The 144,179-nt window shown below is 36.8% G+C and overlaps 3 protein-coding genes across 4 annotated transcripts; 2 read left to right on the top strand and 1 right to left on the bottom strand.

The window, feature by feature from the left end:
* The first annotated feature begins 6,549 nt into the window (after nt 1-6,549).
* SFXN1_1 (Sideroflexin-1) lies at nt 6,550-65,329 on the top strand. 2 transcript variants are annotated; one of them, XM_051215534.1, is made up of 25 exons: nt 6,550-6,746; nt 8,108-8,880; nt 14,123-14,260; nt 16,094-16,399; nt 16,456-16,524; nt 16,576-16,699; nt 16,758-16,853; nt 17,738-17,821; nt 20,800-20,907; nt 21,118-21,170; nt 22,172-22,291; nt 28,554-28,706; nt 29,614-29,669; nt 35,441-35,487; nt 40,618-40,725; nt 43,209-43,344; nt 45,298-45,392; nt 47,172-47,239; nt 50,051-50,266; nt 50,927-50,989; nt 52,687-53,004; nt 54,686-54,791; nt 56,600-58,269; nt 62,782-63,153; nt 64,852-65,329. In XM_051215534.1, the coding sequence occupies exons 3-23, from the start codon at nt 14,127-14,129 to the stop codon at nt 56,789-56,791; spliced, it is 2,652 nt and encodes an 883-aa protein (XP_051066059.1). In that variant the 5' UTR covers nt 6,550-6,746; nt 8,108-8,880; nt 14,123-14,126; the 3' UTR covers nt 56,792-58,269; nt 62,782-63,153; nt 64,852-65,329. The 2 variants fall into 2 exon arrangements, with proteins under 2 accessions (XP_051066059.1, XP_051066060.1); XM_051215535.1 differs by lacking the exons at nt 14,123-14,260; nt 16,094-16,399; nt 16,456-16,524; ... (18 more) ...; nt 62,782-63,153; nt 64,852-65,329 and having other exon boundaries at nt 6,550-6,573; nt 8,108-8,986.
* A 10,548-nt stretch (nt 65,330-75,877) lies between these two features.
* Nucleotides 75,878-84,828, bottom strand: TY3BI_2 (Transposon Ty3-I Gag-Pol polyprotein). The gene is made up of 2 exons (XM_051208169.1): nt 83,926-84,828; nt 75,878-78,773 (listed from the first exon to the last, which is right to left on the bottom strand). Exon 2 carries the CDS (start codon nt 78,375-78,377, stop codon nt 77,553-77,555), a length of 825 nt encoding a protein of 274 aa, XP_051066058.1. The 5' UTR covers nt 78,378-78,773; nt 83,926-84,828; the 3' UTR covers nt 75,878-77,552.
* A 6,449-nt stretch (nt 84,829-91,277) lies between these two features.
* On the top strand, nt 91,278-137,730 carry SMC1B (Structural maintenance of chromosomes protein 1B). Its single transcript, XM_051215533.1, has 29 exons — nt 91,278-91,424; nt 92,357-92,433; nt 92,469-92,612; nt 92,649-92,797; nt 92,834-93,002; nt 94,345-94,557; nt 94,614-94,699; nt 94,756-94,921; nt 96,365-96,579; nt 97,891-98,104; nt 101,079-101,290; nt 102,437-102,599; nt 103,571-103,629; nt 104,731-104,926; nt 105,664-105,732; nt 106,625-106,758; nt 108,755-108,876; nt 111,658-111,962; nt 112,695-112,897; nt 113,042-113,321; nt 115,216-115,437; nt 118,168-118,281; nt 120,167-122,617; nt 128,197-128,254; nt 129,941-130,027; nt 131,205-131,300; nt 132,389-132,487; nt 134,367-134,501; nt 135,937-137,730. Exons 1-23 carry the CDS (start codon nt 91,304-91,306, stop codon nt 120,236-120,238), a joined length of 3,705 nt encoding a protein of 1,234 aa, XP_051066057.1. The 5' UTR covers nt 91,278-91,303; the 3' UTR covers nt 120,239-122,617; nt 128,197-128,254; nt 129,941-130,027; nt 131,205-131,300; nt 132,389-132,487; nt 134,367-134,501; nt 135,937-137,730.
* The last annotated feature ends 6,449 nt before the right edge of the window (nt 137,731-144,179 follow it).

Here is a 144,179-nt window from a genome sequence, read left to right as displayed (position 1 = left end):
ATCTGCACATTTTTGTACATTCAAAAAGTAATGAGTGGCACTTCATTGCACCATAAACGCATGATCAAATCTTCATAAGATCCACTGGATCCCATTATAAACAACCAGATCAACCACATATAAATCAGTACAGTTCATAAGTTTCATGGAAGACATCAGAAGAAAAGGAATAGTTGATCTACCATCAGATCACCAGGACGAAAATGAAGCTAAAGAAGCGTTGGAAAACTGGAAAATCAGCAATACGAAGGTTTAATACAGACTTCCACATAATGACAAACTCAAGATACCTACAAATGACAGGTTTTACGACGGACAAGATCTACCTAAAGAAGAGGAAACTACTACGACGTGCAACTGGAAAGAGATCAAAGGTGTACTAACTTCAACGTGTCAGTTGGAATGGATCTCTATCGAAATCCCGGACAAGATTCAAGAAAGGAAGAACCAGATGACAGAAATTAACAACAGAAGAAAAAGAGCACAGAAAGTAAGGCACAAACAAAATACACAGAAGAAACAAGTGAGTGAGGCGGAGCCTTAGAGCCGACAAGCAGAAACACGTGGGAACTAGATATAACAGTGGTAAAAGCTGCAAGACAAGGAAATATGAGACAGCTATATGACACAACGAGGAAACTAACGGGGAAACATACTAAAACAGAGAGACCGGTCAAGGACTAAGAAGGCGAGCTGATCACTGAGATTCACGAACAGAGGAACCGGTGGAAAGAACACTTTTAAGAACTTCTGCATATGCCGCCAGGTATTTCACTTTCCATTGATGATACATACTACTTTTATCTGTCGACATCAGTAGCACACACCACACTAATACGACCATCATCAGACAGTACAAGTATTAATTGATCATTGTCTATGAAAGACACTGAATATCTGTAAGATTAGATGATGGTTGGAAGTAGTCGACAAGAAACCCTGGATTCAGGCTTCGTGCCACTTGGCACTCGTCAGCAAGGTGCACTTGTAATCTTGAGGGAACTGGTGCTCCCTGAAGGATTCGATCCCGTGTCACCCAGCTTCACAGTCGGAGAAGTTACCACTGAGATTTCCGGGCAGCGAGCAACCTCCTGTAAAGTCTTTTATTGACTGCATCCAACCACCAACTAATCTCAGAATGGTGAACGCAGTGTCGAGTCACCTAGACTTGTGGACATGTAGCGGCACTGGACCATAACCACACAATTCTCAAGGCTGAATACGAGATTACCCAGAAAATAGATATTCACTATTTAACGCGGAGAAATACCTAACGATGGAGAAGGCACGAGCAAAGAATTGGAGGAACCGAAGTTTATCGAATAGCATGGCGCGGCCATGCAGGCGTGGTCCCTGCTGAATATTAAATATATCGTTCTTTCGCTAGCATAAGCTTGTTTTTCATCATGTATAGGTAGTTGTTACGATACAGTGAGTTGGTGTAGACGATGATGTGACTTCCACGTAAGATCTTATAGATTAGGCAGTTATATCATGACAAATCTACGATTTTACGATTACGTCTATTATTAGAGCAGTACCAATATCATAGTAGACCATACCGTGTAAGTAGAGGTGTGGTATATATATACTTAGAGCTTGAGTAAAACGTTATTCCGGGAAGTGAATTATGTTACGATTTATATCCCCGTCTATCACGTAAAAAAGCACGAATCAGTGGCGATTTTATCACCAATATCCTTGGGTCAAAACTAAGCTCTTATTCGTCTGTAGAATTATGGTCTACTATGATATTAGTACTGCTCTTATAATAGACCTAATCCTAAATTTGTAGATTTGCCATGATATAACTGCCTAATCTATGAGATCTTACGTGGAAGTTACGCCATCAACTACACCAACTCACTGTATCGTATCAATTACCAATACATGATGTAGAACTAGGTTAGGCTAGAGAAGGAACAATATATTTAATATGAATAGAAGATATAAGGTAACATTCAGATGGACCACGCCTGCATGGTCGAGCCATGCCATCCGATCAACTCCAATTCATTCAATTATTTGTTCCCGCCTTTTCCATCGTTAGGTATTTCTCCGCGTTAAATATTGAATATCTATTTTCCGAGTAGTGTTGTGTTCAGCTTTGAAGATTGTGTGGTTATGATCCAATGCCACTACAGGTCCTCGATACTGCAGCTTTTCTCCTAGCTCTGTCCTTTGCTTTCAAAACACAGTAATCACCCTTCATTGTACGAATATTATGCTTCAAGCTTACCTAGATTTACACAGACATGCTCGATCATAACATACTATGAAATGAAAAATAGCAACTGTACGTGACCTTGAAGTACTAGTTTTATAGAAGTGGACTATTAATAACAAATCGGAAAGGGATTGAGAATAGTTTATGGGTCAATCGAAAGCCAGTGATAAGTATATAAATATATATATAATTATAGTCTATTAGTAAACGCCCACATTTATCGTTTCATTAGTCTCCACCAGACACAACATATTCCTTGTTACTAATCTCTACTCCCTAGCATATAGCTCCACACTGAATAATGATATTAGGTACTTGGTTGGATAATTCAGCTAATCGTAAAATAAAGCTCAGTGTACATGTGGTAGAGATATGACATACATTCTTCTAGGCCGGACTCTATCTTCGTAAATTACGCGTCAGAAAAACCGCCTCACTAGTCTTCAGCCCCTCAGGAAAAACAAATTAGGTCATCATGCCATCCTGTATCGTCACGACAGATCTACCTGATAAACGTATTCAATGCAAAACCTTTCGCTAAACCGATTGTGATACTGTCAGAGAAGAACTCGAAAGATGTCCTGGTAGAACGAATAAATTTCTCCCTCTGCTGAATTGTAGCGACAATTATTTTCAAGAGATAAGTATCTTCGTAAGTTTCGTAATGATCCTGACCTCATAAAATTTAATGGATACATTCCCAGCTGTAAATGCTCCTTCAAGCATCTACACCACATTAAATTTGGATACATCGTTTAGTGCACCGTTTAGGAAAACCAGTCTGTTAGCTTATAAACTACTCCATAAATATGTACGCACATTCTTTCTTCTTCGACATTTGATTTAACTGGCTTTAGGATGCTCAAGAAAAGGATGTAACGAACAACAATGTTGGCAAGAATTGTAAATCCGTGGCATCTTTAAAATAATTCGGGAGTCTTCATAAGTATACTCTACAACGATTCATCGGTGAATGTGTTATTTTTCCTAACTTATGATTCCTCAGTACTTGAAACAACCACTATGAACTCCAAATATAATACGTCCGCCTGTACTCATCTAGTTTTGTTTGGTTTAAGTTTCACTGTTTTGGGAATTCCTAATTAGTACATTAATTCAAATACTTCCGTAATCTCCCTCCTTGAGGAAGACTGTCAGGGACTTGATGCGAAGGGGAGAAAGCTTAGTCTATTTTACTATGACGCTTACCATCTACCAAATATAAATTGATGGCACTGTCAATAGATTCAATGACTCCGTCTTCCAATCATGCTTGTGTATGTTCACGAAATTAAAACACGAATTTCAGGGATCTATTTTCAACGAATTTATTATCAATCGTATATATATGAAAAGTTTGTTTTTGTAAAAGTACTAGTTCCGTGAGGAAATGTGAACACAGTTAATAAAAAGGTTATAATACTAGATTACGTAATACGAACAATAACAATAGATTTAGTGAATATAATACGATGATTAAAATGATTTAAATGTTTTTGTTATAATAAGTAAGGGTCATAGAGGTGTAAAAATAAATAAGGTGATATGATGAGTATTCACGAATGAAACAATGAGAATATAAGACATAAGTAAAGGGGGGAATGCAGTAATAATAATAATAATAATTGGATAATCAAAATACTTAGGGCCAAGGTAACGATAGCGATAAGACGTACTTCTTTTGTACGCATAGTTCTGGTTTAAGCTCCTGGATGGAATGAGTTTTGGCCATTTTTAAAAGTTGGATGCGAAGAAATCTGGGTAGATTTGAACGAATCATACAAACAACCTTAATTTCATTTTTTGGATCTGTAGAATGGTTACAGCCGATTAGGTGTTCAAGTATAGAACTCCTAACTGCTTTCCTTTCCCCCTTTGGAGAACCAAGCTGGAATATGTTCCCGTATCCGAGCTGAAAGCGAGTGCTGGGTACGGCCAATGTACTTTGCTCCACACGCAGGAACAAAGCCCTCTGAGTACAGACTGTAAAAGTAGCTCCACAGAAGCAGTCGAGTTAATTTACACAGAGCAGCAAACTTCGAAGTCACACCTAGCGGTCAGCTCCTAGCGTGCATACCCCCCTCGACGTATCAAAGTACTAAGTCCGCTCTGAAGACTGTATAACACAAAGGACGTTAGTACAGAAATACACTAGTAAAAATGAGTACAGAGTATGAGTACAGCGAGACCACCACCTCATTGGCCAGTCCATGTCATACGACCAACCGATGAGCGTTGCTTGTCCTTGGCCTTGACATGGACCGATTATATGTTCGATATACAGTGACCCGACTAACCAACCGAAATTGCTACAGACACACATTTACTCAGGAGTAATCGTAAGCCGAGACTCTAGAACTACTGCACACTGACGTGTGATAGCTGCCATGTCGACGCTAAAACATTTTTGACTTTGTATTCAGTAAGCCCATAAAAGTTTAATGAACCACAAATAAGCTGGTTCCTATAAAAGGCAGAGCTGTCTTATGATGCTCGACTGGCTAAAATGAACGTATTTCCATTGTCGTATCAGAGGAACAGAAAGAACGTGATCACGATTTCAAGTTACCGGCTGATAAGTTTGCATCTGATATGCCCCCATGCTTCTTGTCTTCCAACATTGAAAATTTACGGGAACACTTTACAAAGGTTTACAAGCCCAGAACAGATTACATATCAGCATACTGTCGACTTCCCCGTCGAATCATCAACATATGAAATTCATTACTTCAGCACCTAGTTGAAGCCTAATCTATCGGCGCTTACAAAAGAAAGTTGGATAAACTGAGAGACCACTGTTACCAGAATTAATACAAATCACCCAGCCTGCTGTCCTTTCTAGACTGAAACCGAAATCATTCGGATTGACGATATTTCAAAATAGCTGCTTTAGTTTTTATTTGTCGCCATCTACACTATCCTCGGAACATAATATTTTGACTTGCCGTTCTATCCAATTTTAATTTGCATCGAAGAGATGCAAAGTCATGAAAATGTAAATACTGATCTGTCCATGTTTTTTCCCAAATACACCAGCTTTTATAGGACTGTCTGTTCTTCTAGAAATCAGGACATCAAGGAAATCCATACTACTGCCGTTCTTCACTTCACTGGTGAGGCAATGACAGACTATTACGGGATATTTTTCAAACAAAGGACTAGAGCGACATACGAAAATTCAACATCAGCTTTCCACTGTGGACCTTGATCAAGACAACGTGCTAGGGGCCCTAGTGATTTAAAAGCGGAAAAATCAACTGGAACGGATTAACTACACCCTAAAATCTTGAAACAAACCGCACAATACATTGCTGCCTCATCGACTATGATATCCAATATGTTAGTTAAACAAGATAATTCAACTATGGACCGCAAAGATGCAAGCATCACTTTAATTCAATAAACAGGATCACGAAAAATTCCATCAAATTACCGACTTGTCAGTCTTACTAGTGTTGTAGTTAATTACAAGAAAAAACAATCAGAAAGGCCAAGACAAAATTCATGGGAACAAACAACTTGTTAAACAGCAAATAAAATGATGGTGGAGAATATTTTTTGTTCAACTAGATGATTCAGGTGGAGTTTTGCTATATGAGCTTGATAGTTTGATCGTGAGGCTTTCATTATCCTTCACCATCAGCATAAACATCATGTAGAAGTGGAGTGTTCGAATTTATTCACATACAACCCACAGCTTGTCATATCGATCCCGGTTTTGACTGTTTATTTTTGACCTGTTCCTGTTATAGTCTAACTCTTCAATTTTATTGTATCTCCCTTTAATTTGTTTATTGGTCCGATACTCTGATTTTTTATATTATTTGATAAAATGCATCGGTTCCGAGGTGTCTGTTGATTGTTGCTTGACCCGAGCCTCAGGATTCTTAAACTTCTCTGGTGGTTTTAGTTTTAGCATTTTTCAAGATTTAAACATTTTCCCGGCCAGACCATTTTACATTGTCCTGCAACGGATTATGGGGTAATCTGATCATGGTGTACAGATCATCAAGAAATGATGTCCTCTCTACCTACTGAATGAGGACGACTCAAAGGACGTACCAAGCGAGAACGAAAGCCAGGAATGGACAAAATCTCGGTGACATACAAGTTTTCACGCCGACTAATTAATTCTTGGAACAAGTTACCCGAAGAATTGGTCCCTCTTACAACTCACTTATTCAAGAGAAGACCAGAATCACTAGAAAAGTACTAAAGAAGGCTGTAGCTCTTTTTTTTAAAATACATGAATCTAAATGTGAATCCACTTATTTATTGTCCATTTAACGTTAGCTCAAGGTATCGTTCAAGGGTGTGTTGGAGCGCAATAAATGAGATTTTCGCATGTATAGGTCATCAGTAGTTTCGTCATTTAAGTTTAGAGCATTTCCCTATTTTTTCGACTTTGGTGTAGCAAGCGAATCTATCTAAAAATTAATTACTGAGGCCGAGATAATTTCATGGTATTTTTAGTTTCCAAAAATTATGATTTGCTTGTCGAGCTACATCACTTATATTGGTAAATACGTCTGGGAAGTTGCAGGTTTTTGTAAACTGGGCTATCACTTATTTAATTGATATCGTGTGCTCAATCCAGGCACTGTTGTTGCATAGTGTTTCATTATATCACTCAAAGTTCTGACTAACGTCACTTAAACAGGAAGAATTATATACAATTTATAGTTATTTATTTCTAAGGAAGTATAACATCCTTACAAAGTTTTAAAAATTTATGTGTCGGTGTGCGATTTGAGGCTACAGTACACCTGGTTTTTCCCTACTTTCCGAGTTGCGCAAGTTTCGTTGCACAATTGTATAAACTCATGACATTTCATACTGTCTCGTTATGCCCTATACATAGGAAAAATGTAGTCTGGTTTGCAGCAAACCCTCAAAATAAAAGGCCTAAAACTAATTCGAGGGGTCCTTAAGCTTGTAAAAATAATACATAAAGAAATTGTCAATATTTTTTAATACCTTAATCAACTTCAGTCCGATTAAACTAGTTTGTTGGCTTTGATAAACAACGACTGTCACCGAAATATCACAATCTCTACTGACATGTTTTAAGTTTAAAATTGTTGACTAACACCTCGGGAAGTTGCAAAAGTGGCCATGTAAAAGTCCAAGTGTGGGTCAGTGCTTTTCTGTATTTTCAGATGACCGCGTCCAGTTAAATTTATGCCTCAGAGGTGCAATCTTTTTTTCCTCAGCGTCTCAACGCCAATCATGCGTTCTTCAGTAGTGAAGCTTATGATTCTCATGAGCCCATATATTATGTTGTTCATTAAGTTTTATTCTTAAACACTAAGGAGAATCTGCGTATTAACTATTATATAAGCTTATAGCATGTTGGCTTGTCGAAATACTCGTAGTTGTTTTAGTACAGGGTTATTGATGTGATTATAATACAAAACGGCCGTGGAAATAATACATTTCTGCCAAATTATTTTCAGAATCTCTATCACGTGCTTTGATTTATGTATATTGGGACCATTCCGTAAATTCGATTATGATAGAAAACCTGTCTGTCATAGCTAATCGGATTATTTTTGGGAACGATATAGGATTTAGCACTTGTATGCTCGGTTTCATGAATGCCTTTTATGACTGGTGTACGTAATGTGACTAAAGCAATATATAGCCTACGAATCTTTTATATGCCAACTTTAGTGACATTCCGTTAGTATTTTATCCTCTGCCGGCTCGTCAGGCTTTTCCTTCATGGTTCTGTGTAACGCATAAATATTTTAAAAGAAGACTAACTTAATGAACGTCATCTCTTCCATTTATAATATAATAGACCGGCTCATGTCGTCTATGAATTTTTCGTATTTACAGGTAAATGTAACTGCATTTTCTGTTTTTATTTTATTACAGCTTGAAATACTAATTTAAATACTCAGAGTTAAACTTCGGTCAAATGTCAAAGCTTCTTTTATTAACGCACCCACGCCAGATTATACTTCCTTGTGATGAAGCTGCAACTCGTTCTGTCATTTGCTATTTGTCTCGAAGTAGATTACCGTTCCATGTTGATCATATTTTAAACGCTGATTCATGTTCTCCTGATCACTTACTCCCTGTTACTATTCTTAATGGCTCTATTGTGACTGGTTACACTTCTTTGTGTCTGCGTTTGAGTATATTAAAAGCCAATAAGGATATTAATCTTAATGGTTCTAAACTTACTTCACGCAGTTTACGACATTCTTACTTATTTTGGATTTCTGATACATTACGGAATGTAATGCTTTATTTCACCTGGTTTCATGAATCTACCTATTCGAATTTGACTTACGAACGTCTTAAATCTTCTACACCGCGTTTGCTAACTGGATTTATTGCCAAACGAAAACGACAACAACATCTTCGTTTTTTGGAATCTATTGGTTGGGATAAAATGAGTACAAGTGATATCGTGAAAGATATGGAAGCACTTTGTGTCAGTATTGTTGAACTACTTGGTAATGGCCCATTTCTATTTGAACGTAGTACACCTGGGAAGGTTGATGCCCTTTTGTATGGACATTGGACTGTATTTTGCGAGTTTTCAGAATATTTCGTTTCACTAAAACCTGTTTTAGATAAATATCCCGCTATCAGCGATCTTATCAAGCGTGTTGCTGAAATATGTGATCAACCGCTTAGTTGTAAATAAAAATATTATAAGCTAATTTTTGATTCATTAGTGTATATAATACTGATTTAAAGAAACTGTTTATGTATCTAGTATTTTAAATACAAACATTCAGAAAATTGTTTTTTAGTTTACTTTCAGTACTGTATGTCCATAAAAAAATATATAAAGCTGTATGTTATTTTTGTTGCTGAATTTATTATTGCTAAGTCTTCAGTTTACTTCTTTATTTGGCAAATGCTTGCATGACTATTAACCAGGCTGTTGAGAACTGGAATTTTTTTGTGATCAAGCGTTTGGAAATTCTGTTTTCCACTAATTCGATGCATATTCAAATCAGAGTTTGTTTATTATTTAAGTATCGTTACCAAAGTTGGACTTCGTTTGAAATAAACTGAACATTCGGCAGAGTATATTTAGTAATAATATATTTGTGATATTCAATGAGTAAAAATGAGAAATTCTGGCGTTTCGTGAATTAGTGTACCACTTCCTCAGATAGTAAATAAATAAGTAAACTAATCGAATTAGCACTAGCTTGTTTTGGTTTTGGCGATGAATTTATACCTTTGGTTTCAAAAAATATATCTATCGAGATCATCAAGTTGTGTTACTGGCATAAATTTTCGTGTAATTATTAAGATTATTGATATTGGTCTACTTGTATCTGCCACAAAGTCGTATATTTTAATGCACGAATCTCTATACAATGGGTATGCTTTTATATGACAACACTTTTACTCTCCACTTATGGTCAAAAGCTTGACTGTGTGAAGCTACTACTGGTACAATTGACTCAAACTAACATATTCAGGGTTTGACTAAACTTAGTAAGTCACGAATCTTTAAATCTGTCCTAAGTAAGTTGGTCCTCGTGCATCTTGTTAACTGTTTGCAGGTCCGTTTATACTGATTTAGGTTACACGTACTAAATACAGGAAGAATGTTATGAAAATGTGATCAAGCTTGAAACCCGGGTAGTTAGCTTCATCGAGTTTAGCTAGTTTTCATCCGAAATCTTTGTTAAGTTGCTTTAAAAATCTACCAATACTAAAGGATTTTTTCAAATATCTATTAATTGAGCAATAATGAATGAACTTATGGACATACCATTCGTTTACTTAATGTATTATAAAGTATAAAATATATTCTCTAGTTGCATCCTACGTATTTTATGAGACTCATTTTGTCCACCTGCTTATCTTGATTAACACTCAATGTGTAACATGCCAGGTAATTGTGTACGTTACTATACTTTATCTTTTCTGACCGTTGCAGCGAAATCTAGGCAAAATTAATTATAATATACAAAATATCACATTTTTTCATGAACGCTAATTCTTGAATATCTTTAGTTTAAAAAACTGTGACTCCAGAGTTACTGTTATTGGTTATTTATATCAAGAGCTTCACTATACTGAAATAATTAATAACTATATATTCCTACAAACTGATGAACTCTTTATGCCTACGGAAATTACCTTTCTTGCTTTGAAAAACAAACAATTGATTCAGATTATTATCATTACAATTATTGTCATTATTAATACTGTTATTATTATTACTAGTATTATTGTCATTATTGTTATTATTATCATTATTATTATTATTTTCCACATTACTCACCCTCTTTTATACTTATACAGCGGCTCGTCTTTGGCGGAAATCCGACTGTATCTATACGTTCTCGAGTCACTGTCCGGTTTGAAAATTGTATGTTACCACCGAATACGAGGACTGAAGCAGATTTTCTGAAACCACGTGCACCATTCAAACTGGCTGCCTTCAACGTTCGCACATTTATGCAGGTCGGACAACAGATAGGGCTGGCTATGTCTTTGGAAAGTCTTAATATCGACGTGTGTTGTCTATCCGAGACCCGTATTCAAGACTCTGGTGAAGTACTACAAATTCGATCTCCATCTGTCGCTTCGAAAAGCTTGTTTTACGTGCGCTTATCCGGGGACCCTGTGGCATCTTCGTCTGGTCTTGCTGGCGTTGGTGTCGCACTAAGCGCTAGAGCTGAGGCAGCACTAGTCGATTGGATCCCCATTAACAGTCGGTTATGTGCTGTTAGATTAGAAAGTTCCATCAAAGTGAGAAGAAATCGGCGTGAGAAACGATGTCTTTTCGTCATCTCCGCCTATGCCCCGACAGATTGCAGCCCGGATGCAATCAAGGATGAGTTTTACCACCAGTTATCAGTTCTTCTCCAGAAAGTGCGTTCGACAGATATTGTAGTACTAGCCGGAGACTTGAATGCTCAGGTCGGGCGTCTAGGCACAGAAGAGAGTCGTTTAGGTGGCCGATGGGGACTCGTTGGTCGCAGGTCAGATAACGGGGACCGTCTACTGCAACTGTGCTCAGACCACAACCTGTTTCTGGCTAGCACTAACTTTCGGCACAGTCATCGCCGATGTGCCACCTGGCGTCCTCCCTCTGCATCTCAAGCCTGGACTCAGATTGATCACATCGCGATCAGCTACCGCTGGCGTGGTTGTGTAAAAGACTGCCGCTCCTTTTGGAGTACCTATCTGGACTCTGACCATGCTTTGGTCTGCGCCAATCTTGCCTTACTTTTCAGTGGCCAACGAAGTGACCACCACCAAAAGATTGATGTTAGCAAGCTGGTTGCAACTTCTGTTGCAAATAAGTATCGAACCGAGCTAGCCTCTAGGCTAGCTACCACTCCACCGAAAAGTATAGATGAGCATTGGTTGCAATTGCATGACGCCATGAAAATGGCGGGAACAGTCAGTTGTGGGTTTGCGAAACGTCCCGCTTTTAAGCGCTGGGTTTCTTCTGGTTCCTTACAACTCATTGAAGCCCGTCGGTCTACTCCGGGTGACCGTGAGTTTGACCATAAACGAAGGATGTTACGTAAGGAGATTGGGCAAAGCTTGCGTAAGGACCGAGAAGCCTGGTGGTCGATGCGTGCTAATGAGCTGGAAGCAGCAGCTGCATCTGGTAACTACCGGAAGCTCTTCCAGCTCATCCGAGCCACTGGCAGCAAGAAGTCTGGTGTGAGTGAAACAATCTGCGAGGATGATGGGATGCCAATCACTAACATCCATCGACGTCTTGGACGATGGGCAGAATTTTTCGAAGGGCAGTTCAACTGGCCTGCTGCTCCAGCAACATCGGTCAGACTGTCCTGCCCTACATGGCCGGTGACGACTGATCCACCAAATGAGGAGGAAGTCCGCAAGGAACTCCAACTCTTGAAGCGTTACAAATCACCTGGCCCAGATGACTTACCTCCGGCTCTTTTTAAAGATGGTGGTGACTTTTTGACTAAGGAATTGACGACGTTGTTTACAAAGGTTTGGGAACTAGAGTGTGTACCAACGTCATGGAATGAGTCGATAGTTGTCCCTATCTTTAAAAAGGGTTCACGTCGTTCTTGTAACAACTATCGGGGATAAGTTTACTTCCGATTGCGTCCAAGCTATTGGCTTCCGTCATTCTTCGTAGGTTGTTCAAAACCCGAGAAAGATTGACTCGCGAGGAGCAGGCTGGGTTTCGTTCTGGTCGAGGATGTATTGATCATATCTTCACCCTCCGCCAAATGTTAGAACACCGCCATACTTTTCAAAGGCCAACAATCGTAGTGTTTCTTGACATCAGAGCTGCCTTCGATTCGTTGGACAGGACTGTTCTCTGGGATTGTCTATTGAAGAAGGGTGTGCCTGAGAAGTTTATTAACATTCTGAAAGCCCTGTATAAAAACACCTCAGGCAGAGTGAGGGCATACAACCACCTCTCTCCATTGTTCCATTCGAGCAGTGGGGTTAGGCAGGGTTGCCCAATCTCACCATTCCTCTTCAACTTTGCCATCGATGACATTCTGGAAACAGCTCTGATGAATGTCAGTAATGGTGGTGTGGATCTGTTGCCTGGAGAAAGACTTCTCGACCTTGAGTATGCGGACGATATTGTCTTACTGTGCGATAATGCCCAAGGCATGCAATCCGCACTTAATCAGTTGGCAATCAGTGTCCGTAGGTATGGTATGTGCTTTGCACCTTCGAAGTGCAAAGTACTTCTACAAGACTGGCAGGATTCCAATCCTGTACTCACCCTGGACGGTGAGCAGATAGACGTAGTTGAGAAGTTCGTGTATCTGGGTAGCTGCATAAGTGCTGGTGGGGGTGTGAGTGATGAGATCAATGCACGAATAGTGAAAGCCAGAGCGGCTTATGCCAATCTGGGCCACCTTTGGCGCCTTCGTGATGTTAGTCTGGCTGTAAAGGTCGGATCTACAACGCGTCGGTGAGAGCAGTTTTGCTCTATGCTTGTGAAACCTGGCCTCTCCGAGTTGAGGACGTTAGACGACTCTCTGTGTTCGATCATCGCTGTCTCCGAAGGATTGCTGACATTCAGTGGCAACACCATGTCAGTAATGCAGAGGTTCGGCATCGTGTGTTCGGGCACAGAGATGATAACTCAATTGGTGTCACCATCTTGAAACACCGACTTCGGTGGCTTGGACATGTTCTCCGAATGTCGTCCCAGAGAATTCCACGTCGTGCATTATTTGCCGACTCTGGGACTGGTTGGAAGAGGCGGAGAGGTGGTCAGTGCATGACATGGTGTCGTGGCATGAAAGAAAGCTGCAAAGGACTGGCTTGTGTTGGTCCTTCACGACTCCCTGGTTGGGGTCCGAGAGATGGTGCTACACAGTGGCTAGAGACGTTATCAGATATGGCTCAGAATAGAAGCCAGTGGCGATCCTGCTGTAACATTCTTCTACTTTCTTTCTAAAAAGTGGTTGTGTCTCCTTTACCTGAAAGATTTCTTCTGATTGTACCTTTTCGTTCCGTCGTTCCTACCACACTACCTTACTCCAATCTCTTCGTCATTGTTCTCTTTTTCTTTTGCGCTCCCTAGTTTTTTTTTTTCTTTCTATTTCTCTTCGAATTTTCATTGTATTGTGTGGCGCATATATATTTGCGCTCTCTTGTACCAATATTTATGTGTTCAAATAAATAATAATAAATAAATATATTCCTACGTCTAACCTGTCTAGTTCACTTCCAATACACAGCTACTTAGTTGCGTATGCTCGTTATGCTGACATCGAGCAAGAGTTCACAATTCTTAAATTTCCCACTACCTTGTCTTTAGTTGCCCATAATATTTTTATTTTCTTATCTTAGGTTTTCGGTGTTCCATAGTGCATCGTAATAAACAGTCGTTATTTCCTGTTTGTTTTTATGTATCTTAAACCCACACCTTTGCGTTTTTTTTTGTAGCAAAATGGTTGTCGATTTCACCTACTCCCTTGTCGAAACTCGACAATTAATGAAAACTAAAATTGTTGCATGTATATGGTCGCCGAAGACGGACTTGATTGCTTTAGGTTCAGAAAGTGGGTGTGTTTCTGTGCACAGGTAAATCTTGAATACTGCCTATCATTGCATTTGTGACGCTTTTATAATTTATCGACGATTTGGTAGGAACTTAGTGGTCTGAAATTTTGTATAACAGTTAAGTCGTAATCGACTATTCGAGCAAACTCAGTCTAATTCCTGTCAAAATATTCGGTTTATTTTTTACGACTCCTACTATAGATGTGACAGTTTCTACTTATGAAATTATATGATTTCTAAATCAAACGAAATTATTCACTGAAATTTTGTTAAGGAAAAAGTGAAACCTACTGCCTAATGTTATATCATTGTGTCCTTTAATATCTTTTAAACTGTATACCACATTTCAATTACAACAGGAAAGTACAAGCATTATAATTCGAACTACATAACAATCGGATCGGTAGTTGGTCCAGACTATATGATTCGCCTAATGAGTGATCATATTTACGCCGTCACACTTATATGCTAATGTGTGATTGATACATTCTATTCAGTTTCTTAAGGCCTTTGGTCATTTTTCCATGACCCAAGTTAAGATGTTGCAGTTCTTTCTTGTTAGAAAGCAGTAACCATGCAGTTCAAAAATGTTACATTTGTCAGTTGAAGCTGTTTTATGCTATAATACGCTAATGTTTATAACCAGACTGATTTATCCATTAAGTGATATCAAGCGGTACCTAGTTCAATTTATTCAAATATGACTTTTGGTCAATCCGAATGAAGCATATAAACCCAACTTATTAAGGGATAGTTTTTGATCTATTTCCGGTGCATAATGAATCCTTATTTGTAGTCTTTCTCCGCTTCCTCGCATCAATCCATATTTGTCTTTGGTCAGTTATAAGGAGTAGTGTTGGGGATGGAATAAATTGGGACATGCCATTATCAGTTAATGAAATGAATTCATTGTTTGTTTAACGTCTGTAACAATCTAAAGACTGGCATCACAAGTTTACTTGAATGCTAAATGCAAAGTTTTTTCAGTTTCCACTTAGTTATGTTTCAGCAAAAGTGAACTTGACTTCATAGTTATTCACCAATTTTGACTTCAATCTGAAATTTGGAATAAGATTCAGTGCTCATTGTGGCAGGAAGGAAGATTTATTTAAGATTGAAGTAAATGAACCTATGGGGTTTTGAAAGTTCTTACTCTCTTCAAAAAGTCGTTGAACCAACCGGCATTTTTTCAGTTATTTTTCCATTCTAATGTTAAGTTAGTGAAAAATATTTATTTATGAAGAGTTATATTGTAGTCAAATAATAAGTCTACATAGTTGAAGTAATTTGTCTTGAACTAAGTGCAATAACTTCTAGCTTCAACGCCAATATTTTGATACTCCAGTTCCCTTTCGTCACATAGCCCTAGCTCTTCTGAAATAAAACCTTACATAGAAAATTCTATCTTGTAGGAGTAAAATAAACTGTAATCAAGTTTTTTTTTGTGGGGGAGGGGTAGCTTACATTCTCAATCACAGGTCAATCATTATTGTATGGTATTTCTGTGATTCGTCGAAAGAAAAGGTATTGGAGAAAGCGGTTAAATTCATTTTCCATGTACGCTCCTGAATGTTATGCATCCTTATATCAAATTGATCATGCCTGTAAACTGGCGTGAATTCTTTAATTGTTATTTTCAGAATATATAAATTATTATCCTGTCATTGCATTCATTTATATCAACCAGACCGCTATATTTTGAAAACCATAAATTCAGTTGATTAAATTACATCTACTGTTAAATATAAAAGTATACATAAGTTTATGTTTGTATATTTTTCTTGTCTAACGAAATTGTTCTCTATTAGTACACTTATCTTCGGTTCCATCTTATTTGCTTTTACTTTTGTCTAGGTATAAAATGACATGTATTTGGGAGTGTGATAAATCAGATCTAGGCAGTGTATCTAATTTGACTTGGAGACCGGATGGCAAAATATTAACAGCTGCATTCTCATCTGGTAAAGTATGCTTCTTTGTTGTTGGTGATGGATTCGTTTTTCATGAGCTACAATTTCCCAGTACAATTGATTATCTTCTATGGACCAATTATCAAAGTCCAACTACAAATACCAATAATAGTAATTCAGAGATTAACTATCTTAAGAATAATGTAGCTACATACTTTCCAGATGTGAAGCATTTATCTATGTTTAAATCGTATGAACTTGTTGTTATTTAGTAATATGATGATTAAATCTATTTTTTCCTTACAGTGATGTGAACTTCTCATCTTCTGATGTTTGTAAATATGCACAATTACTTAGAGATATCGATGGCAACAAGTAGTTTGCAACATATTTATCCTAAATTTCTTGAAATTTATTTGTGATTAGTTTTCCGATACTTACAGTTTATTCGAAAAATACAGTTTATTTTTACGGGTTCGGGGTATTCGAAATCGCTGCTTATAATTTACATTCAGCTGATGATACATTGAATCATACTGATACATCCAAGGTACTCATTATTATAATTGTGATTATTATTTATTTAATAAATATTCATTTCTTTTTAGCTTATCAGTTGCCATTTATCAGCTGAACAAAATATACTTTTAATAACTGAATCGTTTCTTAATGTCGACGGACAATGTAATGTGGTCTGCCGTAAGGTGAGTTGAAAATTATTGTACATACATCATACTACTTATAAGGAGTGAAACGTGTCATCAACAAAAACATAAGATCAGTTTAGGGGTTGTGGAGATTGTTAACTTTTTGATTGAGATCATGAACCGATTGATGTTAGACCACCATTGAAAACCTGGAAGCACTGGACGGCCGTTCCGTCCTATTGTGGGACTCAGCAGTGCGCATTCACGGTCCCGCTCGCGGGATTCGAACCCAGGGCCTTCAGTCTCGCGTGCGAACGTTTAAACTATTAGACTACTGAGCCGGCATCTAACGGTGTTAATGTCTATCCTCAACCAATCCACGAAGTTGCACGACCATCTTCCATTGTACTGAGGCAGACACCTGTTTCTACCCGACACAGATTAGCTCCACTGGTCACGGCTTCTTACCAGAACATTAACATCATTGGATGCCAGCTCAGTAGTCCTGTAGGTTAAGCGTCCGCACGCGAGACTGGAGGCCCTGGGTTTTAATTCCGCGAGCGGGACCGTGAGTGCGCACTGCTGAGTCCCACAATAGGACGGAACGGCCGTCCAGTGCTTCCAGGCTTTCAATGGTGGTCTAACATCAATCGGTTCATGATCTCAATCAAAAATATAAGAGTAGACCTTTCTACTATCAGGAATTAAATAGCATTTGTAAATCGATTAACTTTCATAGTTGTTTTTACTCGATCTTATATTTACCAATGACGCCTTTGCAGACTATGATTATTTCGTGTTGTTTAATATGGTAGGGGTTTTGTTACTGAACTCTTAAAAATTCGCTTGTTAGAATTCACTATTAAAATGACCTAATCTATGCATCCATACTGTAAACCCACTAGTACTCTTTGTTGTTTTTCTAAATTTTCGTTGCTTAGATCCCATGCGATGGATTTCAGAAGTTTGGCTATCAGCTAATGAGACTATCATCACAGGCTTATTCAATTAAAATTACGAAATCTGTAAGTTTTGGTCACTTACAGAATGCAATACAAAATCCACTTAATTGTAATGACAAAGTAGTGTTATTTTTACTAGTATGGTGATTTTGACGAGATCGTAATATTTTCACAAATGAAACCACAAATTGATCTTAATTAAATAACCATTCAAAACCTGTAAGCACTGGGCGGCCGTTTCATCCCTGTTTATTACTTCTTCAGTAAATATTTATATTAGATTCCACATTGCGTATAACTGACCGACTTTCTGATGAAATAAAGATAGACTTAATGGGTCAGTCAAAAATCAACTGAAAAGGCCATGTTACCACAGTTGAAAATCTACCGACAAGTTCATGTTATTGACCGAGAAATGATTTCATTTTCTGAGGAGTGTAAATATGTATGGATTAGTGCACATGAACTTAATTCGGCTTAACCCAATAGACTTCCTTCATCACTTTTAGTTTTCCTACTCAGTAGCCGGTTGGGGACTTGCATATACGAAGTTTGTGTATCAGTATCAGAGTCGGACAAAGCGCGTTATAACACATTTCCTTGAGATTTGAAGTCTCGTTAATGTTTTAAATGATCTTAGTTCTTTATGATGGTAGCTATAACACAAGCATCCAATGCTGATCAACCCTTTTCATATCAATGCAAAAAGTTAACTAGCCAATTCAGTTGAATGCTCTAGAAATAAAAGTCTACATTTAATTCGTAACGTTTTGTATTTTCTTATTTTTGATATTAACGGCTGCATTTGGCTAGTTTCCATTACAATAAGTACATTCTCGGGAGATTACTTTAGTACTGCCACTTAGTCACGTGTCTAACAGTGGAATCCATGACGCGTTTTACGTTCAATTTATAACTAATTAAATAAGCTAAGGGCTGTCTGGACTCAATAGCTCAATAGATAGCCTATTAGCGTTTGAAGCGAAAATTCCTGGGTTCCAGGTTAAACATCGAAGGTGAGTTAAAGATACATTCAGATGACGAGTCCAGTCGAGACCTAAACGCGCCCCCAGTATTTCACTGTAGGAAATATCCGACTGCCAGTCTCAACGGCGAGTAAAGGAGGAGGATTGGGCGTAGGGTCAGTATCCCCACCTCGTAGAAAATAAGGTTGCTAAAAACCGTTAACCAGAAAAAAATTTAAACCACTTAAACCCTGCCCTGATAAAAGACGGATCTTCCTTCAGTAGAATTTTGAGGCCTCATTGTGAGAGCGGAGATTCTTTTGGAGTTAAGAGGATGATATCCCTTTTAACAACCAAAGCAACAATTCTTATAGGTACATGGAACGTCCAGACAATGTGAGAGACCGGGAGAACCAGTCAAATCGCTACGGAAATGAGCAGATACAATTTGGTGGTTCTCGGAATCAGTGAAACCCATTGGTCTCAAGCTGTACCGTGAAGGTTTGATTAGGGAGAAATGTTAATGTACTCTTTTTATAAAAAAATAAAATGATCCACACACTCAGGGAACCGCTCTGGTCGAAGAAATCACCATGGCCATCAGATAAATCAAAAGCGGGAAAGCAGCAGGACCTGAAGCATTGAAAAAGGTGAAGCGTTGAAGAAAGATACCTCATCAATATACTGATGAAAGATCTGATCAAGTGTGAGAAATACAGGGGAATCACACTACAATCGTTACTAGGAAATGTTTTCGACTGAGTGTTGTTGAACTAGATTTAAGACTCAGTATACGCCCAAATTTGAGATCAACAGACCGGATTCCGTAAGGATCAGTCGTGCACAGACCAAATCGCGACACTATGGATCATCGTTGAACAAACAACTGAATGGAAGTCGTTACTATACATCAATTTCCCTGACTGTGAGAAAGCGTTTGACAATATGAACGAGATGACCATGTGGAACCTTCTTCGACAATATGTTGTACCTGAGATCGTCAATATTATACAGAATTCATATGACGGACTACACTGCAAAGTGGTGCATGGAGGACAGCTGACAGATGCATTGCAAGTGGGGACCGGTGTCAGACAAGGCTGACTTCTCTCCCCCTTCCTCTTTCTTCTGGTAGTCGACTAGATTATAAAGAACTTCACATCTGAGGGGGAACAAGGAATACATTGGACAGCTCAGAATCAGCTAGAAGATTTGAACTTCGCAGATGACCTAACTCTTCTATTCCATGCATACCTACAAATGCAGGTCATGACAACCAGTATAGCAACAGCCTCTGCCGTAGTAGGCTCAAACATACACATAGTAAAATGCAAGATTCTCAAATACAACACGGAAACCACCAAGCCAATCGCACTTGATGGTGAAACTCTGGAAGAGGTGGAATCTTCCATGTACTTGGGAAGCATCATCGATGAACAAGAAGGATCAGATGCAGATGTGAAGGTGAAAATTGGCAAAGCAAGGGCAATGTTCCTAAAATTGAAGAACATATGGAACTCAAAACAACTGTCAACGAATATCAAAGTCAGAATCTTCATTACGAACGTCAAGAAAGTTCTATTATACGGAGCTGAAACTTGGAGAACTACTACAACCATCATCAAAAAGTACGAATATTTATAGATAATCGTCTATGCAAGATACTCAATGTCCGTTGACCGGATACCACCGGATACAACCTACTGTGGGAGAGAACAAACCAGCTTTTATCTGAAGAATAAATCAGAGAAAGACTATGGAGGTAGATAGGACATACATTATGGGAATCATCAAACTGTATTACGAAGCATGCGCTAACTTGGAGTCCTGAAGGGTAAACGAAAAGGGGAAGACGAAGGAACACATTGCGTTGGGGATTGAAAGCAGACATCAATAGGATGAATAGCAACTGGGAAGAAATGAAAAGGACTGCCGAAGACAGAGTTGGATGGAGAATGCTTGTGGGCGACGTATGCTCTTTTACGAGGGGTAACAGGCGTAAATAACTAAGTAATTTCCAACTTTACTAAAATGTATTCTTTTATTTTATTTGTTTTTCTTTCTTTTGTCGGTCAGTTATTAGACTGGAGTTTCAATCAAGTATGTATTTGTTGGGAAGATATGATTTTAGAAATGGACGCTAAATTCACAAAATATGCTCGTAAACGCTTGAAACAGAATAAAGTAAGTGAATCCAATCCAGAAACTGTTATATAAAAATGAATGAATATGTACTCAATTCACTTTAAATTATTATTACCGATACTTAATTCATTTGTCAAACAAAACGTGTGATCCAACTCATGTTTTTTTTAGTGTTTATTTCATTTATTCAATATTCAATCGATTTCTCAATGTTTCTCTTTTTTATTTTCGTTGACAATAAATTTTTAGGATTGGTCTTTATGTGTGGAACTATTACAGTTCATTCTTTTTGGCCATTGTTGGTAAGCTTAAATATTATACATTTTCTTATTACCTCTGTTATCACCAATATCGATATTTTACAGCATATTTACTGACAATAATTAATTTAATTTACTAAAGGTTATATTAATTCAATGTGTAGAATAATTTAGTTTGTGTTTTAAAACCAGTGTGACTTATAATTTATCAGCCTTGTACATAATCAGTCGAATAAAAGATGTCGTAAACAATTTCATTCAATCATAAAGAACATAGAACTGGGTACATATATATTCAAGTTGTCACACTACATGAGCACTGCGACAAAATTATTAAGGCAATATACAAAGTAGTAAAACTAGTGACAGTACCAATGATGATATAAAGCGTTTGACATGGTTTGAGAAACAAAGGTGAATTCACAAGATAAAACGCATGATCTGAAGGAAGATGAAGAGTAAATGCATCTGTACCATTGCAACCAATGTTGAGTTATGTTACACAATATCTACAATCATTAGATACGATGATAGCGTGGACCTCAACCAGGTAATCTTAATAGCGTAATTCTAAAATCATTAACTTCAAGGAATCATACTGTCTTAGTTTGTCTGTCCTAGTCCAATATCAGCCTTTTCTAAGTGAAAAAGCATTTAAAAATGTTGTACGTGCTAATGCTAAAGTTTACTAAAGATAGTATGACTTTTGATTGTGTTTGTTTCTCTTTTTTAAAATGGTTCAATCTTTCTATATATGACCATTTCATCACTCCATGACCGTTGAACTGAATCTTACCGAAAATTACGGCCATCGTGGTTATAACTGAAGACCTAAGGCAACATGACTCAAAATCGAAATTCAGTATTACGTCTTACTTTTATTTCCTCTCTCTTTACCATTGTAAAATGCGACGAATATTGTGAATGCACATATACACTAGTTCATAGTTTTGTTATAACTGACCATTATTGACTAAATAATAAGTAATACTATCCACATGTTTAATCCTAACCATATGTTCGTTTTTTCTCTGCCTTTTCAGTCCTGATTTGCGAAAATTCCTTGTTGAAGATTGGACTGCTGCTAGTTTAAAACGTACTGGCACAGCAACTTTAAAAGCTTATGAATCAATCAAAACGATATGCTTTCAACAAATTCAGTTGTGAGTCTATTTTTTTATTTCAAAGTAGTATAAATTTATTACTTTTGTTCAAATACTTATATTTCAGTTATTTTGTCTTCAAATGAGCTTGTTTAATTGACATTGTTATGAGGCTCGACCGTAGCTGCTACATTGACGCGGTGGTCGGGCTTGCCGATCGTGATGACCCAACCGAGCTATATTGGCTGGAACACATGTTCCTGTAGGTTCTACCATGCCAGGCAGGTCGATTGGAAAACGGTAACTCAAGGTTTGAGGGCGTAGTCGTACTGCTGACTGTAGAGGGGTGTGACAGCAGTAAGATGTTTCCCTCGGACAACCAGCGTCTGCAGCGATGCTGCCTTCTCACAAGGAAGGAAGGGGTTAGAAAAGGTTGACCCTAAAAATGTCACACCTCACCTTGCCTCACGGATTTCCGTCTCCGGCGGTAAGGCCCTTTGAAGAACGGAGCTAACACATTTAAAAAAACCCACGAAAAGGCCGTGCGCGACCGGTCTCAAGCAGTTGTCCATTGGGCTCTGTGGTCACGCTCCCAGGTTGTTAAGACCAACACTAATCCCTTCCACAGTGTGGGCAGCCGGGAAGTGATATCACCCCTCATACCTGTAACAGCACACGAGACCAAGTTAGTCACATTCAAATCCTTCCTACACCTCCTAATACCCCTCTCATTTCCACGACTAATCCTTCTCACGTCTCTTTATCACTTCTCACCGCTAGTGCAAACGATTCGAGTACGCGGAACGTTATTCCTGGTCTCCTGAAACCACGCTCTAAACTACACGTAGGAGCTTTGAACGTCCGAACACTGTGCCAAATAGGACAACAGGCTTCCTTAGCTAGGACTTTGGAATCTCGCGCCATTGGTGTGTGCTGTCTCCGAAACGCGCATACAGGATCCGAGTAGGGTAATTCATTTGACCTCACCATGTCAATGTAACGAACCAACTCGATTCACACTTCGTGTATCTGGAAGCCCTGATGCTTCCTGTGGCCTCGCCGGCGTAGGTATAGCATTGTGTCCTATGGCAGACCTAGTTCTCTTAGACTGGATCCCCGTAGACAGTCGTTTGTGCGCTGTCCAATTAAACGGGACAGTAAGGACTCGGAAAGATAGGGACACTCGTTGCCTCTTCGTCGTCTCTGCCTATTCTCCCACTGACTGCAGCTCAGATGATGTAAAAGATGAGTTTTACAGAAAGCTTTCCGACGTTCTCCGAGAAGCAAGGGGCTCTGTTGTCTTAATAGTGGCTGGTGGCTTTAATGCTCAAGTAGGTAAACTAAGCGATAGGGAAAGACACCTGGGTGGATCTTATAGCGTCTTGCCTCAAAGGACAGATAATGGCGACCGTCTGTTGCAGCTATGCTCAGATAACCCCCTGTTTCTTGCAAATACTAACTTTAAACATAAGGAAAAACATCTTTTGAAATGGTGACCTCCGAATTCGTCTCAATGTTGCACCCACCAAGAAGCCTACGCAATGATCGTGAACAGTGGTGGGTAGCGAAAGCAAGAGAGATGGAAAAGGCAACGACAATAGGTAATAGCAGACAATTGTTCGGACTTGTTAAGGAAACCGGTATTAGGAACCCGACTGTTAGCGAAACTATCTCAGAAAAAGATGGACATATTATTCATTCTCAATCCAGGAGATTGGATCGATGGCAGAACACTTTAGGGGTCAGTTCAACTGGCCTTCAGCCGCACTTCGGTTTCCCACGATCTCCAGTCGACATGAATGGCAAGTTAATGTAGGTCCTCCGACTCTTTAAGAAGTTGAGAAAGCCATAAGAAATCTGAAGCGAGGGAGAGCAGCAGGCCCTGACAGGCGGCACTCGATTCTGTTGATCATGTGGTTCTATGGCAGTGTTTGTCATTGAAAGGAGTACCAAAGAAGTACATTAACCTTGTAAAGGCTCTGTACTCGAACACAATTGGTCGAGTGAGAGCTTATGGCGAACTGTCATCAGAATTGATTACCTCAAGTGGTGTTCGTCAGGGCTGTCCACTCTCTCCATTCTTGTTTAACTTTGTCATTGACGTACTTTTAGAGATAACACTTTCCTCGTCTAGATTTCCAGGGGTTGAACTTCTACCAGGAGATTCGATTGTTGACTTAGAATATGCTGATGACATAGTTCTATTTGGTGAAGACGCTGACAAAATGCAGAGTCTTCTGGCCACTCTAAACAACAATGCAAGCATGTTCGGGATGCGATTCTCTCCCTCGAAATGCAGAATGTTGCTCCAGGATTGGGTTGCATCGACACCCGATCTAATGATAGGGAGTGAAGTAATTGGGCGTGTCGATCGCTTCACTTATCTTGGAAGTCTCATCAACCCTTGTGGTCTGGTGTGTGACGAAATCTCAGCACGCATACAGAAGGCTCGACTAGCTTTTGCCAACTTGCGTCATTTATGGCATAGGTGAGATATCCGTCTATCAACCAAAGGACGTGTTTACTGCGCAGCAGTTCGTTCCGTCCTACTTTATGGCAATGAAACGTGGCCGGTGAGAGTAGAGGATATTCGTAGGTTACTAGTATTTGATCAAAGGTGTCTTCGAAATATTGCTCGTATATCCTGGGACCATCGAGTAAGTAATGCAGTTTTTAGGAAACGGGCACTAGGTAAGGATGGTAAATCAATTGATGACGTAGTGAAACTTCATCAGTTGAGATGGCTTGGACACGTGTTGCGTATGCCCAACGACCGACTGCCTCGACATGCGATGTTCAGTGGTATAGGAGTAGGTTGGAGGAAAGCTAGGGGCGGCCAGACCAAAACATGGCAAAAATCCATGAATTCACTTACAAGTGAACTGAGTCATGTCGGTATGTGTAGACTACCTGGTCGGGGACCGCGAGATGATAGCAACCGGTGGTTAGAGACCCTGAATGACATGGCTCAAAATCGTTTGCAATGGCGAAGGTTCATTCACTTTTTGTGTTCTCCCGAATTCCAATCTTCCAAATTCTTCATGTTCCTTTTTTTTCTTCACAAATTTATTACACTGGATTATACTCCTTGAATATCATCTTCAAACCCTAATTTTTCTGATTACAGCTTATAATTTTACTACATCTATCACTACGGGATTTGAATCGACAAATGCATCTCTGTGCTAATGTGGTATGGCAACTCGAACTGATGTACGTACGTACGAAGTTCTACGTTGTTGCTGACTGACTGATTGTTGTGAGGCAAATAAATCATATTTAAACTATTATGTACTCAACTATATAAATAAACAGTTGTATTATTCGACGGAAAATCAGCCGATAAGATGGCGCCTTCGATTGCTTAATTTATTCACTAACGTGCACTGTTTAAAATAGTAAGGCAGCATTCGAATCTGTTTGCTTTGAGGTTATGTGGCAGTGTATCTCACGAAAGGTGTACCAAATAGGTTCACCCATCTTGTGCAGGCTCTTTACTCAGTTTAGCCGGCATTAGTAGCTAAGTGAATGATAGGGGGTGTAGTTGTTGAACACATCAACCGCTTCACCCTCTTTGGGAGTCTTGTCACTCTTCATGGTCTAGTGCCAGATGGAATCTCGATACAGATTCAGAAGACTCAACTGGCTTTTGTCATCTTGCGTCATATGTGGAGTAGGCGAGATGTCTGTCTGCCAACCATTAACCGAGTTTACTGCGCAACGATTCTCTCCGTTCTACTTTATGGACGTAAAACATGACCATCAAGAATAGAGGACATTCATAGTGTACTAATGTTCGAAGCAATACTTGTATATTTTAGGATCACGGAGTAAGCAATGTCTGGGTTACGAATAGATTACTAGGCAAGCATGACAAATAGACCGATGAGGTAGTAAATCTTCACCAACTAATGTGGTTAGGAGTTTTGTTGCCTATGCCCGTCCACCGCCCACCACGACGAGCGATTTTTTCTGGTGCACGAGTACACTGAAAGAAGAATAGGAGAAGCCAAACCAAAACATGTCATCAGTCTATGAAGACATTGACAATTAGACTTTGGCATGTTAATCGGTGTAGACTACTTGATTGGGGTGGGCGTGATTATCGTAACTAATAGTTAGAGACTTTGAATGACATGTCTCAAAATCGTTTGTAGTGACGCAGATGCATCCGTTCTTTGTCTTCTCACAAATTCTGACAATCTAAATTCCTCATAACGTTTTTTATTTTTAATTGACTGACATGTATTTTCTTTAACTGAGATCATGAACCGATCGATTTTAGACCATCATTGAAAACCTGGAAGCACTGGACGGCCGTTCGATTTCCGCGTGCGGGATCGGGGATGGGCTCTGCTGAAAAGTCCCAAACTAGGACGAAACAGTCGTCATGTGCTCCCAGATTTTCAATAGTGGTCTAACAATGGTCGGTTCATGGTCTTAACTAAACTCAATAATCTCCACAACCCTATACTGATCTATTATTTTTCTCAAATCGTATCTTCGATGCTTAATCTTTCGTATTACTTTTGATACTGTGACTGTCTTCACTACTTTTGGATTTGGCTTGACAATTTCTTCTCTCTGTGCCGTAGATTGATTGGATGAAGCAGCTGTCACTATTGAATATGCCACTGAATCCCATTTCCTCACAAATTTCGCTCTCAACTCAGATATCCATTATTATAACAATGAACTCTTATCAATCACCCTAATTCGAACGTAGTTCAGTATTCAGTAGATCCGCGGGGTGTTGTACGGTGCAGAAAGCAGTTCTATATCTGCCGCCGAACATTCGACCTGTTTTCACTTCGAAATGACCAGTTCCGTTTGCCTCCCTACCTCTATTAGATAAGTGTTTGGAGAGATTGGAAGAACTGGCTGTCTTCAAACCTATCAAATATTCACACTGAGCAGCCCTAATAGTCGTTAAAAAGACTAATGGATCCTTACGTTTGTTTGCTGATTTCTCGACAGGTTTGAATAATGCATCGGAAGATTGTTCATATTCACTTGGAATACCAAAAGATATCTTCACAAAACTGAATACTGTGAATTGTTTTACAAAAATGCATTTAGCAGACGCGTTTCTCCAACTTGATGTGCATAAATCTTCGAAACACTTTTTGATTATCATTACTCACGTCGGGCTTTATCAGTACTACCAATTTCCTTTCGGTATGAAGACATTTCCAGCGATATTCCGATAATTTGTGGATATGATGACAGATGAAGTACCAGAGGTTGCTGCTACTTAGTTTACAACATTGGTACTGGAGCTACTCTGGAGGAACTGTTCCTTAGACTTGATAGTATCCTGTCAAAATTTACACAACCTGGCTACCGCCCACGTGATGATAAATGAAATTTCTCAATGCAAACCACTAGGTATCTAGGGTACTTGATCGACAAAGACGGTCGTAGAGCCGATCCTGATAATGTCAGTGTGATTGTAAAAATGCCAGTACTAAGAAATGTTGGCGAGTTACGATCGTTCTTGTTTGTGATAAGTTTCTGCAGTGCTTTTTTCCCATATATGCATCAACTGAGGCACTCACTGAATGGACTCTTGTTGGATGGTGCTAAATGGCGATGATCAAAGGAATCACAACGATCGTTTGACAGAGTAAATGAAACATTCTCATCTGATTTAGTATTAATCCACTGTAACCCTAGATTAGAAATTGTGGTGGTGGTGGGCGCCTCAAATTATGGCACCGAAGTGATTATCTCACATGCTTTTCCCGATGGTACAATGAAGGCAACTTGTCGTGCTTCACAAACAGTCACTCGTGCAAAACGTAATTATAGTCATATTAAGAAGGAAGGACTCACCCTAGTTTTCGCAGTCAAGATGTTTCACAGAATGCTCCATTATTGACGTTATATATTGCTTACAGATCATCAAATACTTGTACCGGTCTTGGTGTTCTTGCTTCGCATCATGGAAATGGTAGTGGTTTCTTGTTTCAAGAATAAATGATAAGTGGCGCGAACAAAATATGTCCGCCTCCCAGAAAAAACTGTCCGATACTTTCTAGTTTTCAATAGTTCTTTAGCTGATTTTAATTTATGATTAAGTCGACCTATCGAATAAAATGAATTGAATTCATAAAGTTAAGATCTTGTGACCGACCATAACAAACTAAAATCTAAACTGGTCTAGACAAAACCCCTTCAGCTAGATTAAAAATGCTTCAAAAATTTTAATATTCGAATGAAACGTCGGGAGATAATTTTACGTATTTTTGACTTAGAAATGATTATTGTTACTTGGTTGTTTTTTATTTTCATTTATTTATTGCAAATTATTTCTTTATAGCTTCTTACAGCGTCTTCTATTCCATGTATCTGAAGTTCTGGGCAGTTTACGAGATACAGAATTATATCATGAATTACAAATTCCAGCATCTACAGCTTTAAACCTTTTACGAACGATTGGAATGACTTTGCAAAAAACTCAAGAATTACAGTTGTATGTTATAAAAATCTGTTTTCTATCAATTGTATTCATTAACTGTTCAAAAATTCAGTAGTTTTAGTACATAGTAAGTATTTAGTTGAATTGTTGGAATTGAATTGCGCATTTTTAAGGTCCATTCCGTTATCTCGTCCATCTATCGAAATAAAAATCTTTAGTGGCCTGAGATCTGATTCTAGGTAGATCGTTTGCTGATTGCTATCCCAGTTAACTTCGTATTTAATCATCGACCGCGTTAGTGAATAATAGAATTAAATAAGTCAAATACAAGAATGAATTTCGAATACGTGTATTTCATACCATCATTGATCCAGACAAATGATCAGATAAACGAAGCGAAGAAAGCAAAGAGGAAAAAAAGAAGCGAAATAGATTGGGGAAGGCATGTCAGCCAACTCGTCTTAATCAAGCGTGACTCGATATTTATAGTTAGACAAAAATATGTCACAGACATGTGATGAATAGGATAAGCAATACACGCACATATATTCATGTAAAAACAGCCAGGGTTAATAAGCGAATAAGTGACAACGTCAAAATATAGCTTTAGCAGAATAGATAAATTGATTTTTCCAGAAGCTAGAAAAACCTATGTGGTCCTGATATAGGGCCAGTCACTAAAACTTCAAAAAAACTAAATTTTGTCAGAAATCAAGTTCTGAATAACCTCCAAATTTTTAACCAATGTGTTGGAAATAGAATTTTCATCAGACTTTCTTGAATTGGGATTATCAGTTAGTACATTTAGACATTAGTCAGTTGGTTTTTCTGAAAACGTCTAGTTCATGAACTTGTGAATTGTTGCTGAGTCATGACATTTACATTAAATATGTGTTTAGTTTTGTTATTGTATACTGTTCACTAAACCTATTTAGTGTTTTCCAATCACTTTATATTTTAGAGTAATTGAGAAGAGTCTTACACAGTTACGCGCTTTCTTTAAATGGTTATACGGTGGTAAGCTATCTTTAAAAAGTCATACATTTCAGTATTTAGACTTTTAAAGCTATTTATCTTTAGGACTATTTATCTAGTTATTCGACTTTCAATATTTCAAAATAAACCGATCTCACGGTCATATTTTTGAAATAGTTTGCAGTCTTCTAAAGAAGTCTGTAATTAATCATTGCGCTTTATTTCTTGGAACCTAATTAATTGAGACACTTAAGGGTAATATATAATAGAAATATGACTACTAAACTTATGATTTTCATAATTTTAGGCAGTTAATCCACCTGGAGCCCCTGCGGGGGGCTACTGGCAGTCCCAAGCCGGGATAAAGGTGGAGGATTAGGCATGAGGTTAGCGATCCCATCCCATAGAAAGCTAACACGCTAAAGAAACGCTAACCAGAAAAAAATTATTCAAACCATTTAAATTCTGCCCTGGGTTTCAGAAGGTCTTCATATAGAAGAGTTATGACGCCTCATGATGAAAGCCGAGTTCCTTCGGAAGTCACGAGGCCGATGCCCCTTCTGACAACCAGAGCAACCATCAATTTAGGTACATGGGATGTTCGTAAAATGTGGGAGACCGGGAGAGTTTCCTAAATTGCTGCAGAAATCAAGAGATACAACCTGGCGGTGCTTGGAATCAGTGGAACATTCGACGCAGGTTGGACAACAAAGACTAGCTTTAGGGGAGCTGCTGTTATACTCCAATCATGAAGAAAAAACGCTCCACATACAGAGAGTTGCCCTGATGATATCCAAACAAGCACAAAAAGCATTTATAGAATGGGAATCTCATGGACACAGGATCATCAAAGCCTCTTTAAAACAAAGAAAGAGGGTCATTATATGTGAAAATTATATTAGAAATATTCTCAGCTATTGAAAGTTAAATAATTCCAACGTTTCGTCCAGCAAACTTGTTTGGATTTAAATTTCAATCGCTGAGAATATTTCACATATAATGACTTCTCTATACTCGGCGCTAAATTTCTGTCAAACTATTCGTTCTAACCTTGACGAATATTCGTATAAAGAAAGGGGGTATTACAATGAACGTCACACAATGTTATGCGTCTACAATGAGGATGTTAAAAATCAATTCTACGATATGCTGCAGTCAATCGTCGAGAAGTGCCCAACAAAGGACTTGACCATTCTGAGGGCAGACCTAAATGCTAAGGTTGGAACGGACAACATCGGATATGAAGAGATCATGGGACTGTATGACACAATAAAAAAACTCGCTGGAAATTATCGTAAACCAGAACGGCCGGTAAAAAGCAAGTAAGGCAACATTCAAGAACAGCGAAACAGGTGGGTAGAACACTTCAGAGAACTCTTGAATCGACCAGCCCCACTGAACCCACCCAACATCGAAGTAGCACCCACGGACCTCCCAATCAATGTCGGCCCACCAACAATTGGAGAGATCAGCATGGCCATCAGACAAATGAAGAGTGGAAGAGCAACGGGAACAGACATCCCAGCAGATGCACCGAAAGCAGACGTAGAAGTAACTGCAAAGATACTCCATATTCTCTTCAGAAAGATTGGAAAGGACACCTCATCAAGATACCAAAGAAAGGCGATCTCAGCATCTGTGAGAACTACAGAGGCATCACTCTTTTCTCAATACTAGGAAAAGTCTTCAACAGGGTATTGCTAAACAGAATGAAGGACTCCCTAGACGCCCAACACTGAGATCAACAAGCTGGAATCCGGAATGATCGATCGTGTACAGACCGCATTGCAACCATACGGATCATTATGGAACAATCGATTAAATAGAACTCATCACTCTACATCAAATTCATTGACTCCGAGAAAGCATTTGATAACATGGACAGGACAATACTATGGAGGCCTCTTCGACACTACGACGTGCCTCAGAAGATAGTCAACATCATACGTAATTCTTATGATGGATTAAACTACAAAGTCGTGCACACAAGACAGCTTACAGACTCGTGCGAAGTAAAGACAGGTGTCAGACAAGGTTGCTTACTCTTACCCTTTCTCTTTCTTCTGGTGGTCGACTGGATCATGAAAACGTCAACATGTTAGGGGAAGAGTGGGATACAGTGGACAGATAGGATACACCTGGCCGACCTAGACTTCGCAGATGATCTGGCTCTTCTATCGCACACACAATAACAAATACATGAGAAGACGACCAGTGGAGCAGCAGTCTAAGCAGCAGTACATCTCAACATACAAAAACGGAAAAGCAAGATTCTCCGACACAACCCAACACGCACTAATCAAATCACACTTAATGGAAAAGCTTTTGAGGATGTAAAAACCTTTACATATCTAGGCAGCACCATTGATGAGGACGGTGGATCTGATACAGATGTGAAGGCGCGGATCGGCAAAGCGAGAGCAGCATATCTACAACTGAAGATCATCTAGAACTCAAAACAACTGTCTGTCAACCAACACCAAGGTCAGAATTTTCAATACAAATATCAAGACAGTTCTACTGTATGAGGCGGAAACTTGGAGAACTACAAAAGCCGTCATCTAGAAGATACAAGTGTTTATTAACAGTTGTCTATACAAAAACTTCGGATCCGTTGACCAGACACTATCAGCAACAACCCATTGTGGGAAAGAACAAACCAGATCCCAGTGGAGGAAGATATCAGGAAGAAGTGCTGGAAATGGATAGGACAAACATTGAGGAAAGCACCCAACTGTGTCACAAGGCATGCCCTCACATGGAATCCTCAATGCCAAAGGAGAAGAGGAAGACCAAAGAACACATTACGCTGGGAAATGGAGATAGACATGAGAAGAATGAACAAGAATTGGATGGAATTAGAAAAGAAGGCTCAGGACAGAGTGGGTTGGAGAATGCTGGTCGGCAGCCTATGCTCCATTGGGAGTAACAGGCGTAAGTAAGTAATAATCGGCTATCATCTCATGTTTGAATTATAGAATGCGTATTCCAATTGAGGTCATAAATAGTTCATGATACATTTATTTAGAATGTTTAGCTAGACGATAATTAGGAAAACTCAGCATTTGGAATACAGTTCGAAAATACAGAGTGGAAAGGTATATTTGAAAATGTACTTGAACTCAATCTGTAGAGGATGATAAAGAATAGATCAATTTGCTCCATCGTGATCGATTCTGAGCTCTCACCCAATGTCTCTAACCGCCGATCGTGGTTAATGCACAAACCCAAACCAAGTGTTCTTACTTACTTACGCCTGTTCCCCGTCGTAGAAGAGCATAGGTCACCCACAATCATTCTCCATCCAACTCTATCCTCGGAAATTCTTTCCAGTTGTTATTCATTCTATTGATGTCTGCTTTCAATCCCCAACGCAATGTGTTCCTTCGTCTTCCCCTTTTCGTTTACCCTTCAGGACTCCAAGTTAGCGCATGCTTCGTAATACAGTTTGATGATTCCCATAATGTATGTCCTATCTACCTCCATAGTCTTTCTCTGATTTATTCTTCAGATAAAAGCTGGTTTGTTCTCTCCCACAGTAGGTTGTATCCGGTGGTATCCGGTCAACGGACATTGAGTATCTTGCATAGACGATTATCTATAAATATTCGTACTTTTTGATGGTTGTAGTAGTTCTCCAAGTTTCAGCTCCGTATAATAGAACTTTCTTGACGTTCGTAATGAAGATTCTGACTTTGATATTCGTTGACAGTTGTTTTGAGTTACATATGTTCTTGAATTGTAAGAATACTGCCCTTGCTGTGCCAATCGCAGTGATGGGCTTGACTTGTTTGTCCTTGACGGGTCTCTGGTTTACTATATTTCCCTGTTAGTTTTTTCGTTGTGTCATATGTCTGTCTCATATTTCCTTCTTTTGCGGCCTTTCCCGCTTTCATTGCTATTTGTTACACATATTTCTGATTGTTGGCTCTAATGCTGCTCTACACTTGCTTGTTCGCCTCTGTGTATTCAGCTTGTTCCTTGATTTTTGCGATCTTGTTGGGCTGTCTTATTGTTCTTCCGTTCTTGAATCTTGTCCAGGGTTTCAATAGAGACCCATTCCTTATGATGGTGCTTGTTATGGTCCAGAACCTCCTGACAATTTGAAGTTAGTGCATCTTTGATCCATTTCCAGTTGTACGCCATAGTAGTTTTTCTTCCTTGAGCGGAACTTGTACGTCTTGGAACCAGTTGTTGAGAGTTAAGTTGAATTGATTGAGTTTGTCAGTATCATTGTATCTTTGTGATGCTGTTTGTTCAGTTGTCCATTCTTTCTTTAGTTTCAGTTTCTTCTTGGTACCCACAATCTGGTGGTGATTCGAAGCTGTGTTTTCGATTGACCTGAACTTCTTACTGATGCAAATGTAATCGATATGATATTGTGTAGTGTAGTCCAGTGAAACCTTTAAAGCTTTGTTTATGCGTTTATGGATCAATAAAGTGCCACCCATAATGATTTTTTGAATGCACATAAATTTGAAAATCTCTCAGCATACTCGTTCCTTTCTCCCAGTCAGTCTATGTCGTCCCATGATATCTTAATACTCGATGGCGTTTAGGTCTCTCATCAGAATGGTCAGGTCCTTTCCTGAGCACTTCTCTGTGATCGACTACAGCCTCTTATAGAACTGATCTTCATCGTGTTCATTATTATCATTGGTGGGTGCATAACACTGGATAACAATAATCGGAATCCCCTCTTTCTTTGTTGTGAAGGATACTTTGATAATCCTGGATCCATGAGATTCCCATTTTCGTGTTTCTTTGGACAGAATCAGTGTAACTCGTTGTGTGTGATTAAACTGACATATTTAACTCACCAAATGGCACGTTCATGTTGTCTCAGCTTTAAATCACACTTCATGTGAAGAATAGCGACATAACCGGTTATCTAAATTAAGGTAAATGTATGAAGTATTTAATTTTTACCATTCTAATTACATTCCTCAATCTATTCAATTCACTAGTTTTTAAGTTCTATTTAATTTCGGAATTTTAAACAGTTTCTCAACGAATTCACTTGTTGTTTGCTTAGATCTCCCCCCTGTTGTTTGTGACTGCAATTGATCAGTCTCTTGTGAGCACATGCGCATCCTGTGCGGATTGCCTCGATATTGCTTTTAGTCACAAGCGATGGTGTTTGAAGCGAACAGTACTGGGTTCGAGTCACGGAGTGATAATCGATTTTGGGATGCAGGTATATCCGGCTGACGAGTCTCAAATGGATTCCCCTGCTAGCCACTATCCATCTTAGTTTCTCAACATATTAGCTTTCATTATTAGAATTTGCTCGTCCTTAATGGTAGTTCAGCTAAAATTATCTACGATATATTTCATTTTATTCAGAACTGTGAATATTCTGTTCTGAAATTTATTCATACTAGTACTATTAGTGTGACATATTGTAATGTATTCTTTCACTTTAACGCATGCCATTTACACACTTATATAACGTGATTTCATGCATATTAGCGATTTTAATTTTCTGCGAATTGTGGTGAAATGTGAACAAAAGTGGCCTCGAATAATTATTTACGGCTATTATTTAACCCGTTAATGTTACTTGACGACCAAGTTGGTGGACTATTTTCGTCCACAGGTTTATGATTTCGTTTTTCCAAATGTATACTATAAATAATTCTAGTTGTTTGGAGTTTTAAACCAATATGATGTTTAAATATGTGGTTTTTTTCATTGATTGTAACACAAAGTACAAGTCATTTTCTAAAATAAAATTGTTGAATTATGTAGCATCTATGTACTGAAGAAAAATATGTCAATTCATATCCCTTACATTTTACTACTTATTTCAGCTATACTCGAACAGTCTGGACGTCTTCTACCTAATGATTTTCCACGAGTAAGTAATACAAACTATGCATTCTTCTGGGATTCATGCATTTTAGGACATGTCAACATTTTCTAACCATTTGATTCATCTAGAAATTAAAGGAACTCTGATTATTTCATTTCTCAACATATTACGCTTGTTTTCATGTTCATCCTATCATCGGTAATATAAGAAACCACTATGCTATCATTAAATAGTTGACAGTGGAATATTATGTTGCTTTTACACTGTATCGTTTGGTCTAAGTTTACATATACCGTCCAACTGATATTCGGTCGAATTCTTTGTAAGCGTATGCTTATGTACTAGTTTACGTTGTCTCCAATGTAAGTATGCATCACTTTTGTACATATTGTGGTGTATACTACTTTTGCTGACAGACATAAGTAGTATGTTTTATTATTTAAATACATAAACATTAGTACAAGGACCAAATAGATATGTGCCACATAAGTCATTTGATTTGTGTGAGCGCTGGAATACTTCCCGGGTGCCCAAACCGAAGCAGGCTTTCTTAGGGGACCACACCCGGAGCCTTCGACCTAAAGGTCTGATCCGCAAGGCAATGGAGCAACGTCTGGAGATGTAATCCCATGGTAGCCGGTGACCAACGATTGGTTCATAAGTCATTTGTTCCTTCAGGATCCTGTGGTCAGTGACATTGCAAGACTGCTCAAAACAAATTAAGTGATGTTTGGTTTTAATTCACAACATTAGTCCCAAATTGAATCCTTTAACCACTTAGACACCACTTCAGCGTTTGTCAATCGTAGTGTAGTGAAGGAGAACATAGGTGAGGACAACCGATTATAATTATCACAAAATTACAGATTTACTTTATAAAACGGAAAAACTATAATCCAATATTTCATTTGCAAAATGTTCATTAATTGTCTCAGAATTCATTGTTCCTGCATTTCCATACGAACTGCCTACTGTTCCCTTGCTTCCCTCGATCTTCTCAATCTTCCGATACGAGACATTCTATTGCTGTCTAGCACTGTATCCTAATATCAATAAAAAAGCACACACCACGCCCGTCCCCCCTTTTAATAGGCTGTTCTCCAAGTCTTTCCAATCATCGTACCACTGCCCTTTTAGTGCTATTCGTGACTCGCACTCACAATGCTCCTTAAACAATCACTGCAATTGACTGTCGTTTACGCGCTTCTGCTCGTCTCCTCTCCGGACCATTCGTTACTATGAATTAAGTCACAGTAAGAAATTGTTAGCATCAATGGTGAAAGATTGAAATAAAATAGCTTATGTATAAACTGTAATTACCTAAATGTTATATTTTAAGAATGGTACATTTTTCCCATTCGTCTTCAAAAATGAAAGTTTTCTATTAACTTAGGGGCTAACACAATTTATTTCATCCATCAGATAAACGAATAAGAATAAATACTTCTCAGGGTGACAGAAAAGAGAAGAATATGCCAACATTTTCAGTGTTTCCATTTGGAGTCTCCAGTATAACATCGGGTGAGTACACTCAGTTAGGATAAATAATTATTCGGTTAAAAAAACAATGAAATACAAGGTTTATTTCAATACTTGCAAATTACGAAAATAAGTGAATTAAACATAAGAGCAAATTGTTGTATGTACTAATGAGGTGTGTGCTACTTACATCGACTTTAGTATGTAACGCTAGACAGCAATAGAATGTCTCGTAACAGAAGATTGAGAAGATCGAGGAGGAAAACAAGGCAACAGAAGGCAGTTCGTATGGAAATGTAGGAACGATCAATTATGAGAAAATTTATACATATTTTGCAAAAAAAGTATTGGGTACAACGTCTATCAAAAGTGTAGCATGTTTCATCATCGCAGGCAGGTACTGGTTACTACTCACCGTCTTTAGAAACGACCCCATCACAACCATCGACTGCAGTTACTAGTACTGACTGTAATGGCGGTTCTGTGTAGCAATGGCGTTCAATTAGTTGCAACTGCTTGCAATGTAACACGTATTGGGTCAGGTCGCCTTACATGCCTGTCCAGTATGCACTTTGTCGTACTAAATATGTCCTTCATGCGAAACAGGTATGAGCTATCTAGTGGCACTCATGAATCACCTAACGCCGCCAGTTCTTCGGGATCACAGTCGCCCAATTTCATCATCGTTCTGCCAGATCGGAGCTCCATATACGTTCACTCTCAGTCTTCCCTTTGCATAAGCGACATTATCACCCCTTGTCCATTGCTCGTTTGTCGACGTCTGCTCCCTCTTTTATCACTTTGATTACCTCTTGAAGTTTAGGGTCAGCTTTCTGCTGCCGAACATGCTCTAGTGGGTCTCCTTTATACTATTCACTGCGTATGCTGTCAATGGGAGCGCGGCTTCCGTGTCTGGTCTTGACAAGTAACCCACCATTACGTTTTCCTTTCCTGGAACATGGCCGTTACTGAAGTCGTACTCCTGCAGACGTATCATCCATCGCGCCAACTTTCCACGGTTGTCTCTTGCTGTTTTCAGCCACTACAGGCTTATGGTCAGTCTCGATGTGGAATCGCTACCTGCGACTTGTCCCTATTAGTTCGAACTCCAACTTTTGCAATTTGCTTTAAGACCGCTTGACGTGATCTGTTTCTGTATGGCTGTACACACGTACATCGTCGCCATACATCTCGACGTTATCTAGATCCCTGAGCAGTAACGTCATTAATCTTCTGAACGTAAACGGTGCAGCCGCCAACCCAAACGGCATTCGTCTAAATTGATACTGCTTATCACGTACAGTAAATGCTGTCTTGTTTCGATCGCTCTCTTTTATAGGCAGTTGCCAATAACCTGACCGCGAATCTGGCACTGTAAACACTATAGCATTCTGCAGCTGATCTAATGTTTCCGCTACTCTTGGTATTACGCAAGGTTTCAGTTATGTTATGTTATTCAGTTCTCTAAAATCGACACAAAATATGTACTTTCCATTCGGTTTCTCTACCAAGAGTACCGGCGAGATATACGGGCTGTCCACTCCCTCAATTATACCTTCTTTCAACATCTCCTGGACCTGTCGATTTACCTCAGCCTCTAAATGCACAGGGACACGACGTGGTGCAAATATATTTACTTGATTGTTCTTTATCGGGATTTCGTGCTTTACTTTGTCACAAAATCCGTACGGCTCTCCGTCTCCAGTGAACAGTTTCGTATACTTTGTGCACAACTCGTTAGTGTTTGGTTTCGTCGTTGAAATGTCTATTGCCACTCTTATCTCTGCCACTTCGCTACTTTCATGTATTGGGAATGGACCGTACTTTGCGACCACCTTACCTCTTCCTAAGTCAAGTATTGCTTTTACTTCTCTTAGGAAATCTGCTCCTAATATCGGTCTTGATAGGTTTGTGGCTACTACGAACGGGAAATTTATCTCAACACCACCCACTTTTACGATACTGTTAGGTACACCCAACACCTCTAGCATGTGCCCTCCTATGGTGTGAACTGTTCATGTACATGGCTTGAGTCTCTTGCATTGTTCTTTGCCTATTAACGATACTGCTGCCTCTGTATCGATCATACACACAAAATCTCGTTCATTTATGATACGTCTGCAGGAGTACGACTTCAGTAACGGCCATGTTCCAGGAAAGGAAAACGTAATGGTGGGTTACTTGTCAAGACCAGACACGGAAGCCGCGCTCCCATTGACAGCATACGCAGTGAATAGTATAAAGGGAGACCCACTAGAGCATGTTCGGCAGCAGAAAGCTGACCCTAAACTTCAAGAGGTAATCAAAGTGATAAAAGAGGGAGCAGACGTCGACAAACGAGCAATGGACAAGGGGGTGATAATGTCGCTTATGCAAAGGGGAAGACTGAGAGTGAACGTATATGGAGCTCCGATCTGGCAGAACGATGATGAAATTGGGCGACTGTGATCCCGAAGAACTGGCGGCGTTAGGTGATTCATGAGTGCCACTAGATAGCTCATACCTGTTTCGCATGAAGGACATATTTAGTACGACAAAGTGCATACTGGACAGGCATGTAAGGCGACCTGACCCAATACGTGTTACATTGCAAGCAGTTGCAACTAATTGAACGCCATTGCTACACAGAACCGCCATTACAGTCAGTACTAGTAACTGCAGTCGATGGTTGTGATGGGGTCGTTTCTAAAGACGGTGAGTAGTAACCAGTACCTGCCTGCGATGATGAAACATGCTACACTTTTGATAGACGTTGTACCCAATACTTTTTTTGCAAAATATGTATAAATTTTCTCATAATTGATCGTTCCTACATTTCCATACGAACTGCCTTCTGTTGCCTTGTTTTCCTCCTCGATCTTCTCAATCTTCTGTTACGAGACATTCTATTGCTATCTAGCGTTACATACTAAAGTCGATGTAAGTAGCACACACCTCATTAGTACATACAACAATTTGCTCTTATGTTTAATTCACTTATTTTCGTAATTTGCAAGTATTGAAATAAACCTTGTATTTCATTGTTTTTTAACCGAATAATTATTTATCCTAACTGAGTGTACTCACCCGATGTTATACTGGAGACTCCAAATGGAAACACTGAAAATGTTGGCATATTCTTCTCTTTTCTGTCACCCTGAGAAGTATTTATTCTTATTCGTTTATCTGATGGATGAAATAAATTGTGTTAGCCCCTAAGTTAATAGAAAACTTTCATTTTTGAAGACGAATGGGAAAAATGTACCATTCTTAAAATATAACATTTAGGTAATTACAGTTTATACATAAGCTATTTTATTTCAATCTTTCACCATTGATGCTAACAATTTCTTACTGTGACTTAATTCATAGTAACGAATGGTCGTAATAATAATAATAATAATAATAATAATAATTTTTATGGTTACCAGCTAATACTTAATAAATATACGATCGTTATGGGTAAATAATAACGATGAGAATGTTTGTCATTGTGCAAATACCCACAAAACCTCACTTCCACTTTAAGAAGACTCTGGTGATATTATCTATAATTACAGTGTATGCTTCATATGTATCTGTCAATCTCAGCGAATGCAACACTGCTAAAAATTTATCTTCAAATTTTCTACATTTTTTTCCAAAATTACTCTTTACCAACATTTTATTAAGTACATTTGAATCAATATATATATATCTATATATGATTTTATGTAGGTGAATCTTACTGAACGTGAACTTGTCATAAATTTTATTACCGAATCATTACAACCTGTATTTGTTCAAGGTGAATTACAAAATTATCAGGTTGATTTAGTTGAACAAGTAAGTGTTGCTTTTTAATGTACATTTTGATTTTTTTCCTAACAGTTTACACAATATAATTATGATTAATTCTATAAATGTAAGTTCATTCCGTGTGATTAATGGTCCCCTTTTGATGTGTGCAGTCTGTGATTGGACAAGAATTGGAAATAGAATTTTCCAAATACACTAAGTATGTCACCTTATCGTATATCTTAAAAATCACTCTATTTTTGATTTCACTTACTGACCGATTTCTACTTGTGTTCATAAAATGTTGAACTGATCATATCTGGTTCATTCTCGAAAGAATCGAATAATTGAGTAACTGAAAGCCTGTCATTAATAAATTATCGTTATCTAGTTACATGAACAATTTATTAATTCTTGCATTGTATTACCTTTAAGAACTAGAATAACATGGTTCCACAAAAATCACAGTGCATTTGTCAAAAGTTTTTGTTCCGTTTTCTTGATCCAACTTCATATATACATGCAGTAAGTCAGTCACAACACAAAATTTGGTACGTAAACACATCGGTTCAATTCGCCATACTGTCAGATGAAATCCCAGAATATTAGAGATAGTGACAGTACCACTGGTAAAATGAAAGATTAAGCATCGAAGATATGATTCCAGAAGAAAATATGTTAGCAAAATAAAAACAAAAAAGTTATGAGGAATTTAGATTATTAGAATTTGTGAGAAGAAAAAGAACGGATGCATCTGCGCCACCACAAACGATTTTGAGACGTCATTCAAAGTCTCTAACTATTAGTTACGATAATCATGTCAACACCAATCAGGTGGTCTACACCGATTAACATGCCAAAGTCTAATTGTCTATGTCTTCATAGACTGATGACATGTTTTGGTTTGGCTTCTCCTATTCTTCTTTCAGTGTACTCGTGCACCAGAAAAAATCGCTCGTCGTGGTGGGCAGTGGACGGGCATAGGCAACAAAACTCCTAACCACATTAGTTGGTGAAAATTTACTACCTCATCAATCCATTTGTTATACTTGTCTAATACCCTATTCCTAACCTAGACATTGCCTACTCCGTGGTCCCAACTACTTCATTCCCTATCAATAACTCATCTTCTGACGCCCGCCAACCCTGAAGTAAGATTTTGCATTTGAAGGAAAAGAGTAGAATCCTAAACCTGGTTGCATTGTTTCTTAAGGCTGTCAGAAGACTTTGTTATCTGTTAACATTTTCATTAAGCAGAATCATATCATCTGTGTATTCTAAGTCAACAAGCGAATTTTCTGGTAGAAGATCAGCTGAAAAGTCAGACGATGAGAATGTTATCTATAAAATTCAACTGCGTACAATCTAGTTAGTTTGATTATTGCAAAATAATAACATTTAGACATTAAAAAGTTGAATTCATTTAGAAAACTGTAAACCATTTGAAAAACACAATTGTTATGAACTTTAATATTTCGGTCTTATTTTATGCTTAGACACTTCAGATGATTTTTTTTAACTTCTAAAATGATTTCATGATGTAATGCGACAATTATTTATTGTGTATGGTTACAAAACGATAAGATAAAAAGCATTAAAAGTATTTCGCTTGAACTCCAGAACCCAGACACATTATATAGATATTTCACCTAATTAGAATCTCTCACAATGAATATATGTAATAAAGGCTGTTCATAAGATGAAGTATAAATGCGAATGTCATTCGAATTATGAGAAATATATGAATCCACAACCGTTCATTCCATACCAAGATATGCACCAAATATTGTACAGTAGTATACAATGACTAACCAGTGTGCATCATCCAATGTCTTGCTTGCCTTTCCTTGGAGCTTTCTGGATTCTATCAATCAGGTTTTGATGTAGACATTAGTATAAGTGGCTCAACGTTGTATACACTGTGTTTTTATGTTTTATGGTTGAATGTATTCTTCAGGATATCCTAGACCTCGGTTTCGTAATGTTTGACACTCGTGAATGAATATCGATTAGCACAAAGCTTAAGTCAAGCAGGATTTCCTTTTGAATACCTCTAACCACCTAACGTGTATATTTCAATAGCTAAAGTCAGCTCAAATAAGCTAACAGTTCGATTAAATTCCCTAGTGAACATTTAATGCAATGGGAACAATACAACTTGAGCTGAAGGATATTGACAATTAGTTCATAAATAGATTAAATGATTTATGATCGTATCATTCCTACCTTAATTATCACTGGTTAGAATGACCAATTGTGATGCAATAGAAAAATATCAGGCTTAGTTTCGTTGTTCGTAACTCATAAAGATAAGAAGATAATTCAAAACCGTAAGAAACTTTTGGTATGAGAAATACATTTTCAAGTAATATTAATTGCATGTCATTGAAATAATTGGGAGATGTGTGTCTTAAAGTATATTCAATAATTTTATTATCACGCTTACACCTTTTTACAAACTAACGAATTTGATATATTGTTCATGTGGAATTTATTATACTTCTTCGTTCGTTTGTTCATTCAACTCATAGTATATTCGATCTGGTGAAGTGTATAAACCTTTAGAAGTTGTTGCACAATCTTCTCTAAAAAATGATAAAGAACGTGCAAGTTTACGAAAGGCGCTTGAAGAAATTATCGATCAAAGTGATGAAACACTTTTACCAGGTATTTTCCACAATTTATCTCAAATTGTTATACTCTTGTAGATACCATGAACAACTAATCCACTGACTTTGTTACTATGTAATGGTTACATGATTGATTAATCAGCCCCCTCAATCTGCGGTGAGAATATCAAAGAAACATATGTATACTAGGCCTGGAATTGTCCATAACTGTTTGTTAAGAACATGTCTAGTATGACGCAACTTAAGATCTCATTTGAAAAACAAAAATTTAGCAAACGTGATATCTTGAAATGAAATCTTCAGTGAAAATTACTTTCTAATAAATAAACCGGGAAATAGACGAAAATGCTAGATACAACACACTTAGTGAACATAAAAGCCTTGTTCATAATGTCAACCACTTGTGTTTTGTTTTAGGCTCATCAATTATGTGATACAGTTTAAATGAAAAATCATAATGGTGTATTACATGTGTCATATTATTCTAGGTATATAAAGAGAACATTTTCAAGCCAAAGTTTAGATTTCTAGCTGATTGACGTAAGTCTTTGAACAGCAAAACATACCGTTAAAACAATAAACGATTAGAAAAATACAATTAGAACGATGTAAAGAAGTGCCATCAAGACACAATTATTCATTTTTTTTAATAAAAAAAATACATATAGACTAATAGTAATTGTCATTATTGGGCTGTAGAGATAATTAAATTTTATTGAAATTACGAACCAATCTAATTGAAACAACTACTGAAAAAGGTAGAAGCACTAGTTGGCCGTTTCCTCTTAGTATAGGACTCCTCAACAGTGTACATCCACAACTTCACAACTAAGAATTCAACCTAGGACCTTCAGCCTCGTGTACGAATTACCTAATCTTCAAAATTTTACCCACTGCCTAATACAAAGTACAGGCAAATAATATGTGAGAAAAGTGTAATTATACTGTATGCTTTTATTACAAGTACGATCACCAAGTTTAGACTTAATAATTCCAAACAAATTGAGCATATCTGGTAGAATGTTAATAATAAAATAGTTTAATTCCATATAAAACTTGACTCTTAATGTGGATTTACTCAAGTAATGACAACCAATGACTTTATCTGTGATTTCATTGAGGTCTATATTTTCATTTATGTTTTTACCTGTTTTTAATCCGTGATTTATTATCATTATTATGTAACAACTTTTCTTGGTTGATATGCATTCAAATTATGAATCAATCAAAGTTAAACAACCATTAACTATCTGGAGGCATTGGACAGCCGTTTCGTTTTAGTATAGGACTCTTCAGAAGTGTGCCGTTTCAAGACTTCGGTTGTAATAATTTTATATCATATTTACTGCGACCTTTCATTTCCATCCAGTAACTGTTGCTATATACTTTACCTCACTTTAATCATTGTTAATTAATTGTAGACTTATTGCTCAGATTGTGTATCACGTATGACAAATATATGTGACATGTCACATATGTATACATTGTGATTTTATTATTTAAGGTACGTCAGGGTCATATAATTCATCTTTTCGTCCTGTTAGTCTTGGCATCTAAACGACCAGTACCTTAGTAAAAGTTAAATTTTCTTTTCTTTGTATTCTGCTTGGACACTGTGGCTAGAAGAAACTATGTGTACCGATATTCGTTAAGGACTATGGTCATCAGGTTATAGGGTAAAGAGGTCAGTGGTCTGATCAACATATCGTGAACTAATAACAAGCCTACTTTATGGTGAAGTGACCCTATCGAGCTTTCATTAAAAGAAATTCGAATTTATAACACCTGACACAGGTGAACTCATTCAATGGTATTAGTCATACTAAATGTGTGTAAAGTCGTCTGTAGCAATAGGACTGTTATTATTATTGTATCCATCATATTTACATCTTTTGTTGAATGTAACTTCATATGTAAATGCATTATTGGTTTTTTGTATACTCAAATGAAATTTCTTTGTTATGTTTTTCTAAATGATATTCTTAAACAGATGGTTTGTACCATTATTGTTCTCGTACTACTTTGGCTGATTTAATTCAAAAGAAAATGGATTGTGAAATAAGGAATTTAATTAAATTGCCATCGGTAAATATGATGAATTTCTTGTCTATTTTGTTTATCTACGTGTTATATTTTTCATTTGATAAGTACTTGCCATAGAAATAGTTGGTATTCAAAAGTCATGTCTTCTACCACGTTCACACTGATGATGCACGTGAAGTAGTTGGGTCACACTTATTTTGGAAGTTTCATGAACCCTGGTGAGTCGGTGACTGATGAAATCTGAGCACGGATTCAGAAATCTGAGTTGATTTTTGCCAACGTTAATCACCTGTAATGCACGACAAACGTCCGTCTCTCAACAAAGAGGCGACGATACTAAGAAGTAATCTGTATGGTTTTACTTCATAACTGTGAAACTTAATCTTTGGAAGTAGGGAACTTTCTGTGATTATTACTGTTGAATCGTACGTTTCTCAGGGGTATTTCTGCCGTATACTGTCATCACTAAGTTAGCAATCTTTGGTTTAGACGTAGAGTGATAGCCAAAGACGACAAATCGATTAGTGTGGGTATTTTTTTATCTTAGGTAGCGTGGACATTTATTCCTCATTACCACATCCTCCAACCAAGATTTGCAATGTCAGTTGACACAGGAAAAGGTTGGAAAAGGCAATCAAATCAGGACACGGTATTAGTTCATAAAATCATTGACTATTGGTATGAGTGATATTAGTATGTTCAGACTAGCTACTGTAATAGTGACGATGATTGCATAGATTTGCAGTTGTCACTGTATACATTGTATTTACAATGTAAATGAATAAGTCGTTCAAATATGTTATTTTGGAAATTCCCTAGTGTACCGACCATGTAGTTTTGAATAAAACTATTATTATTTTCAAACTTAAAGTGTATAGCACTGCTAAGGCGGTCGCAAGAATAGTCGAATTTTATTAAAAAGCCTAAAATCTCTTCAGGAACGATAACTGCTCGCACATTTTTTACCAGTTTGATTTTCCCCATGACCTTTGCCGTCTGATTGGTTGTCATATTTTTTTAGTTCGCCAAATTGCTACATGCTTGAAGGTCATATTCTGCCACTATAGTAACAACTTTTGTACCAATTTCGTTTCAGTTGCTTGTTCTACCACAATATCAAGTTACCTGTAATTCCGTCTTGTTCCTGTCTTAGCCGTTGAGGTTTGATGTGTTGAGTATAATTGACTGTTATGAGTTCCGATGAGAACCAATCGTATTAGTGTAGCTCAATCGTTTTCGTCCCTAAATCCGTAACATCGTAAGTCGTATTAAACCCTAATAACAAGACACAACAAGCACGTTACTTTAAATAAGTGTTCTGGATCTCTCTGATCTGTATTTGATGGTAAGTTGTTCGGAAGGGATAAATTAAATAGCGGTCGCTTTCGAATGAGTGTAATTCCGACGATGGTACAATACCTAATGATAGTTTACGTCAACCAAAAACTAAAATACATGTTAGATTTGTTAATAACACATCTCTAATGATGTATATATGTTCAGCCATAATTCAAATGTTATCATAAATTGTATGAGATTTCTTTGGACGGTTGTATTTGTATGAAACAACTAATACTTTTGAATTAATAATTTCAATTCATAAATGACAACATAACATGGAAACTACTGTCAAGGTGATTGACAATTCGTGTTTAACAATTCATTTCCTGTTCAGCAAGTTTTGAAACCGATCCGAGGCGTCCTCATTTACTTTCTACGAAATAGTCAGTTTCTGTTTCTTTTGTATTTGAATCGGAATTTGTTTAATAATTCACACTAAGTTCATTTGATCTCGTTTTCTTCTTGTTTAATTTTTGCCAGAATATAAATACCACTCGTGGTTGTCTAGAAATCAGTTGTCAAACTCGGCAAATCTTATTAACAGGAGAGTAAGTAATCTCTTTAATGTATGTTGTGTGCTGCATAGCCTATTCAATTGTACTAATCCACTGAGTACACTTTAAAATGTCATTTTTTTAAATACTGGCAATTACTTACAAATATGTTGAATTATTTTATGATGTCTTAGTTTCTATAAAAGTACCCGTTCAACAATAGAGGTATCACAATTTTTATTCATTGAGTTTTTTTCCATCTTTTTATTAAATTAACATAAAGTATAAATGCTTATCACGGTAACTTGGATATTTATCATCACGGGTGAGCAATGAGATTGAAGATATATATAGAGTGCTGCACATGAATATAATATGTGAGAGATTCTGCATATTTTAAGAGATGAATTCATAGGTCGACTCAAGCTAGACCACTTTTGGAAGCCTGGATGTACTGGGTGGCCTTTTCGCCCTAGTATGGGACTCCTCTGCAATCTTCACAAATCCTCATCCTGATAGATTCTGGATTATCAGACAAGGAATCATCGAACTATTGTTGAACACCTTTGTGACACAGACCATTAGGTCGATAGAGTGAGATCTTTCAGGATCAATCGATTGTCGAATTACATTCTTCTCAAATTTCCCGAAACTATACTCATTAAACGTTTCAACCTAAACTTATCCATCCAAAAGAAAACAAAGAAGCAACACTTTCCTAAACAATATTGGTTTTATCATCATCTAATGACATCATTCTTGCAATCCCTCCTTATTCCGACTGCATCACGTATTTCAGAATCATCTATATGAATCCATTTGTAAAATAATTTCGGTCATGAATTAAATTTAAATTGACAAGCTATTAAAAACTAGGCAGGATTAAAAAGCTATGGAATTTTTCAGCTCTTAACTAAGCTATCTTCACAATGAGGAACATTCAAAAATCTCCGATTTAAGTTAGTCAAGAAGTGTATAGAAAAAAAACACTAGTTAATGAATTCTGTCACTTGTGTTTCTAACTAATAAACATTTTAAATCTCATCAATTCAGATATGAATATATTATGATTTACATTTCGACTCATCTGTTCAGTAGTGCTAATTATCAACTGGCACATTGTGTAGGAAATAGTTCCCTTTAATTATTCCTCTACAATGAAATTGTGACCAACTATTAGGTTTGTTTTACATTGTTCTTATTCGCTTCTCTTCCACTCTTTTGTACATTGTTTTATACTACTTATTTGCATTCAGTAAGCAGTTTCACTTCAGGCAATGTTTAGACTTATGTTGTAATTCAAGTTGTGTAATATTCTGAAATATTTACATTTACTTATAACGTTTATTGTACTTAATATTGTATTTATCATAATAGTTACTTTAGCTTAATCACTGTAGCAGTTATCTACAGTCATGTGCATTCGTTTAAACGCAACAGTTTCCATATTGTTTTTGCTCTTGATTCGGGTTTCAGTTGTTGATAAACTGTTACCAAATGTAGACACGGCCTTCAGCTGCCCTTTGTACTATCGTATGTTGTAATTATTCTTTATGTTACCGTTACAGGAAGCCTTTTCTATTTCACACAAAAGGATGCGTTTAAATGCTTCAGACACCTCACAAGTTGAGGTTTGTAACTAATTATTTTGTATTATTCAATAAAGAACCGCTATTGTAGACAAATCGTTGTTTTGAGGGTGACTTGGACGCTTCGATAGATCTAACACCAACTTTGGTGGTCATGATGATAGCGGAGGAGCCCCATACTAGGACGAAACAGTTGTCCAGTGCTTCCAGGTTTTCCATGGTGGTCTAGCTTCAATTGACACATGATTTCAACCTGTGAAATTTCTAAAAATCTCCACAAAACGCATTCTGATTATACGAAAATGTTAAGCCAATCAAGGCAATATGGGTCAACAATCACAATGAAATAGAATAAGTCACCACACATAATAGGTAAAAATACATGTTGATAGTAGGAAGATAGGTTTACTGATAGTAGTGAGAATAATAAAATACGATGACAAAAGTCTTATCAATAGTTAAACGTTGGAAATAGAAGGTCAAACATGGGTAAATAAACTTTGAATAGTCATCACAAAACATTAATACCACTACTTAATAATATGTGTGTAACTAATTAGATAGTGAAAAATACAAACGGAAAGAGGCGGAAAGTTACAAACAAATAATGGATGTGAAAATAAGGTTAATGATAACAAAATAAAATAAAAAGTCGTTTGTTAAGTTATAACTGGCCATGGAATGGATAGAGAAGTCATAAATTGGGGTTAACTATACGAATTCCTGTGACTTCAGCTATATGTAAGAGACGGGAACGAACTTTGTTAGGAAATGATAATGGTTTATAATAGATCACTCGATCTATTCTATTTCATTATGATTATTGACTCAAATTACTTTGATTAGTTTAACATTTTCGTATAAATATTCATGTATATTAAAGTAAAGCTTGATGAAAATCTAATTGAAAACAGTATTATTGACTTACATGTGTTATTCTAAATATTTAAGAATTTTCTAACCCAATTTAATATTAGATTTTTTGTAATTATCAGTTTAGGTGTTGTGGAGATTGTTAAGTTTTTGATTGCAGTCATGAGTCAATTGGAGCTAGACCACCATGGAAAACCTGGAAGCACCAGTCGGCCGTCTCGTCCTAGTATGGGACACCTCAGCAGTGCGCATCCACGATCCGGCGAAATTCGAACCCAGGACCTATCAGTCTCGCTCTAGGCGGTTAACCAACTATACCACTGAGTCGGCATCCAATTGTGTTAATGTTCAACCTTTTTGTAAATTTTACTCTTCATGATATGATACTTTCTTTCGTTTTTAGATCATCAAATTTAATAAGTTTTGGAATTCATTTTACAACTATTAATTGTTCTGAAGAATCTGGTGAAATGAAATCTTCACAAACCATTTTAAAGAATAATAATAATAAATCAAGAACAATTTTAATGGCTTATACTATTGGTGATGAGAAATCAGGTTTTAATTCACTTCTTACAATCGAATTAAATAATAATAGTAGTAATAAATCTGAATTTAAGTATGTTTCAAGTGTTCTCTCTAGTTTTTCTCCTTTTTTTATCCTATGCATTTTATTATGATATTTATTATGTGTAATGTTGGGTAATTAACAAGAAGTTGTACTCAAACTGATTTTTTTCTACTAGTTGAAACTCGTCATTTTAGTTGTACCTGTGATTTTCAGAGAATTTGATACTCTCTAATTGATTCACTCTTATAGTAGTAAAAACGTTACCATGAGTTGCGAATGATATACCTTCAGTTGGATCAAAGTATTTAAACTGATTGATCATTTAGTGGTAAATAATGTTATGTTTATCTAGTCCTTAATGCTGATCAATCTGTTCACTAGTTTAAATGAGTCAATATCGCATCTAGAGTGTGTTCATTCTAAGTAGTTGAAGATAGTCGATAGTATGTGTTGTAAATAAATAATGTATATCAAGAAATTGTATCTTTATTTTAAAAAAACAGTTATAAAACATATTTGTTACTGCCATATTATTAAATGAAAATTTCAATGGTCCACATTATAGTTCAGGCGATTCACAATATATAACACATATCATATAATATCATTGTTAGTGATTGACTACTCTCTGAATGACTGAACATTTACAATCGAAACTTTATGCTTACTTATAATGTATTTACATTATTCTCTCGTATATCATTTTAGAAGTATGAATGGTGTTGAATTGTTTTTGGATGCAATACCTGGGGATACTAATCCTGCAAATTTGTAAGTTTTTTTTTAAAAATGGATTTAATACTTCATTGCAGAGATTTAAGTATCACTGTAGAGTATGATAAAAATAATTGTGAAACTTTTCTTGTTTCAATAAGCAATCAGTCTGTAAGAGTCCTTTTTTAATATGAATTTTCATGTTTGCTGTTTGTTGGACAGTATATTATAAAGTTATGTCTACATTCCTAAAAACCTAATATGAACATTCTCAACTACTGTGCTCTTTAGTTTCATAATATCAGGAACTACTCAGTAGCCCTTTGGTTAAGCAGTTCTAAATTTTCCTTAAATTATTTATAGAACTGCGTTTTGTGTATATCAAACAATTTTTTTTCTTTTATGTTTAGTAGTTTTTCAAGCGATTCATCAATTTTTTTCAAAAATATACGCAAATAATAAAAAAAGTCCCTTGTTGAAGTCGTTCTCAACAAGACTAATTAGACAAACAGATATTTATGGTCCTCTACGTAGTTTATTTGATATTGCCTACAAATGCCCTGGTACGACCGATGGTGGGGAGAGTCCTCTCTTTCGAAATGCTTTCACATGGCCACGCGTGTATAGTCACTGCCAGGGAAGTCCTACTCACTGCCTTTTCGTGGCGGGGGTTGTTGTTTACGAAATTGAGAGAACGAGAAGCGAATGTCTGGCGCTGTAACCGGGTTGGTGGATATGGGGGGAATCGGTTAAACCCTAATTCCAAACCAGTGGCGTACATGGTCTGCAAGAATCTGGTGGAACAGTTGGCATATGAACCCATTGTTGGTCATAGGCTACCAAGGGAATACATCTCCTGCCTTGTATATTAGACCTCTAGGTCAAAGACTCAGAGAGTGGTCCCTAGGAAAACCACCTGCTTCGATCTGGGTGCCCAGTCCTCACATAAATCGTATGACTAAGTGTGATGCATATATATTTGGTGTCTCCTTGTACCAATGATTATGTGTTCGAATAAATAAATAAAGTTTATTTGATGACAGTTTTTGTTTAACAACTTAACTCAAGTGTTTTATTAAAATACACTTAACAATTCAAGCATGAAAAACCATTATATTCCTCTACTGTCTAATAACAATAATTTATTCAAATTTTCCACAATTAAAACGAAAATCAAATAATACATACATTATGATAAACTGAACAACAAAGACACAGTTATAAAGGCAATAACGTTTGTGTTAAATTTACATAAAAATCTTGTAGCATCTTGATTCGTCTACTAGCACTGACTGGTTGAAAATGGACTTATCAATGTATTCCAGTTTGATGGCCTATCAGAGTATACACTAGTCATGGCTATATTCTTTGATTGAATAGAAATTTCAAAGTAAAAATGTTTTAAATCTTGGCTAGGTATACACCTGGTATATCTCGTAAATTAAAACTTATGTTCTTTCATATTCATGGTCATCAGTAAATTTATTCTTTCTGAGTCTTTGATGGTAAATGCTGTTGGGCGGCCTATGCTCCCCGACAAGGGGTAACAGGCGTAAATAATTAGGTCTTCATCCACTGATTTTAATATGTATCTTATGAATTGGTTTGGTTTATTTCAACTTAAATTAATTTAAAATGTTGAACATCGAGTTGTATATTTTGTTAATTTTGTAAGATTACAAAAATGTATTCTCATCAGAATATACATAATATTGACTGTTGTGGTGCATTATTCTTTATATACACACTACTAGGCCATACGAACTACAAGATATGCAGTTTTATTCATCTCAAATACTTCTACTAATTGTATCTCGTCGTTCAAAGCACAGTAAAGTTTCATCGATTCGATCATCACCTAAAATAAATGTGAATAGTATAAAAATTGATGAAACTTTGTTGAATCGTGAATTATCATCGTTAACATCAACGAGCAGTGATTTAATGCATAGTTGGCTTGTTATGGTACCGATTCGTGATGTATTGAATAGTGTTGAAAATTTTAATGGAGAATCATTAAAACAAACGAATACAATTGCTTCAGTTGTCAATGAATCAATTCACACTAATTTGTAAGTTAATTATCATTCTTTGAAACCTACATACAGGTAATTGATTTCATTACAAGTCAGATCAGATGTTTAATGGAAGACTACATAGTGTATGGAGTGGTTCATACTTCTACTACACAAAATGTTTTGATCATATATTTCTCTATAGACTCCCCACGATATCCGTTTTATACAAGAGAATAATTCAAGATATTGAGTTCCTGTTCAACTGTATCAGTCGATCATATGGCTCTTATTAGATTACTAAGTGTTTTGATCAAGTTTTTCTTGTACTATAAAAATAAAAGGGTAAGAAAATCTGTGTAATGCCCTGTCCAAGTGTTTTGATTAAATTTCTGCTTGTTGATCCATAAGTTCTTCCTAAAAGGCTATTCTACTTTCACGTTGTGCTTCACTTGTGAACTTAATGGCCGAGTGTACTTCACTAAATTGCTGAAGAATCTCTAGATGTAATGTATTATCAGTATTGGGGATTTATGGAGATTGTAGTATTTTCACGAGTTGATCTAAGCTAGACCACCATTTAAAACCTAGAAGCACTAGGCGCATGTTTCGTTCTTGTATGACACTCCTCAGCTTCCAGGTTTTCAATGGTGGTCTAACTTAGATCGATCCGTGAATTAAACTGTGCGATGTATTATCTTTACGAATGATGAATATGACATCCACATATCGACAGTAAAATGTGAACTTTTAAGTAAACTACTTATATGGATCATTTCCTAGTTTATTTACTAAAACGTTATCTTATGTGGGACCTAGCAACGGTGAATACAAGATTTAGTACTAAAATCTACAATAAGTGTGAATTTCATATTCAACAGCGAAATCTACAGATAGTGGATGGAATCACTGTGGATATACTTTTAGTCCTTATTTCAACTAATTTTTTTTAATGAACTAGAAAATGATTCACATAAACAGCTTATTCAAAAGTTCACATTTTACCATCAACATATGGATGACATATTCATCACTTGTAAATATAATACACTACATTTAGAGGTTCTTCGGCAATTTAATGAGGTACACTCGGTGATTAAATTTATAGGCGAATGGGGATGTGAAGGTGGAATAGCCCCTTTTAATATCCTGTTAACAGAAAGAATTTATTAGTCAACAAGCAAGGATTTAAAGAAAAATACTTATTTGTGTCTGTTACCCCTCGTGAAAGAGCATAGGCCACCCACTAGGATTCTACAACGAGCTCTGTCCTGGACAATCCTTTCCATTTGCTCTCCATTCTCTTGATGCCTGCTTCTGATTCCCGACGCAATATGTTCCTTGGTCTTCTACTTTTCCGTTCTCCTTCAAGATTCAAAGTTAGCGCTTATCTCATGACGTAGTTTTATGGTTTCCTCAACGTATGTTCTATCCATTTCCAACATTTATTGCTACCAATTTTTCAATCGATCCAGGAATTTGTTAGCTTTTCTGCTCGATTTGGGGAAAAACACTCGATCACAGGATCTAGATTTAAATACAGACTATCGAATTCCAGATCAATAGATTCCAAGTATCGTACACACCACGAGAACTGTGAAACAGTAAATTAGTTGCAAATATTTCAATTTTGTCTAACTTTCCCATCTTAGTGTAGTTATGTTAAACTGATATTCATAACTATTATACTAGCTACATTGTTTTGTTTTGCTCAATATTCTTAAATGTTCATTTTCAGACCAAGAAAAAATCTATCTGAATTCATTACACGCGGAAATATTGAAGCATTACCGTGGCACGCTATTAAATTAACAACTAATGGTGATCGTTCAATTGTTTTTGTTGTAAGATTCGTATTTTTTCTTTTCAATTATCCAGTAGGTTGTAACTGATTTCATGGTTATTGAAAATATTCGAACTGTGAATCTTCATGCCATCAATATACTCATCGAAACTGACTGATCGATGAGTAGCGATGCATTTTATATTTGTCTATTTCTTTAGTTCTGATGAAATTCTGTTGACCGGATTGAAGTTTGGTCACTAGTTTAGGTGAATCGACGTCGCCTGCATTATTCTTTTGATATCAGGTAGTTGGCGGGACGCCCTGCTCGACCTGGGTTCCATACTAGCTGTCACTTGTCAACAAGGCGTATCCTCAATTTCCAATGAGCTTGTACCTCCTGTGAGATTAGAACCCGCCTCCCAATCTCACAGTCGATGTCATCATTGAACTATACGGGCTGAAAGAGACCTTCCACTGAGATGAGGTATTCACAACTGACTCATCTTTCAGTAGCAACCAATATTATATTTGTGTAATCCTGTAATTGCTGATCCGATTATATCGATCATGTTTTAGTGTAATTATTAATCTAAACGACTTGACATCACATGTACTAAGTTTATTCGATACCTGATCTCCGGTATTAGTCAAAAAACGTTTCATGGTCAAACAATATCAAGATCTTTTTGTTATGTTTGGAGTGACTTCTGTTATGTGGGTGTCGGTTGTGATAAATCCGCGGTCCTACTGCTTATATACTTGAGAGCGGGTATCACTGCAATTCCTATAACGCGAAGTGAAAGATTGGTATAAATGAAGATTTATTGGCTCTCATATGGATGAACAGCTAAAAATTCATTAAAGATTACTTATGGGCAATGAAATATCAGATTACAGAAACTTTAGCTGTTTATTCATTAATCCATACAACTAAGACATACATGATACTGTCATATAATTTACAAGTGTGTTGTAAAACAATCCAACCAGTAAGTTTTGACCCAAGTTACAATCAACTGTTTAAACTGACTTATGGTGACGGTTTTCATGAATCGAAGTAATCATAGGACTTTCAACTGTATATATATTACAACCAATCAGTTTGTTGGATGAAAAACATTTAATTTGACCAATCACATCCCTCCTTCTTTTTGAATCATACTCCCTACATCTAATAATTCTTACCATAATTGATACTACTAATATTCGTACTCCTTTTCTCAGTCATAAGTTACGTAGTGCCTGGCACAAATTTTCGTCTGTTGTAATTCCCATACCACATCGGCACAGTTAAGTGGAAATTATCAAAACGAGTGCCAGAGTAGTAGAATTACTAACTGTCGTGGATGCGTACTGCTAAGGAGCCCTATACTATGACGAAACAGCAGTACAGTGCTTCCAGGTCTTCAATATTGGTCCAAAATTGATCGGTTCATGTTCTCAATTACAAGTATTATTAGTGATATAGAAAATTAGTCAATGGATAGTATGACTCAAAAATAGAATGAGCTTAGAAAACAGGAAGTATAAGTATTTTATGACAAAAAGTAAATGTTTATGCACTATTGTGACTGATTTTGAGCCATGTCATTCAACATATCTAACATTTGTTTACAATAATCGAGTAGATCCCAACTAATTAGTTGGTACGTATTTACACAGCTTGGTCCAATTCCTTTGTTTTTCATCTCTTCAACTTTTTCTAATCGTGATAGGATGACATATCAACTAGAACAAACAAACATCTATATCTGCTAGATTCTGTAACAGTTGTGATTGTATCAATTTTTTAATCAATAATACTTTTCTTCCGCTAGTAGTTCCTTTTCTTTAATAAGTCCCTGTTTTGTTTAATTTTCCTCATAGCTTTTCGAAAATTATTCTACATGTCGTGTTTATTTAATGGAACGACCAGAACCAGACGAAACTATGGTTGTTGATTATGCTGCCAGTGAGAGTCATCTACAAGCTACTAATAATAGTAACGATGTCAATATTGTTGGTGTTGATGATACCGGTGTTGTTGCTGGAACTAGTCACGTCATTGGAAAAGTATAACCACTTATTGTAAAAAGAGATTTGTAAACCTGTATTCTAGATTTACTCTTTTTTTTCAATTCAATGTTAACTATCTTATTGTAACATAAATAAAATTCGTGCTTATATTTGTCCCCTTGTGAAATTTTGATTTATAATTAATTGCCTGATGTGTTAAAGTATTTTTTTATTGTATTGCCAACAAACTTTACAATATTGTCAGATAAAGTATGGTGTATCATTCTACACTGTGAGTAGCTTTTTGATTTAGGTGGAGTTTTTTTTTCTCTGAGTTAGATCGAGTTTGATCGACTCATAGTTAATAATCGGAAACTAGTTGTAAACATACTTCACGAATGGAATTAAAGAGACATGAAGTTATTTCTGAGTTTGTTAATACTAGATTTTTAGGCACATTCATTAAAGATTGTCTGAACATTTAGACCACCGTAATTAAATTATGAACTACATTATCATCTGTTCCGTCTATATTAATTTCGTTAAATAACTAAATAATTCTTCAGTTCATCATAATTAAAGTGAAGGCCAACATAACCTAATTTTGATGTACCTATATAAGCAAGGTGCGATGAAATTAACCGGATGATTATCAAAGTAATAGTACTGATAAGGATGAAGATTAAACAATGGGAACGCTGTTTTAAAAAAGCAATGAAAAGGTGCCACTAATACTCTGGGATCTACCGCAACGATTTTATCTCACTGTGGGTTCTAGAGAAATACAAAGAACATGCATTTTAACTGATTCGTAGTCATTTCACTCAACATAAGCTGTTAGTCGCAACAAGCCAGTAGACCTCAACCATGTAGTCTGTATCTACCAACAATCAATAAACTGGTATATTGATGCCACATCTTTATTTGACCGTTCCTAGATTGGATAATACCTGTTTGATTATAGCATCAGTTTAGTCTTATTTAAAAATAAATCTTTATATATTCCATTTTGATTTGCTTAGATATCAACTTATGATCAATGATCAATCCTCACCATCATAATGTCCCGTGATATTTCTCCATTATTTACATCACTCGTTTCATCCATAAGACCAACAATTCCAGAATTATCACCCACTTTTAAGGAGGAGAAGAAGAAAAAGAAAAATTCACCTACTGGTTTTGAATTTTCTTTTCAGACACGTGCTGAAAGTCTTCATTCAAGTCTTAAAGTTTTATCAAATTATTTAAAACGTATTCACCAACTAACAGCTGGTACATTAGGTAATTCAACTAAACAACGTTTACACGCTGAATTAACTGAAAATGTCACTGTTTTGATTGAACAATGTACTTTATTGTTAGCACAATTAAAAGATCTAATTCATACTACAAAAGATATTAATCAAAGCAAAACTTCAATTCATGATGATTCGAATATTAATAATAATCATAATAATCAACTTATATCACATCGTTTAACAATTCATAAACTATTAAGTGAAGAATTGGATTCTTTGAAAAAGATTCGTGAAAGTGAAGTGAGTTTTTTTTACCAATATATCGATTTGACTATTTGTTGAGTATATGTAGGTTCAATTTTTCACTATCTTTTCATTTATTCAAATTCCTTCTTTGTTTTACTGATATGAATTATAACAAGTTGAACCGTTTGATAGAGAGTATTTGTAGCTCAGGTGAATGTTTTAGGCGTTGATAAGTTCTCTGGTATAAATGATTTGATTGCTTTTATTGTCTTTTTGGGCAACATTATCAAGGCTTACATAATTTAAAAGGTCAGCTTCTTAGTCATTCTACAAGCCTTAAATTAGCTCGCTATACTGGTGGTGGCTTCGCTTTTAACTGGCTGTCTTTATGTATCTTTAAACTGTTCCGTATTTATACCGAATTCTATCTTATCTATCAATGACGTTTTCATTCTACTGGGCTGCAATTTGCAGTTATTTTGTTTTAAAGTGCCTCGATTTAAGTAATTTGTCATTCGGCAGGTTTAACTGTTTTCTTCTTAGTTAGTCAAAACTGTATACTTAGGCGTATAATTTCATACTACACACTATACAGAATTTCTGAATAAATGTTGTTTCATCAGCCGATTGCTGAATTGCATCCTTTATCCCGTGGTTTGATCCTTAGCACCAATTTAATCCTGTCAATCGAATATAGATGGTGATCAATTGGCTAAATGTCCCGACAGTGTGGTGCATTTTGTTGCCCGAGTTCTATTGCGAATTATGTTTGGATTCGGTATTTCTCAGTTAGGAACAATCGAGTTCTTCTAATACGAGACTAGACCTATGTGAACTGGATGGACTGAAGTATCTATGCACTTTAACGATAATCCACCGCGCGATAAAATATGGGAAGTAGAGTATTTTAATGAAAATACATCTGTCTGAACCCTGAAAGAACCGGTTTTTAACACTTTAAAATGCCATACCTTCATTAAAAAATGGGGATGAAATAAATATGATAAAACCTTGTAGAGAATCTCAGGAAATTAGTTTGTAGGCTACTCACTCCTCAATCCTTTAGTACCTTGATGTCAGGCCGTATTCTTGGATGTCTTATCAGATTGGATTCTCACGATAAACATCCAACCCTTCAACATCCCACGTACGCCTTACCGGCAACTTCCAGTCAACATAAATTCCACATCATTTTTGGCTGCTTCCAAACACCTAACAGTCGTTCTGAACAGTTCTAAATAATTTGAAGTGTTAGAAAATGTAATAGATGTTTGTATTGATGTATCTTGTATGTTTGATATGGTGACTTTTGTCATATAAAATGATGAGAATGTTGTCTGATAAATATTTGATGGTATTAGGACTCATTTACCTTTAGCCATAATTAACTTTCAAAAAACTTATTAAATGTAATTTCTAGGCAAATGCTTAGGATTAGACACTGAATTATTTTAGAGACATGGAGTCGGCTAGATCTCATCTCTCAAAGACGTTGTTTCTACGAATGTCGTATTCATCATTTTGATATCATTGTCTTACATTATACTCTTTATCAAAAAGATATTGTGAAATCTAACAGTTGCTACTATGTGTTCCATAGAGTTCTGACATGCACATGTAAAGCTGGAAAATGTACAATCTGTACGAATCAATAGTGACATGTACACGTTGTAAATGGGTAAAAGTTCATATTTAATTATGAGCAAATATAAAATAATTCCATACACATAGTTCCCTTTATTATCTTAAATAGAGCAAGAACAAAGATTGATGCAGAATAATAAATGGATTCATTTTATTTCGTTAGGTTCTCATCAGCTGCTTACAACCTAAATTATTTGAAATTCAAATTATTACAGATATTGACATATTTATACATAAGAGTGTGATTAAGGATCAATACATGTGTATAATGATGTAGCAATCAAAGATTCAGATAGAGTTAATGAGCTCATAAAATGTTTGATTCGAATAAATAAATAAAGTTAGAGAGGGGAAGTTCACTATGGAACATGAAAAAGAAAACAAGTTCCATTTTCTCGATATTGCGATGAAAAGAAGAAAAGATGGTACAGTTCAACGTTCAGTTTATAAGAAAGACACATGGAATGGTAGTTATCTTAATTTCAATAGCTTTTGTCCAATCAGTTACAAAAAGGCACTGATCAAAACACTGTTTTACAGAACAGAAAGAATATGTACTTCCGATACACTAGAAGAGGAAGTTATGAATGTTAAAAAATGTTTAAAGAATAACGGATACCCACTGAAATTTATTGAGAAATACGGCAAATGTGAAGATAAAAAACCGAAAGAAATTACAGCAAATAAAAAGCCTATTTTTATTAAACTTCAATTCAAAGGTGACGATGTCACAGGATCAATGAATATGAGATTAAAAACTGCACTGACAAGAACTTATCCTGCAGCGAAATTGATTGTCCTGTCCAAAACAACATGTTCTTTGACACAATCAAAGGTCGACAGGTATCCCTTTCATGTTACCACCAACTGTGTATACAAATTTACATGTACCTGCCAAAGCAGTTACATTGGTAGAACAGAAAGGAGAGCCTACGTCCGATTCAAAGAACATATTCCTGAAAGGTTAAGATTAAATGGATTGAACTCATTCAACAGTGCTATCGCAAGACATCTCCTTGATACAGGACATAAAGCTGATATACTGAAGTCCTTCAAGGTGATTAACAAACAATCAAACTCGAACCTTTTGAAATTCGCTGAAGCGTTAGCAATCAAACGTTTAAAACCAGATCTATGTATACAAAAAGAGACAGTAATAAATCTTTCCTTACCCTGGTAACAATAACCCCCACTCTTTCTATTAATTTGCTCCTATTTATTTATTTATTACGTCATTATTGCAACTCTTTCTGAAATATAAATTACATCATATATAACTGATTGATTTCAATTCATATTTTCTTTATTACCATTAATCTATTTTCATGAGTTCTAATCATTCGCTGAGATTTTACAAATATATTCTTCTTTTTAATGTCTCAAATTAACTCGGCGCCCAAATATTGTGAAACTATTCGTTCAAATTTAGACGAAAGTTCTTATTTATTGTTCTAATCACTATTTCAATGTTCCAGAACTTCCCCTCTCTAACTTTATTTATTTATTCGAATCAAACATTTTATGAGCTCATTAACTCTATCTGAATCTTTGATTGCTACATCATTATACACATGTATTGATCCTTAATCACACTCTTATGTATAAATATGTCAATATCTGTAATAATTTGAATTTCAAATAATTTAGGTTGTAAGCAGCTGATGAGAACCTAACGAAATAAAATGAATCCATTTATTATTCTGCATCAATCTTTGTTCTTGCTCTATTTAAGATAAAATAATTCAAATTATTGTAATGCTACACCAAACTGTCACATATTTGTCTCTTTTTAAAACATTCATCAAACAGATAAGGTGTGTAATCTCGGTGAATAACACGAGACACCACAAGATTTTTACTACTTTCTGACTCGTAAAGAAAAATATGTAAAGTATTGTTTCAACTCTGACAGTTTGAAATGAAAAGGATTAAAAGCGTCCATTGTTAATTATAAATCAATCAGATTATACGTCCTGGTTGATTATGATATAATTGTTTGAATTTATGGAGTATCTCAGTACAGTAAGATAAAAGTAGACTCGTGGAGACAGAAATTTATAAGTCATGAAAAAGAAATTTCTTTGGGATATTGCTAACGTTTATCTATCCTCCTTATATACCTTCCTATAGCAGTAAAATATAGATTGGTATTATGCAGTTCAAAAGAAATCCGCCAGAAACCCTGCATCTAAGTTTAGTTCTATTTAATACACGCCATTAATGCGAACCTGCAGTCTTGTGAAAACCCATGTTTTTTATGAGATTCAAATTTGGATCATCAAGCTTCATGGTCGGAAATGTTACCACTAAACGATTCCAGCGGAGAATAATCTCTTGTAGGTGAAATTGCAAACAATGTATTATAAGTTGCTAGGCTGTTTAATTTCAAATTCTTTTAAGATATGTACGTATTTTTACTTTCTAAGATAGTAAGTGATAGTTGACCTTATCCATTTTATGCTGTACGGTCTACTAGTTGAGACATCTTGTTTTCTTCTATAAGTAAAATTGTTATTCATACTCTTTTGGCAGTTATAAACATTTGATGTACTAATTTTTATTTGTGTCATGTCTTTCCACATACAAATTAGTAACGACTTTTCGTGTACGTGTTTAAATAAATTAATATTTTTTGCAAATAACGCCATTTTTCATAGCCAAATAATGTCGCTAACTATCATATCTAGTAAGTTGTGTAAGAAAGTGCATTTTATGAAGTAAAAACAATTAAATGGTTAAAGGCTCGCATTGTAGCCAATCGGTTACAAGTTGATGTACTGTTTCGTTCACTTCGGTTTGGCCCTATCTAGTTATTTATCGCTAGTTCATACATAAACTTTGGGGTTCAAAATCTAATCACTCAAGCTTCCATTATTCTGTTACACCTGAATTTCTTTAATATTTCGTTATTTCCTTACGTAGATCAGGAGACAACAACGTCTTATCGAGTTTTCAGGGAATCTTGCTACTGGTGTACGTTCTGTTGCCGATTGTGGTGCAAATGTTACTGCCTATTTAAAGCGTTCCAAAAAATATGATAACAATGATACAAAGTTAAGAAGACGTGGCGATAATAAGGATATTAACAAAAATAATGATGTTTTAAACTATCATGAATCTCGACAAGAAGAAAATTTCACAGAAAATGAATTACGTACACTTGAAGTTGAAAATCAAATACTCTATCAACATTTTACGCAAGAGAAAGATGAACTGCATCAAGTAGCTAAAAAAATCTCCGAAATCGGTCACCTAAACCAAACACTATCAGAACATCTTATGGAACAATTAGAGGTAAAGTTATATAAGTACAACATTCTTTTGAATAGAATCTGTAGATTACTGGTTAGAGCATTTAACTTTCACATAGTTTCGTTTCAGATCTAAATCACGCTCCATCTACTTCGGTTTGGTCAACTGGGTAGTTTTACTAGCCGTCACACTTAGAGTGGAGTTTGAAGCCGCCAACATATATATATATATATATATATATATATCCGTAATCGGTAAATAGGTTACTTCTAGCATGACAATTTGAACCGATCCATAAATGTGGCAGGTTTCAATTCGCTTTATTTTTCATTTCTATTCATTGATGTTCAATGAATATGCATTACTATGGTTTTTATGAAGAAGCGAATACTGAGAATGCTGTAATTTTCGGACTATTACTATTTGTATTTTTATTATGTAAATATTGAACTTCCTTCTGATACTTTTATACTTCCAGTATTGTGAACTTTGGTAGGGTCTGTCAACCAGTGTTATACTTTTTATCATTCTTTAGTTATCATTAATTATTTATGTACCCGTCGCTCTTTTCTCTGCTGATTATGACATAATTGTATTTAAGTATGATTTCTTATTTGTAGTATGTTGCGGTCTGATATTTCATTTAGACTGTTTAAGATAAATATACTGCATACCTGAAATGCAGAGGTAGGAGCTTATCTTTTGCGCTCTCTTATCCGGACTCAGAACTGGATTATAGAGGAGTTGCATATAGATAAACTATCAGGAGTCAATGTTATGTTGACCCAACTGTTGGTTAATCTTGCCGGCCTCTAGATACATCGTTGGTTACGTCACTCAGTCTGTGTTACGAAACTCTAACCTGGATTCTGCTTGGCGACTATCTTGTCATCAGTTTATGTAATTTTCTTCAAGAAAATTTTCTCTAAGCAGTAAAATAATTAACCAATTACAATTAAAATGGAAAATATGGAAAATTCTTTTTCAACTGTTTATTAAAAGGTTTTGGATACACTTGCTGTATTATCTAATGTAAACAAATTGTATTTTATGTTAATGCATAATAGATAGCTTACAGTTAGGCAAGATTATTTCACATATATACTACGCTTTCGACTAGCGTAACATTATATTAATTCGAATGTGGTATCATGTCTCCTAAATCCATATCCCAGAAGTGGTAGTTTCCTGAATGTTCCGGAAACCCCTTAAAAATGATTTACAAAAAACCTATTCCTTAACAGCTAAAAGTAGTTGACATTGAAAAATCTTTTCGCATTGACCAGGAAATTAAGTCTTAATGATCACTCTTACGTATGACATGTTATTATCGGCGAGATTATAGTTTGTAAACAACCTTTGAGTCATAATAAAGTAGTATTGTGAGAACCTCAACTAATTACTAAGGTTATAATAGAGTTAGAAATTAATGTGAAGAATTGGGATTGAGATTTAAGGTTACTAATTAGAGTTCTTTCTTACAAATTGATATCAGCTACAATGCCAAAATGCTTTTTAGCCATATAGATAAATGAAATGTACATAAAAATGTAATATATAGTATCTTAAATCTGATTTCATTGATAACTTATGTTCATATCTTATTATCTTTTTATACTTGTCACAATCGCTTAGACAATATTCCTTAACATTATGTTCGCTTAGTTCTATTGTTCTAGATTTTAACTATTGCTGGTGTTGAAACTTCACTTCTTTTATTTTGTTTACTGTTACTTATAGACAACTGAAAAGATAGCTGACTCATCTGTAACTGCTACTGAATATATTCGTCAGGGAAATGAATTACTTCGTGAAGCAATCAATTCTAAAGCAACTGTACAATTTTGGATGCTTTTTATCCTTATAATCTTAACATTTTCTCTACATTTTCTTGATTGGTTCTATCCATAAATACAAAAATTTTCCTTGTTTTTTTGTTCTATTTTCTCACTTAATTATTCTGTGATAAGCAATATTAGACTAACTATGTATGTAAAACTTTGTCATCTACTACTGTTTTCTTTTCTCAATGTATTTGACCTCGTTAGCGAATCATTTGTTATTGTGTTGATCCGTAATCCCTGTTCATGTATAATGTACATTTCAATAAATATACAAAGATATTCGAAAAGTAAATAGTATAAAGTCAGTTTACACTACAAATTCATATAATTTTCAGAACCAATAAACCGTGGACCGATATTTTTGTTTTGTACCCCCAAATGCCCTGGTACGGTCGGGAGTGGGGAGAGTCCGCTCTCCTTCTTGAAATGCTCTCACATGGTCACGCGTATATAGCCTCTGCCAGGGAAGTCCTACTCACTGCCTTCTCGTGGCAGGGGTGTTGTTTGCGAAATTGAGAGGACGAAAAGCGAATGTCCGTCGCTTTAGCCGGGTTAGTGGACATGGAGAGTCCACCTAGGGGGGTTGGAAAACCCTGATTCCAAACCAATGGTGCACATGGGCTCCAGTGTCCTGAAGGAACAAATGGCGTATGAACCAATCGTTGGTCACCAGCTACCGTGGGACTGCATCTCCTTACGTTGCTCCACTGCCTTGTGGATCAGACCTTCAGGTCAAAGGCTCCGGGTGTGGCCCCCTAAGTAAACCACCTGCTTCGGTTTGGGCACCCAGGCAGTATCACAGCCCTCACACATCAAATGAGATTTGTGTGGCGCATATGTATTTGGTGCCTCCTTGTACCAATAACTGTGTGTTAAAATAAATAAAATAAAATTTTGTTTTGTATGATGACAGAAGTAAACCTCGGATCTGTCGTTTTGACAGCTAGCTTGAAATCTTTTTATCCATAGTTAATGGATTTCTGGCACATCCAGCGTAAAACATATATAACATTTGACCATCACTTTTTGTTGTGAAATTAAAAGGATATGACTAAGTTTCAGTGTTACATACGTATGTAATGAGTGACAGGCGCTCGTTCAGAATCATGTGATACCTGGTATTGTAGTAAGACAGCGAAAAATTCCAGATTCAAACTGGCGTCCACAGGCTTTAGTGATAGTTGAAAGGTATAGTGCTGGTATCGTTCCAAGCCCGCGCAGATTATTCTAGCTTTTGACAGGTAAATTTATTCATCCTTCTCAAACCACACTTGACTTTGTCAAATGTTCTCTTAATAACCCTATTTTCATATGATCGTATACGTATTAGTTACTTATCCTATTCATTATGCGTCTATAACATTAACACCGTCGAATTCTGGCTCAGTGCTCTAGAGGTTGACTGTTCGTGCGCGAGACTGAAGTTCCTGGGCTTGGATCTTGTGTGAGGGATCGTGGATGCTCAGTACTGAGGAGTCTCATATTGGAACAAGACGGCCGCCCAGCTCTTCTAGGTTTTCAATGGTGGTCTAACATCGATCGATTCATGATCTTCATCAAAAACTCAGTAATCTCCAAAACCCCGTGCTGATAAGTTGTTTTTTTTTTATTTGACTATAAATATCGATTCATGTTTGGTTAAATGGAATTGACTCACTTGACTTCTCCACTGTGTCATTTTTTTGCTTTGCTTCGTTTATCTGATCGTCTGTCTGGGTCAACGATTTCACGAAATATACGTATTCAAACGTCATTCTCAAATTTGACTTATCCCGTTATTCTATAACGCGAATTGAACTAATAATTATTTAAAAGGGTGGCTGCGATGCATATTTCGATGGCAGTCATTCATACGATCCGGTTGGAGTCAGGTACAGGGCTACTAAAAGGTCAGCCAAAGTTTCCTATCCATCGTTCGATGGAGGCGCGGCACACTTTCTTATCGTGTTGAACTGTCCACGGACGTTGAGAGACATTAGTATCCATTTGAATCGGGTAAGGTCCTATGAAATCAAAGTGAACATAGTCTAAATGAGCTCCAGGAGTTGCGGAAGTAATTAATGGAGATTCGTTTTGTCTAATCACTCCATATTCTTGCCATTCCTCATAGGGACTTTCCCATTCGTTTACGCTTGTTTCACATCAAGGTATCAGAATTGCTCCGCCATTAGTTTAATAGTTGCTCGAACACCTGGATGAGAACGTTTACCAAACGTTTTGAAGACGTTGCGTAGATAATGTTTCGGCATAAGCGGACAACCACTACCTGTGGATTTAGCACAAACTAAAGTCTCCCCACCTTTTCAGATCCGTTTGATTTGTGATTTCTTGGTCGTCGAAGAAAGCTTTTTACGATGAACAATCAATATATTTACTATACGATAATATATTTCATGTTATGTCCAAAACTATCATACTAATACAATACAACTTCTTATCGGGTAACTCTACTTGTGTTTTGTCAAAGTTATTTACCTTTTAGGAATAGTATCATTTCGCATTATTATTTTAAATTAACATCTGGCGTCGCAATATATATTTATATTAAAGTAAATTGAAAAAATTTTCAATCAACACGTCTTCACAAGAAATCAAAGATTATTTCGAATGATTTGATTCTTCGTGGTTGTCACGTACTTCCAACGAAGATAACAATTTAGCTCAGTTTATTATTGATTTTGGTAGAAAACCCTATAGTTTGTTTAGCCCTGAATGTTCTAACCCATTATGCTTCCGTGCAAAAAACTAAAGAGATTACTAACAGATCATTTCGCGTAACAATCAAAACACGTAAAAAAACAGTTCAACAGATTAGTTCGTACTCCGAATAGGACAATTGTGGATTTCATACCCCAGCTTCAGATACAAGCTTCTAACTCTGATTTCAGTGAACAGGTGCACATCTAGCTTTGTCGCTGCCCGGTTGCTGGCATAAGCTGTCTTAACCTAGAGAAACAGCTTGAACAGATCTTTTCCTTCGCTTTTTGTACGGCGTAAGACTTTTTGATATTATGTCAAGCCCATATGGATTATTCGTGCCTCTGAATAGACAATTTTATTCATTCTTCCCAAGCCACGAAGTGAATAGAGGGAACGTAATCACGCTGATTACCGTGACCCACCATTAAACTCATATTATATGTTAGTTATTGTTGATACATATTTCGAATGACTAGGAGTGGTACTAATGGTCAGTTCTAGCAGACAATTCACTCAAAGAGATATGAGGAAACCATTCAGTCACCAATTCTCAGTGTATTAATAACGGACTATGAAAATCGTTTTACAGAAAACGTTTACCAACTGGCTTACTGGTTGGATGCCGTCATATACTTGCAAATCCACAACATTGTCAGTCTAACGGTTTAGCAGAAAATTTCGCGCGAACTTTAAAGGGTGGTATCACATCAGTGAGTCCAAGTAGTCTATGAGAGCTAGAAAAATGCACCGATAATTTGTTAAGTCAATATCACAATGCATGTTATTCAATAACCCATGACGATTCGACCAAACTCCTTCACTCTCTCATACTTCTAACTTATGCAGTAAACAAATGTCATCAGAAGTGCAGTTGCACTAAAGAAATCACTACGGAAACTATAATTAAGAGGTTGAGTAGTCAACCGGTAAAGATTCATGATCGAGATAGACAGTCAGTTCACAGGAGATACATAGACCGATTGATAATTAATGAAGTAGGTGGTTGTAATTTTAATTCTGATCATTCTCTAAATAGCCCTATTTCTGTAGATAATTCCCTGGGGAACTGTTCACTTTGGTAAAATAGTTGTGAACAGATTAGAAGAGCCTTTCGCTCAACGGCATTGCGCTTCTTGTAACGGTGGATCACAGCTGTCTCTAGGTGGGAACTTAGATGTATGTACCGCTAAAAGAGTGAAAGTTGATTAATTATAGCGAGACACTGTCTTTAGACTTTAGGAATACACCCAGTTTTCTTTTAAAGGACTCCCGTAAAGTCTCTTGGACTAGCTCAGCCAGGAATAGATCCCATTTGACTGCACTTAAGGAGTACAATGTATACCTACAGTCCATTCTGCTGTATTGCGTCTTCGGTTTCTCAATGTTAATCCTAGTTTTTCTGTTGGAACTGAGTTTACGTAGGTATTCTAGAGGATGTCCAGAAGTGTTTGGGATGCTCACCTCTAAGACGTCTATTCTATACTGGGTAATGGTTCAGTGATTTGGGACGCTCATCATAAGGTTCGTAGCTCGCCATTGGATGCGTCCAAAAGTGTCCTTATCATTTCGAATGATAGAAGCAACACTTCGTTCTTATACTCTAAATGTGATCGAATGAAACTGTTGAAGACCAGGTGGAATGTTCAAACTGACCGAAAATGCTTCTAACCATTACCAGTACAAGGTTTACTCAGGAGGAATTTTTGTCGCAGTGCTATACCTTGACTAAGTGACTTTCAACCGTCCCGAGAAGAATGCCAGGTGTTGTTTACCCATCGTTGTAAAAGTCCTCTAATTGCTGAGATTAATAGATAGCTTGCTATCCTGGTGTGCGAACATGGTTGTTTCTGTGATAATTTTGTTAGCTGTGGGAAATGCGCTTTCGCGTTGTCTTCAAAGTTGATGAGCTTCTCATTTCCACGAAGTTGGTCTGTTAAGATTCTCACAAGATATGCAAATAACAGAATGAACCGTGAATAGAAACTTGTCGGGCCGTTGGATGTGCGTTATCGCCCGGCTGTGGTTTCTTCTGGTTAGTCAAGAATAGCCGCTACTTTGCTGAACAGAAAACAAATACCTTGAGCATCATTAGTGTATTCACTAAACTTCAGGAAGTTGGTGTCGCAGTTTAAAGTAATAACATGTTGTTGGAGTTCACGAAGATGGGCACAAGTTTGGTCAATATTTGTCCTGTGGCAGGTTTCACTCATTTAATTCATGCGTGTTTGGTGATTTTAAATGCTTGAAATGTGGTGAGGTTGGACACACTCAGTGAGTTTGTCACACTACAACTCACTTTGCTGCAACTAATGCTAAAATTTATAAATGTGATCTTGTTAAGTTGGGTGTTTCTAATAATCAGTTTTCTTTATCCACGACTTTAAAAAACGGTATAGTCAAATAGCAGTCCAGAGTTAGATGAAACTCAGAATCCTTGCAAGACAACAGTTTCTAATCAACCAACTTCTTATCAGGTGTCTCATGTTATTGTACCAGATATGGTTTTTCCAAATGATGCACATAATTGTGATGAAATTTCTTATAAATCTTAGGGAAATGTGTTGAGTGAATCTAATGATGATCGAAAACCTGATGTAGCTTTGATAGATACTGATTTTCTAACGATCTATTACTCTGCAATGACATTCTTAATAAATTTGAGGAAAATATTCCAAGAGGATCCAATTCTTAAGTCAAATCAAATGTTATTTATCCTCATAATGCATTTGCGTCTTGTGGGAAACTTAGTCAATGCGAAGCGCGACTACTAAATGAGCTCAATTTTGATTACAATGAATACTCCAGTAGATGTGCGAAATATGTTTTAAATGAAGCCACATCATTCATGACTTTGGAATATGAAGATCCAACATTATTTCATGAGGAGAACAGTGTTGGAAAGCCTATGATTCAAATTCTAGATATTAGTGGTTACAGTACACAACCCACACGGTGTATAGAATCTCAGGACCTAGGTGAGTCCGTGTAATTGCAATTGCCAATCCTAATACTAATGAGTTTATTTCAGATCACACATAGTTCGCATCCAATTCACAATCAGAAAGACATACAGCGAACCTAAGAAGAAGACGTTTAATTGACTACAAAATCCTAGATACCAACTTAAGCTGTGGCGATTGTGATGTTTGTATGAACTATTGATCCCTTAGTGCTTGATATTCACCTGATATCGAAATGCGAATACAATACGCTCGTTCCTGCTCGCATAGATCTGTTTGATTTTAATTGCACTGTCATGGGGATCCCTGGTTAATACAATAATCCAAATACTTCTGAATATCACAGAACCTCTTACAACCGTTGAGAAGCTTAAATAATTGGAGTTTTCCGAAAATATCATCGTTGATAGTTTGTTATCTAGTGGCCTACCGCACACATCTCAGTATTTATACTGCTGAGCTGTTTCGTTGTTTGACGTTGTGGAAGGACTGGTTTGATTAGGTCTCCACTTTTAAGGAAAGCCTTTTTCTAAATTGTCATAAGGATCATAGACATCACTGGTTAACACACTGGGTATGACAAGCCACTTAAAATCTCGCTGCAATGCCTTCAATACGTGATAGTACTAAGCACGTGAGTCTATCACACCACGCTTGTTGAAGTCTAGTTCTGCTGTGCAGGCTAGAATGATGTGGATTCCAAAGTGATGGGAGTGAGTGTCTTAGTCTTTATCAGTTTGAATGCGCGTTCTGACATTATGAAATTTAAATATACAAAGAAACAGAAAAACTCCGATAACAGAAATGTGGTGTCACAATGTGCGAAAGGATATTACGTATAATATTACGACAAGAAATATACTCACATTACATCGCTTGATGCACAAGCATGGCATCACCATTAAGGGTCACACACATGTTCAGGTTTTGACGAGGCTTTTATTTGTAATACCTTTGTGTTTTAAATGTTCAAAACCCAATGAAATCAGAAGTTGGGCATGAATTATGTCAAAGATATATTTAGAAGGTAGTCGATATGTTCAGAGGCGTTTGATTCGACCTGGCTAGCTGCTGCCAGGGATGCACAACATGTATACATACTCATGACCCGGTGCAAATGCGTGATCAAGTGCCTTCAGCCAGGTTGTGTCCAGTAAAACCACTGAGGTCTGCACCACTGTCGAAGAGAGGATTTATTTACGGTTACATCCCAATCCACCCCTTATGGAGTAGTGATGACCCTGTTACGCAACTATCAGGAAGTTTAAACTCAATGGGCTTGCCGCTAATAAACAGCTGCAACCCTAACAACAATCTAGCGCTATTTGTAAAATAAGACCTGAATGCTGCATATCTCTGCCTTTTGAATGCAGCCATATATTTAGAAAATGAATAGTGGTTACAATGACGTTCAATCCTGTTATATATATAGGCATGTTAACTATGGTGTATTTGACCGAATGGGGTTGGAACTCGAGAACTAAGTTTCAAGTTTCCAGCTTACCTCGAAAAAGTGACTTAGGTACCGACGGATCCCCGGATTTCTGAGGCATTCCATATTCTTGGCAGTTTGAGAAATCAGAACTGTTCGTTCTGCTTTAAAGCAGAGCAGGTAATCTGATTTCGATGAATGGGAAAATAACGAAATGATTTCCGACCAGCTGAATGTATCCCTTTTGTTCCTACTAAAGAATAATTTCACAATTCGCAGTTTCCTCATCGAGTAACCAATTTTCGGAGCCTACTATCTGAAGATATGGTGTCCATGTCTCAAATTTGAACACCAATGAAGAGACAAAATAATCACAGAAGTTAAAGAAGAAAGATTCTAACACAGGTCTTCGTCTTGTTTTCTACAATACATGTGCCTCTCTCGGAGCACAGATTTGTGAGGAAAATCTCCGGGTGTTGGGTTTTCGGACAGTCAGATCTTGGAAGCGAATGCTACCAAGGCCTTTATGGATAGGCTGTTCTACTTAGGAGTTTTATATGCCAAGAAATAAGTTCTATGAACCAGAAGCATTAGTGGTCAGATTAAAGCCACTCATCGTAGCAGTGACACAAACTTGCTTAGTCCATGACTTAGACATCACACCAGAATTATTCGGATACCATTATCTCAGGAGTGATAGACATAGATGTACAAAAGGTGGCGTCCTGTTGTATATAGCCAATAATATAAATATCCGCCCCTCTGCTAGCGAACCCCATGATAGAGGTAATTGTGAAGTCATTAGCTGTAAATTGGCTATCGGATGTAGTACATTTATGCTCGGTGTCATCTATCGCAGTCCAATCTGCTTAGCTGATGACTTTAGTTTAGAGCACATTCATCTTTGGAGTGCAAATACCAGATGCTTGATAATAGGAAACTTTAATGAACCTGATATTAGTTGGACTGAGATGACCACAGAAGGATTTATATACTCCCTTGATAGTAGGTTCCTAGTGACAATAATTGGGCATGCACTAGTGCAGCATGTGTCCAAACCCACAAGTTTTGGTGCTCACCAAGGTTGTTCTCTGTTGGACTTGATAATCACTCATGATACTGAGGATATTGTCGATCTAAATATTCTTCCGGCGTTAGTGAACGGCGATCACGCTTTTTTTTCATTCAAGTTTAGAACTAGGGTCATGTTATACGATCAGGTTACACCCCGCCCAAATGTATGGAAAGCTAACATCAGTTATTCAGGAATGCGCTGCTGAGATACTAGCTTATCAGTTGAAGAAGCATGGTCTGTATTTAAAGGTAATTTTAGTTTAGATACGTCCCCGTTCATACCATACCTGGTGCCGCGACGACCGAATAACAGTCCGCCAAGGATAACTAAAACAGTCAGGAAACTTCTTAGAAAAAGGAAGAAGCACTGGAATATATTCATCTCTACTGGCTTAGAACAGTACAGATCCAGTTATTGTAAGATTAGGAATGCCTGTAAAGCGTTAATAAGTAAGACTAGACGATCGTATGAAAAACAATTGGTTAGGGATTCTAGATATAGTCCGAAACGATTATTCTCGTATTTAAAAAGGCGAACTCAGAGAAGCGATGGAATTCCATCACTTTTAATACAAGAAAATCCGTTAATCTTTGCAGAAAATGATTCCGAAAAAGCTGAAGCTTTATCAGAATATTTCAGTAAAGTGTTTTCTATCGGTAATGAGGAACGACCAACGATTCATTTTGATCGTGGCGAACCTTGTAGTCATAGATAAAGGTTAAGGCTAATTCAGCATCTCAAACCTGATAAGTCCAGTGGTCTTGATGATATTCATCCTAGGATTATGAAAGCCCTATCAGATGTAATTGCTAAACTGCTAGCGATACTGTTTGATATGTCTCTAAGGCAGTCCAGCCTGCCCAGAGACTGCGAAGACGCTATAATAAGTCCAGTGTATAAGGCTGAGAGTAGTGATTTAGTTAGTGACTATAGGCCCGTTAGCTTAACTAGTGCAGTTGTAAAATTGATGAAAACAATCATTCGGATATATGTTATAAACTATGTTGAAGGGTATAATCTTTTCTCCAGGAGATGCCTATTATGCTTGACAAATTTCATTGCAGTAGAAGATTGGGCTTCTGCAAAAGATCAGAATATTCCTGTGGATGTGATCTTCATAGATCTAAGTAAGGTTTTCGATAAAGTCTCCCACTCTGGTCTTAAATTCAAACTGGAACGTTTTGGAATCCATCATACAGTCGTCGATTGGATAAGTAACTTTCTTCATGACAGGAGACAAAGGGTAAGGATTAATGGGGCTGTCTCCTCATGGGTACCTGTAAAAGGTGGAGTTCTTCAAGGCAAAATCCTCGGTCCTCTTCTCTTCCTACTTTCTCTAAATGAATTACCAACTATAGCGAAAACATCCGTTCTACTCTTCGCTGATGACATAAAGATTTGGAGACCCATACATAGTATGTCGAATAGAATAGTATTACAGAGTGATCTTACCTCATTGGTGGCATGGTTGGACAGGTGGTCACTAGAAGTAAATCCTGATAAGAGTGTAGTGATGCAAATAAATAACTATGATGAATCTTATCACTACACAATATGTGAATTCGTGCTACCCAAACCAAGAAACTATAAAGACTTGGGAGTCATATTAAGCAGTGATCTCAAAACCACTAGTCACTGTATGGCTACCGCTGCGAAGAGCTACAGGGCATTATAATCTATTCGTAGGTCTTTCCAGTATTTAGTTGATGCAATTTTTAGATTATTATACCCGATTTACGTGCGACCACATTTAGAATGTGGTGGACCAGACAAATATGAACGCAAAAAGTATAAACAAAGTTACTAAAGATAAATAGTAATATTAATATATACAGTTAATTGTTACAAATACAATAAAAATTAGGGACGTTACTTAAATTGACCCAACGTTGCGTGTTCTGATTAGGTCCGGTGTGGTAAATCCACAATTATGAATGCTTGATGATTCTGAGCAAGTGGGTGAACTCTATAGTGATATAATCCCACGTAGGATGTGATATATTCCAATTACAGTCTATAAATAATGATAATATTTGATTTAGACTTCAGTTAACTCAATCGCAAATGAAAATAGAACGAGGGATGCGTGAATAGTAATGTATTTGTTAGTCGGCAAGCATATGTCACGCTATGTAGTAGCTCAACGGAAAGTGTGTTCAAGGTCAATGACTAAAACAACACGTACAGTCATTTAATGATGAATGTACATACAGTGAAAAATTGACAAAACAAATACAAATAACATTGAAAACTATTTACAAAATAAGGTTGTCAGGTCTATCTCCACATAGCTCCCCCCAGAGTGTCCGGAGGTAACACTGGTTATAATTTTTAAAAAATGTAAGGATAAGATATATGTACATGTATACAAAAATAATATTTACAATTATAGCTAACAAAAATGTAGCAGAGATGTAGCATAGCATAATAAACACACACAAAAAAAATATGAAGACGCTGTCATTCAATGTCTTGGTTGTCTAACAATGATAATAATAATGTACAAAACTGCTAATGACCCAAAAAGAAATTGAACTGTTTATTTTTGTGTACAATAAATGCGTAATTAAATAGAGTTTACTCGCTTATTATAGTAACAAAAATTTCTTTTTATAAATAGAAAAAATAAATGTGACAAAACGAATAATTGTGGAAAAATGTGATTATGTACACTGTGAAAAGGAAAAAATTTTTCTTTTGTTGAGTGAAATTAGTAGTGTGTGACATAGGTAGATGTGTGCTTTGTTTTTGGGTGTTTTTTTAATCGACGAAATGGACATAACGCTTGGGTTTGTTTATGGGTCTGCCGGAGCGTGTTAAACAAGAAGGCTTAGTATTCAGTTTTTTATCCTCCACTGGTTTTTCAGTCACTGGTGAGAGGGGTTGATTGTCAACAGCTTTGTCTTCTTTGACTTGAGTAGCTTCATAGAAAGCAGGTTTGATTCTGTCTATAGAAATAGTCTGCTTGTTGCCATCTCTGCTGATGATGAAGTATTTTGGTGTGCGTTTAATTACTTTATATGGACCTTCGTATGGTTGTTTCAATGGTTTTTTAACAGCATCAACTCGAACAAACACAAACTCGCATGTTTCTAGATTTCGGTCGAGTTGTATTCGATTGTTATGTTCACGAGGCGGTATGGCTTTGATCTTTTGCATGGTCTGCAGCAGTTGGCTAGCAAAACGACTTGGGTCCGTTGGTGTTAAAGTGTTTGGGTCCACTACTTGGCCTGGTAATGTAAGGGTTGTACCATAAACTAGCTCAGCGGCTGTACAACCTATATCTTCCTTTATAGTCGAACGGATACCCAGGAGTACAAGTGGTAATGCGTCACTCCATTTTGTCGTATCATTTTGTGCCATCAGCGAGCTTTTCAATTGGCGGTGAAATCTTTCAACCATGCCATTAGCTGCTGGGTGGTAAGCTGTGGTTTTAATGTGGTTGACCCCTAAAAGTTTAGTGAACTCCTGAAAAAGGACAGATTGAAATTGGGGACCACGATCTGTTGTGATTATTGATGGTACTCCATAGTTGGATATCCAGCGGTCGAGGAAGACTGAAGCGACCGTTTCTGCCGAAGTGTCTTTTATAGGGCAGGCTATGGCCCATCTTGTGAACCTGTCCACCGCAGTGAGAATGTGGGTGAAGGAGTTTGACGGAGGCAGTGGCCCAACTATATCTAAATGCACGTGTTGGAAACGTTTGTCAGGGACAGGGAACTTCCCAATTGGACTGTAGGTGTGTTTTTGTATCTTACTGCGTTGGCACTGGAGACAGTTACGTGTCCAACGTTTAACATCCGAGTTGATTTTAGGCCACACAAAACGTTCGGTAATGAGCTTTGTTGTTGCTCTGATGCCTGGATGTGAAAGACCATGCAAATGCTGAAATATTTATCGTCGGCAAGCATGTGGGACAAACGGACGATTGTTGCCTGTTGAAGTGTCGCACATGATGAATGCGTCTGAAAGGGGAATAGGTACAGGTTTGAGGTCTAAGCTAGACTTTTCTTTGCAGACTTTTAATTCTGCATCGTCTGCTTGTAATTTAGCCAAAGCTTCAAGACTGATGTTGTGGTTGTGTACCATCATGTTGATATCGTTTCTAGATAGAGCGTCAGCAACAATGTTGGAGGAGCCTTTGATGAACTGGATGTCCGTAGTGAATTGAGAAATGTAATCCAGTTGTCTCGCTTCCCGTGGAGAATGTTTGTTGTAGGTCGTATTGAAAGAATAGCAAAGTGGTTTATGATCAGTCATAATGGTGAAATCGCGTCCCTGAAGGAGGAAGTTGAAGTGTTTTACAGCTAAGTACATAGCCAGAAGTTTGCGTCCGAAGGTGCTATAACGCTCTTGAGTTGATGATAATCGTTTGGAAAAGAACACTATAGGAGTAATCTTGTCGTTAACGCATTGCTGTAATACTGCTCCTACTGCTTTTGGGAGGCGTCAGTGCAGAGGATGAGGTTTGTTGTGGGATCGGTGTTTAGGTGCTGTAGCATGGTAGCATTAGATATCATCAACTTTGCTTTCTCGAATGCTGTTTTGGCGTCAGGGGGTAGGTTGAATGTCTGACTCTTCTCTTTCTTCGTACCTTTTTTGTCGGCTTTCAACAGATCGGTTAATGGCTGTAATACTTCAGCACAACGTGGTAAGAAGCGGCGATAAAAATTACACATACCGAGGAAACGTCGTAATGACTTCACCGAGGTTGGTTCGGGGTAGTTAGTAATATCTTCAACTTTCGTCTGAAGTGGTTTGATCCCTTGTGAGTCGATGTAATGTCCCAAAAACTCTAAGGCTGGGACTGCGAATATGCATTTCGAAGGATTGATGACGACGCCATGTTTTTTAAAACGATCAAAAAGGATCTGGACATGTTGGATATGCTCTTCTAAAGATGAGCTTGCAATCAGAACATCGTCGGTGTAGGCAAACACGAAATCAAGGCCTCTTGTTACGTTATCCATGAAGCGTTGGAATGTCTGCGCAGCGTTTTTTAACCCGAATGGCATCCTTAGAAACTCAAACAAACCAAAAGGTGTTATTATGGCTGTTTTCTCAATGTCTTCCGGTGCCATTGGAATTTGGTGATATGCTCGCACTAGGTCGAGCTTCGAAAAAATGCATTTACCGTGTAGGTTTAATGAAAAGTCGTGTATATGCGGAATCGGGTACTTGTCAGGAATGGTTTGATTGTTTAATCGTCGATAGTCACCACACGGACGCCAATCTTGGTCCTTCTTTGGTACCATGTGTAACGGCGAGGCTCAAGGGCTGTTGGATGGTCTGATAATACCAAGTTGCATCATATGTTCGAATTCTCTTTTAGCTACTTGCAACTTGCTTGGTGGTAGTCTCCTCGCCCTGGCGCTAATAGGTGGTCCAGTGGTAGTGATATGGTGTTGCACATGGTGTGGATCGCATTCTTTTTGGTAGTCTATTTTCGTGATGCATTCGTATTCTGTCAGTATGTCGTTGAAAACGTTGTTCGCAGGCTTCATTATCCGTACACCATGGATTTCACAGTCGTTGGAAGGTGTACCTTCTACCTGTAAACGTGTATTTGCGTCGATTAATCTCTTCTTGGTCATATCTACTAACAAATTGTAGGCACTGAGGAAATCAGCTCCGAGAATGGGTCGTTTGACCTGAGCAACTATGAATACCCATGTGAATCTTCTGCGGAGCCCGAGATCTAATATAAGAGATTGCTCTCCGTAAGTTTTGATAACTGATTCGTTAGCCGCTACTAAGGACAATTTAGTGCTTGTCGTATGTTGTCTGCGTGAGAGGTGAAGTGGGATGATGCTGATTCCTGCTCCAGTATCGACTAAGAAGTCTGAGCCAGAAATACGATCCCTGATGTGGAAGAGGCGGCTAACATGTTGGCCAGTAACAGCTGCCGCCATTACTGTCTGGCCAGGCCGTTTCCCTGATTCTCTGTGTCAGACGCAGAAAATGTGCACGGTCGTGTACAACGCCGTGCTTTGGTGCCGTACTTTTGGTGGTACCAACAAACACCAGATGTTCGCTTCGGTGACCGAGACCGTTGTCTAGAAAAAGATCTTCGTCTGGAGAGGGATCTCGATTGTCTAGCTTGAATGGTTGCTATGGTCGATTGCAGTGACGCCAGCTGGCTCGTTAATTGTGTTAACTGCTTTTGAAAGGAGGCTAAACAGCTACTATCTGTTGGTCCAGGTGGTTGCAATGAGTTCACACAGTGATTGTCGTGGTATACTTCCATCATTTTATCTGCCATGTCGGCTAGGTCATCAAGTGCGACGGATTTCCCTGAAACACTGAGAATTTGTCTAACGCTGTGTGGTAATCTTTGAAGCCACATTTGCTTTAGGAGGGCTTCGTCTAGCTTGTATGGGCCAGCGAGTTGTTTCATGTGGCGGAGAATTTGCGAGAGTCTTTTATCACCCAAGTCACAAGATGTTAACAATTGTTGTAGCCTTTTCTCATCTGAGACCATGGTGCGTTGAATAACTGCTGCTTTTATCTTATCATATGGTTCAGATTCTGGCACGTGATCGATTAAATCACCAACTTCAGCGGCAATCTCAATAGGAAGTGCGCCGACTACGTATGCATACTTTGATGCCTGAGATCTTATGCCTCTAGCCATGAATAAAGCTTCAATTTGAGCAAACCAGACTCTGGGATTATTAATACAGTACGTTGGTAATCTTAACTCTGAGATAGCGTTGATCGAGTTTAAAGCATTATCCTCTGGTTGTGGAGAGTTTAGAAGGTTGGTCGATGAACTATCTATATCAATAAGTTTACCCGGAGAGTTCATAATGACAAAAACAAAAAATGGTGTCGTGCCAGGTTATAATAATAATAAAAAATATGTAGATATATATAGTAAATGTCTATAAAAAAATCGAGGCTCACCAAATAATTGTGGTGGACCAGACAAATATGAACGCAAAAAGTATAAACAAAGTTACTAAAGATAAATAGTAATATTAATATATACAGTTAATTGTTACAAATACAATAAAAATTAGGGACGTTACTTAAATTGACCCAACGTTGCGTGTTCTGATTAGGTCCGGTAAGGTAAATCCACAATTATGAATGCTTGATGATTCTGAGCAAGTGGGTGAACTCTATAGTGATATAATCCCACGTAGGATGTGATATATTCCAATTACAGTCTATAAATAATGATAATATTTGATTTAGACTTCAGTTAACTCAATCGCAAATGAAAATAGAACGAGGGATGCGTGAATAGTAATGTATTTGTTAGTCGGCAAGCATATGTCACGCTATGTAGTAGCTCAACGGAAAGTGTGTTCAAGGTCAATGACTAAAACAACACGTACAGTCATTTAATGATGAATGTACATACAGTGAAAAATTGACAAAACAAATACAAATAACATTGAAAACTATTTACAAAATAAGGTTGTCAGGTCTATCTCCACATAGCTCCCCCAGAGTGTCCGGAGGTAACACTGGTTATAATTTTTAAAAATGTAAGGATAAGATATATGTACATGTATACAAAAATAATATTTACAATTATAGCTAACAAAAATGTAGCAGAGATGTAGCATAGCATAATAAACACACACAAAAAAATATGAAGACGCTGTCATTCAATGTCTTGGTTGTCTAACAATGATAATAATAATGTACAAAACTGCTAATGACCCAAAAAGAAATTGAACTGTTTATTTTTGTGTACAATAAATGCGTAATTAAATAGAGTTTACTCGCTTATTATAGTAACAAAAATTTCTTTTTATAAATAGAAAAATAAATGTGACAAAACGAATAATTGTGGAAAAATGTGATTATGTACACTGTGAAAAGGAAAAAAATTTTTCTTTTGTTGAGTGAAATTAGTAGTGTGTGACATAGGTAGATGTGTGCTTTGTTTTTGGGTGTTTTTTTAATCGACGAAATGGACATAACGCTTGGGTTTGTTTATGGGTCTGCCGGAGCGTGTTAAACAAGAAGGCTTAGTATTCAGTTTTTATCCTCCACTGGTTTTTCAGTCACTGGTGAGAGGGGTTGATTGTCAACAGCTTTGTCTTCTTTGACTTGAGTAGCTTCATAGAAAGCAGGTTTGATTCTGTCTATAGAAATAGTCTGCTTGTTGCCATCTCTGCTGATGATGAAGTATTTTGGTGTGCGTTTAATTACTTTATATGGACCTTCGTATGGTTGTTTCAATGGTTTTTTAACAGCATCAACTCGAACAAACACAAACTCGCATGTTTCTAGATTTCGGTCGAGTTGTATTCGATTGTTATGTTCACGAGGCGGTATGGCTTTGATCTTTTGCATGGTCTGCAGCAGTTGGCTAGCAAAACGACTTGGGTCCGTTGGTGTTAAAGTGTTTGGGTCCACTACTTGGCCTGGTAATGTAAGGGTTGTACCATAAACTAGCTCAGCGGCTGTACAACCTATATCTTCCTTTATAGTCGAACGGATACCCAGGAGTACAAGTGGTAATGCGTCACTCCATTTTGTCGTATCATTTTGTGCCATCAGCGAGCTTTTCAATTGGCGGTGAAATCTTTCAACCATGCCATTAGCTGCTGGGTGGTAAGCTGTGGTTTTAATGTGGTTGACCCCTAAAAGTTTAGTGAACTCCTGAAAAAGGACAGATTGAAATTGGGGACCACGATCTGTTGTGATTATTGATGGTACTCCATAGTTGGATATCCAGCGGTCGAGGAAGACTGAAGCGACCGTTTCTGCCGAAGTGTCTTTTATAGGGCAGGCTATGGCCCATCTTGTGAACCTGTCCACCGCAGTGAGAATGTGGGTGAAGGAGTTTGACGGAGGCAGTGGCCCAACTATATCTAAATGCACGTGTTGGAAACGTTTGTCAGGGACAGGGAACTTCCCAATTGGACTGTAGGTGTGTTTTTGTATCTTACTGCGTTGGCACTGGAGACAGTTACGTGTCCAACGTTTAACATCCGAGTTGATTTTAGGCCACACAAAACGTTCGGTAATGAGCTTTGTTGTTGCTCTGATGCCTGGATGTGAAAGACCATGCAAATGCTGAAATATTTATCGTCGGCAAGCATGTGGGACAAACGGACGATTGTTGCCTGTTGAAGTGTCGCACATGATGAATGCGTCTGAAAGGGGAATAGGTACAGGTTTGAGGTCTAAGCTAGACTTTTCTTTGCAGACTTTTAATTCTGCATCGTCTGCTTGTAATTTAGCCAAAGCTTCAAGACTGATGTTGTGGTTGTGTACCATCATGTTGATATCGTTTCTAGATAGAGCGTCAGCAACAATGTTGGAGGAGCCTTTGATGAACTGGATGTCCGTAGTGAATTGAGAAATGTAATCCAGTTGTCTCGCTTCCCGTGGAGAATGTTTGTTGTAGGTCGTATTGAAAGAATAGCAAAGTGGTTTATGATCAGTCATAATGGTGAAATCGCGTCCCTGAAGGAGGAAGTTGAAGTGTTTTACAGCTAAGTACATAGCCAGAAGTTTGCGTCCGAAGGTGCTATAACGCTCTTGAGTTGATGATAATCGTTTGGAAAAGAACACTATAGGAGTAATCTTGTCGTTAACGCATTGCTGTAATACTGCTCCTACTGCTTTTGGGAGGCGTCAGTGCAGAGGATGAGGTTTGTTGTGGGATCGGTGTTTAGGTGCTGTAGCATGGTAGCATTAGATATCATCAACTTTGCTTTCTCGAATGCTGTTTTGGCGTCAGGGGGTAGGTTGAATGTCTGACTCTTCTCTTTCTTCGTACCTTTTTTGTCGGCTTTCAACAGATCGGTTAATGGCTGTAATACTTCAGCACAACGTGGTAAGAAGCGGCGATAAAAATTACACATACCGAGGAAACGTCGTAATGACTTCACCGAGGTTGGTTCGGGGTAGTTAGTAATATCTTCAACTTTCGTCTGAAGTGGTTTGATCCCTTGTGAGTCGATGTAATGTCCCAAAAACTCTAAGGCTGGGACTGCGAATATGCATTTCGAAGGATTGATGACGACGCCATGTTTTTTAAAACGATCAAAAAGGATCTGGACATGTTGGATATGCTCTTCTAAAGATGAGCTTGCAATCAGAACATCGTCGGTGTAGGCAAACACGAAATCAAGGCCTCTTGTTACGTTATCCATGAAGCGTTGGAATGTCTGCGCAGCGTTTTTAACCCGAATGGCATCCTTAGAAACTCAAACAAACCAAAAGGTGTTATTATGGCTGTTTTCTCAATGTCTTCCGGTGCCATTGGAATTTGGTGATATGCTCGCACTAGGTCGAGCTTCGAAAAATGCATTTACCGTGTAGGTTTAATGAAAAGTCGTGTATATGCGGAATCGGGTACTTGTCAGGAATGGTTTGATTGTTTAATCGTCGATAGTCACCACACGGACGCCAATCTTGGTCCTTCTTTGGTACCATGTGTAACGGCGAGGCTCAAGGGCTGTTGGATGGTCTGATAATACCAAGTTGCATCATATGTTCGAATTCTCTTTTAGCTACTTGCAACTTGCTTGGTGGTAGTCTCCTCGCCCTGGCGCTAATAGGTGGTCCAGTGGTAGTGATATGGTGTTGCACATGGTGTGGATCGCATTCTTTTTGGTAGTCTATTTTCGTGATGCATTCGTATTCTGTCAGTATGTCGTTGAAAACGTTGTTCGCAGGCTTCATTATCCGTACACCATGGATTTCACAGTCGTTGGAAGGTGTACCTTCTACCTGTAAACGTGTATTTGCGTCGATTAATCTCTTCTTGGTCATATCTACTAACAAATTGTAGGCACTGAGGAAATCAGCTCCGAGAATGGGTCGTTTGACTTGAGCAACTATGAATACCCATGTGAATCTTCTGCGGAGCCCGAGATCTAATATAAGAGATTGCTCTCCGTAAGTTTTGATAACTGATTCGTTAGCCGCTACTAAGGACAATTTAGTGCTTGTCGTATGTTGTCTGCGTGAGAGGTGAAGTGGGATGATGCTGATTCCTGCTCCAGTATCGACTAAGAAGTCTGAGCCAGAAATACGATCCCTGATGTGGAAGAGGCGGCTAACATGTTGGCCAGTAACAGCTGCCGCCATTACTGTCTGGCCAGGCCGTTTCCCTGATTCTCTGTGTCAGACGCAGAAAATGTGCACGGTCGTGTACAACGCCGTGCTTTGGTGCCGTATTTTTGGTGGTACCAACAAACACCAGATGTTCGCTTCGGTGACCGAGACCGTTGTCTAGAAAAAGATCTTCGTCTGGAGAGGGATCTCGATTGTCTAGCTTGAATGGTTGCTATGGTCGATTGCAGTGACGCCAGCTGGCTCGTTAATTGTGTTAACTGCTTTTGAAAGGAGGCTAAACAGCTACTATCTGTTGGTCCAGGTGGTTGCAATGAGTTCACACAGTGATTGTCGTGGTATACTTCCATCATTTTATCTGCCATGTCGGCTAGGTCATCAAGTGCGACGGATTTCCCTGAAACACTGAGAATTTGTCTAACGCTGTGTGGTAATCTTTGAAGCCACATTTGCTTTAGGAGGGCTTCGTCTAGCTTGTATGGGCCAGCGAGTTGTTTCATGTGGCGGAGAATTTGCGAGAGTCTTTTATCACCCAAGTCACAAGATGTTAACAATTGTTGTAGCCTTTTCTCATCTGAGACCATGGTGCGTTGAATAACTGCTGCTTTTATCTTATCATATGGTTCAGATTCTGGCACGTGATCGATTAAATCACCAACTTCAGCGGCAATCTCAATAGGAAGTGCGCCGACTACGTATGCATACTTTGATGCCTGAGATCTTATGCCTCTAGCCATGAATAAAGCTTCAATTTGAGCAAACCAGACTCTGGGATTATTAATACAGTACGTTGGTAATCTTAACTCTGAGATAGCGTTGATCGAGTTTAAAGCATTATCCTCTGGTTGTGGAGAGTTTAGAAGGTTGGTCGATGAACTATCTATATCAATAAGTTTACCCGGAGAGTTCATAATGACAAAAACAAAAAATGGTGTCGTGCCAGGTTATAATAATAATAAAAAATATGTAGATATATATAGTAAATGTCTATAAAAAAATCGAGGCTCACCAAATAATTGTGGTGGACCAGACAAATATGAACGCAAAAAGTATAAACAAAGTTACTAAAGATAAATAGTAATATTAATATATACAGTTAATTGTTACAAATACAATAAAAATTAGGGACGTTACTTAAATTGACCCAACGTTGCGTGTTCTGATTAGGTCCGGTAAGGTAAATCCACAATTATGAATGCTTGATGATTCTGAGCAAGTGGGTGAACTCTATAGTGATATAATCCCACGTAGGATGTGATATATTCCAATTACAGTCTATAAATAATGATAATATTTGATTTAGACTTCAGTTAACTCAATCGCAAATGAAAATAGAACGAGGGATGCGTGAATAGTAATGTATTTGTTAGTCGGCAAGCATATGTCACGCTATGTAGTAGCTCAACGGAAAGTGTGTTCAAGGTCAATGACTAAAACAACACGTACAGTCATTTAATGATGAATGTACATACAGTGAAAAATTGACAAAACAAATACAAATAACATTGAAAACTATTTACAAAATAAGGTTGTCAGGTCTATCTCCACATAGCTCCCCCAGAGTGTCCGGAGGTAACACTGGTTATAATTTTTAAAAAATGTAAGGATAAGATATATGTACATGTATACAAAAATAATATTTACAATTATAGCTAACAAAAATGTAGCAGAGATGTAGCATAGCATAATAAACACACACAAAAAAATATGAAGACGCTGTCATTCAATGTCTTGGTTGTCTAACAATGATAATAATAATGTACAAAACTGCTAATGACCCAAAAAGAAATTGAACTGTTTATTTTTGTGTACAATAAATGCGTAATTAAATAGAGTTTACTCGCTTATTATAGTAACAAAAATTTCTTTTTATAAATAGAAAAAATAAATGTGACAAAACGAATAATTGTGGAAAAATGTGATTATGTACACTGTGAAAAGGAAAAAAATTTTTCTTTTGTTGAGTGAAATTAGTAGTGTGTGACATAGGTAGATGTGTGCTTTGTTTTTGGGTGTTTTTTTTTAATCGACGAAATGGACATAACGCTTGGGTTTGTTTATGGGTCTGCTGGAGCGTGTTAAACAAGAAGGCTTAGTATTCAGTTTTTTATCCTCCACTGGTTTTTCAGTCACTGGTGAGAGGGGTTGATTGTCAACAGCTTTGTCTTCTTTGACTTGAGTAGCTTCATAGAAAGCAGGTTTGATTCTGTCTATAGAAATAGTCTGCTTGTTGCCATCTCTGCTGATGATGAAGTATTTTGGTGTGCGTTTAATTACTTTATATGGACCTTCGTATGGTTGTTTCAATGGTTTTTTAACAGCATCAACTCGAACAAACACAAACTCGCATGTTTCTAGATTTCGGTCGAGTTGTATTCGATTGTTATGTTCACGAGGCGGTATGGCTTTGATCTTTTGCATGGTCTGCAGCAGTTGGCTAGCAAAACGACTTGGGTCCGTTGGTGTTAAAGTGTTTGGGTCCACTACTTGGCCTGGTAATGTAAGGGTTGTACCATAAACTAGCTCAGCGGCTGTACAACCTATATCTTCCTTTATAGTCGAACGGATACCCAGGAGTACAAGTGGTAATGCGTCACTCCATTTTGTCGTATCATTTTGTGCCATCAGCGAGCTTTTCAATTGGCGGTGAAATCTTTCAACCATGCCATTAGCTGCTGGGTGGTAAGCTGTGGTTTTAATGTGGTTGACCCCTAAAAGTTTAGTGAACTCCTGAAAAGGACAGATTGAAATTGGGGACCACGATCTGTTGTGATTATTGATGGTACTCCATAGTTGGATATCCAGCGGTCGAGGAAGACTGAAGCGACCGTTTCTGCCGAAGTGTCTTTTATAGGGCAGGCTATGGCCCATCTTGTGAACCTGTCCACCGCAGTGAGAATGTGGGTGAAGGAGTTTGACGGAGGCAGTGGCCCAACTATATCTAAATGCACGTGTTGGAAACGTTTGTCAGGGACAGGGAACTTCCCAATTGGACTGTAGGTGTGTTTTTGTATCTTACTGCGTTGGCACTGGAGACAGTTACGTGTCCAACGTTTAACATCCGAGTTGATTTTAGGCCACACAAAACGTTCGGTAATGAGCTTTGTTGTTGCTCTGATGCCTGGATGTGAAAGACCATGCAAATGCTGAAATATTTATCGTCGGCAAGCATGTGGGACAAACGGACGATTGTTGCCTGTTGAAGTGTCGCACATGATGAATGCGTCTGAAAGGGGAATAGGTACAGGTTTGAGGTCTAAGCTAGACTTTTCTTTGCAGACTTTTAATTCTGCATCGTCTGCTTGTAATTTAGCCAAAGCTTCAAGACTGATGTTGTGGTTGTGTACCATCATGTTGATATCGTTTCTAGATAGAGCGTCAGCAACAATGTTGGAGGAGCCTTTGATGAACTGGATGTCCGTAGTGAATTGAGAAATGTAATCCAGTTGTCTCGCTTCCCGTGGAGAATGTTTGTTGTAGGTCGTATTGAAAGAATAGCAAAGTGGTTTATGATCAGTCATAATGGTGAAATCGCGTCCCTGAAGGAGGAAGTTGAAGTGTTTTACAGCTAAGTACATAGCCAGAAGTTTGCGTCCGAAGGTGCTATAACGCTCTTGAGTTGATGATAATCGTTTGGAAAAGAACACTATAGGAGTAATCTTGTCGTTAACGCATTGCTGTAATACTGCTCCTACTGCTTTTTGGGAGGCGTCAGTGCAGAGGATGAGGTTTGTTGTGGGATCGGTGTTTAGGTGCTGTAGCATGGTAGCATTAGATATCATCAACTTTGCTTTCTCGAATGCTGTTTTGGCGTCAGGGGTAGGTTGAATGTCTGACTCTTCTCTTTCTTCGTACCTTTTTGTCGGCTTTCAACAGATCGGTTAATGGCTGTAATACTTCAGCACAACGTGGTAAGAAGCGGCGATAAAAATTACACATACCGAGGAAACGTCGTAATGACTTCACCGAGGTTGGTTCGGGGTAGTTAGTAATATCTTCAACTTTCGTCTGAAGTGGTTTGATCCCTTGTGAGTCGATGTAATGTCCCAAAAACTCTAAGGCTGGGACTGCGAATATGCATTTCGAAGGATTGATGACGACGCCATGTTTTTTAAAACGATCAAAAAGGATCTGGACATGTTGGATATGCTCTTCTAAAGATGAGCTTGCAATCAGAACATCGTCGGTGTAGGCAAACACGAAATCAAGGCCTCTTGTTACGTTATCCATGAAGCGTTGGAATGTCTGCGCAGCGTTTTTTAACCCGAATGGCATCCTTAGAAACTCAAACAAACCAAAAGGTGTTATTATGGCTGTTTTCTCAATGTCTTCCGGTGCCATTGGAATTTGGTGATATGCTCGCACTAGGTCGAGCTTCGAAAAATGCATTTACCGTGTAGGTTTAATGAAAAGTCGTGTATATGCGGAATCGGGTACTTGTCAGGAATGGTTTGATTGTTTAATCGTCGATAGTCACCACACGGACGCCAATCTTGGTCCTTCTTTGGTACCATGTGTAACGGCGAGGCTCAAGGGCTGTTGGATGGTCTGATAATACCAAGTTGCATCATATGTTCGAATTCTCTTTAGCTACTTGCAACTTGCTTGGTGGTAGTCTCCTCGCCCTGGCGCTAATAGGTGGTCCAGTGGTAGTGATATGGTGTTGCACATGGTGTGGATCGCATTCTTTTTGGTAGTCTATTTTCGTGATGCATTCGTATTCTGTCAGTATGTCGTTGAAAACGTTGTTCGCAGGCTTCATTATCCGTACACCATGGATTTCACAGTCGTTGGAAGGTGTACCTTCTACCTGTAAACGTGTATTTGCGTCGATTAATCTCTTCTTGGTCATATCTACTAACAAATTGTAGGCACTGAGGAAATCAGCTCCGAGAATGGGTCGTTTGACCTGAGCAACTATGAATACCCATGTGAATCTTCTGCGGAGCCCGAGATCTAATATAAGAGATTGCTCTCCGTAAGTTTTGATAACTGATTCGTTAGCCGCTACTAAGGACAATTTAGTGCTTGTCGTATGTTGTCTGCGTGAGAGGTGAAGTGGGATGATGCTGATTCCTGCTCCAGTATCGACTAAGAAGTCTGAGCCAGAAATACGATCCCTGATGTGGAAGAGGCGGCTAACATGTTGGCCAGTAACAGCTGCCGCCATTACTGTCTGGCCAGGCCGTTTCCCTGATTCTCTGTGTCAGACGCAGAAAATGTGCACGGTCGTGTACAACGCCGTGCTTTGGTGCCGTATTTTTGGTGGTACCAACAAACACCAGATGTTCGCTTCGGTGACCGAGACCGTTGTCTAGAAAAAGATCTTCGTCTGGAGAGGGATCTCGATTGTCTAGCTTGAATGGTTGCTATGGTCGATTGCAGTGACGCCAGCTGGCTCGTTAATTGTGTTAACTGCTTTTGAAAGGAGGCTAAACAGCTACTATCTGTTGGTCCAGGTGGTTGCAATGAGTTCACACAGTGATTGTCGTGGTATACTTCCATCATTTTATCTGCCATGTCGGCTAGGTCATCAAGTGCGACGGATTTCCCTGAAACACTGAGAATTTGTCTAACGCTGTGTGGTAATCTTTGAAGCCACATTTGCTTTAGGAGGGCTTCGTCTAGCTTGTATGGGCCGGCGAGTTGTTTCATGTGGCGGAGAATTTGCGAGAGTCTTTTATCACCCAAGTCACAAGATGTTAACAATTGTTGTAGCCTTTTCTCATCTGAGACCATGGTGCGTTGAATAACTGCTGCTTTTATCTTATCATATGGTTCAGATTCTGGCACGTGATCGATTAAATCACCAACTTCAGCGGCAATCTCAATAGGAAGTGCGCCGACTACGTATGCATACTTTGATGCCTGAGATCTTATGCCTCTAGCCATGAATAAAGCTTCAATTTGAGCAAACCAGACTCTGGGATTATTAATACAGTACGTTGGTAATCTTAACTCTGAGATAGCGTTGATCGAGTTTAAAGCATTATCCTCTGGTTGTGGAGAGTTTAGAAGGTTGGTCGATGAACTATCTATATCAATAAGTTTACCCGGAGAGTTCATAATGACAAAAACAAAAAATGGTGTCGTGCCAGGTTATAATAATAATAAAAAATATGTAGATATATATAGTAAATGTCTATAAAAAAAATCGAGGCTCACCAAATAATTGTGGTGGACCAGACAAATATGAACGCAAAAAGTATAAACAAAGTTACTAAAGATAAATAGTAATATTAATATATACAGTTAATTGTTACAAATACAATAAAAATTAGGGACGTTACTTAAATTGACCCAACGTTGCGTGTTCTGATTAGGTCCGGTAAGGTAAATCCACAATTATGAATGCTTGATGATTCTGAGCAAGTGGGTGAACTCTATAGTGATATAATCCCACGTAGGATGTGATATATTCCAATTACAGTCTATAAATAATGATAATATTTGATTTAGACTTCAGTTAACTCAATCGCAAATGAAAATAGAACGAGGGATGCGTGAATAGTAATGTATTTGTTAGTCGGCAAGCATATGTCACGCTATGTAGTAGCTCAACGGAAAGAGTCTATCTCCACAAGATTATAAGATTCAAGCAGAGAGTCCTTGTTTCAAGTATGAAGCAGAGATGCTGGAAAGAGTCCAACGACGAGGTGATAAGATCGTACAAGGTCTATCTGACCTATCTTATGAAGATAGGCTGAGACACCTCAACCTAGTTCCGTTATCTTACCATAGAGTACGAGATGATCTAATATTGGCTTATCGTATACTGAACTATGACCTTGGTATTAACATGCCTTATCTTTTACTTACACCTAAAACTGATCATTTGAGAGGACATTCGAAGAAAATTCAAAAACCGAAATCAAATCGTTTACGTCTGCAGTTTCGTTTCTCGTATCGAGTAGTGAATTACTGGAATTCTCTACCGAAACACGTAATATCAGCACCTTCTGTTGATATATTCAAAACAAGATTGGACCTCCACAGTATTACAAACTGCAAGGATTAATACGGGTTGATAGACTTCTATCATTATTACTAATGACTCAAGACTGAGGACTGAAATCGGAAACCCATTGGAATTTCTGAAGGTCGCCCTTCAAATGTGTGGTTATTTTAAATAATGGACGAGAATTGTGGACGTTTAAAGTATATTGAGCTAGAAAACTACAAGTCCTATAAAGGAAAGCAGGTAATTGGTCCTTTCAGCGTATTCACTGCTATTATTGGGCCAAATGGGTCGGGTAAGTGCTCTGAATCTTATGTTCCAAACCGTATCTTTGCTGTTTATATATATATATATATATATATATCACTACGATTTTTTTATTAGTGTTGAATGATAAAGGTTGTCGATTGACATGTATCTGGACTGTACATCACTCAAATACTTGGTAATAAGTTTTTTTAATTTTGTGGAAAAATCAGTTAGGCATACCTTAATAGGGGTTTTGACCATTTTGCTTTTTCGTGAAAATAAATTTGTAGACAACCTGTGGGTGTATATAGCAGGCGTGGTTTTGTAGCTGAACTATTTTCTTGAAGTTTGTGATTTGGTTATCACAACCTCCCTGTACTCATCCCATATGATGAGTCATCAAGTATAGTCGGGTTCGTCTATCCAGAAGGCAATCACGCCAATTGCAGTGTGGTAAAAAAATGTTGAGTGCAATCGAAGTCAAGGCTTTTTCCTTTAATTTCGTTAATTTTGAACTGTGTTTAGCTACTATAAGGTCGAATGTAAAGCTCATCGGTCCTAGTGTTCATGTACAGATGTGATAGCTTATTCAGCTTCGAAATGCTTGAAGTTTTCAATATTCTTTTATCTTTGCGCTTAAGAAGGTGGCCGTACTAGGTGGAAGTACAAAGCAATTCTGGGTTTCAGTAGTGTTTGGGCATAGTAGTGTTCAACACTTAAAGTTTTATACCTTCAGAAAACACCATTGTACATGAGTCGTTAGGACTTGTGATCTAACGCATAGTACTACTGTAATACTTCATCAAGAATACTGATGTTCGTTTCATATCGAAAACGGTATCAGATTACTCGTGAATTTCTGTCTGTAAATTTGAAACAATCTCACCATCTGGAGCGTTTTAGGTTTCTTTTGTAATATTTTCCTTATGTGCAATATGCGAATAGGAAGTTTTTACTTTCGATATTTGATTTTCTCAGGCAAGTCAAATTTAATGGATGCTATTAGCTTTGTTCTTGGAGAAAATACTCGACATTTACGTGTTCGTAGGCTTAATGTAGGTGTTTTACTGGTTACTCAAATTTGTTAAAGGATTTAATCCACGGTTCGGTGGTTGGGAAACCCGTTGCAAAGTCAGCATCAGTTACTGCAGTTTATGAAATGCCTGATGGGGAAGAAAAGCGCTTTAGTCGTGTTATTCACGGCAATACATCCGAGTACCGAATAAATGGGGTCGTATGTTCCTGAATTTTTACGCAGCCTCTATTTTAGTCTGTTCGTGTTGATGAATATGCTGCTGCTCTGGAACAAATACATATATTTATGAAGGTGAAGAACTTTCTGGTTTTCCAAGGTGCTGTGGAAAGTATAGCTATGAAAAATGCACGTGAACGTTGTCAGATGTTTGAGGAAATTAGCAAGTAAATCAACAAATATTTTTAAAGTGATTTTCTTAGATCTGCTGAATTAAAAGAAGAGTACGATTTGTCGAAAATGGAAATGCAAAAGCTGGAGGAGAACGCAACTTTCAACTTGAACAAGAAAAAAGGCATTGTTGCTGAACGAAAAGAAGCAAAGATCGAAATCGATGAAGCTGAGAGGTACAAGAAACTGCAAAATGAATTGGTTAGTATTAGGGTTTTACTGATTGGATTAAGTTTGTTCGAAATTTCTTTCCTAGTTGTATGATTCAAATGGTTTAATTGGTTATGGACGGAATAGAAGAAGCTTTCGCTTAACCGACTTCCGTATCTAGTAGTAGGGGATCACTGATACCTCTGGTCAATGGCCTAGGTATATTTAGCTAAGAAAGCTGCTGTAATACATGAAACACAAGTTACTTAAGTTTGGTGTTCGGAATTTGTGACCCTTCATTAAATTCCTATGCTTATTACCAGTTTCTAGTAACACAGGAATTTTTTGGTAACACTAGGGGGATTCGGTAAGAAACATTTCTAGTCAATTAGTTTCATCCTTTTTATTGTGAAAATTGAAGAGCTGACTACGGTTCACGTCACTTTTCCTTCACTACTTATCTATGAGTTTTGGGATAGTTAATAGTTGCTTTAAAATACTAGGTTGTATGGAATCAGATATAAGTTGCTTCAGTTGTTTTGATTGTTTTCCAAATATGCTTTTACTGGTTACAATTCGTTTCCATCCTGTATGTTTATTTAAATAATTGATTTTCTATCTAGATCCCTGTTCTAGTCATTTTCTCTAGTTTTTTGCATCATGTTTCTATACTGCAGATGCTTCGCCATTCACTAAGCACTTAAACTCAACCACGTCTTAGGGGTCGTGGAAAAACTGAATTAGTTCTGGCCTTAGTAACTTGGGAGCGTGACCGCGAAGTCAAGAGAACAACTGTTTAAGACCAGTCTCGCAAAGCCTTTTTATGGGAAGTCTATAGTGTGTTAGCTCCGCACTGCAAAAGACCTTACCGTCAGAGACGGAAATCCATGAAGTGAAGTTGTATCGCATTTGAAGGTTGGCCTTTTCTGACCACATCATCGTTTCAGATCCTGGTTGTCCGAAGGAAACACGTTACCACTGTCATGTGTTTCTGCAGTCAGCAGTACGGCTTCGCGCTCCGACCTCAGTTTACTGCTCATAGTCTTAAAGCTTTCCAACCGACTTGCTGGGTATGATAGGACCTTAAGGAATATATGTTCTAGCCAACAGCTCGTTGGAGTCATCACGATAGGCAAGCCTGACTACCACGTCAAAGTAGTAGCTACGATCGGGTCCATCCAGATCCCTGTTTCAGTCACCTGTTCCCGTTTTTAGTATTCTGCTTCCATACTGTAGACGCCTCGTCATACACTAAGCATTTAAGCTTTGCTTTTTCCAGTTAATGGGACTCGTTAAACTCACTTTTTGCGAAAACGAAATTTAATCGTTTATCACCGAATAACTCACCATACGATAGCTTTGTTAACTGAATCATTTCTCTCATCACTTGTAGACGAAGAAACGACTGGAACTTCATTTGTTCAAACTTTATTACAATGATTTGGAAATTAGACATGTACGTGAGGAGCTCAAACAAAGAGAAGAAGCTGTTGCTGCTGAACATGAACAGCGTCAGTTGATTGAAGAAGAAATGAAGGAGAAACGTCGTGAATTAGGCAAAATCAATCGAGATCAGTCATCTCTAGAACAAGAAATTAAGAAATGTGTATGTTGTGAATTTTTTTCGATGTGCGTTTATTGTCGTGCATTTTTCGTTTTTAGGAGCAAAAGATTGGGAAGAGGAAACCTGAATTTATTAAAGTTTCGCAACTCTTGCGTCATGTTAGCGAAAAGCACAAAGAGTCCAAGTAAAATTGATTTCATGCATTGATTTTTTTTCCTAATCTTAATTTTTTAATGAAAGAAAATCCTTGGAGAATGCTAGACAACTGCATAGTACACATCTACAAGAAATCGATCAGTTAGAGGCAGAATATGAGAAGATATCTGATATACAACGAGATTATGAGCAACAACAGTCTAAGAAATCACTTGAACAAGGTCGAGACCTAGAACTAGAGGAAACTCAGGTTTGTCTATATCCCATTATATATATATATATATATATATATATATATATATATATATATATATATATATATATATATATATATCGCTGTGCCTAGTCAACATCACAGTCAGCTCTTTAGTTGAAAAAAGCCGATCATCTTTGACTCATAGACTTCATCTTCATCCATTTTATGGTACTCAGTGAAATCACATTTATATGGTACTTGGTTTTGATTATACATGAATCCCAAGAGGCTATCGTAACTACTAAATGGGACAGTAAACTTTAACTAATATACTGGAATCAGTGAGAGTAGAGTTTCTATCACTGAAATCCTAATAGATAAAGTTAAGCTTCCTGAGCTGAGCAAATACATCTTCAGTTCAACTGTTGACAATAATTTTTTATCTAAAACTTTAAAGGTTTCGTTATTTTTTTATTGAAAGAAACAGCATATTAACCGTTGAATGAGTTTAAAGGCCCAGCCAGTTCGGGTGTGAAGCGAATCTCGCCTAGGAAAATATGTAATCATTTATTTCATCATCACAATAGACGAAAAATAGTTTCCTACACGAGAGCATGTAATTTCTTAATACGCAGAGTTGACTTAAAAATCAAATAGTTCTAGGTTAGTTAGCCAGAACACATCTGTAAATTCGTAGGGAAAGGACTGCAACTTAGTTGCCTAGATCGAATTCTATGTCACAAGCTTGAAATTCATGACCAACTGATTGTGAATTGAGTGTTTAAAATCTATACTTGTGGTAGCTGTCTAAAACCTCAACAATGTTCCATTCGATACTGTAGTCAGATGTTATGTTGCTTAAACTTCGTTAACTACAAAGTGTTTACAGACATTACTGTTATATCCTAACGAATAATAAATGAATGGTAACTACTAGGAGTTATTTACGAACTGGTATATACATATCTTATAGCATAACTGTTAAGTAACTAGATTACATACTTATATCTCTTTTATTATAAGCCTTTATTTGACCTACTGGCTATTACGATACTATTCGCCATTCTTAACTTGTTCCAGATTTATTAGTTACAGTCTCACACAACCACTTTTGGGTTGATACTGTATAATTGTTATTTTCTATTTTGTGGTATGATGCGGTCTGATTTGCTTGTATATAAACTGCGTATATCTGGAATACATGATTTATGCAGTATAAGCTGATATTATGTTCTGAACTCAACGGGCTGAGCAAAACAAGAAGAACCAATAAGGAGTCGGAGTTGACTCTAGGTTTCTCGTGCTGGTTAACGCGTCATTGGTTTGGCACAGGACCAATGTCATATGAATTGGTGTTTTAATTGGCGATTTAGTTATGTGGTAATTGACATAACATTTATGTTTAACAGAAATAATTTGTGAGGACATTAATTTATGCTGCTTACTATTTTATTCATTTATCCTTATTATTTTATGTCAATTTTTTCGGGGGATCAGTTGTCTGAATATCATCGGTTAAAACAAAAGGTAGCTGAACGAACATCACATTTGTCTGCTGTGCTAGACAATTTAAATCGTGAGTATAATGAACAGAAAGATTTATATGATGCATTGTACCGAAGAAAAAATGAAATTGAAAGTTCTTTGAAACGTAAAGAAACTGAATTAAATGAAAATAAAAAACGCTTGCAAAAATTATTGGAGTATATTGAGTAAGTTGGTCATATATATATTATTAGTTTTTAAACTAATGATGATGGTGTCGGACTTAATTTAGTGATTTAAATCAGTTGGAAGGCTCGTAAATTTGAACAGACTAAGAGGGATTAGATATCAGCCACTTCGAACTCAACTGTACAGTATTTTAAGAGTGGTATACTTCTATGTTTGTTCCTCATTTATTTAATCATTATAACACTGGTGCTTTGTATACTTCAGATTGAAATTCTCTATTGACTTTACCATGAATTTGGCAATGTACACTAAAGTTCGTGTCACATGAAAATGATGTTTAATGAGCCATTTTTTGCGAAATAAGTTTCCTAAGAGGAAACTAAAATATTGTTTTAAGCTTTTGAGACAGGAAAAACTATGATTGTTTGACGCTGATAAGTATGCCTGTGTTCTAGAACCTGACGAATGATGAATATGTGGTCGATGCATCCACGACCAGGTCTGAAGCCAGTCTAATTTTCTCGTGTTTGCAGTTCACGAACATTAGTTAAGCGTCCAATAATTATTGAGGCTGGTATTTTGGATGCTATATTGATCAAACTAATCCCTCCATGGTTATCACAGGATGATTTTGACCCCTTCTTATATACTGGGACAATCAGTGATTGCGACTAGTCAGACGAAACTACGTTCAACTCCTAGATTTTAGCTAAAATATTAGTTAACCTAATCGTTAAAATTGGACCACCAAACTTAAAGACCTTTGGAGCCAATCCATCTGGACCAACTGCTCTTCCTCGTTTCAGATTAGCCGTAGCTTTTTGAACTTCAACTAAAGTCGGGGGGCCTACTTCAATGTTCCATTCACGCTGTTTGGGAATTGTTGGTAGTTGTAGAGTAGCTGAAGGCCAGCTGAAATGTTCCGCCCATCGTTCTGAACGTCTAGACTGGGAGCAGATAAGGATGTCGTCTTTTTCAAAGATAATCTCACTTGATGCACAGTGTACTAGTATTTATTCTGCGGAACTTTTAGTACGTGCCTCTTGTCTCTACACTTATCAGTAGTGTCGGCTTTGTAGTTAAAATTCTCGACGTTAAACTAATAGACTTCACGTTATGAGTCCGGTCACCAACGTTTTGGACATTCAGGTAGGATCGCTATACATTACATGAAATATGCTCGACTCAAATCCGAGTGCACAAACTTTTAACCACCTGTCGATTTACAATATTTTTTTGCACCGATAAATTCAGATTAAATGTTTTGTCAGATATCACCGAGCGACTGCTGTAACATATTTACATATGCACTATTACTCAACGATTCTTCATTCTTATGTAATATTTAGCTCAAGTAATCGTGCTATAACCGAACAACGTGAAACAGAAAAAGCTATTCGGGAAGAAGTTGAATTGGCCACTAGACGTATTGATGAAATTAATGCTGAGTTAGAAACTGTTGTTTGTCAGCTTGGTGAAGCAAAAGTTGAACGACATGAATCATCTCGTGCAGCCAAAAAACAAGAGCTTATTGAAAATTTAAAACGTCTTTTTCCTGGAGTTGTAAGTAGCACTATATATTAATACATTTCTAATAATTAAATTATCATGTGGCTACTAATCTTAAAAATTAGTGCAGTAATCACACTCACAAATTCATGTACTACTGACTCCTTGTTATCAATCGTTGAAAGCGATCGCTAGTTTAGTGTGCATCAATTTTTATCTAATTACTAGTGTTTACAAATAATGATTTGAAATTTTATACGGCTCACATCTAATACGTATGTTACAAAATGAATCAGTTATGATACCACTCCCGTGTGTCCCAATAAGTGTAAAAAGTTTAAGCATCACTACAGCATTTCTGCGGGACCTGATTATTTTCTAACAAAACAGTTGTAGTTGAATTTACATTCAATTTTTATTGTTTTAATCAATTTACAATAATTAAAGCACCTTGTTGATACCGTTGAAGTTGATTACATGTTCTCACATTAAACAGTTGGTATTTAGTAAATGATCTCAGTACTCCAAATACACTAAACGTATTACATTGCAGTAGTTTTCATACTGTCAGCTTTTCAGTCGCTTATAAAGTAGTTAAAATAAGCCTAGGTGATTAGTAATATAGAGGACTGTTGGGTTAGATTAGTACTTCCTTATGCGCCGTCAACTCCTGTATGAAGTATGAAAGTTCACTTACTTATTTACGTACGCCTGTTACCCCCAATGGAGCATAGATTGCCGACCAGCATTCTCCAACTCACTCTGTCATGGGCCTTCCTTTATAGTTCGATCCAATTGTTGTTCATCCTTCTCATGTCTCTCCGTTTCTCGAGGTAATGTGTTCTTGGATCTTCCTCCTCTCCTTTGGCATTGAGGATTCCATGTGAGGGCTTGCCTCGTGACACAGTTGGATGCTCTCTTCAATGTGTGTCCTATCCATTTCCAGCACTTCTTCCTGATTTCTTCCTCCACTGCGATCTGGTTTGTTCTCTCCCACAATGGGTTGTTGCTGATAGTGTCTGGTCAACGGATCCGAAGTATTTTGTGTAGACAGCCGTTAATAAACACCTGTATCTTCTAGATGATGGCTTTTGTAGTTCTCCAAGTTTCCGCCCCATACAGTAGAACTGTCTTGACATTTGTATTGAAAATTCTAACCTTGGTGTTGGTTGACAGTTGTTTTGAGTCCTAGATGGTCTTCAATTGTAGATATGCTGCTCTTGCTTTGCCGATCCGCGCCTTCACATCTGCATCAGATCAACCGTCCTCACCAATGGTGCTGCCTAGATATGTAAAGGTTTTTACATCCTCCAAAGCTTTTCCATTAAGTGTGATTTGATTAGTGCGTGTTGGGTTGTATCGGAGAATCTTGCTTTTCCGTTTTTGTATGTTGAGATGTACTGCTGCTTAGACTGCTGCTCCACTGGTCGTCTTCTCATGTATTTGTTATTGCGTGTGCGATAGAAGAGCCAGATCATCTGCGAAGTCTAGATCGTCCAGGTGCATCCTAGCTGTCCACTGTATCTCGCTCTTCCCCCGAGATGTTGACGTTTTCATGATCTAGTCGACCACCAGGAGAAAGAGAAAGGGTGAGAGTATACAACCGTGCCTGACACCTATCTTTACTTCGAACGAGTCTGTAAGCTGTCTTGTGTGCACGACTTTGTAGCTTAATCCATCATAAGAATTTCGTGTGATATTGACTTTCTTCTGAGGCATGCCGTAGTGTCGAAGAGGCCTCCATAGTATTGTCCTGTCTATGCTATCAAATGCTTTCTCGGAGTCAATGAAGTTGATGTAGAGTGATGAGTTCTATTTAATTGATTGTTCCACAATGATCCGTAGTGTTGTGATTTGGTCTGTGTTGTCCATTCCAACCTTGACATTTAGGTCTGCCATCAGAATGGTCAAGTCCTTTGTTGGGCACTTCTCGACGATTGACTGCAGCCTATCGTAGAATTGATCTTTAACGTCTTCATTGTGGTCGTTGTTAAGCGCATAGCATCGGATGACGTTCGTCGTAATGTCCCACTACTTTGTTTTGAAAAAGGCTTTGATGATCCTGTGTCCATGAGATTCCCATTCTGTAAATGCTTTTTGTGCTTGTTTGGATAGCATCAGTGCAACTCTTTGTGTATGTGGAGCGTTTTTTTCTTCATGGTTGGAGTATAACAGCAGCTCCCCTGAAGCTAGTCTTTGTTTTCCAACGTGCGTCTAATGTTTCACTGATTCCAAGCACAGCCAGGTTGTATCTCCTCATTCCTGCAGCAATTTAGGAAACTCTCCCGGTCTCCCACATTGTACGAGTATTCCATGTATCTAACTTGATGGTTGCTCTGGTTGTCAGAAAGGGCATCGACCTCGTGGCTTCCGGAGGAACTCGGCTTTCATCATGAGACGTCATAACTCTTCTAAATGAAAACCTTCTAACTCCCAAGACAGTTCAAATGCTTTGAATTATTTTTTCTAGTTAGCGTTTTTAGCGAGCTAGTTTTTTATGAGATGGGGTCGCTAACCCCGTGCCCAATCCTCCTCCTTTATCCGGGCTTGGGACCGGCAGTAGCCCCGGAGGGACTCCAGGTGGAATTATGAGAGCTCATCCTTGACTCTAATACTTTTCATCTTATTGTTATGAGTCAGTTATGAGGTTCTATCATAATACTGATAACAGTTAGCCAGTCAATCAGTCAGAAACAACTTAGGACCTAGTACATATGTGCATCGGTCCAAGTTGCCACACCACATCACAGGGATAGTGCTAAATTTCTTTATTTGGGGTTCAGTATAGGGCTACAGTACTTTCAAAACTAGTAATATTTGAGCTACTGTGATAAGATTGGTTATATTTTGTGAAATAATATACCGGATGTCTGATGTGAGCATTTCATTTTCATCTATCACACCGCTTTGTACACTTTGCTCTAGGGAACAGAATGAGTATCATTAGATGGTAAATGACTCGTATACTATGATTAATTTTTATTCTCTGTAACATTATTATGGTTATGATTTTATTATTACTTTCAAGCATGGCCGATTACTGGAAATGTGTCAACCATCACATCGCCGTTATCAAGTGGCAATTACGAAAGTCCTTGGTAAATATATGGATGCTATAGTCTGTGATAGTGAAAAAACAGCTAAAGAGTGTATTCAGTATATGAAAGATCAGCGTATTGAACCGGAGACATTTTTACCACTTGACTTTTTGGATGTGAAGCCAATTGATGAGAAATTACGGTAAAAAATATTCAATGATTACAATTATGGTCATTTTTTTTACCTGTAAAACGAATAAACACCAGAAACATAATTCATTATTAATGGATACATTTGCAGTTGATTGATCATTGAGTAGTAGTTACCATTATCATATATCCAGCCCTTTAGTTCTGATCGAATTCTATCGATCAAGTAACGATGTGGTCACTAGTGACTGGAAATCAGATTTACTATGTTGGGACCATCTCTCATTCATACCCGATGTGACTGAACTCTGTTGATCATGGCTTCTTTCTAGAACCTCAGGGATTATTTGCACAATATCGTGCCTTCGGCCGCGAGACCGACTCCTGAATGCAGGGCCGTATTTTCTCATTTCCGGGGAGCCTCATACTGGGAGGAAACATCCACAGTGCTACCTCGTTCTCAGTGGTGGTCTAGCTTAGATCAGTTTGTGATTTAAATCATGAAAAGTGATGTTTGTTACTACCTAGTAGTTGATTCGCAGTGGTATTTATTACTTTAGAGATAGTCAGATTTGTTCTCTGAACAAAATTATTGGGGAATTAGTAAACTGAACCATTCGTCGTGCGTTTAATAATGTTAATAAATTCATTTCTGACTTGTTTCAAAGTTGGGAGTTGTACGTTCTGTCGACATCTTTCATTTTTACATTTGTAGGGCTCAGAATAACTCCCTATTAGAAATACTCAAAGGGTTTGGTAATTTAAGCAAATATTATTTCATGAACTGCTTATTGGTTTTGTACTCTTTAGTTTTGATTATCGTGAAACCCTAGCACTGGCGTTCCTATTCCCTTAGATATTTTCAAAGTATTCTCTGGAAATGGAACTCATCATTCATCGTATCAGATAGTAAACCACAGTAACCTCAACGGGCGTAACCATTCAATATTGCTTCATATTATTGACTTACAAGACTGAATAAGGTAGTATTTACTGATTTTTATTACACTATGACAATGTCAGACTGCAACAATGTTATAATTAAAATTACTTCTTAACATCAGATACTTTATTAGAACTACTCACATATCATTGGATATAAATCTCGTTTGACTGGTTTATTTCATTTATCTACATAATTTTGCAAGATAAACATTTTTTCTCGTTTCGCCATATTTTATTTTTCGCCTTTAAATAGTGAAATCAGTGATCCACCTAATGTTCATTTAGTAATTGATGTTATCCAGTGCGATCCAATTATAGTAAAGAAGGCGTTAACATTTGCATGTGGCAATGCATTAGTATGTGAAACTGTCGAACATGCTCGTTATGTTGCTTATCATATGGGTGATAGAAAGAAGGTAAGCTAGATCTATCTATATATATAGTCCTATAAACAGTTAACTCTCTCATATCATTAATTATCTAATTTTTAATTCTTTTAAACTTATATGCACTGAGCGAAAGATGTAAGCTTAGATTTCACGTTTTTTGACAATACGTATGTGTATTCCGTGAATCCATGTATCTTAAAATTATAAGAAAATGTTATACAGTTGTTGTGGATAAGGCGGAGATACTTAATACCCATACAATTGTTACCTGGGAATGTATATAAGGCCTTCTGAAAGTCATTGTCTTCTGAATAAATGAGAAGTTTAGTCTGTAGCTTTATCACTAGATATCACGGATTTGTACTTGAGAAAATTAAAGATTCTTTTAGTTATGTATATGTTGAATGCCAAGACATGTTGATCAAGGGCCTGTTATCATTTTCTCCTGATAATTAAGTGTATTAATGTTAATATTTCCCTCGACCTGTAAAGGTGTCTACTGTCGTTTTGTGGTAAATTGTTTTTAGTGTCTTCAGTAGTGGTTTCTAAAATCTTAAACCTGTTTAATAACTCTAGAAATCTGTAGAATAACTGAGGTAAGCCAAATATCTGCAATCATTCTTTTCGACTCCTCATGCACTTTATGAGATGGCAACATTACTTGTGGTACTTTAATCCACATGAAACATTTTACTACCGCTACACTCTGGTGCAGCCCACATTACAAGTTGTTTGGATCTTCTTTTTTAAATGGTATAATTCTCCGATAAACCTACTTGGCATGATTAAATCTTAAAAAGGCAAATATTCCAATCAATGTAGCTTAATAAGGACTGCTAAGATAACGTCTACGGTTGGGTATATAAGCAACTAAGTGCTAATATACTAATGTTTACAGCAATAATACTGTGACATAGTTTTAGGGATTCGAAATATAACTTTCAATCTTTACTTCATAATAATTGTTCCTTTTTAAAAAAAATTGTTTACTTCACTAGACTGTTTCGTTAGAAGGCACTCTCTTTCAACGTTCTGGTGTTATATCCGGTGGTGCAAGGTAAATATTTAATTATTTATTTGAAGTCCAAATACTTTTAGTTATATCATACCATAATCAGTTTAAAAATGACAGTTTTGTCCTCATGTATTTTCAAATCCTAGTTTTCTTCACAAATCTGTGTTATTTGTCAATTATCACTTTTATGTCATTTATAATCGCCTCCTAGTTTGGTGCTCTCCACATTACATTTATGATAATTTGTATATATACCTCATTTTTCTCTAGGGTGAAAATAGAGCTCTTCTAAAATTTGTCTTCTTTCCTTTCGCTGCGTTCAAAATTTAAAGTAGCGAGTTTGACAAATTCGTCTTTCACATCCAAGTTCAACACTTATCGATCCTGTTGGTAATTGTTATAACTCGTGACCTTGTGCCCAATTATTATATACCGTAATTTTACCACCAACGACCAATAACGTGTAAACCCGTACTAGCAGTCTAGAGTCTTTATGGATCTTTCTTCCTGCCTGTTGAGTCCAGAACACAAATCTCAGCCTCCGCGAAATGAATCGTGTATTTGAAACACGCAGGTACATCCAGCTGATGAGTCCCAAGTAGGATGAATCGCGCGTCCTGGATTCCACTGCTAGCCACTATCCATCTTTGCTTATAATACTGGGTTTATATCCTTATCTGCAATTCTACATAAAACTCGACATGATATCAACATTCTTTATTAAGCGATTCTACCATACTCCCGATCAGTGCCTCGAAAGCGTTTCTGATCAACCATCAGAAACGTGATTTGATAAAATCCACTTGGAAGCTTGTAACTAAACTGAAAAGGTGGAATAGTGATTCAATAACTTATGCTATTCACCTTAACATGCTGTTTACCTACTTTCTGGCTTAAACTTTTTTCATAATCATGCAAAATAGAGAAATATCCTGTGAGTTTGATGACTATCTCCTGTGGCCTTCAACTTCCAAGTCGAAAGTGATAGATTTTCCTGATATAATCTTTAAAATTCTCAGGATATATATATTAGATGTACTGTTATATGTTTTGTCTCCATTTCTGTCAGATATAACATAAAAACTGATGATTAACATTTTTAACCTGATTGCCGTGTCCTTTTGTTTCTGTTCTTCTAAACAGTGATTTAAAAGCTCGCGCTCGCCGTTGGGATGAGAAACAGATAAGTACACTTATGTCTAAACGAGATGCTTTACAAAATGAACTGAAAGAACAATTAAAACGTAAACGTAAAGAAGCTGAATTGCGAACTATTCAGTCACAAATCAAAGGTCTAGATACTAGACTAAAGTATACATTAAAAGATAAAGATAGCACGGTTAGTTAGTATATTTTATAAAGATAGAATAAATATCTGGTAATTAAGGACATTCGTACTTGTTTTTTTTAATAGAATCTTTGCAATAATTGGTTACTGAAATATCTGTCAACTTGTAATGTAGCTCAGTTGGCTAAGTGACTTAAAAGCTTGTTGATAGTCATTAGTATATCATCTTTATAATCTTTTAATAGTACTCATAATAGTTCATTTCAATACCCACCATTTAATATTTATGTTAACCTATGTTCAAATCTATGCATAATTAGCTATGAATCACATTTAATTTGTAACTGAATTCGATAGCAAAAAGTGACTCTGAATAAAGAATTTGAAACACATGCCCTTAGGTAAACTTGTCTAGAGTTCCAACCAAACAGACTGATGGCACATTTGCTAAAAATGTCTCGATTTGGCGATTTGGTAACAATATTATCATATTATTAAACGAACTATAACAAACTTCAGTTTTACATAAACGATTTAAAGATTATTAGAAACTTTTTGATCAGTGTTTCTTATATTACATTCAAGTGTAAACTATTAAAGTGAATGAACTGATCTTGTATGTTTGAACTGTTTGGATTTAGCAATTAGAAATATCTTTACTTGTGGAAAACAAATAATTTAAAAGTAGAAATAAACGTTAATACTGTTAACTTCACGTTAAGCTTAATATTTTTGATCAATATATTATGTATTGTGTTAGATATATACATGGTTTCTTTTTTTTTCAGGAAGAGAAACTTCTTAGTACAAACGAAGAGGAAATGAATCAAATCGCTCGTGAATTAGAAGAAGTTGAAGTAAGGGAAATATATTTTTATTCATTCTCTGTGAAAATAATTCTAAACATATCCAGTCTAGTAGTAGTGTTAAGGATAAAACAGTTTCCTTAAATCTGTCAGCTGAACTTACATCTTGTTTATAGTATGTTTTACAGACCTAAATTTAATACAGTGACTTCTTGGTTTAAGGCATTCGACTTTTATCCACTTAGTCCCAGATTCGAACCATACTCGAAATACTTTGGTTTGGGCACTCGTGTATCATCATTGGACTTCATATTGAGGATGTGGCTCATACTCAAGTACCTGGTGATCGAACTAATTCATAAATTATATATAGCCCTTGTCAGATTTACTTACCAGTTCGTGCATTTCTCTCGGTAGAACATTCCGATTCATCAAAAGGATCAATATGTTTTGATATTTTGGTTTTCTTTGTTAATTTGATTTGTTCAAAGTCATTATTAAATCTATTATACCACTTTCTTCTTACAAGTTTGCACTAAGTAGGTTTGTCAGGAAATGATAAAGACTAATTGTTACGATTATTAGACTACTGAAATGATTATTTGTTTAGTCAAATTATTGATTTTCTAGTGAATTATTCGTTGATTCTAACTAAACTGATCATATATTCACGTTTTATGATGACAAGAATATTATTTCTGATTAAATCTTAATGGCATGTTATGGTCTAGTGGTTACGATACCTAACATACATACCACATTAGTTTGAAGCCTACTCAACGTACTTTGATTTGTTATATGTGGGCAGACAGAAAGATGACTTTATTATTTGACTAAGAGAGCAATCTTGTTTTTATACAACTTTTATTATGTTCTTTATATTACTTAATGTATTCTCAGCATCTCCAGCTGTTCTTTTTTCTTAATGTTTTGTTTACCTCAGGAAAGTTTAGGTCGTTGCCAGACAAAAATGCAGGAATTACAAATATCAGTTAATGCCGAAAAAGCTAAAATGGATACTGTGGAGGATACTGTGTTTCATGATTTCTGCGTACAGATCGGTGTAGAAAACATTAGGTAGTTGAAAAATGTGGAATATATACATAGGATTATCAAGATTTCCTTTCATTGGTAGTAATATATTTTTAAGATAAATAATTTTTTAAGTGTTATTTTAGCTGTTTACAATGTGCGTATTCGTCTCTGTGTCATACTTAAAAAGGAACTATTTTAAGTTTGATAAGCTAAATAGACAAGTCATTTGTTTATGATGTTTGCTGTTTATTTGACAATAAAAATAGCTCAAGTTCGTAGAGGTAGATATAATTGAGCGCATGACAAGACGGATCAGTTTGAGTTATCTCCTGAACCGTAAAACTCGTTAGCTAAAGTACCAACAGAAATATATTGGTAAATATCCCGTCAAATGGTGTATCTAATGTCATAATTTTGTAATCAGACAGTGATAAACTCTAGACATAATTTCCAACCTTCTTGACATGGGTTGGTCAGACGTATTCCCCACGTCGAACAAATTCAAGCTAATATCTCTTCAATTTTAATTGATACGTGTCAGGAACTGATCATACGCAGCAATGCTGGGTTTAGACACAGGGTGCTCTGTACAGATGACGAATAAGTTGATGATTCAGGAATTCTTCATCGATTGAGGTGATTAAAATATGTATTACGTATTTTTAACCACTACTTCAACGAATACTGCTTGCTGTAGGAGAAGGCTTGACGATAGCTAAAAGTGCCCAAAGCTATATGTGGTATCAGTCCATAAATTCATCAACTATTTGCTAAGCTATGCTAGTAGGTGCAAGCTACTTATTTGGAGTCCGCTTGATTACCGTAATTAGTTTGACGTTGGTTGACATGTCTCAGAATGACATAGATGCATTCATTCCTTATTTCAAAATATTTATGTTTTCATTCCACCACCCTATTCTTCATTCCTAAATCGTATTGTCTCTGTTTAATCCTTCCTACTATTACCACTAGTAATGTTATTACTTGTACTCCGTCGATACTTGTCTTGAAGACTTTATCTCATTATGTTCATTTGGTGTGGCAACATTGAACGAACATGAATTAGTTCAGGTTATCTCGAATCACCACAATGAGAGAAAATTAAATCGATTAGAAACAAAGAAGACGAAATAATGCCAACTTCAGTGTAAATCTAAACATGAGAAATGTAGTTCAAAAGTAAAAAATAATAAAGAAGTATGAAAACCAGTGGATAACACCTAACTCAAGATCTAAATAAACTTTTAAAATGAATGTATCTGCACCACCGATCAATCGTTAAGCCATGTAACCTAACCAGTGTTGCATTAAAATTCTTTGTACTGTTTATCGTCTGTTGAAAAAAGCAACTCACTCACCAAGCTGTGACATGATATTAGGATGTATTTTGGTTGCAGGTAGCAGATCGTGATAATTGTGACCAAGCATAAAACTCAGAAATTCTCTCCAATCGACTTCAAATAAATTAAACCAAACTAAATCCCATCTCAACATCTTATCACCTAGCTTAGTAACTATTTCTCATCATTAAATCAATAAATGATGATAAGCATCCCAGTTCTTATCATTCAGCCCAAATATACACAACACAAGGCCACTGATAAACCATTTCAAAGTCCGAAGTGTCTAGTTCATTCTGTAGTAATTCTTTATGGTGTTATGAGGGACTTGGCTTAGTAGTTAAGACGTCTAACTTTTATCGTTTAAGCCTCAAGTTCTAAACCCTCTCCACCTACTTTAGTTTGAGCGACTGGGTAGCATCATTAGGCTTCATACCTAGAATGTGGTTCATATCCAGGTACATAGTGTGTTGATATTAATTAGTTTTGTGGAACACCACCATGGAAGTTAGATATTGTATGTATTTTGTCATTGATTTCCTAACTAATTATATAACTTGCACGTAATGAAATTAACAAACGGTTTTCCTCAAGGTTACCGTAGGTCTGGTATTTGTTTTATTATGTTAGTTGATGAGTTAATTATGCTGTATAAAGTCTTTTCAACGCATGTTTATTTTATTTTACATTCCACTTAGACAATATGAAGATCGAGAGTTGAGAGTTGCTCGTGAACGTGATCGTAAACGGCTTGAGTTTACAAATCAACTTCAAAGAATAAATAACCAACTGGAATATGAGCGATCACGAGATACTGAAGGTTTGTTTGGTTCGGATTGCTTCAATATGTATTTTATACATGTTTTCTTTTAAAATAACGTTGATAAATGGAATTCTTACAATTTAATTATACAGACAGGCTTTCTTTAAAATCATGTTTTAAGTTTATTGTTTAAACTATTCTAGATGCTTTTGTAATTTGTGGTCGGCAGATACTAATGCGGCGGATGAGATACTCCTAGTAACAAAGATCTAGTTTGACTAGGTAGATTGGATTTCATTTATTATTTATTTATTTTAACACATAGATATTAGTGCAAGGAGGCACCAAATACATATGCGCCACACAGATCTCATTTGATATGTGTGAGGGCTGTGATACTGCCGGGGTGCTCAAACCGAAGCAGGTGGTTTACTTAGGGGGGCATACCCGGAGCCTTCGACCTGAAGGTCTGATCCACAAGGCAGTGGAGCAACGTAAGGAGATGCAGTCCCATGGTAGCCGGTGACCAACGATTGGTTCATACGCCATTTGTTCCTTCAGTATACTGGAGCCCATGTGCACCATTGGTTTGGAATCAGGGTTTTCCAACTCCCCTAGGTGGACTCTCCATGTCCACTAACCCGGCTAAAGCGACGGACATTCGCTTTTCGTCCTCTCAATTTCATAAACAACACCCCTGCCACGAGAAGGCAGTGAGTAGGACTTCCCTGGCAGAGGCTATATACGCGTGACCATGTGAGAGCATTTGGAGAGGGAAAGCGGACTCTACCCACTCTCGGCCGTACCAAGCGCATTTGGGGGCAGTGGTGCAATGTTCAAGACACTTGACTTTCAGCTAATGTCTCTTGTTTTAGCCTCGTTCTGCTTTTTACTGTCTAGGCAACCGAATAATATCAAAGCCAGTTACACAAATTTGTAATTGATGAAAAGTCGAAAATGACTCTGCATGTCCAGATTCTGCTGTCTTTTACTGTGGTCCTAGCTATGTTATTTTTCATACCTTCTAAATTTACTATTGTGTTTCATTGTTAATACGTCACTACTAATGCTGTAATGATTGATGATCGATAGTAGTTGTATTCCGCATAACTTCTCATAAAGTCAATCCCTAATCTATTAGATATTTAAAAAAACTGACCATCTGTCTTGTTATCTAAATAACTTGTATTAGAGTAAGAGGTAACATAATTTCAAGTTGTTTACTAAATCATAACTAATTAGTTAAAAGCGAAAACCATGACTACTATTGAAGTTAGATTTATGATTTTTATGTCAATTATATTGTTTGAATAGCTACTTTTAATCGTAGGGAAATCAGTTGTTTGTCGAAGAATAAAATTGGAATATCCTCACTACTAACTATTAAAACCAACCATCACGCGTTCATCACTTGGTAAACCCTAACATATGAAGGAATTTGCATGTTATGAGTACATTCTGATAATGCGTTCTTTATGGTATAAAAATTGTTATATTTTTCGTTGTTGCTCATTACTTTAAAAATACCCAGACATAAAGTGTGTTCAGATACCATTAGAAACGTACATTATCTCATTAAATGTGTGGATTTATCACTTAAATAAATATAAATATCAGTTACCGTTTCCTGGGATGTTACCTTTCTTAAACTCCATCACTGTCATAAATAATTTTAAGCAACTGTCATTTACGATAAACCAATATTCATCTATCCGTCCAGAACTCCAACTTTCAATAATTCAATGTCAACTTCGAATTAACCATTTAACTTGTGGTCCACTTTCCATCTTAGACTTCTTACCAGTATGTACTCCTAACTCACTACTCAGGACCTTCAAGTTTCTCAACGGAGTGTATTACCTTTAGACCACTTATTCTGGATCCAATGGTTCACATTTCCAATATCATTTAATTTAAGGTATTCGGTGGGGTCGATTGGCTTTTATCAACTTTTGTCGTAGGCGAGATATCGGCCGAATTTATTGCGAAGTAGTTCATTCCGTTCTACTTTATGGATGTGAAACATGACCATCAGGAATAAAGGATATTCCTAGGGTTCTAATATTCGATCACAGATATGCTCGTGTATTTTATGATCATGGAGTAAGCAATGTCTGGGTTGGGAATAGGGTACTAGGCGGTGATGACAAATCGATTGATGAGATAGTAGATCTCAACCAACTAATGTGGTTGGGACATGTGTTACGTATGCCTGTCCACTGCTTATCTCGAAGAGCGATGTTTTCTGATATAAAAGCTGGGGGGAGGCCAGACCAAAACATGGCATCAAACTATTAAGGCATTAACAATCGAACTTTGGCATGTCAATCGGTGTAGACTACCTAGTTGGTGTCGGCATGATTATCGTAGCTGATATTTGGAGACTGAATGGTTTGTCTCAAAATCGTTTGTAGTGGCGCAGGTGCATCCTTTCTTTGTCTTCTCCCAAATGCTAACAATCTAAATTCCTCATAACTTTTTTTGTTTTTATTTCGCTAACATATTTTCTTCTGGAATCATATCTTCGATGCCTAATCCTTCATTTTACCAGTGATACTGTTACTATCTTTAATATTCTGGGATTTGACCTGACAGTTTTTTCTCTTTGTGCTAATGGGGTATCGTAAATTGAACTGATGTACATATGTACCAAATTCTGTGTTGTGACTGACTGAATTAATCGGGTCATTGACAGTGACGAACTAGATAAAACAAGTATTCTCTGCTCTCTTATTTTATAAATTTCACCTATTGTCAACAGCTATTTCAGCGTTGAATTCATCTTTACATTTGAACAACTAATCCTGTTATTGTTTATCGTATCATATTTCTGTGTAGCAAATGTTAAACGTTGGGAAGAGACTGTTTCCGTTGAACGAACTGAAATGGATAAGTGTAAAAAGCAGGAGAAAAAAATTAAGGAAGAAATGGAACAAGAAGAGAAAAAAAAGACAGAGGTTGAATCACGTGTCGGTGAATTGAAATATCGTGCAGAAATGCTTGATGGAGAATTAGGTGAAATTCGTAGACGTTTAGTGAATAAACAACGTGATATTCAAAAATTACAGAAGGATTTGAATCAAGCCGAAGCGAAATTAGAATCTAGACGAGCTGAACGTCATTCACTTTTACAAGCTGCTAAGGTAAATGAATAAATCTTCACTGAGTGTATTGATATTTGTCTATCAGGTTAGGAGGCCTGAGGTAGTTAGTAGAAACCCTCATTTGATCCAAGTTTCGTGCTATTGTGACGTACTACTTGTTCGGACGAATATAAGTAATATGTATCAGGAATTGAAGGTAGAATTCTTACGGACAGAAGAGTAAAGAAAACAGTAAGCAATCGAAATAACAACAGGAATGAAAGAACGTTGGAGTTTTTAAGGGACAACTCAAGGAACATGGGCAAATAGTGTATTTGATGTATTGTTTCATAGTGTACAAATACATTATGTGATTTTGCATACGGAAATAAATTGGTTTACTACATAAGACTTCGTTCACTGCACAAGTTGACAATTGTGTGCAGGCGCAACTGTAGTCTTAAAGGAACTGACACCTCCGGTATACTTTGAACCTACATCACCAAGCTCCGTAGCATGAATCACCATCACAGAGTTGTTCAGGTTGCAGCTAGCTGAAATGTTTATAAGTGATTGATCACTGATTAGTGAACGATGTCATAATTCTCTAGTGCTTTAGTCCTAACCGAATTCTATCAACCGTGTTGCAGTGTGGCCACTAGTACAAATGTAATTATTTGTCTATGAAGGACGTATCGTCTGTCTTTTTGTCATTTACATAAAACTTGTTTTTTTTATTTTCATGACTATAATAAGGATTATCTAAATATTTCCGGTGTATTTTAATTTTAGATGGAGGATTTAGATTTGCCATTGAAACAAGGTTGTGATCCAATTCCTGAATTGAATAGTCAGTTGACAGATAGTGAAAATATGGATCCTAGTACAGAGGAAATGGCTCATATTTATGAATTGGAAGCTCGTTTACCGGTTGATTTCAAACACCTTGATAAGCCTTTGCGACAAATGACTGATGAGAAAGAAGTCAATAGAAAGTAGGTCATTCATACTGATTATGGTTTCAAATACTAAGGTTGTCTTTCTTTTCTTGTATTTACGTCGATCATTTTATAGAGGTTCAATTTTGATTCATGGGAGTAAACTACGTAGAGTATGTATTTTTTAAAATTGTTTTATAGAGCTGAAGAAATGCAAAATCAAGTTGATTCAATGTTAAATAGTTTGGCTCGTATACAAGCTCCAAATTTACGAGCAGGTGATAAATTAGGCAGTGTTGAAGAACGCCTACGATCAACTGAAGCTGAATTTGAAGATACACGACGTAGAGCTAAACGAGCTAAAGCTAGATTTGAACGTGTTCGTCGGTTACGATATAATGCATTTATGAATTGTTTCAATTCCATCGCTGATAATATTGATCCGATTTATAAAAGTTTATCAAGAAATCCTGGTGCTCAAGTAGGTTTTGCATAGTTTATTCATTTGTTATGATATGCTAAAAAACTGAGACTGTTAATGTACTGAGTGGGACATTTCTATGTTAAACTTATCACGACTGTTGATTCAGTCACAAAGAAAATTGAAGTAGATTTTATATTTTTTGTCTCGCTCCATCTATACATCTGTACGAAAGTGAAAACAGTCAAATTTTGATTTATTGTTTTGTCTTATTTCACTTATCATAAAGTAACAAACTGGTTTTTTGTGTCCATATAATCGCTCATTAACAATTAGACACCTTTCTTTTTGTCAGTAAGGAGTTTGTGTTGGTTATTGGATTTCGGGAATAATTTGAAATAAGAAGATTCATCCGGTCGATTAGTAGTGAGTAAATATTGATAGGCTCTACTCATTCTATACTTCGCTTTTGAGAATATATAAGATCTCCACAATCGTTTCTTAAACCCCACACAAAAATCTAGTTGATTTCTTACTAAATCTGATTAAGTTTTTAGTGAAGTACACTTTTACCAAATGTTCTTTTTATCTTGTCACATTTGTCTTTACCTTCTAAAGAATCTCTGTTAAAAAATTAGTGTTAATTGTTTGCCAGTGTTTAACAACGTAACTTATTGTAATAATGGTAACAAAAATAATATTATCTATGTAGTAATTTTTTTTTTAGATATTTATGATAAACTAAACGGAATCAAACAAAAATAAATCAGTATAGGGATTTGTATTTGTAATATCTTCACAGTTGAAATCACGAGTCGATCTAAACTGGACCGCCATTGGAAACCTGGAAGCACTGGACGGCCGTTTGATAGAAGTTAGACATTAACACCGTTGGATGCCAGCCCAGTGGTCTAGAGGCTAAGCGTTCGCGCACGAGAATTTAGGTCCTAGGTTCGAGTCCCGCGTGTGGGGTTGTAGATGCACACTACTGAGGTTTCCCATACTAGGACGAAACGGTCGTCCTGTGCTTCTGGCTTAGGTCGAGCTTAGATCTAGTGGTGGTCTAGTTTAGATAAACTCGTGAATTCAACTGCGAAAATACTACTATCTCCACAAACCCCCCATATTGATAAATAACATATCAAACAAATAAGATGTACGAAAATTATCAAACAAAACTTTTTAGAGCAAACAAGAATTAGCCACATCGAAAAGTTATTTACATATGCCATATGTATGTTAAAAGTGTCCAATGTAGTTGATAAATTTTTAATCATAGAATAATACCTTCAAATATAACATTTGTATGTTAACTGAATCAGTTTTATGTTGTTCAGATAATGTTGTAGCATCAACTGAAAATATGTACAATATAGGTATGTTAGTGACCATCTAGTAAGCTGAATAACAATGAAATTGGAAAACAAGGAGTGAAAACAAAAGCATATTCTGTGTTAAGGGGACATAGATTAAATTATAGCACATTCCATGCAGGACTGTTTTGGGGCACTCTGATTGTCCATTTCTTAATCAATCAGCGCTAACGGATACTTGGAAAAGACTAGAATATTCTTTTGCAAAAAGGATAAATATACTGATGTTTTTTTCTTTTTATGATTCCTACTTCCATTCAACCTTGTTTATATAGAATATAATTACATTCCTGTTCTGATTTAGGGACTTGTCTAGCGAATTAGTGTCCAAGATTACAAAGCAATAAGAGTAGCTGGGTCGTAATAAAAAAACTCATAACAGTCTGTTTTTCAAAACGATAGACTATTAGTAATGGCTTTTCAGGTTAAACATTGTTCAACAAAACAGTGATAAGAAACGGACTAATCGGGTAAAATTTATTTATAAATTAGATTCTTACTTAATCAACATCTACAGTGTACATTTTCTAACATCTTATCGTTTTTCTTCTTTTTTTCATTTCATACTATACTACACCTAGGCTAGTTTATTACCAACTAATGCAGAAGAACCATATTTAGAAGAGATACAATTTCAATGTGTTGCACCTGGTAAACGTTTTCAACAAATGGATAGTTTATCCGGTGGTGAGAAAACAATAGCTGCATTAGCTCTACTTTTTGCAATGCACCGATATAATCCATCACCATTCTTTGTACTAGATGAAATTGACGCTGCATTAGATAATACGAATATTGGTAAAGTAAGCACAATCGAGTATTAGTCTATTTCATTTTCGTTTTTTATCATACCAAGAAAGCTTAGCTTATCTTGATTTTGTTCTCCTTATTACATTACCAATTTCTTTCTCTTAAAGGATAACCTCGGTGATATTTCTCTATTTCATACTTCTTTAATGATGTTTACTACCATCTGACCGATTGTCATGTAATCCGCAATCGTTATATGTATTATTATATAAACAAAGTTGTTGCATATGAATTCGATGTTATACTGAAATTCCAGTTTTCTCTATCTCGCTAACTTTGAAGTGTTGATGTGTAGAATGTGTTCATTCTGAGTTTATATTGGTTCTCGTTTTTTGTAGAATAATCCCAATCGTTTATCAATAGAATTTACCGTAATACAGTTAGAAACCCACCTATCCAATTCGTAATCGTTTTTTAACATTGAAGGGATGATTTTCTTATTAGTTAGATTCCTTATAAATAGTTAACTTTGGTTGGAGTATTATTTTTGTTTTGTTTTAGATATTTCATTGTTGTTTACTCTATCATCCCCTGTTTAATCGTAGTGTATATAGTTCAAATTAATCAGTAAAATTCGATAAACAATAACATATGTAGGATGTCTCTAATTGTTATATTCATCAACTCACAGTTACTAGTCAAATATTCGTGGACTTGGCTTCAATTCAAATTAAGTATGAAGAGTTGTGATACTACGCAGATGTCTAAATCAAAGTAGTTGAGGTTGGGGTTCGAATCTATAATTTATTAGCTGAAATTCAATTACGGTAACCATTGTGTCACTTTTTCAGTTTTTACCCAGTTATACAATAGTCGACATGAAATATAGGTTCACAATGTCCAACCTCTAACTACTTACAATGAAATAAAATATTTTCATTGTAAAGGTAATAGTTTATTAAATAACTGTGATACCGTTATTAAACAATTGTTAAAAATCTATGATATAATTAAAAGTTGACTATTCTTACTATTGTGGTGCGTGCTACTTATATTGATATAAGTAGTATATTACTCGAGTCAGGAATCCAATGTCTGGCAGCAGAAGATGAGGGAAGATCAAGAAAGCAAGAGCGGTAATAGAATGCAATTTGTATGAAAATGTAAGAACAATGAAGTCTGAAGCATTTCGAGACAATTGGTGGACATTTTGCAAATTAACAATTTACTAGATAGTTCTCAGATGTTATTGAGATGCTCTGTAATTTTGTATCAAACACATTCGGTTGTTCCCACCCGTGTTCTGTTCACTACACTATCATCGTTATAGTTCTCATTAATCATCTGATTGACAACCTAGTGCAGTTTTTATTGATACATTAAACATTGCTAAGTAATCATCACAATGTTTGTTTAAATGATCCAAGCATCTAAAAACTGTATTTCCATTGTTATATTCACTTTTTTCTTCTTTTAAACAAATGGGTTTTTTAAAAGAAAAATCAGGCAACTATAACACGGTAACAATAATATTATGAAATATAAACTCTTAATATTCCTGTTGTAAATAAATAAAAAAAACTGACTTGAAAAATTCCAATAGTGTGATTTTTAATAAAATATTAGTTTTTGATGGAGCTTTGTTCTCTGAGCTGGATGGTTTGGTTGTGGAGCTTTCATCGTTCTTCTGAATGACATCATCAGCTCAAACTTCAGGTAGAAAGCTCCACAACTAAACCATCCAGCTCATAAAACAAAACTCCATCAAAATCATCCACCTGAGCTTATTTTAGCGATTAGGTTGACTAATATTTTAGCTAAAATCTGGGATTGGATGTAATCCCATCTGACTGGTCGCAATTATTTATTGTCCCAATATATAAGAGAGGGTTAAAATCATCCTGTGACAACTATAGAGGGATTAGTTTGACTAATATAGTATCTAAAATACTAGCCTCAATAATTATCGGGCGTTTAACTAGGACTCGTGAACTGCAAACACGAGAAAATCAGACTGGCTTCAGACCTGGTCGTGGTTGCATCGACCACATATTCATCATTCGTCAGATTTTAGAACATAGGCATGTTTATCGGTGTCCAATAATGATAGTTTTTTTTTACTTAAAGCAGCATTTGACTCGGTAGACCGCGAGATTCTGTGGCAGTGTCTTTCATTGAAAGATGTACCTCAGAAGTACGTAAACCTTGTGAAGGCTCTTTACTCGAACACTACCAATCGAGTCAGAGCTTATGGCGAACTGTCATCTTCTTTTGCAACCTCAAGTGGTGTCCGTCAAGGCTGTCCACTTTCTCAATTTCTGTTTAATTTCATCATAGACGTACTGTTGGAAATAACATTCTCGTCGACTGAATTTTCGGTAATTGATCTCCTTTTAGGAGGTCCACTCAAATGATATGGTCCTGTTTGGCGAAGACGCTGATAAAATGCAGAGTTTTTTTATAGCACTGCGCAACATATCTTTCTTTCTACGAACTAATTCTTTCTTCCTGTACTATATCCTTACATAAAATCTTTCCTTTATATATCACACTATTGAGTTAACTGCTTCTATGAATCCGGTGTTTATCTTGCTGTGCTAATGAGGTGTGGCAACTTGGACCGATGCATGTATGTGCTTGGTCCTACGTTGTAACTGACTGACTGACCATCTCAAAATATTAGTTTTCAATATGAATGAATTCGTTTAGTTTTTATCGTGATTCTTTCTCTGATATATGCTTGCATCCATTTATTCTATTTATCTATTTATAATTACTATTAGGTTGCCAGTTTTATACGTGAATATGCTTCAGCACGTGCACAAATTATTGTTATTTCATTGAAAGAAGAATTCTACAGTCGTGCCGATAGCTTAATTGGTATTTATCCAGATATCGTAAGTATCATTATTATTATTGTTATTATTCAATGTTGAATTATATAGAAAACATAAAAAGAGCATAAATTGTAATTGATTATTTCTTTTGATAAACTGGTATATTTTATCGTATACCTGTTACTAAATACGTTGTTTGCCCAGATATTTCGAGACTAAGCACCATGAAGTGATGATAATTAGAACCTAGAAATGATGGATTAAGTACATTTTTTTCAGAGTTCTGAATCTCACTAAAATATGGTGTTATTGTGATGTGTGCTACTGATCTCGACAGATAGATATAGTATGTATCATCAATCAAAAGTGAAATGTCTGGTAATAAAAGGTTAAGAAAATCGAAGAAAAGAGATTGAGAACAGAGAATGATTGGTGTGGAGACGAAGGGACAATGAAGTCTGAGACGATTGATTGACATTTGCAAAAGGAACAGTCAAGTTTGATACAATTGTTGGATATTTTTCAAATTAAGTATTTACTATATGATTCTTATATTATAATAAGGTGTTCTCTGTAATTTTGTATTGAAATACATTCGATTATCCTCACTTGTGCTCTCGTTCACTATATTATAAATGCAAACACAATAAGAGTAACGAATTTTAAAATATTAAACTATGACGTGTCCTATCAATAAAAATCGCTGAACACAACGGGTTGAAGATGATTAGGGGGGTTTACTATAAAGGCTGATAAATAACTGAACTAAACAAATTAACTAAGTTGATAGCTGCATCTTTTCAGGGCATAAAAAACTAAATGAATATATGACTCATGACGTAAAAGCTGTTTTTCGAAAGTTGAAGGTAATCCATCCTAAAACTGATTAAACGTGATAATGTCTATGACTCATGGTCACATAGTTAAATATTTTGATTGTATTGTATTCTGTGGGTTAGTTGACTCAATTACTTTCACATCTGGTTTTGAACACAACTTATCAACGCTGACATAACATGGAATTACCTATTCATTACAAGAGAAGTGAGATCGGCAGATAGAGCTTATAAAATGCAGCATATCTACACAAATCTAAGTAAACCAGTAAGCTGTTAAACGGGATACTCAATACAATACTTCATAGTTTAATGATCAACAGCTTAGTCAGTCAAAGTACTTTATTTCCAACCCGTAGGATTTTCATGTATATGAGGTGTTAATCAGCAGGGTATAATTATCTATTCCCTATTATTTGAAACTACTAATCAAATTCTACTTTTTATGTGTATGTGTCCCTGTGATGCTGTTTTATGAATATGTTTTCGCTTAATGTGACTTTTTTCGTTTACTGTACAGTGCCATAGTTGTTACACTTTTCAAACAGATAAAGCTTAAAGTAGTCAATTTTACTTTTCACTGGTAACTTTCAGATTATTGTATCAGTAGTACGTACAGAAGCATAACGTAATAATCAGTCACTGAGTTGTTAAGTACTACCGTTTCACCAAATGTATAATGTTGATCTTTGTATTCTGCAGTGTCTCACTAATCATTATTATGCTACTAACTCTTGGCTTACGAACTATACAGCGGAAGAAAATTATGGCTATGTCGAAGTTCGTCTTTTCAAAATATTCCTCATAGCATTGTTTAAGGCTCGTGTATGCTTATAGGTTCATAGATCGACAGGAATTTATTGGTTATGAACTGGGCTTAATGAGTAATTCACTATACTCAGAATGACTTTGCTCATACTTACCTTGATATCGACTTTTGACCTTCATAAATAAGGTTGCCTATCTTGCAACTTTACTTGGCATATCATTCAATCAACTTCGCCTTGTGATAACCATAGTATTGTATTAGTAGTGCGCTATTGATTTATTGATGTCAAAATATTACCATCTCATCATGCATTTCTGTTTGTTATTTGTTTATATTACAGGAAAATAATTGTCTTGTCAGTCGTGTTTTAAGCTTTGATCTGTCGAAATATATTGATACCGGTGAACAGTAACCAGTAAACACCGGCTTGTGGGGCAGCGAATACACTCAGATAGTTGTGCATTTCTTTTATACCTTAATTAATTTATTTTATCTATTCTAGGTTGTATTCCAATATCGTAAGGATTTATTCTATTCTATTTCACTAATTTTTTTTTAATTTTATTATCTACAAGTGAGCAGTATCACTTACCTTTGCTCATTAAATACGGCAACAGATATTCTATTTTTTGTTGTTGTTATACATAGAGTTATGATAATTCTCCTCCATCAGCCAACTAACCGTATAGTACTGATATGTTTTATTACATTTTTTACTAACCATTAAAATCTTGTGTTCATCCTATATTTACGTGTGTATAATCTACTCTGTACAATTGTTATTGTATTTTTAAATAATATATTTTTTGATAAAACATGTTTTTTTTAGTGTATTTGTTTTCATTTCCAACAAGTGTTTGTGTACGTTGTTACATAATGTGATGGGATGTTTGATGCGGTTCTATTAAGAAACCGAGGTTTCTGATTAGTTACTATAGTTCACTTGGAGATGTCTGTCTAATGGTATGGTATGATGTATCGTCTAGATTAGTGTTGATTTAGCATTAGTCGAGATTATAAATACTCAAAGAAAAACAATCCCTCGATTTTTAATTTCAACTAAATAATAGCTTTCAGGTCATTCTTGAAACGAAGAATATTTGTAGCGCTAAATGAGAATTTTAGAGGTATTGTGTTCTGTGAGCTGGACAGTTTAAGTGTACAATTATCCATCCAACTTCGAGAACACAATACCTCCAGGTAATTCTTGATAATGATTTATAAAGAAAAATCAAATCGGAATTCTAGGTTTCGTTTAGGATTTTTCACTTAACTTTAACTTGAATCTATCTAATCAAATTATTCACTCTTTTTAACAGATTCGTCTAACATTACTACTATAAACAATTAATCTCCCTCGTTAACTTTTATGCAACAGTACTAAAGTGTCTCTCAAACTATATAAACATTCACTTGATATTGTTTTACTTGAATCTTCCAATGATGTTTTAGGACTGAAATTGAGTCCCAGAGTGAACATCAACTCTGAGATGCAGGTACATCCAGCTGACGAGTCCCAAACAGGACGAAACGCGCGTCCTGGATTCCGCTGCTAGCCACTATCCATCTTTGCTTATATAAACATTCGTAAAGTTTCAAGATCAATATGGTGTGAGGGATCCAAGCCCTTGATTGTCCAGTTCAAATTCAACAGTTAGTTTATCAGTACTTTTGTAACGGTTCAAGAAAAACGTAGATAACAAACAGGAACAAAACGTGCATCTACATAGACTCCCTAAAATATCTACAATTCCAAGGGTGTCAGTCTAGAAGTAAATGTTCACATCAATCATGTTTAGTATTATCGATTTCATGTATACTTGAGAACACTAAAGCCTTCTCTAAGTATTACTTCTAAGTAGACGATTACTGGACCAACATAAAAAAATGTGTCTATCGTCTGTACCTGTAGCTTCTTGTTTGAAATTCTAGTCTTCAAATCAATAAACCACACCCTTGTATCACTTTTATTTCACTGAAACCTTAACGAAGTGATGTTGGGATCATTGTTGCTAGCCTACTTCTGTCACAAATAATATCCTAAATAAAATGTTCTCACTGAAAAATGTTAATCATTTATGAAAAACGAATCATTTTACCAAAATCTTGTTTACTCTGAAAGTCAATGCTCTTAAAAATATTCGTGGTAACTATTATGGATTGAAAGTATTTGTAACTTATTATATGTGTAACATTTAAAATGTTGTGTAATCGGTCAGTTAGTGATCTAACGTACGATCTGGTACAATCCAAGTCGTTACACTTCTCAATAAGCACAACATGAGGGTAATTTAAGTAAGTGAGAATCTAACGAAGATAAATGATATACATTTTAGTGTAGGCGAAACGTATGTTGAATAAATAATATCAAAGAATAGGAGAAGCGGGATGAAAGTCAGCCAAAAATGGAAAACACAACAAATTTCAATCATTAGAAAATACAGTTATCTCAGTGAACAGAGGTTTACAGCCTCATCAATCGAAGGGCAAGATAAGCTTTCTGTATACATTTTATTTAAAAATATAGTTAAGAAAGTTCTGCATAGTGTAATTCCCATCAAACAATAGTAATCTATTCATCATTTTGTGGCTCACTGATTTTTTTATGGAATTCTTCCTCGAATTTCTTTTCTTGAGTAATGATTTATGCTAGAAAATAATAGTAATAATTACATTTTTTTCAGGCACACTTTTTATCTCATGTTGAATATTGTTTAATTTCATGCCGAGACCAATTGAAAGTAAAATTTATTCCTGAAGCAAGTGAACGGTTTGTTTTAGGATCACCAAGGTAAATGGTTTGCATACATATTATTTCAAGTAGTTATGTATAAATTCTTGCCATTGAGATTACAAATCGACCTAATTTAGACAACCATTGAAAATCTGAAAGCACTGAACAGCTCTTTCGTCCCGGTACAAAATTCAGAAGTGCTCATACACAACCTTACCCCCAGGGATCAAACTTAAAACCTTCGGCCTCGTGTGCGAACTCCTATCCTCTAGATCACTTAGCGGACACCCGACGGTGTTATTGTATAAGTTCAATCAATTAGAGATATTGCACAACTGTCATCCATTCTTTACGGTGAATAACTGTCTCATATCCGACACAGATTAAACTCCACTGATCCAGGCTTTTAAGTAGAACTCCAGGAGTTGTATGTCGAAGCAAGTGTGAACTCGTGACCATTTGAGTTCAACCATGTAGGGTATAAACAAAATACCCACTACAAACGATTGAAGATAGTCGCACAATATCGTGGATTGATTGAAGTTAGACTTGTAGACCAGTGGATTCAGGGAAAATGGTCTATAGGTTAGCGGTCGCGCGTGAGATCAGGTGTTCTGGGTTCGTCCCTTTGATGGTGGTTCGTGGATGCACGCTGCTGAGGATTCTTATAATTAGACAAGAAGGGTGTCCAGTGCATTTAGATTTTCAATGATTGTCTAGCTAAGATCAGTTCGTGAGTTAAACTTTGTTTACCTTGCGAAACACAAAAACTGCTATCTATATGCACTTATTCATACATACATTTTACTGATATTTAGTGATGAGTTAACGAATATCAAATGTAACTGATATAGAGGAAATACCTAAATGGATTTTTTACAGAATGAATCGAAAACCCATGCTCTATACTTTACTGAATAAAAATTACACTGAAATAAAATTGTTGTCGTACTGAGCAATTATCATAGTAACTTAAATGTGAGTCAATCAGTCAGTCAGCTACAACGTAGGACCAGGCACATAAATGCATTGATCCAAGTTACCATGCCTCATTAACGCAACAAGATGGACACCGGATTCATAAAAGTAATTAATTCAGAGGTAGTAATATATAAAAGAAAGATTGCAATAAGGATATAGTACGTAAAGAAAGAATTAATTCGTAGAAAGAAAGATACGAAGCGATTTTAATCTCTTAGTTTAAGGTAAGACAGAGAGTGTATACACCCACGACATTGTGATCGATCCTCAGCCATGTCACCAAGATTCTCTAACCATTGGTTACGATATAAATAAAAATAATATATTTGTATTATCCCAATGAGTAGAAAATTGGATTTTCTGACGTTTCGTGACTTAGTGTAAGTCACTTCTTCAGAGAATAAATAACCAAATTAAAATTAATCCAAGTTTAAATAGTACAATGGAACAATGCAAGAATAATATTATTCTTGCATTGTTCCATTATACTATTTACGTCAGAAAATCCAATTTTCTACTCATTGGGATATTACAAATATATTATTTTTATTTGTAACAATCAACCCAATGCTCAATTTATTCGAAATTGTCAAATCAAACATTGGTTACGACAATCACGCGGACCACAACCAAGTAGTCTGCATCTATCAACATGGCTCAGACTAGACGTTGATGACTTCAAGCACCGATGCCACGTTTTGGTTTCACCACCCCTAACTTTCTTCCAACCATCCCCAACACCAGTTAGCATTGCACGTCGTGGTAATCGGTGTTCAGACATAAGCAACATGTGGTCCAACCATCTCAGTCGATGAAGATTCACAACCTCATCAACTGATTTACCATCATTCCCTAATACCCTGTGTCTAACCTCACTATTAATTACCCGGTGATCTCAGCAGATGTTGGCAATATTTCGAAGGTATTTGTGGTCAAACACTAGTAGCTTACGAGTGTCTTCTACTCTTGAAGGCCATGTTTCGCTGCCGTAAATTAAAACAGAATGGACTGCCGCGCAGTATACTCGTCCTGTTATTGATAGACGGATATCTCTCCTTCGCCATAGGTGACGTAATTTGGCAAAAGCCAAACGAGCTTTTCGAATCCGTGCTGAGATTTCGTCAGACACCAACCCATTAGGGCTGATCAGACTTCCAAGATAAGTGGAGTTGTCAACGCGTTCGACTACTTCACTCCCTATCCTTAGTTCAGGTGTTGACGCAGACAAGTCCTAAAGCAGCAGCTTGCATTTAGAGGGAGAGAAGCACATTCCAAACATTCTGGCATTGTTGCTTAGTGCTACCAAAAGACTCTGCATTTTATCAGCGTCTTCGCCAAACAGGACTATGTCATCTGCGTATTCTAAGTCGATAAGTGGACCTACTGGAAGGAGATCAATACCCGAGAATTCAGTCGACGAGAATGTTATTTCCATCAGTAGATCTATGATGAAGTTAAACAGAAATGGAGAAAGTGGACAGCCTTGACGGACACCACTTGAGGTTGCAAAAGCAGATAACAGTTCGCCATAAGCTCTGACTCGATTGGTAGTGTTCGAGTAAAGAGCCTTCACAAGGTTTACGTACTTCTGAGGTACATCTTTCAATGAAAGACACTGCCACAGAATCTCGCGGTCTACCGAGTCAAATGCTGCTTTAAGTAAAAAAAAACTATCATTGTTGGACACCGATGAACATGCCTATGTTCTAAAATCTGACGAATGATGAATATGTGGTCGATGCAACCACGACCAGGTCTGAAGCCAGTCTGATTTTCTCGTGTTTGCAGTTCACGAGTCTTAGTTAAACGCCCGATAATTATTGAGGCTAGTATTTTAGATGCTATATTAGTCAAACTAATCCCTCTATAGTTGTCACAGGATGATTTTAACCCTCTCTTATATATTGGGACGATAAGTGATTGTGACCATTCAGATGGAATAACGTCTAACTCCCAGATCTTAGCTAAAATATTAGTCAACCTAATCGCTAAAATTGGACCACCATCCTTAAAGACCTCTGGAGCCAATCCATCTGGACCAGCTGCCCTTCCTCGTTTCAGATTAACTATAGCCTTTTGAACTTCTGCTAGAGTTTGGGCGACCTACTTCAATGTTCCATTCACACTGTCTGAGAATGGAGGGTAGTTGTAGAGTAGCTGACGGCCAGCTGAACTGTTATCTGAAATGTTCCGCCCATCGTTCTAAACGTCTGGACTGAGAGCAGATGAGAGTGTCGTCTTTTTCTGAAATAGTCTGACTTGCACTTGACTTATTAATTTCAGTTTCATTTATTAGTCTGTAGAGCTGTCTTGTGTTCCCTACAGCCGCCGCCTTTTCCATCTCTTTTGCTTTCGTTGCCCACCACTGCTCACGGTCGTTCCTTGGACTTTTGGTTAACCTAAATCTGATTTGTTGTCGCTCTTCATCGTGTTCAGAGCCTGATGGGATGAGTTTACGAGAATCCATCGGTGCAATAGACATTGAGGAAATCCATTGGTTCTTTGTAACCTTGTGGTTTAAATCACCGATAGATGTCACTGATGTTTGTATATCTTTACAAGCAACATCTGGGTCAGCCTCGTTTTCAGAACTACCTAATTGTGACCTCAGTTGTTCCTGGAACCTACTTTTGGTTTTCTCGCTACTCAATTCAGTTCTAATGGGTCTTTGTACTGTAGCTTTTTTGCGTCCAGCGAGGCGCAAGCAGATGCGTGCCCGTATTAGGGTGTGGTGAAAGTCCAAGCAGGTACTCCAGATTGAGCGACAATCTTCTACCGACCCTCTCCAACGATGACTGATGGCAATATGGTCTATTTGAGTCCATCGTTGGTTTGGTGTAGAGGGTCGCCATGTTAGACGATGTCTCTCCTTATGCTTAAAATTTGTGTTTGCTAAAAATAAGCGATTGTCTGAACACAGTTGCAGCAGACGATCACCATTATCTGTTCGCTGTGTCGGAATACTAAAATATCCACCTAAATGCCTTTCTGTTTGGTTTAAACTACCTATCTGAGCATTGAAGTCACCTGCTACGAGTACTATGTCTGAACGTTTAGCTTTCTGTAAAATTCATCTGAGCTGCAGTCGGTGGGAGCGTAGGCAGAAACGACAAAAAGGCAACGACGTGTGTCCCTATCCTTCCGAGTTCTTACGTAGCCGTTCAGCCGAACAGCACATAGACGACTGTTGACGGGGATCCACTCTAGTAGTGCTTGTTCGGCCCTCATGCTTAGTGCTATGCCTACACCTGCCATTCCACGAGAACTTGCCATCGGGTCACCAGATACACGGAGGGTTGATCTCGTCGGGTCTCCGTTTTGACGAGGTGAGGTCAAGTGAATGACCACACTGAGATCCTGTATGCGTGTTTAAGAGATACAGCATACATCAATGGTACGAGATTCTAGGGTTCTAGCCAAGGAAGCCTGTTGACCGATTTGACATAGGGTGCGTACGTTGAAGGCTCCAATGTGTAGTGTGGAGCGAGGTTTCAGTAGACCTGGGACAGTGTTTTGAGCACTAGAATCGTTGGTTGTGGTGACACTTGAAGGGGAAGCCGAAAGAGGAAGTTTAGAGTTGAAAGTCGATGTAGGAGGAATAATAGGAATTGAAGAGTGAGGTTGATTATGAATACAGTGGTCTTGAGTGCTGTTAGAGGTATGAAGGCGGTTATCACTTCCCGGTTGCCCACACCGAGGAAGGGTTCTTCTGGAGGTACCTGAAAGGGAAATTGGATTAGAGGTGGTCTTAGTGACCTGGGAGCGTGCCCAAGGGACAACTGCTTGAGATCGGTCACACACGACCTTTTTATGGGTAATTTTTGTGTTAGCTCCGTACTTATTGAGACCTTACCGCCGGAGACGGATATCCGTGGGATAAGGCGAGGTGTGCGTTTTCGGGGTCGACCTTTTCTAACCTCATTCCTCCTTGTGGGAAGACAGCATCGCTGTCATGCTGGTTGTCTGAAGGAAACACCTTACTGCTGTCACACCTCTGTACAGCCAGCAGAACGACTTCGCCTTCGGACCTTGGGTTTGTTGCTTTTTGTCTTACCGCTCTTCAACCGACCTGTCTGACATGGTAGGACCTTGAGGAACGGTTGTTCCAGCCAGTATAGATCGGTTGCTTCATCACGATAGGCAAGCCTGACCACCACGTCAAGGTAGCAACAACGGTCGGGAACTTATATGTGATGTCGTGTTTGATCCTGTTTTATAGCTCATCCTTTTAGCTACTTATATAAGAGTAAGTTTTCCGTAAGGAGTCAACTTGAAAGTCAATTGACCTCCTTCATGTCAACTAGAATAATTTTAGCTGGTTATGTATTCACAGGTCATATTTTCATCGTGTTTTTGTTTTGTTTACTGGATCTTTTATTAATATTCATTCGTTTATATACGTAATGTCAATTCTCCGTTTACTGTATTAAGATTTTTCTGCCCTCATTATTACCTACACTACTTTGTTTTCCCTTATTATTTTCTTTTTCCTATTCCATATACTAAAATCTATTGCATTGAAGCAGTACACTAACACATATGACCCTTTATTTTTTCTTAAAAGTCTTTTCCCTGTTTAGTTTTGTTATTATTTCTTATTTTCTAATCTAATTCTCAATTATCTTTTGTTTGATTTCCTTTCTTCATTGTTCCAGTTCATATGGTCATATTAGTGCTGTTCTTTCAGTCTATGGTGATTTAGTATATGAAGCTGTGAGTTTTTAAAATAGAATTATTATATTTCTACCTGTTAATTAATTATTCATTTATAATTGTATTAACACCTCTTATCAACTGTTATACATTTACAGTTCGATATTTAATGTTTAAAAACATTTTGCGTACAAAGCGTTCCTCAACTTGAATTCGAACATAAACGATAAATAATCTGTCTAAACAAACCTGTCATCTCAGATTGTTATGTAATATACTGATAATTTTATGTACTAAGCGAATGATTCCCCACCGTGGCTTTAATGGTAATGACCAAGACTCCTTACTATCATCTTCTTCCCTGCCTTCTAACTAGAAACAAGCCCTAGCTTGTCTAGAAGGTTTATAGATAGAGATCCAAGTATTAAACGCATTTATCTATACACACAATTAATTTTTGTAATTATTAGAGCTTATCAACTTTTACAAAAAGTTAATACAGATGAATATGTATATGAAAAATGTCATTGGATTAATGAATACAAATGAGTGTTAGACTAAACAAAAGTTACACTAAATTTCAAGTCAAATGAACGGAAATTACATTTAAATTAATATATAACCTTAGATTCGATTTCATCCTGGTAATTGTATTCAGGTATTTAACATAAGCAAGTAAATCGTTCTTCTAGCCAATACCACCTCCCACCTGCTCTTGTCAATCTGGTAATCTCTAAATATCTATGCAGTCTTAATCCTCTTCTTCTGCGCAGCTAGTTGACATTCAAACGTTAGAAATATGTTAACGATTAGGTCGGACCATAGGGCAGTACAAACTACGTTTGTGAAGATTGTATTCACTTTTTTAGCTATATGACTTGTTAAAATCTGTTCAATTTTTGAGACAATTTTCATCACAGTCTGAAATTGGCTGGAGAACGCTAGAGATTTATCGGGTTTTTGTTTACTAGTACACTACATTGTGGATCTATGATCCCTCATAAGTGATTGAATAACAGACCTTCCAGGTAAGCTCTTGTTCTCATGAAAGTGTTGGGGACGTTAGATCCCGAGAACTCACTTAGAAGAGGACCTAATTTTGTAATTTTATTTAGAAAATTTGAATTTCTCTGTTTGCGCCAAAAGCGCTTTTTTCACCTTCATGTCGTATTTCCCACTTGGGAGAATCTTAAATGCTATTGGTCCATAAATGGATCCCAAAAGTTACCATTCATTATGCTTATTGGGGCGTAACAGATCGAAACATATTTTGATGGACGGTTTGTAGAGATCTTCGATTTTTCATCACGGACCGATGTCATTTAAACAGTCACTGAAAACTAAGGAGCTCTACACAGATTTTTCCTTCTAATAAAGGACTTATCAACAATGCATATTCGTGCTTTCACCTGGGATCGAACCCAATACCTTTAGATATTACTGGGATCGCTTACCTTTAAACCACTAAATTAGTATCAACTGTGTGTATTTCGAACTTCAATTAATTTTCGATATTCTGCCATCATACAACCCCATTCGTGGTAACTCCTTTAAACTCCTCGTAGTTGAACTCCACTGGTCACTACTCACCAATGTCAGTCTGTAATGTAAACCATAAAACCCAACAGTCCGTAAAAACCCCTATATTAATGTCTCTAAATTCCCTATAAACAGAACCCATGTTGACTTTAAAATAAGTAATTCATTCAACCTGTGTTTACTTATTTCCCTGATTTTTTTAAATAGGACTTGAATGTTCATCGTACAAACACATCAACATCATATCATTCTATTATAAAAGACAATCACGGATCACCGTATAAATTACAACAGGTCAGTGACAGCATGTCTACTTTTTTCACATAAATTAATGTAAATTATACAGTCACGTAACCAAACCAAAACTTATGATCAATCAACAAAGCTTAATAATGTTCGGTTTTAACTGTGTTAGTAGGTGTAGAAAATTTTTGTTTGAATTCATACAATAATCATGACATTAAGAGTGGTATAACTATAAATCCGTAGCAGTAATTCAGTTGTACTCTTGTTTATTCTTTTTGTAATCGTCATCTTCGGTATAGATTTTTATTCGTTGAATTCATTTATTCTCTTCCAAATATTGCTTTCTATGTATGATTTTTTTCATCATTGATATAACACTTGTAGTTCGACTATTATTTTTGACTGTTCTAACATAATATGTGATATTTTGGACGAATATATGTACGTATATAATTGACTAATTAATATGTAACTTGCTACTAAATCATATGACAACTAAGATAACTCGAAGTCTGTTATTTCATCATTTATTTATTTGAACACATAATTATTGGTACAATGGTGCACCAGATACATCTGCGCCACACAATAATAATGAGAATGAGCAGAGAAAAAGAATGTGAGGTGCGTATAAGAGAGAAAAAAGAACAATAACGATCACAGATTAGTGTATGGTAGTGTAATAATAATGGGGGAGACGGAAAAGTACAACCAGAGAGAATTCTTTCAGTTAAGGAAGTTACAGTCACTTTTTATAAAGAAAGTAAAAAAAGGTTACAACAGGATAGCCACTGGCTTCTACTCTGTGCCCGAACATACGATGTCGACGACAACGGTTACTGGATATATTGCTCTCACTCCTATTTCATCATATTGTATATCAATACTTTGGTGAAAATATATAAACGATCTTGAACTATTTCCTAACCAACGAGAAAACAGTGTTTGGTTACAAAACAACTTATGATTTAAAAAAAAAGATTTAATATAATTATGATGGATAAATAATTTTAACTTATTTAACGAGCCTTTATATGTTTGAATTAATAGGGTTTTCATCACGGATTAACAACAACTATAGGGCAACTATGAATTTCTTTCTGGAATCTAATTGACTCATCCATATGCTTTACTTCCGCCAATACGACTATATTCTTACTCTCATTTTATAAAATACAATGATAAATTCCTTTATTAATTATTTTTTTTTAATTTCTTTCTAAAGATACAAGATTGTTTAAATTATGTCACAAAATCCCTTGAAAAAATAAAATCTGCAGAAATTTCCACAAGTGTAAATGATCTAACTGAAAGTCAATCGGTAAGTCAAGGATAATCATAATTATCCATTTTTACTATCACTACCGTCTATTTATACTCTATATGATGATTGATATAGAGAAAGTTCATGTGTCAATCTAGCGATATAATTGTGATGTAATTCTTGTAGATCTTTTTCAATATGCCGTAAACTACTACTATAATGAATGTATAGATTGGATGAAATGTGGCTATCGGTAAAATTCATGATGCATGTTTCGTCGTGTTCAAGACTCGTCAAATGGATGTACCTACATTCCAGAGTTAACGCACACTCTGGGACTTGGATACAGTAATTTAGTCTTCAATGCAACACTTTATTGTTTTGGCTATTAATAACAGATAGCCTGAATGAATATCAATTCTAAGATGCCATTACATCCAGTTGAGGCGTTTCAAATAAGACGAAATGTGCGTCATTGATTTCATTGATAGTCACATTCCACCCAGTTTTTATGAATGTGTGTCATAATGTAGGACATACATTGCGGAAATCATCAAATTGCATCACAAGGCAAGCCCTCACTTTGAATCCTCATAGTAAAAGTGTTAGACTTGAAATCATATTACCACGGTAATTGAATTGATCTCCCAATTTATTGGGAGCGAGGATAGTAATATCAGTTGGAATTTTTTTTAAACCAAAAAGTTCCATAGTTTTGCGACCACCTATTTTCTCAAAGGTAAATAATTAATAAAAAATATGTCCATTTTGGTTGCCTTATATAAGCTGTACTCCATAAGTTCTTGCTTTAACTAATTAAAAATATATTATAGCACAGCAAACGCCCAATGTCATTTGACTAAGTATTATCGTCACTTCTGACTTTATTATCTCCAAATAACTTAAAAGAACTAATGTCAGACTCCAAACATATAATTCAAATCAATGCATAACTGATCAATAAGTTGACTTAAGAACTAAACAGTTGTCTTGGATTTCTTAAATGTTCCCACTGAAAAAAAATGAAAATAATTCTTATGTTTACAATCATCTTAATGTGATTATTGCGTTTATGTGTTGTTCATAAACTCACAGTTATTTAATCCTTCGTCAGTTGATTACGGTTTAATTAACTTTTATTGTAGTTTTTATTCGAATTATTCTCCTACATTCGAGATGCTAAAGATTGTTTAACACAACCACCGCGTAAAACTATTGAAGAGCATCTGGCCAATCCTAGTCGGGTAAGATATATATATATATATATATATATATATATATATATATTATTTGTACAGCATTACGTTTTTCTATGAATTTCTTCTAACATAACAAGCAGCATGCCTTTCATATTAAATTTGTGTAAAGTCCACTTTTATATTTCCCCTTGACATAATGAAATGTATAGTGCGGATGTATAAAATTTAGGATTATCATACGAATGATTATTATCTAAAGCTTTGTTGTTTAATACTTTGACACACACTGTTCTATTTTTATGCATTCTATTTCTAAACTTTTGATTGATCCATAAGTCCGTGTCAAATGTATTTATATTTATTTGATAAACATATGACTCCATAGAAGAAAGTGGAGAAATTATATCATAAAGTTCTCAGAATGAGGTTGTAGAGATTGTTGAATCTCATTGAGATCATGAACCGATGTTAGATCACTATTGAAAACCTATAATCACTGCACTGCTATTTCGTCCTAGTAGGGGATTTCTCGACCGTGATTGGTGGAGTTCAACCGTATTGAGTGTGAAGCAGTTGGAGATGGTCGCGCAGTATCCTGGATTTGTTGAAATTAGACGTAAACACCGTCGGATGCCAGCTCAACGGTCAAGAGGCTAAGCGTTCCCGCAAAACCTAAGGTCCTAGGTCGCAGTTTCGCATGCGGGATTGTGCACGCGCATTGCTGAGGAGTCCCGTACTGGGACAAAACGACCCTTCAATGTTTCTAGGTTTTCTATGGTGGTCTAACATTGATCGGTTCATGATTTCAATGAAATATCATAAAGTGATATGAGATTTTACATATCTAAAGAAGGTTGCTTAATAATTGAGAGATTGGAGGAAAATAGGAGGATGAAAATAATTTATGAGCGAGGAATATGAGAGGTAATCATCTTCCGAAATGATCTATACGGTCAAAGGATTAAGATCAAAGAGAAGTCGAATCAAAAACTTATACACTGCTGTCGTGTTGGTTATTCAAGCTTGAACTCTGCTTGCGAAAGCAATACGTGTAAAATATTTTATTCCCACGGATTTCATCTCCGTCTTCAGTATGTTTTTGTCTTAATTATTGTTTTGTGATATTGTAAATTTTGTGACAATTTTTTTTGTGATTATCGTTCAACCGTTATTTGTTTTTCATTTATTTTTTATCTGTTAAGTGGACAATAATCTGTCATATTTCTCAACCGTAAATTATTTTTATCTTCATCTTCTCTCCTATCTTCTTGATCATTAAGCAACGTTCTTTTATTATTTGTAACCTTGGATCATTTTACGACGTAACCTCTTTTTCTTCCTTGTCATGTCTTATTACTCTAGATTTATTACTAATTAATTACTCCCCTATTACACTCTGGTTTTGTATCACTTATACACTGTGATTTCTTAATTGTATTGATGTTGTTGTTGTACAAGTTTTGAGTACAGTTAAGAATTGATCTCTCTCCCTTCAGTTTTTCGTCGTTCATCGAGTTAGAAGAAGCTCGAAGACTAATAGGCTTTAACGCCTAGGTTGTTGTTCACTGATTGATGTGTCAATGTAGGTGAACTGACCGATTATTGGACAAGAGAGAAATCATCTGACTGCTTTCTTGTCAATTACGTCCCCGAACATACAGCACTCAGTGCAATAAGAACAAACAGTCTGTTTTTCTCCAACATAACACCTCTATTTTAGTTATTTGTGATATTGGTTAAGCATCAATAAAATCGATATGTGGATGAGTTAACTTCTTTATGGATTTATTTCAGTATGCTTATCGTGTCTCTGTAAACTTTGTTGAGTTGTCTGTGCTAATCACAATGTTCCCTTGCATTAAATATCAGTTGTCACAGTAATTGTAATATTTATTACCGTTGTTTTGTTTATTTTTTAATCTAGAGATGTTTTTATCCACCTATACCGAAAGATATTGTCTTAAGCATATTTATACGTGGTTGTTCATTAGTATTTGCAGCGTATAATTTAGTTTACAATAGTTTGGATAAACGATGGGAAGTTTTAAACCGATCAAGTGTAAGTTGTTTTGTACAGTTTAGCAAATACATATACGCTGCATGTTTTGAATACATTTTCGACAGTATTGTAGTCAAATAAATGCCCTAGACTTTTTTGATTTATGAAAACATATTGCAATAACTAGTATTGTTACATGCCTACGCGATCTATCTTTACCTTCTGATAGATGAGACGTTAAGGCCAACATTAATCCAACTTCCTTTTCAGGTTCCTCAAGAAATACCCTTCCACGATGTGGGCAATCAGGAAGTAACATCAGCCCTCATACCCGTAACAGCACACGAGACCAAGTCGGTCACATTCAAATCCTTCCTACACCTCCTAATATCTATCTTATCTTCATGACTAACCCTTCTCACGTCTCTTTATCACCTGGCACCGCTACGGCAAACGATTCGAGCACGCGGAACGTTATTCCTGGTCTCCTGAAACCACGCTCCAAACTACACGTAGGAGCACTTAACGTCCAAACACTGTGCCAAATAGGACAACAGGCTTCCTAAGCTAGGACTTTGAAATCTCGCTCCATCGATGTGTGCTGCGTCTCTGAAACGTGCATACAGGATCCAAGTAGGGTAATTCATTTGACCGCACCATGTCAAAATAAAGAACCAACTCGATTCACACTTCGTGTACTAGGTAAGGATGGCAAATCAATTGATGAAGTAGTGAAACTTCATCATTTGAGATGGCTGGAACACGTGTTACGTATGCCCAACCACCGACTGCCTCGACGTGCGATGTTCAATGGTATAGGAGTAGATTGGAAGAAAGCTAGGGGTGGCCAGATCAAAACATGGCATAAGTCCATGAGGTCACTGACAAGTAGACTGAGTCATGTTGGTAGGTGTAGACTATCTGGTTGGGGACCGCAAGATGATAGCAACCGATGGTTAGAGACCCTGAATGACATGGCTCAAAATCGTTTGTAATGGGGCAGGTGCATCCAGTCTTTGTGTTCTCCCAAAGTTTGATCTCCTTATTTCTCCTTGTCTCTTTTTTTTCTCTTCCCAAATTTATTACACAGGATTATACTCTTTAAATAACATCTCCAAACCCTAATCTTCCCAATTACTGCTTATACTCTTACTACCTCTACCACTACGTGATTTGAATCGACAACTGCATCTGTGTGCTAATGTGGTGTGGCAACTCGAACTGATGTACGCGCGTACGAAGTTCTACGTTGTTACTGACTGACTGACTGATGTGGAAAATACAATTACAGAGAAAGTTAAAACTTATAAATTATCCTCTAAATACAATACTAGTTCACAGAATGAACCAGAAAATAGACGAAGTTACTAGACTTATCACTTATTAACCTATGAAAACATTGTGGTTCACCTTAGCTTCAGACATTTTTTCCAAAAAGGTCTCCTCAATTCCACCTGTTTGTAGTGAATTTTGTTTTTTTTTATCCATTGAATAGGTTGAATGTGTGATACCAAGACTCCAGGAAACTTTATCGTATTTAGATGCAGCTATGAACACCTTAATGTATCTAATGAATAAACGTAACATTTTATAATTCATGGATTGAATTTAATCCTGTTAATTTTATATTTTCTCTCCCTCATACTTGTTTTTATTTTAATTTATTTCCTTATTTGATTTATTTGACTCTTCATTTCATTGTCGTTAGAGATTTGGTTTTCTAAACATTAGCCTGCTGTAGTTTTTATAAAATTGTATTTCAAAGGTAAAAACGCACTAATCTTCGCTATTTAGGATTTTCACAATGTAGATGCATATTTATTTTTTGGTTGTATGCAATTCATTTGTCAAATGCGAGTTTATGTGCTGAATTTTGAACTACACTTCATATGAGAACTAGTGAATACTATTCTACAGTCAATGCCAAATTAATTGTTATGAGATTCAAACCTGATGCCTCCTGGTTGACTTCTGACTATCGTCACCACCAAACGACTGAAAGCTACATTGTTTCTATTTCTCATGTGGTTTTTTGAAGTGTTCAGATCTCTGTCATACTATGAGGACCTACAGTCTTACTAGTAAGTGGCGTAAGCTGGCAATGTAATGAAGCTAATCAATTATTCCCCGCTTCAATATTCAGTCCATTCCTTCGATTAGAAACATGCATAATATTGACTTAAAACATTGATTTTGATCACTCCTACTTTTTGAGTTTTCTTTTATCAAATAAAATATATTCTTCTGGATAAGTGGTGGATTCTACAGAAATTACTGTCAATATATTATCTTTATTATATACGTCAAATAAATGGTTTTCAATTTTGTATAACTCAAAATGTATGTTTCTTGTAAAGTACGATACAAGTAATTCGCGGAGTGATGCAATGTGTTTTGTTGCCATTCGATGCATTGAGAATAATATTTCTACATTGATGCAGGTTTTCTAACGCTCTAGAAAAGAAAAAGTAGGTATCACTTTTAAAAGCAGCAACAGAGAGCCTAACTGTTGACCGTAGACTCATCTTTATTTACTAGCCATCTTTACTAATACAACTGTAATTGACTTGCTACGTAATTTTCAGATCTCGCCCTTATAATTTAGCATTAGTTCATTCTGCAGTGTAGTGTATTAGGTAACTGCAGTGGCTCAATTTCATCCAATGAACCAACATTCGGATTACAGAACTGGTGTTTTGTTCTTTATACTTCCAATGATCAATCACAGTAAACATCTACTGGGACAGGGTAACCATTTTCTATGTTTGTATGTGCTTTTCAATGTAACAGCAAACCACTGATATTTTGAAGCGTTTTTTTCTTCTGTAACGGTCCAAGCTATTCTGGGAAATTTGTAACTGGATGTAGCATTGTATCTCATATAGAACGTTAGAAGAAATAAGATGTATTTTTGTAGACAGGCCACTATTCCTGTCATTTCAGTCAGTCAGCTGGCCGTTAAAACATTTCTGTCGAAATAACTTCTAAATGAGGATTGCTTGATTCAAGATTATATATCAGATCGCTCTGGATTCGATAAGATCTGAGACAGTAATGCATTTGAAATATATATGCAAAGTGTACAGATGACATATGTGATCCCGTAAAAGCAGAAGTGCAAGAATTATTAACTCCAGTAATGTTTCACTGTGCCGACAAAAGTGGATCCTGTTTTACGATCTTCCACTTAGTAGTGTGTTACTACTGTATCTCAGAATCTAAGTGTCTTTGACACGGGATGAATGCATCTTGTATGAACTTTTAGAATTTCTTTCTAGGTCGGTGTTACTTACGCCTGTTACTCCCAATGGAGCATAGGCCGCCGACCAGCATTCTACAACCCACTCTGTCCTGGTCCTTCTTTCCTAGTTCCATCCAATTCTTGTTCATTTTTCTCATGTCTATTTCCATTTCTCGGCGTAATGTGTTCTTTGGTCTTCCTCTTCTCCTCCTTTGGCCTTGAGAATTCCATGTGAGGGCTTGCCTTGTGACACAGTTGAATGCTTTCCTCAATGTGTGTCCTATCCACTTCCAGCGCTTCTTCCTCTGCTGGGATCTGGTTTGTTCTCTCCCACAGTACGTTGTTGCTAATAGTGTCCGGCCAATGGATCTGAAGTATTTTGCGTAGACAATTGTTGATAAACACCTGTATTTTCTGGATGATGGCTTTCGTAGTTCTCCAGGTTTCTGCCCCATATAGTAGAACTGTCTTGACATTTGTATTGAAAATCCTGACCTTGGTGTTGGTTGACAGTTGTTTTGAGTTCCAGATGTCCCTCAGTTGTAAATATCCTGCTCTTGCTTTGCCGATCCGCGCCTTCACATCTGTATCAGATCCACCTTGTTCATCAGTGATGCTGCTCAGTGTAAAAACAACCACATCAACAATTAATATAGATAAATGAAACGTCTGGACAATGTAGGATATCGAAATAACGAGTCAATTAGCAACAAAAGAGAGGTTATAAGTGTAAGCCATTGAATCCATGCTGAACCTGAAATGTTAGATTCTAGGGAGATGCTCCTGTACTCCTATCGCGAAGAGGAAAATGCTTCAAACACTCAGGGAGGCGCTCTGATGCTGTCCAAAGAAGCACGAAATGCAGTTGGGTATCTCACAGATCTGGAATCATCAAAACACCGTTCAGAACAAAGAAGGGAATCACGATAAATGTTATTCAGTTTTGCACCTACCAGTGATTCCAACGACGATAAGAAAGATCAGTTCTACAAGATAGTGCAATCGATCATGATGAAGTACTTAGGAAAGGACCTGATCATTCTGATGGGATGTCTAAACGAAAAAGTCGGAATGGACAACACCTGATATGAATATATCATGGGAAAACATGGACTGACTGATATAAACGAATGAAAATGGGAAGAGATTTGCAAATCTATGTGCATTCAACAAAATGGTTATAGATGGCACAACATTCCCACACAAACACATGCACAGAGAATCAGATGGAGAAGCTCTAAAATCTATGGAATCTTCCACGTACCTGGACAGCATCATAGATGTAAAGGCGAAGATTGGCAAAACAATGACCGCATTCCTACAAATGAAGAACATATGAAACTCAAAACAACTGTCAACCAATATCTTCAATACGAACGCGAAGGCAGTACTACTGTATGGACCTGAAACTTCCAGAACTACCGCAATCATTATCAAAACAGTACAAGTATTTATAAACAATTGTTTACACAATATACTCTACGTTCATTGACCAGAAACCTTCAACAACAGCCTACTGTGGGTGTAGAATCCAAACTACGGTTTGGATGTTGAAGAATAACCGTCCAGGTACTTTAGACACGCGCCCTTTCCCGTCGAAATCAAAACAAGTAATCGGGTAAATAGCGGTTCTATAATTCATCATAAATTTAAATGTAAATCGTTACCTAAACAAATATTACCACCCGGCTATTCAACCAATAATTGTTCAATCAATAAATCTAAATTACAATAAATAAAGGAGTTGATAAAAGATGAGGGAAAATTACCAGTCACAACAAATGAACATTATTCTATCCTGGCTGGATAGTACACACGCACAAAAGGAGGAGCAAAGCAATATGGCTACCGCCAAGAACAAGTGTCAAGTAAAACAACACAGATGCAGTTCGGAGAGAAACACAAACTTAGTGAATGCGTAAGAAAAACAAAAACTATAATAAAAAATACAAGTATTAACAATTCAAATGTAATCAAAAGACAACAATGTGCAACTAAGGGGATCAATAGGAACAAAGCACAAGTATATACATGGAGGGATTTTCACCAACACACAAAACATTCAAAATGGATCTTACAGTGGGAGAGAATATATCAGCTTCCTTCTCAGCAGAAAATTTGCAAAAGACGTTAGAAGCGGACAAGACATACATTAAGGGAATCACCATATTGCATCACGAAGCAAGCTCTAACTTGGGATCCTGAGGGAAACGGTAAACAGTTAGGTCAGAAAACACATTGCGCCGAAAATTGAAGGCATACATGGGAAGGATGAAAAGCTACTGGAAATATTTGGTAAAGACTGACTAAGGTAATGTTGGTGAACTGTCTATAGTCCTACAAGAAGGGTAAACGGCTCAAGTGAGTGTCGAGTCACTTTTGTAACATGTTAATATTGCTTACTGTGCATACAAAAATAGTTCACCGCGAATAAATATTTTTTTCCTAATTTAGCGACCGCCTAAAACTCACGAGTGCTAAAATGCATCAAACGTTTGCGCAGCACCTTACATAGTACTGTGCTATTATAGAAAAATAGCTACATCTTCCTTAAACTATTAAGTATTCCAGCCTGAAACATTTATCGGTACAGTATGTAATTTACGAAGATCTCTCAACCTAACATGTGAATTAGTCCACTGTATATTAGAAAGCTAGTGTTATTCATTTTTGTCCTGTAACTGATTTACTCATATTACAAATGGCTGATAACATTACTGTGTTTGAAAGCAAGAACACATAGCTAGACTACAATTTATGGATGAAACAATGAAAGTAAGGGCAGTAATCGTCGGATTTTGGCGTGAAATCCACTTATCTTTATGGCAAATGACATTTGTGCACTATCGTTACTATCACGTCTTGGTGAAAACTTTTATCCCAATTTCTAGCCTGAACTTCTAACTCAACATCTAAATCCTTATTCCTGACATCAACTAATAACCCTCTTTTAATTCTCCCAACTAGGCCGATATTCTCGATGTCACTTTAGCGTCCCTCAAAGGTCGTCCAATAATTGTAGTTCCACCGAACAAGGTTTAAGGAAATTTAGCATAATTAATTGTACATTGATATGTATTCCAAACTATAATCGTGTGTATGCATTGAGTGCTGAAGATATCATATTTTTCCAGTTCTCCATTCAAATTTATCAAGCTTTATCTTATAACCAGCTCGGAAGCTTATGAACAAAAATTGTGCATATTCGGGTCTCAGCATATAAGAAATTAGTTTCGATACATCGTTTGACTATTGAGTAAAAGTTTTATTATCATTTATCCATTTCGATGTTGGATCTTAGAGCGGATCAGTGTTGTCCATTGACTTGCATTTCTCATTTTTAACATTTTCTTTCTATTACGTAGTACTTCATTGATTGTTTTAGTACTGCTTCACTCAATTAAGTGACTTACGTGGTAATAAAATTGCACCTTCATACTAGAAAAACGCAAAAACAAGTAGAAAGTCTTTCATTGTGCTTTAAGACCACCTTAAAAAGGAAAACGTGTACATGTGAAATTACTTCATAAACTGTTTAAAGAACTTACAAGCGAGTGACAAATCGGGAGCGATAATCAGCTGAATGTTTGTGACTCAAGTAAGTCTCTTATACGTCAGTGTGAAGAAAAGTTGTCTACCGATTTTCAATGAAACTGATATCCGGAAATGTCTCCAGTCACTTAACTCATCCCCATGTTTAGGATCTGATGAAAACCTAAACTTCCTTTTTAAAAAGTGTGCTGACTTTCTGTGCTATTCATTCGCGAGCAACTCTAACAGACCCTTCTCATCTAATCTTATACCGAAAACGTGTAGAAGCGTAAAGATAAACCCAATACCTAAGAAAGTATCTGGCCACAAGAATGTGAAATTTAGACCCAGATCAATAACTTTAATCTTTTTCGAGAAAAGAAGGATGATACTTTCACTTCAACCTGCACTAAAAGAGCACATTGATTAATACCCGACCTCTTACAAATGCAAGAGAAGAACGGTTGTTCTCCATCATAATATAGCGTTCAGCTGGGAAAAAGTAAGATATGTGTTCGATGCGTTTTCCTGAACTATACTTCTGCTTTCGACTCTGTTCTAAGAAAACTGATTGACAAGTTGATAAGCGACAACACTGACGGCTGGATAAACAAACAGATATTTTCCCACCTCTCCGGAAGAGAACAGTACACTGTGTTTGCAGGTAAGTGTTCGACGTTTCAACTGTTTCATAAATGTGAACCGCAAGGAGCTGTTCTTTCTCTTCTTCTTAAAAATTTTCCTGCTTCATCCACAGAAAACACTTCTGTCAAACACGCGAATAACCTCACTGTATGTATACCGTTTTCTGCCTCTTTGTATACCATAGAAATGAATGAGTTTTTGTCTTGTACTGAATGGTGTTCATTGGTAATGTTCTAACAATGTTCAAATGATAAGTTTAGCCTCAGACATGAACAGCATCTAAACACCCTGTTGAAATATCATGGAGCCTGTACTATTATAGATTCTTTCCTAAACCCATTGTCAATGGTCATTTATCTTGTTGTAAGTTTTTCCTTTGATCTCTCTTTGTCTTCCCATAATTTAATGTTTTCGAAGAATTTTTTCGCCTGAACTACTAAATGAAGAGGCTGCATGTTTTCGGTATTGCCCGACATTTACTTTTACGATTTGTCAATTCTTGAATATTATCTCCTATTCAACACTCCTCTACGTTATTCATTCCCGGGCTTTTGAGAAAATATTTTGCTGTGTTTCGAATGGCGGTGGATGCAATTATCAGGGTGTGTAGTGAATCCCTTATGGTCACTATTAGTATGTTGGCGAATAGATATCTAAAGTCTTGCGAACACATGACAGGTGTTATCTTGTCAAATACTAACCATCCACTCCACTCATATCTTTCACCTTGTGTATGTTCTGATAGAAAGAGACGTCAATACATTAGAATCCATGAACTCAAGCAAAGGTATAGTAGTACTATCATACCTTATCTGGTGATTATACTATGTGACGAATAGGTTGTTAAAGCTGACTTAATCAAAAACTTATGTTCTTAAACATGTTTCTGATTAAAGTGTTGTGCCAGTGCAAATCATCTTAAAAACACATTTCATTTAATTCCAGGTAGTTCATTCACTTAACTTATGTATATACATAACGTAAGAATATTGCCCGGCATACCGTACTCTGAGCGCAATATCATACGGAACATCCCCAAAGAAACTCGCGAGAAGTTTTTCCGCGGAAGAAACATAATTGTGCAAGGTATACCGGAAAATGCAGACCCTACTCAATCAAATTCTGACATCAGGTAATGGAAACTCATCAAACATTCTTTGAGGTTCAAACACATACTGACTCAGCATGTGATGAGACTAGCCAGGAAGGACAGTGATCCTAGACCCCGTCTAATGAAGATAACCTTCCCATCTTCCCACATGGCGGCTGCAGTTCTGGAAGCATTTCGTGCCAATAAACGTCGATTGCCACTTGGAATCCACATGCACCCGGATAGGTCATACGAAGTTAGGACCAAGCACAAAGGCAAGTTGGAGCTGACCATTCCACTTGTGGACTGTCTAAATGATAAAAAACGTGTAAAGGACAGGGCCTAACACCTCGGCTAACCTCATATATATGAGCTACCTGTCCATTCACATAAGGCTCATACAGAAAAACAGGACGAAGCTCACGCGTTCCAAATTGAAAGCATAAACTGCTTATATATGAACGCCGCAAGTCTATCAAACAAACTGGATGAGTTACATGAACTTAGCAACGCTAATAAGGCCAATCTGATAGGAATATCTGAAACCTGGACATCTTCTCAGTTCTCGGACCAAGAGTTAGACTAACCTGGGTTGACTTTGTTCCGCAGCGACAGAAAAACAGGAATAGGGGACGGAGTAGCCATATACATAAATTCTTGCTTGGAGGTGCACCAAGCTCACACCATCGCGCTTAGACTGTGTATTCATAAACGAAGAATTCCTAGTTGACAACCTCTCAATCCTGGCTCCTCTGGGAAAAAACGATCATGCAGTCATAGCCTTCAGTTTTGTCATCAAAACTAAGCTAAGGTATCCCAACAATATGTTGCGTTGGAATTTTAAACGGCTGAATGTGCCAGCTCTACATGACTATCTACAACAGGTGGTTTGGGATGTTCACCCTCAACTCGATGTGGACGGTCATTGGGACTTCTTACTGCACACGCTCTTGTGTGCTACAAACCATTCAGTTCCTCAAACGGTTCTCAAAAGCTGCAAGCCACCTACAGTAATCAAGAACCGTACCCTTCGCCTGCTAAGCCGCAAAAGGCACTGTTGGGCAGAATACAAACGAACTGATAACGACGGAGCGTATAGGCAATATAAACATATCAGGAACATATGCACGAAGGCTATAAGAGAAGACAGGCTTCAGTACCAGACAAAGCTTATGGACAAATTTGCCTCTAACCCTAGAGGCCTATTCCGTTATGCAGCCTCTATTCGTCA

This window comes from Schistosoma haematobium, chromosome 4 (genome assembly GCF_000699445.3).
Source record: "Schistosoma haematobium chromosome 4, whole genome shotgun sequence".
In the NCBI taxonomy this organism is placed as follows: Eukaryota; Metazoa; Platyhelminthes; class Trematoda; order Strigeidida; family Schistosomatidae; genus Schistosoma; species Schistosoma haematobium.
Note: the sequence above shows the minus strand (reverse complement) of the source record. Positions and strands in the feature narration are given on the sequence as shown.

Excerpts from the sequence above, each read along its gene's own strand:
- SMC1B (XM_051215533.1), top strand. The coding sequence starts at position 91,304 with ATGGACGAGAATTGTGGACGTTTAAAGTATATTGAGCTAGAAAACTAC. Across the intron at positions 103,630-104,730 it reads GTTATATCCGGTGGTGCAAG|TGATTTAAAAGCTCGCGCTC; the intron begins GTAAATATTTAA and ends TCTTCTAAACAG. Across the intron at positions 113,322-115,215 it reads CAAGAAATCCTGGTGCTCAA|GCTAGTTTATTACCAACTAA; the intron begins GTAGGTTTTGCA and ends TACTACACCTAG.
- TY3BI_2 (XM_051208169.1), bottom strand. The coding sequence starts at position 78,377 with ATGGTACCAAAGAAGGACCAAGATTGGCGTCCGTGTGGTGACTATCGA.
- SFXN1_1 (XM_051215534.1), top strand. The coding sequence starts at position 14,127 with ATGGTTGTCGATTTCACCTACTCCCTTGTCGAAACTCGACAATTAATG. Across the intron at positions 35,488-40,617 it reads TACCTAATGATTTTCCACGA|GTGAATCTTACTGAACGTGA; the intron begins GTAAGTAATACA and ends GATTTTATGTAG. Across the intron at positions 50,267-50,926 it reads AGTAATAAATCTGAATTTAA|AAGTATGAATGGTGTTGAAT; the intron begins GTATGTTTCAAG and ends ATATCATTTTAG.